The sequence below is a fragment of the Oncorhynchus nerka genome, linkage group LG23 (assembly GCF_034236695.1).
Source record: "Oncorhynchus nerka isolate Pitt River linkage group LG23, Oner_Uvic_2.0, whole genome shotgun sequence".
Classification (NCBI taxonomy): Eukaryota; Metazoa; Chordata; class Actinopteri; order Salmoniformes; family Salmonidae; genus Oncorhynchus; species Oncorhynchus nerka.
The window spans coordinates 26,643,256-26,787,434 of NC_088418.1; the positions used below are offsets into that span (position 1 = coordinate 26,643,256).

A 144,179-nucleotide genomic window follows, 5' to 3' on the forward strand; every position below is an offset into this window, starting at 1 on the left:
TCAGCAACCCTCACTCCTGTGTTCCAATGGCACGTTGTGTTAGCTAATCCAAGTTTATCATTTTAAAAGGCTAATTGATCATTAGAAGACCCTTTTGCAATTACCTTAGCACAGCTGAAAACTGTTGTCCTGATGATGGAAGCAATAAAACGGGTCTTCTTTAGACTAGTTGAGTATCTGGAGCATCAGCATTTGTGGGTTTGATTACAGGCTCAAAATGGCCAGAAACAAAGAACTTTCTTCTGAAACTCATCATTCTATTCCTGTTCTGAGAAAGGAAGGTTGTTCAATGCGAGAAATTGCCAAGAAACTGAAGATCTCGTACAACACTGTGTACTAATCCCTTCACAGAACAGCGCAAACTGTCTCTAACCAGAATAGGAAGAGAAGTGGGAGGCCCTTGTGCACAACTGAGCAAGAGGACAAGTACATCAGTGTCTAGTTTGAGAAACAGACACCTCACAAGTCCTCAACTGGCAGTATCATGAAATAGTACCCGCAAAACACCAGTCTCAACGTCAACAGTGAAGAGGCGACTCAGGGATGCTTGCCTTCTAGGCAGAGTTGCGAAGAAAAAGCCATATCTCAGACTGGGCAATAAAAAGAAAAGTTTAAGATGGGCAAAAGAACACAGACACTGGACAGAGGAACTCTGCCTAGAAGGCCAGCATCCCAACATTTCTAAGTGACCCCAAACTTTTCAACGGTAGTGTTTGTGTCCTCCCGACTATTTGAAATATTGCAGTTGTTTGTGGTAAGATTTCCTGACATTATCACTACGTGCATGTACAGTAAACATTTGCGAACTATAGTGATTACCACAGAAGTCTACTTTTCCCCTTTCTGCTACAGGCAACTGTTTAGGGACATTACATAGGTAACAAGAGACTATAAGTAGTTAAGCAGCTATCCATCAAAGAGACTGATTTGGGTGGTGGTGTACTGTCTAGTTGTACAATGTTAAAAGGGAAGGATTGCAAATGGCAGGAAGAGGACTGATTGCCTTCCTTTGCTTTGGTCACTATGGACATCTCGGGGCTCCTGAGTGGCACAGGGGTATAAGGCACAGCATCTCAGTACTAGAAGCGTCACTACTGTCACGCCCTGACCTGAGTATTCTTTGTTTTCTTTATATATTTTGGTTAGGTCAGGGTTTGAAATGGGTGATGTATGTGTTTGTACTGTCTAGGGGTTTTGTAGGTTTATGGGGTTGTTTACCATCTAGGTGTTTATGTATGTCTATGGTTGCCTAGATTGGTTCTCAATTAGAGGCAGCTGTTTATCGTTGTCTCTGATTGGGAACCATATTTAGGCAGCCATCTTCTTTGGGTATTTTGTGGGTTATTATCTATGTCTAGTTGCCTGTGTCTGCACATTTAGATTATATAGCGTCACGTTCGTTTGTTGTTTTGTAAGTTTGTTTCAGTGTTCTTTCTTCATTAAATATAGAACATGTATTCATATCACGCTGCGCCTTGGTCTCCTCACTACGATGATCGTGACAACTACAGACACTGGTTCGATTCCTGGCTGTATTACAACCTTTCCGTGATATAGGGCGGTACACAATTGTAAGTAAGAATTTGTTCTTAATACATATTCTTATGGCTGGGGGCAGTATTGAGTCGTTTGGATGAATAAGGTGCCCAGATTACATTGCCTGCTACTCAGGCCCAGTTGCTAATATATGCATAGTAGATATTAGTAGATTTGGATAGAAAACACTCTGAAGTTTCTAAAACTGTTTGAATGATGTCTGTGAGTATAACAGGCAGGCAAAACCGGAGAAAAAAATCCAACCAGGAAGTGGGAAATCTGAGGTTTGTAGTTTTTCAACTCTTTGCCTATCGAATATACAGTGTCTATGGGGTCATATGGCACTTCCTAAGGCTTCCACTAGATGTCAACAGTCTTTAGAACCTTGTTTGATGCTTCTACTGTGAAGGAGGCGGGAATGGGAGCTGAATGAATCAGAGGTCTGCCAGAGTGCCATGAGCTGACCACGCGCGTTCACATGAGTTGGCTTGCGTTCCATTGCATTTCTGAAGACAAAGGAATTATCAGGTTGGAAAATTATTGAAGATTTATGTTTTTAAAAAATCCTAAAGATTGATTCTATACATCGTTTGACATGTTTCTACAGACTGTAACGGAACTTGACTTTTCGTCTGGACCTAGTGATCGCGCCTCATGAATTTGGATTACTGGGCTAAACGCGCGAATAAAAAGGAGGTATTTCGACATAAATTATGGAATTTATCGAACAAATCAAACATGTATTGTGGAACTGGGATTCCTGGGAGTGCATTCTGATGAAGATCACCAAAGGTAAGTGAATATTTATAATACTATTTCTGACTTCTGTTGACTCCACAACATGGCGGATATCTGTATGGCTCATTTTGTTGTCTGAGCACTGTACTCAGATTATTGCATGGTGTGCTTTTTCAGTAAAGCTTTTTTTTTAAAATCTGACACAGCAGTTGCATTAAGGAGAAGTTTATCTAAAGTTCCATGCATAACACTTGTATTTTCATCAATATTTATGATGAGTATTTCTGTAAACTGATGTGGCTCTCTGTAAAATCCCTGGATGTTTTGGAACTACTGAATATAACGCGCCAATGTAAACTCAGATTTGTGTATATAAATATGAACTTTATCGAACAAAACATTAATGTATTGTGTAACATGAAGTCCTATGAGTGTCATCTGATGAAGATCATCAAAGGTTAGTGATACATTTTCTCTATTTCTGCTTTTTGTGACTCCTCTCTTTGGCTGGAAAAATGGCTGTGTTTTTCTGTGACTAGGTACTCGCCTAACATAATAGTTTGGTGTGCTTTTGTCGTAAAGCCTTTTTGAAATCGGGCACTGTGGTGGGATCAACAACAAGTTTATCTTTAAAATGGTGTAAAATACTTCTATGTTTGAGGAATTTTAATTAGAGATTTCTGTTGTTTTGAATTTGATGCCCTGCACTTTCACTGGCTGTTGTCATATCGATCCCGTTAGCGGGATCTAAGCCATAAGAAGTTTTTAACTGACTTGCCTAGTTAAATAAAGATTCATTTAAAAAATATGTAGACATCTGGGGTAATGACTCTGAGGTCAAAGGACACTAACTGTTGGATGCTAAACAAAGCAGCAGTTTGTATATCAGGATTTTTTGTGTTGCACAGGGCTTGCAATATTGACCAATGCACATACTATTTATTGCGTTAATAAAGACACCCTCCAGTCTCCTTTTCACCTCATTTCCGTCAGCAAGGGGGAGGCCGATGACATCACATCAGACCTACTCCTTGATTGCCCTAAGCCTTGAATGCCCTACTCCTTGATTGCCCTACTCCTTGAATTCCCTACTCCAAAACTGTGTAAGCCAACTGAGCTAAATCCTGAGCATTTGCTTGGGGAGCTAATGCAAGTCAGGTTACTCATCCTTCGTGTATGGTCCGTTCCCCGAACCACCTCCGTCAGACCAGGCAAGCAGCCAGACACTGTCTGTTCACTAGGAGGAATATTAGATTTGGTAAGTGTTCCTGTTTTTTTCTCCTCTTATCGTGGCCTAAAAATACACTCCCTGTTCATGTGTTCTTGTATGATAATACCACTGTTCCTGCAGCATCAGTAGTGGTCAGGCTGAAAGGCTCCACTCTTGCTCATTTGACCCTCCCTTCCCTGTCTTGGTCATGATGTCAAGGCAGCAGGTAGCCTAGTGGTTAGAGTGTTGGGCCAGTTACCAAGAGGTTGCTAGATCAAATCCCTGAGCTGACAAGGTAAACATCTGTCTTTCTACCCCTGAACAAGGCAGCTAAACCCACTGTTCCTAGGCTGTCATTGTAAATAAGAATTTGTCTTTAACTGACTTTTTCTCACAACTGAAAGTAAAATAATAGTGTCATATTCCCTTGTTTTAACTCTCTTAACCATCCATTTCCCCGGAGACCTTTATTACAATGTATTATAATGGAAGACTCTCCACCGCCTCTCACTAACCTGTCTCTGGAAGGAAATTCTACTTGATAGTATGGGAACCATGAAGTCTAAACTGGATGTTGAGACAGTATTCATTGTATAATGGGACAGTGCAGTAAAACACCAACTCGATACAATGACAGTGATATTACAAGAGTAACAAGGGTCAAAACCAAGTCCACGGTTAAACTAGAAAGACTCAAAACACCATCATTGTGTAGTGAAACCATGAAAAGTAGTTCACCTAAGCTGAGATCTGTGGTTTGGAGGGTGTTTGAACATAAACCCAATGTTTACTGAACTAAAATATAAACGCAACCATTTCAACGATTTTACTAAGTTACAGTTCATAAAAGGAAATCAGTCAATTAAAATAAATTCATTAGGCCCTAATCTATGGATTTCACATGACTGGGCAGGGGCGCAGCCATGGGTGGGCCTGGGCGGGAATAAGTCCACCCACTGGAGGGACAGGCCCACCCACTGGGGTGTCAGAACCTTCCAGTCAGAGTTTTTCCTCACAAAAGGGCTTTATTACAGACAGAAATACTCCTCAGGTTCATCAGTCCAGGTGGCTGGTCTCAGACGATCCCGCAGGTGAAGAAGCCGAATGTAGTGGTCCTGGACTGGTGTGGTTACACGTGGTCTGCGGTTGTGAGGGCGGTTGGACGTACTGCCAAGTTCTCCAAACATGACGGTAGAGAAATTAACATTTAATTATCTCGCAACACTTCTTGTGGACATTCCTGTAGTCAGCATGCCAATTGCAAGCTCCCTCAACTTGAGACATCTGTGGCATTGTGTTGTGTGACAACTGCACATTTTAGAGTGGCCTTTGATTGTCCCCAGCACAAGGTTCACCTGTGTAATGATCATGCTGTTTAATCAGCTTCTTGATATGCCACACCTGTCAGGTGGATGGATTATCTTGGCAAATTAGAAAAGTTTACTAACAGGGAGGAAAACCCATTTGTGAATACCATTTGAGAGAAATAAGCTTTTTGTGCGTATGGAACAATTCGGGGATATTTTATTTCAGCTCATGAAACATAACACCAACATGTTTGCGTTTATATTTTTGTTAAGTGGATACACAGAATGTACACTGCTCAAAATGTTTTACGGAACACTTAAACAACACAATGTAACTCCAAGTCAATCACATTTCTGTGAAATCAAACTGTCCACTTAGGAAACAACACTGATTGACAATAAATGTCACATGCTGTTGTGCAAATGGAATAGACAACAGGTGAAAATTATAGGCAATTAGCAATACACCCCCAATAAAGGAGTGGTTCTGCAGGTGGTGACCACAGACCACTTCTCAGTTCCTAAGCTTCCTGGCTGATGTTTTGGTCACTTTTGAATGCTGGCGGTGCTTTCACTCTAGTGGTAGCATGAGACGGAGTCTACAACCCACACAAGTGGCTCAGGTAGTGCAGCTCATCCAGGATGGCACATCAATGCGAGCTGTGGCAAGAAGGTTTGCTGTGTCTGTCAGCGTAGTGTCCAGAGCATGGAGGCGCTACCAGGAGACAGGCCAGTACATCAGGAGACATGGAGGAGGCCGTTGGAGGGCAACAACCCAGCAGCAGGACCGCTACCTCCGCCTTTGTGCAAGGAGGAGCAGGAGGAGCACTGCCAGAGCCCTGCAAAATGACCTCCAGCAGGCCACAAATGTGCATGTGTCTGCTCAAACGCTCAGAAACAGACTCCATGAGGGTGGTATGAGGGCCCGATGTCCACAGGTGGGGGTTGTGCTTTACAGCCCAACACTGTGCAGGACATTTGGCATATGCCAGAGAACACCAAGATTGGCAAATTCGCCACTGGCGCCCTGTGCTCTTCACAGATGAAAGCAGGTTCACACTGAGCACATGTGACAGACGTGACAGAGTCTGGAGACGCCGTGGAGAACGTTCTGCTGCCTGAAACATCCTCCAGCATGACCGGTTTGGCGGTGGCTCAGTCATGGTGTGGGGTGGCATTTCTTTGGGGGGCCGCACAGCCCTCCATGTGCCCGCCAGAGGTAGCCTGACTGCCATTAGGTCCCGAGATGAGATCTTCAGACCCCTTGTGAGACCATATGCTGGTGCGGTTGGCCGTGGGTTCCTCCAAATGTAAGACAATGCTAGACCTCATGTGGATGGAGTGTGTCAGTAGTTCCTGCAAGAAGAAGGCATTGATGCTATGGACTGGCCCGCCCGTTCCCCAGACCTTAATCCAATTGAGCACATCTGGGACATCATGTCTCGCTCCATCCACCAACGCCACGTTGCACCACAGACTGTCCAGGAGTTGGCGGATGCTTTAGTCCAGGTCTGGGAGGAGATCCCTCAGGAGACCATCCGCCACCTCATCAGGAGCATGCCCAGGCACTGTAGGGAGGTCATACAGGCACGTGGAGGCCCCACACACTACTGAGCCTCATTTTGACTTGTTTTAAGGACATTACATCAAAGTTGGATCAGCCTGTAGTGTGGTTTTCCACTTTAATTTTGAGTGTGACTCCAAATCCAGACCTCCATGGGTTGATACATTTGATTTCCATTGATCATTTTTGTGTGATTTTGTTGTGAGCACATTCAACTATATAAAATAAAGTTTAAAAAAATATATATTCCATTCATTCAGATCTAGGATGTGTTATTTTAGTGTTCCCTTTACTTTTTTTGAGCAGTGTATTTCAAAACACTATGGGAGTACTCTGAAATATCGTAAGAGGTTCTTAATCGTAATACTGGTGTTTTATAGAGAATCTTGTGAAAACCATTGTTTCAGTGGATGTATAAGGCAGGATCAAAACACGAAAAACTCATTCAGATATGTCTTAATTTCTTGTTCTTTTTTTTTTACACTTTTGGATTTTGTGTGTATTGTATTGCTGGATGTGGCTGCACTGCTGGAGCTTGAAACATAATCCTGTGTTAACATCTGTACAACTGTGTACACAACCACTAAACCTTGATTTGATGTTTTGGCAGACTGTGTCTCATACAATCAAATGGTTTTGAAATGCCAATAGTTATAACGTAAATATTGATTTATGATGATTTGCAGACAACATTTTGATTAATATTGTTGTACTTTTCCTAGGGTCGACAATGGCATTTATTATAGGCTACAGTTGCCAGGCCCATTGTGAGATGATAAATTATTATTACAATCAAAATGTTTAGGGCTACTGTATATGTAAGTTATAACAGGGGTAACAAATATAAACGTTGGCTGGGATGTGGTGTCATGTATTGTCATGTTATGTCTTGTCCCTGTGCTTTCTCTTCTCTTCGTTTCCCCCTGCTGGTCGTATTAGGTTACTTTCTCTCTCTCTATCTCTCTCTATCGTTCCGTTCCTGCTCCCAGCTGTTCCTCATTCTCCTAACGACCTCGTTTACTCTCTCACACCTGTCCCCTCTTTTGCCCTCTGATTAAGTCTCTATTTCTCTCTCTGTTTCTGCTTCTGTCCTTGTCGGATTCTTGTTTGCTTTGCCCTTGTCCCGTCCTGTCGTAATCTGCCTCTTCATCAGATGCTGCGTGTGAGCAGGTGTCTCTGTCCTCTACGGCCCGCGCCTACCCGGAGGGACCAGCAGTCTGTTGCCGCTAGCCCTGCTATTCTCCTCTACTACTAGAAGGGGGACTCTCCTGTAAAGATAGAGGATTTATGTTTTCCCTGTTTGGACATTAAAAGACTCTGTTTCTGTTAAATCGCTTTTGGGTCCTCACTCACCTGCATAACATGTGTGAAGGTGCATGCGAACCTGGGTCTCCTGCTTGCCAAAACACTGATTTAGTCCACCTAGCCAATCTTCAGGATGAAATTACTGTGCTGAACATTCCTTGTTACATTCAGCGCATTGGGCCCGATTCAGACTTGAGATAAGAAGACTTAACATGGGTTCAATAAAACATGGATTTAAATGGGAATGGAAACACTTTAGCAAGTAAATCTAAGCAAACAGATCTATTCAATCCTAACACTAAACATCTTTTATATTTAGTATTTTGATCATCGACAAGGTTTAATTTGGACTCCCAAGTGGTGCAGCGGTCTAAGGCACTGCATCTCAGTGCTAGAGGCATCACTACAGACCCTGGTTTGATTCCTGGCTGTATCACAACCGGCTGTGATTGGGAGTCCCATCGGATGGCGCACAATTGGCCCAGCGTTGTTAGGGTTTGGCCGGGTTAGGCTGTCATTGTAAATTAATTTGTTCTTCACTGACGTGCCTGGTTAAATATATAAAATAATAATTTGAGCAATTTATTTTGCCATAGTAATGACTGATGCCAGTGCGTCACTGGCAGGAATCATCCAATTGTCTGTGGTATTGAGTTTTCGCGCAGAGAGTGAATCGAAGTGAGGTTAGGTACGGACAATGAAGATAGCACCAGGCTGTATGAATTGTCTCCGAAAAAATCCCCTGGTAAGCTACCATCGGCTGCCCAAGGACCAACAACTTGTGGCTCCATGTCCTGAAGAGGAAGGATGTGCCAGCTCGAGCTACAGGATGGATGTGCAGACAGCACTTTGCGGAGGCAGACTTCGCGATGAAGGGCACTTTTGATGTGGCAACCGGGAGATTCGTTATGGAAAAGAGTCATAGGCCTACATTGAAGCCCTCTTCTTGCACATCCGTTTTACATTTTGAGGGTTATGGTGTAGGGGTTACCGACCAACCATCATCAACATCGCTGACTTCCGAGTCAAGCAAAAGCGACTGAACGGATAAAGGCGTCTGCTAAATGGCATATATTATTAAAAGTCTACGTTTGACTCTGCCAACAAGCTGTCCAGTGTAGTTACCATTCCTTTCCAATAGATGGAAGCCAAAGCTAATTGAAGTCACTACTCTAGTGACGGGGACACAGGATTAGTGCAGGTTGTAAGTAGTTTTATCTTCAAAGCAAGTTTATCTGGTTACACTTGAACCTGTTGTTATAGTGGACAAGCTAACTAATTGTCAGGGATTTCCTCCTCTTCTTCCGAAGAGGACAGGCGAAAAGGATCAGAGGACCAATATGCGGCATGGTAAGTGTCCATGGTTCTTTTAATACGTAAATGTACACATGAACACTACAAAACAATAAACATGGAAAACCTAAACAGTCCTATCTGGTGCAAAGACAGAGACAGGAACAATCATCCACAAACACACAGTGAAACCCAGGCTACCTAAGTATGATTCTCAATCAGAGACAACTAATGACACCTGCCTCTGATTGAGAACCATACTAGGCCGAAACATAGAAATACCCCAAAACATAGAAAAACAAACATAGCCTGCCCACCCAACTCACGCCCTGACCATACTAAGTAATGACAAAACAAAGGAAATAAAGGTCAGAACGTGACACTAATACTATTTTTACATAAGGCGCAGGCATTAGGTCTATGTCTTGAGAAAAATTACAGCAGGCTAGATTTACTAAAGGAACTGGTTTTATTCAAACTCAAACCCTATGAAAAAGCCTTTGCTTCTGGGTATGCGCGCCTTATGGAAGAAATGACAAACGCAGGGATGAGACGCCACACACCTTGTCCAATTCTCCCTTGTGCCCATAGGGCGAACTGATAAACTGCCAGGCTACAGTATATGCTCTGCAAACAAAATCATAAGAAAAGTTAGTCTGATACCGAAAATAAATCACTATGTATTTATAACGAGCACGCCCCATTATTGGTTAGAATGAGATTTCATGAATCATAACACTGTCTGCGATTCGAACTCCAGTCATCTAATCTAAAAGTAAATGTGTTTCCATCACGCCAAATAGAGCTGGTGATAAACACTGATTATGTATATTGAGCTCCTACCCACTACTGATATTAACCTTAAACAATTTATAATCAAGCAAAAGGTCACAAATATTTGAACTGGCATATCGGCTGCTGATTGGTCGAGTAAGCTCCTCTGCCAGGAAGTCCTTCATAAGGATTAGTGACACGTCCAATAAATAAATTGCCATCCAGACAGATTGACAGGAACCTCTGACTGGATGTAATACAGCCACCATCTGCTGGGATTTTGTGCTGTATCACCACCATCTCTCTAAAACACACACTCATACTCTAGCCATTATCTGGCATTATTCCCACACCAATTTGTGTTTGGCTAGGCCGACCCTCTAGCTGATGTGTTTCAGGCGGCATGTCTGTGTTGTTACTCCTATGAGAACAAAACTCTTTGATCTGGGGAATTGATCGGCTCAAACATGAACGGCTTCAGTAGGTTTATTGGCTCCCTAACTAACATGATTTCATTCTCTGTAATAAACTCATTCTCAGACTCGGAGCTACTCGGTAAATTCAGCCGTTTTTGGGAGTTCAAAAATGTTCTCTCCTGCCAGTGATGCAACAATGCAAATATAGCAATTTACAGTGACAGTTAGCTGCCGTTCTAAAACCTAGTGTTTCTATTCCTCTTTAAGGTTACATTTTTTTTATTTTATCCATGTTAAATCATCTCAAATCTCATTAGATTTTTTTTCAGACAGATTAGAAGCAGGAGAAAGTGGGCTGTTACGGTGACCATATTACGACACCGCCGGTCACGAGTCATGATGGCAGTCAAATTCCATGTGACCGACTAGTCACGGTAATTAGGCTTCTCCAAGCTCTGATGCTGATGATGGTCATTAGTAGCCTACCAAACTTGCTAACTGCCTGGTACTCTGCACTCTATTGTCCCTCTAATCACTCTGACATCAGTGCAAATGTGTTCAAAAATCGAATCAAACACTTGAGCTCATGTTGCACAACATTTCTATAGGCTATACAATTGAGTGAGACAAAAGAGTGATGGCCTTGTCATGACTATCCCCTGGGTGAGGATCATGGGTGCCAGATTAGCCCAAACCCCTCTCTCCCATAGGAGAGGGGGAAGTTGGTCCGGTTTTATGACTTAACAACCAGATCGTAAATACCTTGCAGAAACTCTCCCTTTGGCTCTGCAGTATGGAGTAAAACATCCTTTGCGTGTAGAGCGAGACTCTTGCTAAAAACTCCAACATCAAAATATTGGACTTTGGAACATTAGTTTTGAAATCCAAACATTTGGAATGGTCAGGGGGTATTTAAAGAACCATCCTGTCAAACGTTAGTTATTTAGTTATAGATATTACAAAATAATCATCTCTGAATCTCACATTCTAGTAATCAGGTTTGCATCTAATTGTTGTATGAAATAAATTATTAGATATGAGAATACTTTTGAAAATATAACAATGTGATTTTAGCCTTCTGAATGAGAATTGTTTTTCATATAGACTTTTGCTCAGTCAGTAACCACGCCCAAGTGGGCACAGACATTGAGCCACTGTGATGGAACCGCCCTCCAAGGCGAGTGTTTTTAAAAGGAATCGCTGAAGGATGAACATTAGACCAAAACATGCCGGGTTGCTGCCGGTGTGTAAAGTGTTCCTAGCTGTACCCTGAATAATCAACCATTGAGACCAGTCTATGTGCAACGCAAGCTGAATACGTGACAAATGGTTTAAAAACTACAAGACCAGAAAATGGTAAGACCCTCTGAAACTCTCGACGGGTGAAGAAGTTGAAGACGAGACTACACATTCACAGTCTGCAGCTGCATATGTCAAATAATCTAGGAAACTTGACCAGACATTGTGACCTCTGGTGGACAAACCAGAGTCTTACATCCCTCAAACTAATCGCCATAGACAGACGAGTGGTTTCAACAGAGAGACGACAGAGAAAGACATCTAAGTGTAAATGTATGTTGAATTTCTAAATCCGAATGAGCGGTTGTTAGGGTGCTAAATATCCATTATTTACGATGAGCGTATTTTCCAAATGAATGTATGATAAGTCCACTCTCTTTGTCTCTCCCGCTCTTTCTGTCCCCCACCCCGTTCATTGTGTAATCAAACAGTCATGTTTTTGTTGTCCACTAGGGACTTCTCATTGCCTTATGTTAGTAATCAATAATCTATACAGTGTGTGTGTTTATGTATTTCTGTGTGATTAGTTAGTTAGTTAGTAAATAAATAATTAAGCCAATCTGTGTATCTCTGAATTATCACTTAGGCTAGTGTTTCTGCAGATTCACAAAGTCCACAACATGAAGCTGATGAGGTAATAACACATTAATAAGTGACTTATCTATAGATGTGAATATATCTTATAAGAGTTTCATTCGGGAGATAGTAACTTGTTAAATACATTTTCCCGTGGTGCCCCAAGTTACTAATGAGTTAATTGTGACACGATTAATTGAATCATGTGATAATTTAACATAGTTAATTGATTTGATAAAATAACAGTATAATAGTCACGTCTAGGCAGCCTCTATTAAAAAAAGGATGATCTCATCAGCTTTCTATAGACTATGCCTACTATATTTATTTATCAACCTTCGTAATATTAAGCACATTCATTATAGCCTACCTGGCTGGCATGAAAATGAACCACGGGAAAGGCGTCCTCCATTCACAATTTAAGTGCATAGATGACATGTTTTTTCATGCTGCCCGTTCTGAGACAGGTGCATGATAATGGTCCATTCTAAATCAAAACAAATTTCACAAACATATTATTTAGTATATGTAAAGACAAGATTAAATCATGAATATTGTGATAGTTGACAATATTAGCCTGAATGATATATTTACGTTTAAGGCAAACAGTGCATGCTTTTTTTTGGGGGGGGGGGGGGACTTTTTCAAATCATAGTTACACAGCTCATGTAACCTACCCCATAGGCCTATATGTTTTGATAAGGTTTGTATCACAACTAAAGTGGGCAAATAACTTCTTTAAATGAAGCACATCCATCCACTTTACAAGGGGTTTAGAGCCCAACTGACAATATATACGCAGCGCCGTTAAGTTCAAGTTTAGGGAAGATCATTTTCACCTTTGTAATAAAAGCATTACATGCATAATCACATTTGTGGTCACTTTTGAGAATGGTGTTTTACTGCTAATGGAACATTTGCGCTTCTAGCCTACTGCCGTGTGCGCATTGCTGCGCCTATAATGGGAAGATATAGCCTACAGTAATGGTTTATCAATATTTTAAGCTAAACATTCTCATCTGTTGTGTCAGGCTCATTGCTTAAAAAAGGTTTATTGATGCCAGTGGTTGTACTAATTTGGGATCTATCGTATCCCACAACTGTCCCAGACTATGTTAGGAATATTTCATTCTCGCACAGAATAGGTAAACTTTTGCACTATGGGGGATAGTGAATTGGCATAGGCTTGTGCTTTTGGTGTTCATTAGGCCTACTCATCTTGTTGGCTGACGAAAAGTAAACGTGGACAGTTTGAATGGTGTAAAGTACTTAGGTAAAAATATTTAGTTGTTTTTTGTAGGGTTATTGTACTTTATTATTTAAACTTTTGACAACTTTTACTTTACTACATTCCTAAAGAAAATAATGTACATTTTACTCCATACATTTCCCCTGACACCCAAAAGTAATTGTTACATTTTGAATGCTTAGCGAACAGGAACATGGTCCAATTCATGCACATATCAAGAGAACATCCCTGGTCACCCCTACTACCTCTGATCTGGCTGACTCACAAAAACACAAATGCTTTGTTTGTAAATTATGTTGTACTGCAATCCATAATTTAACAAACAAGAACATTGTGACATCTGGTTTATTTAATATAAGCTATTTGAAATTATTCATACTTATACTTTTGATACTTAAGTATATTTTTGCAGTTACATTTACTTTTGATAGGAAAGAGCTCATCAAACACCCAATGAGTATATTTAAAACGAAATACTTTCACTCAAGCAGTATTTTACTGGGTGACTTTCACTTTTACTTGACTCATTTCTATTAATTAAGGTATCTTTACTTTTACTCAAGTATGGCAACTGGGTACTTTTTCCACCACTAGACAGTTCTTCCAATATCTTCAGTATGCGCCTCGGAATTAGATAAGGACACGTGCAGTTGCGTCCCCCGATGTGTCTGTCTTCAATTGTAGCCTTGAGAAACACTCAATCACGTGACTGAGAGACATGGGAGTGAGAGGCAAGGAGTGGGGAGAAGGGAATTATAATGATAAAATTCAGCCCAAGGGCATTACGGCTACTGGCCGCAAAAGGAACGTTTTTTTTTAGAGGGATTATTTGGCCTCATAAAGGGGATGCAGCCTGGAAATTCGAGGCATTTTCAAGTGCTTGTCAATAATAGAAATGAATGCCACGGAATTCGAAGCAAATCTTGTTTGCTAAATTAACTAGTGTAGCCCACAGCCATCAGGGCCTAACATAAGGATAACTCAAGAGTACGCTATTCTGTTCTTCTGAAATAGACTACATTTTCTTCATGTTTTTTAGACCTGTCAAAAATAAATAATGGATTTATTGTGATAGTGTAGAATATTTTACATGGATCTATTAGACTTTTTAAAAGGATGTTCCCAAGGTCTGCGTCAGTGGCTTGTATATGCCTGGTAGACAGGAGACGCTAAATGTGATTATGTCAATTCAGCCGTGAGACTGCCAGTTATTTGCTTGACAATCGCCACCTGACAAAATTTCATGACCACCACAGCCATAATTTAACTCCCAACTTTTGGGGCAGTAAGATGGTAAATTTATTTAGAAATTTACCCACTCAACCACACAGCCATGTGAGGAATTTGGGCCCCATATCAGAAGACAAATATGAGATTAAAGGATAAATGTGACCTTCAAACATTTTGCTGCCATATTGTTCAGAATTCCCCCAGGTGGAAAAGGGGCATTGGTATCAGGTGTGCCCTCTTGCAAACTCTATAGTCAAGAATAAAAACAGGCACGTTTGCGGGCGCCTCCCCTATATTTAGGTCCTTCACCAACTAAGACAGGAAAGAGCTCATCAAACACCCAGGTGAAACTCTAAAGCCAAAAAGTTTGTGTCAATAACAATGTAAATACCATTTGCCATTACATTGAAGAAGGAAACAGAAAAGGAATTCAGTCGACAAGAACGTTTGTTTTGTGTAACATTTTAGCTGCTAACAGTCAATGATAATCCAAATCAAACAGCCATTTTGAATAATTGATCCATTTTCTTGATGTTACATGTAGTTGTAAATTGGCACAATGTCAATGTTTGCACCTTTCGTGCACTTGTTTTTTATGCAAATGAAGGTCTGTTTTTCAGTTAATAATGCTGGTTTGTTAGCCTTCTAGTTTTATGAGCTTGATATAGTGTTCAATGGTTGCCCCACATACTAGAGTGCATGACCAAAAGTATGTGGACACCCGCTCGTTGAATATCTCATTCCAAAATCATGGGCATTAATATGGAGTTGGTCCCCCCTTTGCGGCTATAACAGCTTCCACTCTTCTGGGTAGGCTTTCCACTAGATGTAGGAACATTGCTGCAGGGACATGCTTCCATTCAACCACAGACTGCATTCCGATTCATCCCAAATGTGAGGGGGTTGAGGTCAGGGCCCTGTGCAGGCCAGTCAAGTTCTTCCACACTGACCTAGACAAACCATATCTGTATGGACCTCACTTTGTGCACAGGGGAATTATCATGCTGAAACAGGGCCTTACCCAAACTGTTGCCACAAAGTTGGAAGCACAGACTCGTCTAGAATGTCATTGTATGCTGTACCGTTAAGATTTCCCTTCACTGGAACTAAGGGGCCTAGCCTGAACCATGAAACGCTACCTGCCCCAATGCACTATGCAGCGTTCTCCAGGCATCCGCCAAACCCAGATTCATCCGTCGGACTGCCAGATGAAGTGTGATTCATCACGCCAGAGAACGTGTTTCCACTGCTCCAGAGTCCAATGGTGGTGAGCTTTACACCACTTCAGCTGACGCTTGGTATTACACATGGTGATATTAGGCTTGTGTGCAGCTGCTCGGCCATGGAAACTAATTTAATGATGCTGCCGACAAACAGTTCTTGTGCTGACGTTGCTTCCAGAGGCAGTTTGGAACTCGGTAGTGAGTGTTGCAACTGAGGACAGACAATGTTTACACGCTGCGTGCTTCAGCACTCGACGGTCCCATTCTGTGAGCTTGTTTTGCCTATCACTTCGCGTCTGAGCCGTTGTTGCTCCTAGACGTTTCCACTTCACAATAACAGCACTTACAGTTGACCGGGGCAACTCTAGCAGGGCTTTTTCCACATTTTGTGGATTTAATGGATTCAATGGATTCAATAAAAATGTTTCCTCATCTCCACACAATACCCCATAATGACAAAGCAAAAACAGGTTTTTAGAAATACCTTATTTACATAAGTATTCAGACCCTTTGCTCTGAGACTCGAAATTGAGCTCAGATGCATCCTGTTTCCATTGACCATCCTTGAGATGTTTCTACAACTTGATTGGAGTCCACCTGTGGTAAATTAAATTGAATTGGACATGATTTGGAAAGGCACACACCTGTCTATAGAAGGTCCCACAGTTGACACTGCATGTCAGAGCAAAAACCACGCCATCAGGTCAAAGGAATTGTCTGTAGAGCTCCGCCAGAATTGTGTCGAGGCACAGATCTGGGGAAGGGTCATTGGAGGTCCCCAAGAACACAGTGGCCTCCATCATACTTAAATGGGAAAATGTTGGAACCACCAAGACTCTTCTTAGTCCTTTGACTCATACAATCACGTATTTGTGATCATTGTTGAGTGGTCCCTGCAGCGTATGATCTCAAATACGTGATTGGAACAGTATCAACAGAACGTACGACGCAACAAACGGGTCTAAACACCATCGTTTTCTGAACAGCATCTAAATATTTTTTTGGTACTGATGGAAAATATAGGTCTTAAACTTTATTTCTGAATTGTACCTTTTATTGTAAAAGATAAATGCGAACTTCATCATCCAAGCTTCACACGGAACACATCCACAGCCAAACTCATTCCATAAACCAGTCTAAATAATATGTTGCGCTGACAACAAACAAAACATAAGTTAGCAATGTAACAGCTAGACTAGTTCACAATGTACCACATCTGGTGGGCACAAGAGACTAATGTAATGCTGTTTAGAAAATAAATTAGTGTCAGCTAAGCTAACAGCAGCTAAATTCTTTATAACGGCAGCCATGTTGGTTTACATTTGACAAGCGAAAATTCCCTAATCCCAGAATGCAATTCACTATAAAAACAGATGACTGCGCTCATTGCCTGAAAAATATTAACTTAGTTTAGCCACTTTCCAGCATATTACAAATCATTGATGTACTTGTTACAGTGTATACAAAAACCGGAGCACATGACTTGACAAGTCGTTTACCGTTTTTGACAATCACAAAGCAAATAAAATGTTTTCACCTCAGAGATCATCATATCAAATACAAGCCTTATCTTGTTCTTTTGTATTTTGTATTCATTAAATCATTATGGATACATACCACGCTGCATTTTGGGCCGATCCTTGCTACTCCTCGTCAGAAGAGGAGGACAAAAACCCTTACAGAAACACCCAACACCAAAGGACCAAGCAGCGTGGTAACGGGCAGCAGCAGCGAGATCAGGACTCCTGGACATGGGAGGAGATTCTGGACGGCAAGGGACCCTGGGCACAGGCTGGGGAATATCGCCGCCCCAAGGCAGAGCTGGAGGCAGCGAAAGCTGAGAGGCGGTGGTATGAGGCAGCACGGCAGCGCGGCTGGAAGCCCGAGAGGCAGCCCCAAAAATTTCTTGGGGGATGCACACGGGGAGTGTTGGGAAGTCATGTAGGAGACATGCGCCAACTCCCCATGCTTACAGTAGAGAGAGAGGGACCGGGCAGGCACCGTGTTATGCCGTGAGGCGCACGATGTCCCCAGTGAGCATACATAGCTCGGTGCGGTACATTGCAGCGCCTCGTATCGGCTGGGCTAGAGTGGGCATCGAGACAGGTGCCATGTAGCCGCCTCAGCGCATCTGGTCTCCAGTGCGTCTCCTCGGGCCAGGGTACATGGCACCAGCCTTACGCATGGTGTCCCCGGTTCGCCAGCACAGCCCAGTGCGGGCTATTCCAACTCGCCGCACTGGCCTGGCTACGGGGAGCATTCAACCAGGTAAGGTTGGGCAGGCTCGGTGCTCGAGACCTCCAGTGAGCCTTCACGGTCCGGTCTATCTCCTCCCTACAGGTGCTCCCGCCTATCCAGTGCTGCAAGAGCCTTCCTCCTGCCCAGTGCTGCCGGAGTCTCCCACCTGTCCGGCGCTGCCGGAGACTCCCGCCACTCTGGCGCTGCCGGAGTCTCCAGCCTTTCCGGCGCTGCCGGAGTCTCCCGCCATTCCGACGCTGCCGGAGTCTCCCGCCACTCTGGCGCTGCCGGAGTCGTCCTTCACTCCGGCGCTGCCGGAGTCGTCCTTCACGCTGGCGCTGCAGGAATCTCCCGCCTGTCCGGCGCTGCCGGAGTCTCCCGCCTGTCTGGCACTGCCGGAATCTCCCGTCCATTCGGGACCCATTGCTAGGGTCCCCAGTCCGAGGTCGGCGGCGAGGGTTCCCGCTCGAAAGAGGCCACGGAGGCGGTTGAGGAGGCGGACAAAGACTATGGTGGAGTGGGGTCCACGTCCAGCGCCAGAGCCGCCACCGCGGACAGACACCCACCCAGACCCTCCCCTATAGGTTAAAGTTTTGCGGCCGGAATCCGCACCATTGGTGGGGGTACTGTCACGTTCTGACCTTAGTTCCTTTGTTATGTCTTTGTTTTGATATGGTCAGGGCGTTAGTTGGGTGGGTTGTCTATGTTCGTTTTCTATGTTGTGTTTTTGCGTTTGGCCTGGTATGGTTCTCAATCAGAGGCAGGTGTCGTTAGTTGTCTCTGATTGAGAATCATACTTAGGTAGCCTTTTCCCACTTGTGTTTCGTGGGTGTTTATTTTTTTGTTTCAGTGTTTGCACCATTCGGGTCTGTTTCGGTTTTCATTTTTGATTCTCTTGTTCTTTTATATTTTGTATTCATTAAATCATTAAATGATTATGGATACATACCACGCTGCATTTTGGTCCGATCCTTTGCTACTCCTCATCAGAAGAGGAGGACGAAAATCCTTACAAACACGATATACAGAAAATAAGCCACTTACTTTGATAGGAACGAACACATGTCCAAAGTCCAATTTGTAAGTCAAACAACCACGAAGGCAATGCGAGCCCCAGCCAGAAAATGTGCTGTCAGAAAACGTTTGTGCAAGGCCTGTTCTGACCAGAGATGCACAATGTCTTCATCCTTGATCTGGGGAAACACTAGGGAAGTGCTTGGGCTCACATTGAAGAGAGAAGTTTGTCCGCTCAGTAAAGCCACAAACATAAATTGTCCACAAAGTGAAATGGGCTACGTCATATGCAAATTAACGAGGAGGTGGAACACACCTCAATCCAAACTGTTGTTAGAAAATAAAACTTGTTAGAAAATAATTAGAAATTGACAAGTTGAAACATAGCCTATTGATAATTTGCAGGCAGCGCGCCTTGGTTTGATGGCTGTGCGGGTAACTGTCGTGTTAAGTAACAATCACATTTTGGAACAGTGAGAGCATTCCGACATCACGCGCATGAAAAAACTCACGCTGGGGCGACGGTTAGAGATATTTGAAACTCGCACATGAAAAGGCTAGAGCTGGCCGCCCGGCCAAACTGAGCAATCGGGGGAGAAGGACCTTGGTCAGCAAGGTGACCAAGAACCCGATGATCACTCTGATAGAGCTCCGGAGTTCCTCTGTGGAGATGGGAGAAACTTCCAGAAGGACAACCATCTCTGTAGCACTCCACAAATCGGGCCTTTATGGTAGAGTGGCCAGACGGAAGCCAATCCTCAGTAAAAGGCACATGACAGCCCGCTTGGAGTGTTCTGATGAAACCAAGATTGAACTCTTTGGCCTGAATGCCAATCGTCACGTCTGGAGGAAACCTGGCACCATGTTTTTCAGAGGCAGCACTATTACACTAGTCAGGATCAAGGGAAAGCAGTACGGATCAAAGTACAGAGAGATCGTTTTATGAAAACCTGTTCCAGAGCGCTCAGGACCTCAGACTGGGGAGAAGGTTCACCTTCCAACGGGACAACGACCCTAAGAACACGGCCAAGACGACGCAGGAGTGGCTTCGGGACAAGTCTCTGAATGTTGTTGAGTGGCCCTGTCAGAGCACAAACTTTAACCCGATCAAACATCTCTGGAGAGACCTGAAAATAGCTGACAGAACAAGAGAGGATCTGTAGAGAATAATGGGAGAAACTCCCCAAATACAGGTGTGCCAAGCTTGTAGCGTCATACCCAAGAAGATTCTAGGCTGTAATCGCTGCCAAAGGTGCTTCATCAAAGTACTGAGTAAAGGGTCTGAATACTTCCACGTATGTAAATGTGATATTTCAGTTGTACATTTTTTTTTTTACATCTAAAAAAACTATTTTTTTGCGTTGTCATTATGGGGTATGGTGTGTAGATTGACGAGGGGAAAAAAACGATTTAATCCATTTTAGAATGTCCTCGGATGGGGCCACAGTGTCTCCTGACCCCTCTTGTCTCAGCCTCCAGTATTTATGCTGCAGTAGTTTATGTGTCGGGGGGCTAGGGTCAGTTTGTTGTATCTGGAGTACTTCTCCTGTCCTATTCGGTGTCCTGTGTGAATTCAAGTGTGCTCTCTCCAATTCTCTCTTTCTCTCTTTCTTTCTCTCTCTCGGAGGACCTGAGCCCTAGGACCATGCCTCAGGACTACCTGACATGATGACTCCTTGCTGTCCCCAGCCCACCTGGCCGTGCTGCTGCTCCATTTTCAACTGTTCTGCCTTATTATTATTGGACCATGCTGGTCATTTATGAACATTTGAACATCTTGGCCATGTTCTGCTATAATCTCCACCCGGCACAGCCAGAAGAGGACTGGCCACCCCACATAGCCTGGTTCCTCTCTAGGTTTCTTCCTAGGTTTTGGCCTTTATAGGGAGTTTTTCCTAGCCACCGTGCTTCTACACCTGCATTTCTTGCTGTTTGGGGTTTTAGGCTGGGTTTCTGTACAGCACTTTGACATATCAGCTGATGTACGAAGGGCTATATAAATCCATTTGATTTGATTTGAATAAGGCTGTAACGTAACAATATGTGGAAAAAGTCAAGGGGTCTGAATACTTTCTGAATGCACTGTATAGTATATATGTTACAGTAAATAGCCACTGCCAATTTCGTCTGCTCTAGCCTACCACACCACATGTTATTGAATTGCACTTTTGACATTCATGTATATACATTTGTCATAATTCTATTGATATATTTAATTATTGTATATATATTCATATGGCAATTTATTAATTTTAAAGCAGTTCATAACTTAATGATATAATAATAGTCATGTTTGTCTCCCTTCAGAAAAACATAGATGCTAATTAACCCACATGCTGGCCAATCCTAACCAAAGATAATCAAGACCAGGATGACAGACTAATGCCAACTGAACTGTCGACTGTCAATCATATCATTGAACTGTACTGTGATTCAATCAATCATCAGTCAATCAAATGTATTTATTTATATAGCCCTTTTTACATCTGCCGATGTCACAAAGTGCTGTACAGAAACCCAGCCTAAAACCCCAAACAGCAAGCAATGCGGATGTAGAAGCATGATGGCTAGGAAAAACTCCCTAGAAAGGTAGGAACCTAGGAAGAAACCTAGAGAGGAACCAGGCTCTGAGGGGTGGCCAGTGTAACCAGGAGGAGAGGCCTCATTTTGGGCTCCTGAGTCTAAGCGGTCTAAGGCACTGCATCTCAGTACTAGAGGCATCACTACATACTGTGGTTCAATTCCAGGCTGTATCGCAACAGGCCGTGATTGGGAGTCCCATACGGCGGCGCACAATTGGCCCAGCGTCGTCTGGGTTAGGGTTTGGCCGGTGTAGGCCATCATTGTAAATAAGAATTTATTCTTAACTGACTTGCCTAGTTAAATAAAAGTTTAAAAAATACAATTTAAAGCAGTAAATTCATCAGGCTTAAGCCATGTTTCAGTCAGGCCAATCACATCAAGATTATGATCAGTGATTAGATCATTGACTACAACTGCCTTGGAAGTGAGAGATCTAACATTAAGTAGCCCTATTTTGAGATGTGAGATATCACAATCTCTTTCAATAATGACAGGAATGGAGGAGGTCTTTATTCCAGTGAGATTGCTAAAGCGAGCGCCGCCATGTTTAGTTTTGCCCAACCTAGATCGAGGCACAGACAATGTCACAATGGGGGATGGCTGAGCTGACTCCACTAAACTGGCAGAACAGCCTGCTGCCTGGCCTGCACCCTATCTCATTGTGGAGCTAGAGGAGTTAGAGCCCTGTCTATGTTCATAGATAAGATGAGAGCACCCCTCCAGCTAGGAATTAGTCCGTCACTCATCAGCAGGCCAGGCTGGGTCCTGTTTGTGGGTGAGTCTCAGAAAGCGGGCCAGTTATCTACAAATTCTATCTTTTGGGATGGACAGAAAACAGTTTTCAACCAGCGATTGAGTTGTGAGACTCTGCTGTAGAACTCATCACTCCCCCTAACTGGGAGGGGGCCAGAGACTCTGCTGTATAGCTCATCACTCCCCCTAACTGAGAGGGGGTCAGAGACAATTACTCGATGCCGACACATCTTTGTAGCTGATTTACACGCTGAATCTATGTTGCACTTGGTGACCTCTGACTGTTTCATCCTAACATCGTTGGTGCCGACATGGATAACAATATCCCTATACTCTCTACACTCACCAATTTTAGCCTCAGCCAGCAGCATCTTCAGATTAGCCTTTATGTAGGTAGCCCTGATCCTGGTAAACAGTGTATGATCGCTGGATGATTTGTTTTAAGTCTAATACTGCAGGTAATGGAGTCGCCAATGACTAGGGTTTTCAATTTGTCAGAGCTAATGGTGGGAGGCTTCGGCGCTCAGACCCCGTAACGGGTGGAGGAGACCAGAGAAGACTTGGCTTCTAACTACGACTCGTTGCTTAATGGGGAGAACCGGTTGAAAGTTTCTTGGCTGAATGAGCGACACCGGTTGAGCATTCCAACAGCATTTCCCTCCAGAAGCCATGAGAAAGTTGTCCGGCTGCTGGGACCGTGCGAGGGGATTTATACTACTATCCGTACTTACTGGTGGCACAGACGCTGTTCCATCCTTTCCTACACTTACATTACCCTTGCCTAACGATTGCGTCTGAAGCTGGGCTTGCAGCGCGGCTGTCCTCACCATTAGGCGATAGTCCTGTATATTATGAGTACAGCGACGGCAATTAGAAGGCATCATGTTCATGTTACTACTTTGCTCTGGCTGGTGGAGGTCCTGTAGAACCATGTCCAGATAAAGCGCCAAGGGTGAAAAAGTTGAATGAAAAAAAGTAGAGTGAGGGAAAAATTTAAATATAAAACGATTATTAAAAATGTAAAAGTAAAAAAACGTCAAGTTGGCAGGTAGCAAAGTAGCAACAAACCGCACGGAAACAAGTCCGGAAGTTGTACATCTGAACATCTGAACAACCTTCCATGTACCAACGCATCGCATTGAACTCCGGGCTGAATTTTTCTACACGTTTTTTTAAGAGTGCTACTGCTAACATTAGCAGTCATTGCCTGTATTTTTTCCCCCAATGAATGTGAAATGTAATGCCATATTAAGGGTGGCAGGTAGCCTAGCAGTTAGGAGCCGGCTAGGTGAAACATCTGTGTATGTGCCCTTGAGCAAGGCACGCAACCCTAATTTCTCCAGGGTCGCTGTCAATAATGGTTGATCCCTGGCCATGACCCCACTCTCCGGGTGTGTCTCAGGGGGAAGTGGGATATGCAACAAAAAAAGTCAAATTCACCCTTGTACATGTGTGAAATAGGACAAATGTAAGTACCCACCTAATTATTATTATGTGCCTTGATTTAGAATAATATGAATATTATTTATCAATATAAAAATGGGAAAGCCCTGTTAATGTTTTGTTGTCATTTGATAATTTGCAAAGAAAATATAAAATATTTGAAAAAGTCATGTCTTGAAAAAGTGATTTTGTATTCATTCATTATTATGCTGGACAAAAGTATAATTTGTGTTTTTACAAAACTACATTTTCTCGTATCCTTTGTTTGAACATAATATTGTACATTTGAGCTTCTGTAATGACCAATGAGAAGTTTAACAGCACACAATATAAGAGTTTACAGTATTTACAGTATTTGCTTACAGTATTACAATACTTACAGTATTTGCAAACTCCAGAAGAAGGAGGTAAAAGGTAAAAATCTGTCCTTCTGCCCCTGAACAAGGCACTTAACCCACTGTTCCCTGGTAGGCCATCATTGTAAATAAGAATTTGTTCTTTACTAACTTGCCTAGTTAAAATAAAGGTTAAATAAAATGTTTAAAAAAAATAGTGGTATTACAACACACCATGTCATGTTTCAGAACACCTTGGTGGCAGCTTAGTTGCCACTAGTTTTACTGTTACAAAACACTTCATTTTAACAGTGTGCACATCGGTGTCCCCAGTTCCTTAGCACAAACCTAGATTCCGATCAACTGGGGAATAGCAATAAAATGTCACTGAGGGCAGAGAGGAAGAAAGAGAGAGAACAGCTGTTTAAAAAAATGCCTAAGTCACAATCCCACACTCAGCGAAAGAGAGAGACTGCCAAGGGCAGGGAGGGAGGGAGGAAAGGAAGGAGGGACGGAGGAAGAGGGAGCACACAGAGAGCCCACTGTTAGAAGGAAGAAAGGCAGATTGAGTGTCAATGGACAGCGTAGGTAGATTGCCGAACAAATTGTGCAGATAAACCCAGCACAGAAGAACATTTGGGATAGAGATAGAAAGAGAGATTACCACATTAGGATATTGAAGTACAGTAGAGTAGGATAGTGTTGTGACTGAAGGGGCAACAGGCGATTGTGATAGCCAGGACAGAGCAGCCAACCCTGGGAAGATGCTGTGAGGACTCAGGACTAGAGCCAAGTAATGGAGGTTGAGACAGCCAGCAGGCAGACACGATTGGTCAGGTACAGCAATATGGCATCTTTATGATTCATTGAGAAATTAATATGAGATGGTATGTTGAGAACTCTCTTGAGTCTTAATTTGACCAACAACAAAAAAAACAGACTTGTCATATTTAATTCAGTTCAATTTCAAAAGCAGTTGTACGGTGCTTCTTTACTATAAAAAAAACGAAATTACAAACTTAAAATGTACCCAAATGAACTTTTGTTATTATGAATTAACATATTGATATTTTGATCAAAAGTCACAGTGCACAATTCATTGTGTGAAATGAGTAGCTGTATGACAAACAGTCGATTAGACCGATAACACCTGTCCTTATTTATTGTGTATCCATTGGTTGACGAAACAGGTCCTCGTGATTTTTACAATTTTCTCAGTAAATCAAGTGATTCACTGGTTGATCTACAATGCCCTTATTGTATTGATATTGTGTTACAACACGTCTCCTACTGGTATTTTCATAAAGTAACCCATATTCTGTATGAATTCCAAGTAAGGTCATCTGCGTTTTGAAATGTTATATACTGTATATGACCCATTGTTTGTGGTTGAAATTTGTGACCATAGTACCAAACTTATTTTGAGCTAAGCTGAAAAACACTTGATATGTAACAATTGTGTTTAGCCATAAACTAGTTTGTTTGATAGGCTTCAGAGTCATACTACGTCATGCTGCCGTCCAAAGCCATTTGTTTCCCCCTCTCTCATTACCGGTAATAAGGTCTAATAAGATCTTCATAAGTCAAGAGGGTCATCACTAGTGTGTTGAGTGTTGAAGGTCACGATTTTCAGACTTTGGTGAACACTGTCAGCATACAAGTGTCTCCGTTAGTGAGATATTGTGTTTAGATGGAAAGAGATGATTTCCTTGTGTGATTTATTCAACATAATCGTTGTCGGCATTCTCATGATGCTCCCGGCTCCTTGAGCGCAAGGCCCACAAAGCCCACTCTGTGTGGCACACAAACACTCTGTTTGTCTTCGCTAGCGCTCTTTAGCATTTTCCGTTTCTGTTCCCCAAGCTAGCAAGCGACCCCCACCAGGTCAGAAGGAGATTCTCCAAATATTTCACCACACCCACATAAACCCTGGTTGGCTAGGGCCAACATCCCCTGACAATGGCTTCTTGTTGTCTTCTCTCACTCCATGTCTCGCTTGTTGATAGACGCGTAGATGAATAATGTTACCGTTCGGAATAACCGGGGTCTCCCACGACTGCGGCTATGGAGCTTTCTAGCTAGGAACAGGATTCAGTAACAGTGACATAACCAAACGCACACAAAACGGACGGATTTCCAATGACTTCCTGCTTCCTTGCCTTCAACATGTTACCCCCATCCCCCATGTCCACCCTTTTTTAAAATATTCCCCTTTCCTGTCCTCCTCAGCAGTGCCGTCTAGTGCTGCCGTCTTGCGCTCCCCCCGCATGTCTCGCATACCATCTTTGCTTTCTTGCGCCATATTGATTTTCACACACACTACCCAGAACCCCACCTGCTACCATGGCTAAGCAGCTGTCACCTGTCAGTTTCGCCATGGGGCGGCAGGGCCTGTGAGGGCTCAGAATAGAACCCTGTGAGAGAGAGTTGGGGGAAAGGGTTGGGCAAGTACACTACGGTACCCCCCTCTCATGAGGAACGGATTTCGGATAACAGTTCGGGTATGGATATGTGCTTGTTACATGTCACATTTTGTACTTGGTAGCAAATTACATCGTTTTTTTGATGGGAATTCATTTGTGGGAGTAACACACTGTTTGGTTTGTATAGTTGTATGCAGTAGTGTGTTGGTAATGTTGGTTGTGTCTGGTGAGGCAAGGCCTGTTGAGTACACTCGTTGTTATTGAGAATCAAGTTTAGTTCTACTTATCCGTCATTGACTGTTGCTGTTGATTTGTTACTTACCAGTGTTTCTGCTAGCTTGGTGTCTTCTGGTTGGTATTGCCACTGTCAGCTCTTCATAGAAAAGCTGTGTAGTACAAACCATTATGGGCCTCTTGCTGTTATGATCACAGTTTGCCTTTTTTTAGGTAGTGAAGAGAACCACATGTACATGTATTGACTATCTAAAATTAGGCATCAACGTATCATTCTTTCATGGCAAATCTTTCATACGGACAATGAAGTGCATAAAATTGTTAATCAATGTTTACCTTCCTAATCTCCTCTCCTATTCCTCTTTTCTTCTCCTTCTCTCTCTGTCTCTCTCTCTCTATCCATCTTTCTATCTTTGTCTCTCACTCTCTCTCTCTTTCTTTCTCTCTCTTTGTCTCTCTCTCTCTGTCTCTGTCTCTCTCTCTTTGTCTCTCTGTCTATCCCTGGCTCTCTCTCTCTGTCTCTCTGTCTCTCTCTCTCTCTGTCGCTCTCTCTCTCTCTCTCACTGTCGCTCTCTCTCTCTCTGGCTCTCTCTTTGTCTCTCCGTCTGTCCCTGACTCTCTCTCTGTCTCTCTGTCTCTCTCTCTCTGTCGCTCTCTCTGTATCTCTCACTCTCTCTGTATCTCTCTCTGTCGCTCTCTGTCTCTCTGTCTCTCTCTCTCTCTCTGTCGCGCTCTCTCTCTCTCTCTGGCTCTCTCTTTGTCTCTCTGTCTGTCCCTGGCTCTCTCTCTGTCTCTCTGTCTCTCTCTCGCTCTGTCGCTCTCTCTCTCTCTCACTGTCGCTCTCTCTCTCTCTCTGGCTCTCTCTTTGTCTCTCTGTCTGTCCCTGGCTCTGTCTCTGTCTCTCTGTCTCTCTCTCTCTCTGTCTGTCTCTCTCTCTCTCTGTATCTCTCTCTCTGTCTGTCTCTCTCTCTCTCTCTGTATCTCTCTCTCTGTCGCGCTCTCTCTCTCTGGCTCTCTCTTTGTCTCTCTGTCTGTCCCTGGCTCTCTCTCTGTCTCTCTGTCTCTCTCTCTCTCTGTCGCTGTCTCTCGCTCTCTCTCTGTATCTCTCTCTCTCTGTATCTCTCTCACAGAATGGAGGACCAGGACAGAATGAGCCATGCCTCAAGTGTGGTCACAATCTCCTCTTTTCCTGTCAGAAGCAAGGTTTGTCTCTCCTGTCCTGAACCACCTCAACCTTTGCTTAGTTTTTGTTTCAACAAGCTCAACGCTCATTGACGCCACCGAACGCCACAAAGATCAACATTTACTGAGGTTATTTCATCAGCACAGTTTATCAATGGTTCTCTCTCAAACTCTTACAGGACGGCGATGACAGGGTGCAAACGTTTGGGAAGAGATGTAGGGCGGCGAAGAGAGACCCCAACTGCCCCGTGGTGATAAGAGGTTGGCTCAATAAGAAGGTACTGTTCAGTAAACAGAACATCCAAGATCATGTGTTGATCACTGCAAGGTAGCAATTAAACAGGCATTGTATTGAATGGGGATGTAGGACTTTCGGGGGAAACACTATATTGAAACTCGTGAATAATCCATTGATGCTTGTTAATGTTTAGTCACGCTCGTAGCTGCGTCAGAATGTGTTTCTGCTTGTCACTGTAAATCGTACAATTCTTATAAATGTTTTGTCCCATGTAGGACAGCTCTGGGCTGAAACTGTGGAAGAGAAGATGGTTTGTCCTCTCGAACTACTGTTTATTCTACTACAAAGGCAAGCAAAGAATACTGTTGACGTGTGTGTGTACCTGACATAAATAGTGCAGTTTTCGTCCAGCTTCTCTCATGTCTTTTTCTCTCTCAATTCGTTCTCTTCCAGACAGCAGAGAAGAATCTGTTCTGGGTAGCATCCCACTACCCAGCTACAACATTCTCTTCTGCACACCGCGGGAATGCAAGAACAGAAAAAACACTTTCAAAGTAAGTAACCCCGTATACATTCCACTTTCCACTATGTAGGTTCAGTATCTGTGTGTGTGCTTATACTGTATACACAGTATATGTGTGTGTGTGTGTGTGTGTACACTGTAAAAGAATGTATTAATATGACATTAGGTGGTGCACCAGGGAATGCGCTCCTACTTCTTCAGTGCAGACACTCAGGAGGACATGCTGGGCTGGGTCAGAGCACTCAGTCAGTCCGCCTGTATGGAAGCAGAGAGCTCCATCAACAGGTACCTGTATAGAGCTCTATTGGACACTTCTTCATCTTTGGATTTCCTTAAATAAAACCTTTATGTAATAATAACACAGGACTCGGTTAGAACTGTATTGTGTTTCATTATAAAGAGGATACAATCCGGTCATTATGCTATCCTTCCTTTTCTGCGTTCTCTCAGGCGTTGCTCGAGTTATCAGGACTTCACGCAGATAGGTGGCAGCAGTGAGTCTGTGGATCTCCCTCATTCCCCCTCTCTCAGTGGTCCCCGTAATGCTGCGCACACCAACACATCACAGAGGAATCCAAGTCAGGTCGCCAGGGGGATAATGGGGGCACCCCATTCGGAGCCAAGAGGGAGGCGGAGCGTGCGGCGAAGGTAGAACGGGAGGATTTGCAAGCAGCCTCAGTGTCTAGACATCTGTCACCTGCCACTGTCTCTGTCATCAATGCACATTTAGAAAGTCGCACGGTTGTTCTGGGGGAATTGTCTAAGGGGGTGGTGACTTCTGTGCATTCTGTGCTATTTTGTGTACTTAGCCCATCGCCCAGAACACCCAGTCCAACAGAATTTAGCAGCAGAAGGAGAGACCGGACAGATGAGGATTCCCTCCCCTTCCATTCTGGTCCTAACACACCACCCAAGCCCACAGAATTCATGGGGACAGGTTCTTTGACCCCCAGAGGTCAATTGGGATCGCGACCCCACACACCAGTCGGGCGGGTTGACATTCGACCCCAGGAGGATCCTCCCATGACGCCACAGACCCTGTGTTACACACCTGCGTCTCCCAAGATGGAGTTTAAATCCGCCCCCCACACTCCAGGGACTGACAGATGGCACACAATCAACAGGGTGAGGAGGACACGATTCGTTGATTTGTGGTGTTATTCTACACCTGTAAAGGTTTAGATGCCGGGCAGAGACTCAAATAATAGAAGGATTCAATGAGTACGTGGCGTGTTCTTGTGACAAGGTAAAGCTAAAGCGTAGACAAGACAACATAATTAAAGAAGAAGAAGTTAGTTAAGGTTGGGATTAAGGTTGGGTTTTTCATTATTTAATTATCTCAATCTCCATGTTGACTTTTTTCCCCCCCTAGCCCACGCCTGTATATTCCTCCCTCCACCATACTCCAAGTGGACGAAGAGCTTTCGGAAAGGTACAAAACAGTGTGAATATACACAGAGTGTGCACAACAGAGCATTATGTACAGTACACAGTGCATTTGAGAACGTATTCAAACCCCTTGACTTTTCCCACATGTTGTTACGTTACAGCCTTATTCTAAAATGGATTGAATCAAAAAATAAAATCCTCACCAGTCTACACACAATACCCCATAATGGCAAAGCGAAAACAGATTTTTAGAAATGTTTGCAAATGTAATTCAAAATTCCAAAAAGAAATACCTACGGAAGTCTTCAGACCCTTTGCTATGAGACTCGACATTGAGCTCAGGTGCATCCTGTTTCCATTGATCATCCTTGAGATGTTTCTACAACTTGATTGGAGTCCACCTGTGGTAAATTCTAGTAAATGTAGTAAATTGATTGGACATGATGTGAAAAGGCACACACTTGTCTATATTACGTCCCACAGTTGACTACCATGTGGTTGAAGCAATTGTCTGTAGAGCACCGAGACAGGATTGTGTTGAGGCACAGATCTGTTTGGAACCACCAAGACTCTTCCTAGAGCGGGCCGCCCAGCCAAACTCAGAAATCATGGGAGAAGGGCCTTGGTCAGGGAGGTGACCAAGAACCCAATGGTCACTCTGATAGAGCTCCAGAGTTCCACTGTGGAGATGGGATAATCTTTCAGAAGGACAACCATCTCTGCAGCACTCCACCAATCAGGCCTTTGTGGTAGAGTGGCCAGACGGAAGCCAATCCTCAGTAAAAGGCATATGAGAGCCCGCTTGGAAACAAGATTCTCTAGTCTGATGAAACCAAGATTGAACTCTTTGGCCTGAATGCCAAGCATCACGTCTGGAGGAAACCTGGCACCATCCCTATGGTGAAGCACGGTGGTGGCAGCATCATGCTGTGGGGATGCTTTTCCGGGGCAGGGACTGGGAGACTAGTCAGGGTCGAGGGAAAGATGAATTGGAACAAAGTACTGAGAGATCCTTAATGAAAACCTGCTCCAGGGCGCTCAGGACCTCATACTGGGGAGAAGATTCACCTTCCAACAGGACAATGACCCTAAGCACACAGCCAAGACAATGCAGGAGTGGCTTCGGGGACAAGTCTTTGAATGTCCTTGAGTGGCCCAGCCAGAGCTCGGACTTGAACCCAATCGAACATCTATGGAGAGACCTGGAAATTGCTGTGCAGCGACGCTCCCCATCCAACCTGACAGAGCTTGAGAGGATCTGCAGAGAGGAATGGGAGAAAATACCCAAATACATGTCTGCCAAGCTTGTAGTGTCATACCCAAGAAGACTCGAGGCTGTAATCGCTGCCAAAGTTGCTTCAACAATTGAGTAAAGTGTCTGTAATGCTTATGTAAATGTCATATTTCACTTTTTTACATTTTGAATACTCTTGCAAAAAATGTCTAAAACATGTTTTTCCTTTGTCATTATGGCGTATTGTGTGTATATTGATGAGAAATAAATTGTATTTAATCCATTTTAGAATAAGGCTGTAACGTAACACAATTTGGAAAAAGTCAAGGGGTCTAAATACTTTCCGAATGCACTGTACATCAACAGAGAATATACACTGTCTGTACACAGAGAGTTAATACATACCTACAGTATGTAATTGTAATAACATTATAATTCATCGTAGTGCATTTATAGGCAAATAATTGTATAACTTGATTGTAAAAACGTATTTGTATAACCATCCATATTAGCATGTAGACATTGTATAATAAGCCATGTTATTGTATATTGCCTGTATATCTCTATATTCTTAATTACGTATTGTATTGTATATATTTTTGCCCTGTTTCTCTATTCAGAGCTACTCCACAGGGGGGGAAACAGACTTATTGCCCCCTTTGCCCCCATCTTCAAGAGTTCCCCATGCTCCTCACCCCCCACACCACCACCATCACCACCACCATCACCATCGCAGCCATATGTCTGTCTGTCTGCTACCGCCACCTATGGTACAACCCGTCTGTCTGTGGTCTGTCTGTCTGTGGTCTGTCTGTCTGTGGTCTGTCTGTCTGCTACCGCCACCTATGGTACAACCCGTCTGTCTGTGGTCTGTCTGTCTGTGGTCTGTCTGTCTGCTACCGCCACCTATGGTACAACCCGTCTGTCTGTGGTCTGTCTGTCTGTGGTCTGTGTTTGACTAGCTTTTTATGTTGTTACTTGTTAATGTTGTGTTTTGTCTGTAGCACTTTAGATGACAATATGCCATAGACTTGTAATTTAGTACCTGCAACTGCTGACAAGTTATACCAATAATGACACTTGGCTTGCACGTATTTAGGGGAACACTTTCATGTTCAGCACTATTCAAGAGATAGGTATATATCCCCCTAGTGTCAGATGAACAAGTGGATACCATTTCTGCGCAGTTGCTAGTTTACGTGAAATGACTGGAGGTCTATGGAACAGCCAGCGTCCTATAGAGATGTTTGCCATCTGTCCGCCCTGTTGTTGTCTAGCTACTGGCGAGTGAGTCCAACAACCGTAAAACTGTCTTGTCTAGCGATATCCTTTGTGTTCGGTATTTGTCTTCTTTTTTTTCAATCTCTGGTTCGTCACATACGTTGTTTGACAATGATGTGTTTTCTGTTGTTCGTGCCACATGTAGCTAGCTGCAGTTTTGGCAACACGAGGCTGCCGTAGCTTCAGTGTGTTCAGATCAATGTGCTGTTGGTGATTGTGAAATTAATTGCCTACTACACTCTGTTGAGGTCAAAGGTTATGTTTCAACACCATTGCATTTCTGCAAAGGAGAATAATGGCAGTAGCCACACAGCCTGTTTTGTCATGCACTATAAAGCATGTGTCAACGACTGTAGAGCTCATGGGCAAACTCATTTCATAATAATTGAACTTAAGAGACATACTATATCTGCACGTATATCTTGTCTCAAAAAATATTTCGATGTTTTGTGTAGCATTACGAGACGATGGCTCTACTAAACACAAAAAGAAAACACTCACTCAAGCAAACTTGATTCAAACCCAAACACGTACACACAAAGAAGGATATTCTTTACCCAAGGTTCCCTTTTATTCATGCTGGGAGTAAGGGCATTTGGGGTACACTTTCTAATGGTACACACATACATTCCATTATTCACAAGGAAGTCATACGTGATGCCTTGTGTGATTTGGGATTTCATTCGAGTTAAAGGAGGAAGTGTGTCAAAATCAGTCTGAAAAACGAATTGGTTAGGTCATGAGCTGTCATGAACTCTCTGCTTACAGTCTTCCAAGTCCGAGCTGTTCAAAGAGAAAGAGACGCCGCCACCCGTCAGGCCTCTTGAGAGTGAAACAGACGTAAGAATATTTGTATTTGTGCCCTTTAATGAAATGTAGTCAATATATCCTTCTTATTGTTTCAATGATTTCTATATTGTAGTTGTTCATTAATTGAACCATAGCCTCAGGGAGTAGAGGTGCTGACAAATCTTTAAACAATTTTTTTTTAAATGGATGTCCACAAAATGTGTAAACTAGGCCTTTATTACTCCTGTATTAGTGGAGAAAAATACTCGTCAGCACCTCCCCATCCCGTTGTAAAAAAAATATTCCTCAGCACTCCCCTCCATATTGAACTGTGTTTGATTGATGAACTGTTTTTTTTTTATTGTGTTAGGCTGTGCTGACTAGACTGTGTGGGTGTGACAAGCTTCTCCAGTCTCTCTCTCTAGAGCTGGCCCATCTACAAGTTGACAAGGTCAGTACCTTCAGCTTACAGTTTCCTTTCCATGGCCCACACAATTGTTCTCGTTTTTCTACGATACGACAATAGTGCATATTGTTGTTATTCACTCGACACTTCACACACACTCTGTCTTGACTTGACTGTGAGGTCGATGGTTTCATCTGGTGACATTTTCCATTGTAGCGCCTGTTGTCGCACCGCAAACTTCGACCTTTGGAAGCTTCTACAATCCTTTCCTGTATTGCGACGATGTAGCATGAATTGCGCAAACTTTTTGACCCTTCCCATCTCTCCCTCTCTTCTAGGACAGTGTCCAGTGCGCCTTAGAGATGACCAGGCTGCAACTGGACGAGTGGAGGAACCAAGGACTCCGAGGACAGGAAGGAGCACTCACCCAGAAGGCTTTGCTCCAGGAAGAACTGGTCACTATCCGAGCAAGGATGTGCGACGTCTCATTGGTGATGGAACTGATACCTTTTTAAAAATTTCTTTAGGAATTGTTTATGATTTTTATGATGTACCAGCGTTGAACCAAAATGTTCGTTGATATCCACATCAGCAAGATCATATTATGAACCTAAACTTGATTTCTTAACCCCGAATTGAAGTACATTTGTTTACTTTTTGGTACAGGAAATGGATAGAGTGTGGAGCCAGTATGAGAGGATGGAGAGCGAGCTGTCTGTGTTCCGATCACACCTGCAGCACGTCTGTAATTTCGGGATGCCACAAGTATAGACTCTCTCTCTCTCGTTCTCTTATAACATTCATATTATTGCAATGTTCTTGAATTGGATTTATGTACACTGCAACTCATAAAATGTTTCCCATATCCACAATGGTCGGTTTCACCCACATAAGGTATATTCCTGACGGGTCCCCGCGACATTCTGAAATTCAATTTTTGTTTTATTATTTCACAGTAATACAAAAAGAAGCACCGCCAGCATGCTTTTTAAAACCAAACATTTTGGGAAAGATGAAATACACAATGATTGCCTGAGGATCTTCCTTCTGCTTTCCTGAACTTTCCGACACATGTCTGATGCATTCCAGTCCCTTCAAAGCATACGTCATTCAGACTGCAATTTTGGCACAACCTGATTAGACAGTGTGTTATTTACAAGGCCAGATTGAAAAAGTTTCATCAAATCATTTGTACACATTGTCCCCCCCCCCCCCCCCGTCCCCGTCCCGTCCTAAAATAGACAGTACAACAGTGTGACGGTCCATGTTATCACTATCATAAAAACAAATATGTGCTAATAGGGTACTAACATAATACAGAAAATGCGTAGTATTCAGAGGAATGTACTGTACTGCAGCATTGGAAAGATCTGCCACATCTGGCTCTCACCGTCCCTAAAAGGTAGTTATCAATCAAAGCCCTAATAAAGGTGCTCGTTGAACCTGATAGACCGACGTCGTCACAAAATGCAGGCTAAATCACACGAATCAGCCAAGGACTCCTCCTTCTGAGCACATTATTTGATGATATGCTGAGGGTGTGAAACTAGCCTAAAATGTTGTTCCAGGGATAAGGTGTTTCAATGGGTGTTTTTGATTTATTTTACCTTTATTTAACTAGGCAAGTCAGTTAAGAACAAATTCTTATTTTCAATCACGGCCTAGGAACAGTGGGTGTTTTTGAAGGGACCAAATAAAATGTCATTGTCACTTTTTGTTGTTGAAACTTCTATTTTTCCATGTACCCTGAAAGAAGTCTATGGGGCCAGGAAAGAAGTCTGTGGGGCCAGGAAAGAAGTCTATGGGGCCAGGAAAGAAGTCTATGGGGCCAGGAAAGAAGTCTATGGGGCCAGGAAAAGGAAAGAAGTCTATGGGGCCAGGAAAGAAGTCTATGGGGCCAGGAAAGAAGTCTATGGGGCCATCCACGGCTTTGTTTTGTTTCAAAAGCCACGGCTAACTTGGGGACAAAAAAATAGATATAGGGGCAAGCTCACCGTGTTCAACGTTGCATGACCAAATCAACTCAAAGACTCGGTTTGAAGTTACTTAGAATTGAGTTGGCCTTTGAATATACCTTTGACCTAGTTCGGTCTTTTGTCGATCAACAACATTGTTAATATTATCAAATTTCAATCAATCAAATGTATTTATGAAGCCCTTTTTACATCAGCCGATGTCACAAAGTGCTGTACAGAAACCCAGCCTAAAACCCCAAACGGCAAGCAATGCAGGTGTAGAAGCACAGTGGCTAGGAAAAACTCCCTAGAAAGGCCAGAACCTAGGAAGAAATCTTAATTATTATAAACACGTTTAATAATTATATCTTACCCAACTTGATGAATGTGGCCATTTTTGTTGATTTATGTTGTTCTAAAAAGAACTGGTTAGAAGGGCCATGGGTCATGTTAAATTTAGTAGAAAAACCAAAGTTCCTCTCACCCCTCCTCAGGAGCAGTCCCAGGCCCAGAGAGAGCTGTGGATGATGGACGACATCCTCTCTGGACTCAGGGTCAACAGGGATAACTTCCGGGTCCTGCTGGGCTTCCAGAGGCACACAGGTAACTGTCAGAAACACTCCTACTTTGTCTGAACATTTCCTCATATTGCTCATGCTTAGGAACGAATAGCGTATGTACACATTGGAAGAGGGAGCAATCAGATGCAGATATGTAGAGATACAGTGTACAGTATGGCTCTTGATTCAACTTATTCTCTTCACCTTGTGTGTGTGTCTTTTCTCAGTTCCCACAGGAGTATTCCAGAAGTCATCATCCCACCCGGGGACTCCTGGATCTCCAACAGAGAGGATGCCGAGTGGACTGCCAACGGTACAGTACGACTACCATACCACAATACCAGTGCCCTAGTAGGTTACTATAGTGCTGTGGAATGATACCAATTCAGAGTGGGGTCTCTGCACTCTGTCAATATATCCAAAGGAATATTGGATAAGGCATATGAGTCAATGTTCTTATAAGGGCGCTGTTGGTGTAATGATACCAAACAATGAGCTTTGATTGGTTAATGATGTTTATGATTTTGTCAGGGGGTGGAATCAGAGCCTCCGGCCCGCCCCCCTTTACCCCAGGAGCTCCAAGACACCAATCAGGGAAGAGACCAGGGGCATGTGTGGATGAATCCGAACTACGAGGTGAGTATAGAGAGAGACATAGGTTGCATCCTGATTTTCTACCCTTGTCCCAAATTGGGCACTTGCACTCCATTTTGTAGATCTAGCAATAGTGGAAACTCCCTCTGTGATCTCTGTGTATGTACTCCAGGGCATTTACGGTGGCCCAGGAGATCCATTGGACAGAAGAGGAAACAGCCAATCTGATCTCCATGGTGACAGGACACAGAGAGAGACATCAGGTAGCTAGTATGATATGGGGTTTATGACTATGTCTTTGACTATCAAGTACTTGAACTACCTATCTACACTCTTAGGGGGGAAAAAGGGTGCTATCTAAGAACCTAAAAAGGGTTCTTTGGCTATCCCCAATAGGAGAACAACTTTGAAGAACCCTTTTTTGATTCCAGGTAGAACCCTTTTCGGTTCTATGTAGAACCAAAAAGGGTTCTCCTATGGGGACTAGGCGAAGAACACTTTTTAAATCCTTTTTCTAAGAGTGTACCGTTATGGTATAACTATGGCAAACAGCAGCATAGACTTAATGGTTATTTAATTGCCTTGGAGACAATCGTCCCTTCTGATGGTGGTACATTGTACTGTACTTTCTTGGTCAGGTTTTCTTCATGTTATCAATGACTATTTCTTATACACTCCTTTTCCCTCACTCCCTCGATCTCTGTCACCCACAGAATCTCAGTCTAGTTCAAGATGGTCCACACCAGACATTACAAATAAAGTAAGATGGTCTAATTAATCTAAGTCTCCACCATCTGCACCTTTTTCAAATGCAAATCACTTGATGGAATATGAATACAGTAACTGAAAGGTTTAAAAAATATATATATTCAAAGCCAAATTCAAAAACAAGGTTGACTCTTATTGTCATGAGTTTTGCCCTGGGGGTAGGACTTGGTGGTTTACGCTTGGTGGGCCAGCTGCAAAGTCAAAATGGGCTACATCGAGAAATTCATGAAAACAAAATTGATCTTTTTAGTCGTAATATAAGGTTAGACATTACGGTTAGCAGTGTGGTTAAGGTTTACATTTACATGTTTAGTCATTTAGCAGACACTTTTATCCAGAACGACTTACAGTAGCGAGTGCATACATTCAAACCCTCAACCCTGGCGTTGCAAGCGCCATGATTTTAAACCTTGTGGTTAGGGTTAGGGTTATGGTTAGGTTTAAACTAGGATTATATGACTTTGCGGCTGTGCCAGCTAGTGACAACTCTGCAGAGCTTCCTTCAGTACGTGAGTCATCTCAGTAAATGCCAAACTGCATTTTTGTATTGTCTTGATCAGGTTCCTTACAATTAGGGCATGTTGCAATGCCCCTGACAGTCAACAGAGGGAAGCAGAGACACGCGGCTCTGTGGTTCTCGCTGTAGTTTTCTTCTCTCGCTCTCTCTCTCTCTCTCCCTCTCTCTCTCTCTCTCTCTCTCTCTCTCTCTCTCTCCCTCTCTCTCTCTCTCTCTCTCTCTCTCTCTCTCTCTCTCTCTCTCTCTCTCTCTCTCCCTCACACAAACCACACAGTATCACAGATTTTCTATTAGCACTATTACCGATGCATGCTCGGGCATTCTCAGTCGTTCGCGACAACCAGTCATGACTTCTGTGTATTGGAGTCGTACACGTTGTGCTAGAGCCTCCTTTTTTTCCCCTCAGAAGGGAAGGATGAGTGAAGAGGAGCAGATTGAAAGGATGAGGAGACATCAGGAAAGGGTAGCCAGTCGGAGGAAACCGCCTATGTCCGGTCACACCAGCCAAACCCAGTATCAAAGTTCAGAACCGAAAGAAGAGGTTGGTTCTATGAGGATTAGTGTGTAATGGATTTATGTATGATCCAATATGTATGTGAACCTATGATCCAACATTGTATGGATATATACAGTGCGCTGAGTATACCAAACATTAAGGAACATCTTCCTAATATTGAGTTGTACTCCCCCCCTTTTGTCCTCAAAACAGCCTCAATTCACTCTACAAGGTGTCGAAAGTGTTCCACAGGGATGCTGGCCCATGTTAACTCCAATACTTCCCACAGTTGTGTGAAGTTGGCTGGATGTCCTTTGAGTGGTGGACCATTCTTGACACACACAGGAAAACTGTTAAGTGGGAAAAACCCAGCAGCGTTGTAGTTCTTGACACAAACCGGTGTGCCTGGCACGTACTATCAGACATCCTAAGGCACTACCGTTTTGTCTTGCCCATTCTCCCTCTGAATGGCGCATGTACACAGTCCATGTCTTTATTGTCTCAATGCTTAAAATCCTTCTTTAACCTGCCCCCCCCCCTTCATTTACACTGACTGAGGTGGATTTAACAAGTGACATCAATAAGGGATCATTCCAAGACGCTATATATCCATAGAATTAAAATAAAATAAAATGATCAATAATATGAGATCTGTGTGTAAAACATTTACATTTGACATTTTCGTTATTTTGCAAGACTCTCTTATCCGAAGCGACTTACAGTTGGTGCATTGATTTTAAGGTAGCTAGGTGAGACAACCACATACAGTACCTTCGGAAAGTATTCACACCCCTTGACTTTTCTTTCACATTTTGTAATGTTACAGCCTAAATTGAATGTAGATGTGATGTCACTGGCCTACACTAACTCAGAAGTGGAATTGTGTTTTTAGAAATGATTTTATTTTTTATAAAAAATGAAAAGCTAAAATGTCTTGAGTCAAGAAGTATTCAACTCCCTTGTTATATTTTTATTTATTTATTTATTTCACCTTTATTTAACCAGATAGGCTAGTTGAGAACAAGTTCTCATTTACAACTGCGACCTGGCCAAGATAAAGCATAGCAGTGTGAACAGACAACAACACAGAGTTACACATGAAGTAAACAATGTGGCAAGCCTAAATAAATTCAGGAGTAAAAATGTGCTTAATTAACAAGTCACATACGTTGCATGGACTGCATTATCCCTCAGTCAAGCAGTGAATTTCAAACATAGCTTCAACCACAAAGACCAGGGAGTTTTCCATTGCCTCGCAAAGAAGGGCACCTATTGGTAGATGGGTAAAAAAAAAAAAAAAGCAGACATTTGATATCTCTTTGAGCACGGTGACGTTATTAATTACACTTTGGATGGTGTATCAACACACCCAGTCACTACAAATATACAGGCGTCCTTCCTAACTCAGTTGCCGGAGAGGACGGAAACCCCTCTACGATTTCACCATGAGGCCAATGGTGACTTTAAAACAGTTACAGAGTTTAATTGCTGTGATAGGAGAACTGAGGATGGATCAACAAAACTGTAATTACTTCACAATACCAACCTAAATGACTGAGTGAAAAGAAGGATGCCTGTACAGAATAATACTACTCCAAAACATGCATCCTGTTTGCAATAAGGCACTAATGGAAAACTGCAAAAAATGTGGCAAAGAAATTAGCTTTATTTCCTGAATATAAAGCGTTATGTTTGGGGCAAATCCAACACAACACATCACTGAGTACCACTCTCCATATTTTCAAGCATGGTGGTGGCTGCATCCTGTTATGGGTATGCTTGTCATCGGCTTGGACTAGGGATTTTTTTGGGGGGGGGATTTAAAAAAAAAAACAGAATGGCCTCCCGAGTGGCGCAGCGGTCTACCAATTTGACAGAGCTTGAACAATATTGTACAATCCTGGTATGCAAAGCTTTTAGAGACTTACCTAAAAAGAGTCACAGCTGTAATCGCTGCCAAAGATGATTATAACACGTATTGACTCATGTAAATGAGATATTTCATTTTCAATACAATTTAAAACAATTCTAAAAACATGTTTTCCCTTTGTCGTTATGGGGTGTTGTGTATAGATTGGGGAGGGAAAAATTTATTCAATCAATGTTGAATTCAGGCTGTAACACAACAAAATGTGGAATAAGTCCAGGTGTATGAATACTTTCTGAAGGCACCGTGTCCAATATACAGTATACAAACATTCCATTCCAGCTGTGTAGAGTTTTGCAAAAAAAAAAAAGTTTTAATCTATGAATTAAAAAATCTTAGAACAGTAATATTTTACACACATGAAGAAAAACTTGTGAATATTATTTGGAAATAAACTTCATATATGCATATATGCAGGCCTAACCATGTGAATGAGTAATTTTTTTGTTTTAGGCCCCCTTTCCTCTGAGGGTGACTAGAGTCCTCACAGCCGTCTTGCCGTCCTCTCTGGTTGCCCGACGCGTTTCTGTCGAGGACCCCCCTCCCGAGTTGGCCACTCCGCTGCCTGAGCAGATTCCTCCAGGAAGATTGACAGAGCAAAGCAAGCAAATACCCCAGAAAGCACCTAGAAGGCAGTTATTTGAGATGCCTGATAAAAATTCCAATTGGTCCCAGGCAGAGATGAGAGAGATGAGCCAGGAGCAGCCGCCGGCCAAACGGTTGGCTAGGGCTCTACAGGAGCTAGCTTCAGCGAGGCAAGAGCAGAACTCCTTTGGGCTCAATGCAACTAGGGCCCAGCAGAGCCACAATGTCACCACCAGATCCTCCAGAGAGGACCCCTGGAAAGAGGCGTCCAACACAGAGTCTGCTGTGGAGGCCCTGAGGCCCCAGCAGGGTCAAGACTCGGCCGTTGTGGGCAATGGGGGTGTGGCCTCTAATGGAGGCGAGGCATCTGATCCCAGGGTAAGAAAGGAGGATAGGGGTCATGACACTACAAGAGAAGTGTTGGGAGGATGTCAGAGGGAGGAAGAGAAGGTGAGATGAGTACAGTTCATTTCATCTCATCTCTTATTTCAGTTATGAAACACGAGTCACATTCTAATAAAGGCTTTTTTACAAACTAATTAGCCAGTGATCGCCAAACAACTGTGACACCACAGGAGGCTGGTGGCACCTTAATTGGAGAGGACGAGCTCGTGGTAATGGCTGGAGCAGAATGGTATCAAATACATCAAACACATGGTTTCCATGGTTTCCAGAAGTTTGATGCCATCCCATTCGCTCCGTTCCGGGTCGTTATTATGAGCCGTCCTCCCCTCAGCAGCCTCCTGTGTGTGACATTAGGTCATCCCTAATGACAGTTTCACCTTTTACTATTGTACAGCTAAGCATGCCACAAAGCTCAAAGTCACAATTTGGAAAATGTCCTTCTGTTCAACTACAATTTCAAGTAATGATATACACCCATTGATTCCCAAAATAATATAACTTATGAATGCCACATGAAATACAGACAAAGTCTCAGGATTGTGGCTTTCATGTCACAGGTTGAGGGACACGCCACTCTCCTAACATCTGCCCCGGACCCTGACCTCACCCCTGAGCAGAGAGAGGCCAAACTGAGACGTGTGGAGAGGATCAGGGAGAGAGTCATCCGGAGGTGGGGTTCATTGTGTGTGTGTGTGTGTGTGTGTGTGTGTGTGTGTGTGTGTGTGTGTGTGTGTGTGTGTGTGTGTGTGTGTGTGTGTGTGTGTGTGTGTGTGTGTGTGTGTGTGTGTGTGTGTGTGTGTGTGTGTGTTTATGCTGGGTTATGATGAATCCCTTCTGTGACAGCTCAGTGTGTTTCACTATGTAGAGAGACACTTATTAGAAGGGATATCAATTACTCTATATATTATACTGTACATAGATAGATTGCATTGGAGGCTGGTGGGGGGAGCCATGGGAGGACGGGGGTCATTGATGACTGGCTGGAATTGAATAAATGTAACGGTATTAAACACATGGAAGCCGCGCTTGACTCTGTTCCATTTACTCCATTCCAGCCATTACAGTGAGCCGGTCCTCCTATAGCTCCTCCCACCAGCCTCCACTGATAGATTGTGTATACCTGTCTCTGTGTTGCTATACGTTCTTGTCATGTGTTTTCTTTATGAGTTTGCATGCATCTACGAATCTAGCTTTAATCTCAGGGGCTTTCCTTCTACCTCCTCTTTTTGTCCCTCCCTGTGCCTCTCTCTCTCTCCCTCTGAATCTCCTCCCCTCTCTCACTTAGTGCAGTCAGAGAGAGTGCCGTGGTGCCCGGACATCCACTGACCAGGATGGAGAGACAGGAGCTCCACAACACCCCTTCTACACAGAAGACCTATGACAAGGCCAGAAAGAGCCGGGAGATGCCAGGTAAGAGAAAGGGGGATAGGTAGTCAGTTGTACAACTGAATGCATTCAGCTGAAATGTGTCTTCCGCATTTAACCCAACCCCTCTGAATCACTCATAATGCCTAGGTACAAACACTCATGCTGGCTTGATGTGATAAGAGTTATTTTGATAAATGTATGCAGAAAGTTTGCGCTTTCTGCTTTCGTTGCTCTCGGTAATTTAACAGTCTACGCTCTTCTACTGTCAGAGAATCACACCAATTCCAGAAATGTTTGTACTTTTCAGTTTCTGGGCCTTATGAGGATGTCTGCGGAGGCTGGTGTCATAGTGACGGGAGGGCTCTACGTAGTAACAGGACAGTAGAACCTCCGACCCCTGGAGAGAAACCTCTTTATGAAGATGAGGGGAAGGGGCACATTAAAGGTCATGAGGGTCATATTGGGAACAAAACACTGCACAAAGGTCACGGTGACAGAAAGGGTATCATGAAATGTAAAAAAGAAAAGGAACCATCCACTTCCTCCAATAAGATCTCCTCAATGACTGTATACCAAACTGATGGAGGCCTGCAATTCAAGAGGTGTGAAGACAAAGAACAGGAAGAAGACCAAAATGAACTCTCATCCTATCACGTTGAAAGCAGTTCTCTGTCCACCAATCTGAAAGCAGAATGGTTCCTCTCAACCAATCAGTGGCGAGAGTTCATACCTTTACGAGACCACGGAATAGAGCCATTGTGCCAAAAGGAAACCTTGAATGTGGACAATGATCCAACATCTCATGATGCAGGAACGGATTCCAATGGTGACACATTTTCTGTAAGTGAAAGTTTAGAGAAAATGTTGGAAAATCATTCACTCTTCTATAAAATCACAAGTGACATCAATCTGTCAGACACGGACATTACAATGACTGATGGACAATCAGTATCCAATCAGGGAGAAGAGATTGAGGGGGCAACCAATGACATTTCAACAGCAGATGAAGTGACCTATAGGGTGGTAAGACTAACAGACCAACAAATCGAAGGTTGCCACCATTCAGAATCGTCCACACGTCATGGTATAGCCACAGACGATAGTGGAGACATCACTACAACCAATGAGCAGCAAGATTTAACATCTAAGGACCGGAACGCACCACTATCTGCTAATCAAACATCGTGCGTCTCATCCAAACCAGGACATGACCTATGCATCTATGAAGAGATATCGGACAATGACGCTTTGCCCAAAGCAACAGAGGAACCTGCTCAGGAGAGTCAAGGGGAAATCATACAAAGTCAGGAATGGAGGAGACCTAATCCCGAATCGTGGAATCATCCTGAATCAGAACAGGTCCCCTTTATGCATATGTGTGGAAGGGCAGAAACAGGACAAGAGAATTGTGGAACAGTAGATATGAAGGTGGAACAGGAGGGAACTGGAGAGTTGAAGGTGGCCAATAGCAGTGTAAGTGGAGAGAGAAACCACGCGGTCCAAAATAGACGGAGCCCATCCAAAACCAACTCGCTAGGCCTGTACGAGGAGGAAAGGGCAGATCGAAGTGCCTCATTTGGAAGAGGCAGAGTAACAGTACTGCGGACAAGTTTATAGAGGGACTACAAAAATGGAAGATGACAAGGAAGATGTAGTACAATAGAGACTGGAGTGAGCTAGATGGGGGGGGGTGAACGTGATAGAGAGAAAGTGTATTGAGGAGAAGAGAAGAGAGATATCTGGGAAAGGAGAATGATGATGATGTTTCCCAATGAAAACAGTTCAACATCTAAAGTTATTTTAAAGGTTATGTCCGGGAAAAGTGTGTGATCAGAAAATAAATCGATAATCAGGATATGCTACCAACAGAAAATGGAATTCACCACAAGACCTGCATGTGCGTATTTACTGTGATCATATGCCGTATGAATACAATGTAGGGTACAGTACTAGCAATAAACGCATGCACAGTACATGTCAAACGGCCGAGGTTACACAATTATTCCACCCGGTTTACATATCTAACACTGAGCAAATACACCCCTATGTATCACAGTTGGATGGTTGTTCATTGTTCACCAATAACACGTATTATTGTTCTCACTATATAACATGAATTGTGCTCGGGTTTTGTATCTCAAATGTCCTAATTAATAAACATATGTCCAGCATTACCATATGTTGCCCTAAGGCTGTGTTATTATAACATTACGAATATATATGACATATTTCCTCTCGTTTCATCAATAGCGCTTTCTTTCCTCAACACTGGTCCTTTAGACTGCTACTCCTCTGATTAACTCTTCTCTGACCAGGCCTAACGCAGAATGGAACTGGGTTTTTAATAACTGCCTTTGTCACTTTAAATCCTTGCTGTGTCTCAGTCGATGACATCATTGTCTGAGAACACATTACATCACCTCTTGCCTGGGCTTCCTCGCTCTTAAAGACAGCCCTGCCTTCTGTTTTCCCGACTCAACCCGGCTCATCTGTTTACCTGAGATATGCTATCAATGTCTTCATGAACCTATATATCAAACAATGTCTTGTTTGTTTATTTATTTTACAGGAACGTGCAGTGAAATTGAACATAGGCTAGTATACTGTATATACATGGTATATGGTTCTACTCACACGTCAACATATCCATAAAACAACATGATAACTAAATGTACAAACTGCTCACTTGATGTAATAAACATATAATAGCATTCTTGTCATATTGAATTGTCTGTATTGGTTTTCTTACCATGGTCAGCACGGAATGGATAGTTTCACATACTTTTGTGTCGTGTATGTCTTCAAGTTTAAAAAAAACACTTACTCCTGCATAATATTAGCAACATAAATACGTGTCATCTAATTTCATTGCTATGCAAAGAACTGGCCGGGTCAGATCAAGGCACAAACCACTATTTAGAAATGTACATTCTGCTACATATTCACTCGTGATTGGTGTCGTGAGTGAAAATACAAAATATCATGGCCTATGTTCAAAACTAAAAGTGTTGTTTGTACAAGTAGCGTGTAGCTTTTGATGTTTTTCACCGCGTCTCCTCATTCCTGCGGCCTAATTCTGATATGGTTACACCATCACAAAAAGGACTTATCTGGTGCAGTCAAATCGCGCACATTTGTGACACCAGAACATAGGTGATTATGTGTCTAAGAGTGGCTATAAACTATGTGCCAACTCGTCTAATGCACACCATGTTCACTTTCATTCGTTCCGTTCGTATCATATTGAGGATGTCACAAGTCTCCATTATGCATGGTGTGATCCATGTACGATGGCTTAAGTTTTGTCTGTCTGTCAACATGGCCTAGCTGTCTCTCATAGCCATTTACTGTAGACTATAATTAATCAGGTGTTTGTTTGGCCTGTGTGTGTGTGTGTGTGTGTGTGTGTGCGTGTGCGCGCGCGCGCGCGTAAATCACAGAGAGATGCGGAGAATGCTGAGAGAATGTTTCTTTAAGACCCATTACCTTCCAATCCGACAGAGGGGGATGCTATGGTAAGGTGGTGTAGCGTTGCTCCCCGCTCCCTTATGCCGTTTGTGGAAAGGAGAGAGACGGGGGGAACCATATATCCGGGTTTTTGAAAGAGGCAAAATCAGCGGAGATGGATCCGAAGAATATTTAACGTCAGATTTGAGCAATATGGATGTCGCGTGATGAATGTGGTAAGGATGGAACTTCCACCACTCCTCGCAACCCAATTTTTTATGGCATGAATTGAGAAAATATGCACGCGTTATTGTAACGGTCCAAATGAGTCCGTGAAAATGTGTGCGCGTTTGTGTGTAGCCGATAACCAGTTATGTTTATTGTATTGTCGGAAGGGAGGGGGAAAGCGTTTTGGAGGGAGGGAAATAAATAAAATAAATGATTCAATGCTCGGAATGTCAGGCATTGACAGGTGCGTTAGCAACACACACCGCGATTTATTTAGGGCGCGCGCGCTCGCTCCCTTTTGCGTTTGCATACAGTTAGGTGAGGTGATACCCAGAGAGAGAGAGATAAATATAATGTTGTCTACATTTAACAGCATATGTAGCCGTTATATGCATCATCTAGTTTATTATAAGCCTATAATAAACGAAAAATCGTAGCCTATATGCTACCTTTAGGAAGCAACCAATTCCAAGAATATTCTTATCACCATTCTTGTCTCTTGTTTGTCTCTGGACTAAATTGTATCCAAAATGTGTGACATGCAATTTTCGAACCCGTTCTGTGTATTTCTGTTGTCCATACACCGAGTAGCCTATATCCTATGCCATGATGAGAGTTAACCATCGAGATATCTTAATGCAAACTGCGGATGTTTTTATGAACATAGGCATGTCTCAAAATCATGGACAAATACAGGTAGTGCGTCGAGGCTATTCGTTTATGCGAATGTAGTAGTAGTTTTCTGGGGCTGTTTGTGTTTTATCAAATCGTCTTTTTTCTTCCATACATTCAGAAATGGAGGTATATCTATGTCCAAACGCGTCATTTTCAGCACTGAAACACCGTCGGGGATGCGATTAAAGGCATGTTTGATTGGTTTCCGTTTCTAGCTGCCAAAAATCAGTTATTGATTCCAATGATGCGTTTCGTGGTATGAGATGGATGGAAAGAGGCTGTGTTGTATTCGCTCTTGTGGATAATGTGACACAGGACAAACAACTGCCATATCAGTCATCATTAATGCGTAAAAATGTAAAATATATCATTCTTCTGTGTGTGTAATTGCTGTGTATATAGACTAAAATGTATGTTGAACCGATCATGCCCCTCTTTCTTCCATTGTCGGCAATAGTGAAAGGCAGGAGCCACACTCCTCCCCGCCCCAATGTCTGGTGAACAGTGCTGTTTTTGCTGCCTTGCTCTTTCCTTCCTTCCTCATCTCACTCTCTCTCTCGATCATTTTATACTTCCCTTAACCCCCCCATTGGTATACACCTTATATTTTAGTAACCTAATGCGGTTCAAGATTGGGGCCTGCTCCTAATTGGCCATATAGAGAGCAACCATGAGATAACTCACTATTCTCAACTGGGAACAACCACAACCAGCAACGTGAGAGCTGTGGGTTGTTGACAGAGATTATGAGGATGATGAGGATGATGACAATAATAATGATGATAAATAGTATACAGAGATAATTTAGTAACTCTTTGATGATATTAGTCCACGTGACATATTAGTCAGTGTGTCAGTTGCATAAAAGACAATGGTGCTAGATGACCAACTAGCTTTCATAAGCCGAGAATGCCTAAAAGCAGTTGGCCCTATTTGTCCTTTTCTTGCTATAAAAAAATGATGGAAATATTATCACAAGCCCAACTGTCTTTGACTCTATATAATAACGTGAGCAGGTTTGTCGCCTTTGTATCCTTGTGTCAGCTATTTGTATTGCCATTAACATGTTTGAATAGCCTACCGCACAAATACAATGAAAGTCCTACTACATTATTATTGGGATGATGTTTTGCGGAGGAGCCTGGCTTGGGACATGTCTAGTACTGGTCCTGAAGTGCAGAGGCTAAAGGGCAAAGGGCAATATGCCTGGTTGTCCAGTCTGTTTGTGCTTTGAGCTTATGGCAGTGCTCTACATTGCTTATCAATGTGTCACCGTAAATATCCATCTCTATAGTCTGTCTCTCTAGTCCCTTTTACAGGCAGTGCACTGGGCATCACTACGTTCCTCTACCTCAGAGCTGAATCAGGTGTGTCATTGCTGGGCTGGAACAAAAGCCTGCACATCCAGTAGCTCTCCGGGACCAGGGTTGGAGAGTACTGCATGAAAGAGGGCCTTGGTGGTCCTCCTCAGCACTCCCGGATGAGATGGAAGAGGCTGATATAGCAGCAGCAGTAACTCAGGTGCAATAGGTGCTGGGTGGGTTACAGTTAGCCAGACATCACCCTCCTGGCAGGTCATGGAGGGAATGCTGGCTAAAGTGGATACCCAGACTGACTCATGGTTCTGATGGCCTGACTTGCCCTATCTCCAACTGGACAGGTGTGAGAAATAAGCTTGAAGTTGTAGTCTGGGAGTTGTAGTCTTCCCGGACAGCCCATTGTTGTTACTGTACCAGTACTAGTTTCTTTCAAAAAGACTACAGAACCAGCATGTGCCGGTGTGCTCCCCGGTCTGGAGAGGCGAGGTTCTGGAACTGCTTTTAGATTACGTTACATCAATACAATACCTTGCATCACAATTACATTTCATAATACAGAAAGATTGAGAATAAATTTAAGGGAATCAAAAGTCAAGAACGTCCAACGGTTCACCCCCTACCACATTTTGTTTCAATGGCTCTTCTCCCTTTCAGTTCCATTCGAATTTGTTGAAAGACTATCTCGGTGGAAACCAAAATATTTTTCATTGTCATTTGGCACCGGGTTTTCCATACTTGTGTGTTTATTATACGATGAAACAGGACCAGGCTTGATGACTTCCGGTCTTGTTTTGGCTCGGTTCATCACAGAGAATACACTAATACATATAACACGCACTTCCTTGAGCCTGAGGTGTTTGGGCCATTCCTGCATGTTGTCAATAACAGGGCCATGTTCAGTAGGAACAAAACATTTTGAAATGGGGAGGTGCCACCTGAACTTGTCCAATAAGAACACCGTTTGTTTTGTTTTCCATTGCAAAACATTTAAAACATTTGCCCTTGTCACGTCCTGACCTTAGTTCCTTTTTTATGTCTCCGTTTCAGTTTGGTCAGGGCGTGAGTTGGGGTGGGCATTCTATGTTGTGTTTTCTATGTTTGTATCTCTGTGTTTGGCATGGTATGGTTCCCAATCAGAGGCAGCTGTCGATCGTTGTCTCTGATTGAGAACCATACTTAGGTAACCTGTTTTTCCCATTTTGAGTTGGGTGATTGTTTTCTGTTTAGTGTATGTCACCTTACAGAACTGTTTTGTTTCTTCCATTTCACTTTGTATTTTTTTTGTGCGTTCAGTCAAATAAATTATGAGGGACACTTACCACGCTGCATATTGGTCCGATATTTTCTACTCCTCCTCAGACGACGAAGAGATTCGTTACAGAATCACCCACCAAAAAGGACCAAGCAGCGTGGTAACCTGGAGTAGAGGGTTCTGGACTCCTAGATTTGGGAGGAGATTTTGGACGGTAAGGGACCCTGGGCACAGGCTGGGGAATATTGCCGTCCCAGGGAAGAGCTGGAGGCAGCTAAAGCCGAGCGGTGGCGATATGAGCTGTCAGGAGCTGCCAGAGCCGCCCGTCTGTCAGGAGCTGCCAGAGCCGTCCGTCTCTCAGGAGCTGCCAGAGCCGCCCGTCAGTCAGGAGCTGCCAGAGCCGCCCTTCACTCCGGAGCTGCCGAAGCCGCCCTTCACTCCTGCGCCGCCAGAGTCGCCCTTCACTCTGGCGCTGCCGGAGTCACCCTTCACTCCGACGCTGCCGGAGTCTCCCGCCTGTCCGGCGCTGCCAGAGCCGCCCGTCAGTCAGGAGCTGCCAGAGCCGCCCTTCACTCCGGAGCTGCCAAAGCCGCCCTTCACTCCGGCGCTGCTGGAGTCCCCCGCCTGTCCGGCGCTGCCGGAGTCTCCCGTCTATTCGGGGCCTGCTGCAAGGGTCCCCCGTCCGAGGTCGGCGGCGAGGGTCGCCGCTCCAAAGGCGCCACTTCAGTGGGCCAAGACTATGGTGGAGTGCGGTCCACGTCCCGCGCCAGAGCCGCCCCCGCGGACAGATGCCCACCCAGACCCTCCCCTATGGGTTTAGGTTTTGCGGCCGGAGTCCGCACCTTTGGGGGGGGGAGGTACTGTCACGTCCTGACCTTAGTTCCTTTTTTATGTCTCTGTTTTAGATTGGTCAGGGCGTGAGTTGGGGTGGGCATTCTATTTTGTGATTTCTATGTTTGTATTTCTGATTGAGAACCATACTTAGGTAGCCTGTTTTTCCCATTTTGAGTTGTGGTGATTGTTTTCTGTTTAGTGTATGTCACCTTAGAGAACTGTTTCGTTTCTTCCATTTCACTTTGTTATTTTGTTTTGTGCGTTCAGTCAAATAAATTATGAGGAACACTTACCACGCTGCATATTGGTCTGATATTTCCTACTCCTCCTCAGACGACGAAGAGATTCGTTACAGCCCTGCTGAACACGACCCATGCCCTGTACATTAAATTGCATATTTCGGGTTATTATCTGTCTACACTTACACAGAGTTGCAGTACAAGGTTTCTGTTTGTGCCATTGTCTTACAGTAGTAGTAGTATTGGCCTAACTTCTATGTTGTTGTATACAGTGTGTTAACTAAGGTGGGACTAGTGTGACACTTCGTCTATCTTCATTTCTTTCAGCCATCGCTCCCGATGCTGTGAAGACCCAACCAGTGGACCGAGTCGGAAGGTGGGCCTTCCTCTCCTGCGGCCCCTCCCCTTCCTCACCCTCAGCCAATCCTAGATTCAAACCACAGCCCAGTTTCCCATAGATACTTTCTTACTGCTTTGGTCCTTCAAGATCACATAGTTCCATCATGGTAAACAAAACTCAGATTGTTGCATAGTAAGAAAAAGCTGTGAGAGAGAAAAAGCTGTGAGAGAGAAAAATCCACTAGGCCTATTTGTTGGTGTTGTTTTGGAGAAAATAAGTAAGGCAATAGATAAAATTAGAGAGAGTGAAGAGGAAGCGTTGAACACGACTGGTTGAAAGCTATTTTTGCCGAAGAAAAAAAGCAACGATTTCTCTTTTTAACACTGTCATTTCAGTGATGAGATTAACAGGCTCAAACAGAAGCTCGCATGCAAGTGAGGTAACAGATTGACATTCTGTCCACGAATCACACATACACGCACTTTGACCTACGGAACCCCTGCACACAGGGCTTTTGCGTAAACAAGCACTCCTAACATAGACGTTTTCTCCTGGAGCCCACCACACTCTCTCCAGTCTCATGATGATGTGTGAGGTGATGCCCACCATTTCGGAGGACGGGCGAGGAGGAGGCCCCTCCTCTCCTGGGGTTGGGACTGGGATTGGAGGCCCTGGTGGGGCCATGGGGGGAGGGGGCTACGGTGGCCGAGGGGAATCCAGGGGCGGGGGTGACGAGGGAGGCAGCACAGGGAACCTGGAATCCCTGATGGTCAACATGCTGACCGAGAGGGAGAGGCTGTTGGAGAGCCTGAGGGAGACCCAAGACAGCCTTGGGACGGCCCAGCTACGCCTCAGAGAGCTGGGCCACGAGAAGGACTCCCTCTCGAGACAGCTGTCCATCGCCCTGCCACAGGTACAGTATAGTGTGTGTGTTTGTGTGTTTGTGTGCTTGTGTGTGTGTGTGTGTGTGTGTGTGTGTGTGTGTGTGTGTGTGTGTGTGTGTGTGTGTGTGTGTGTGTGTGTGTGTGTGTGTGTGTGTGTGTGTGTGTGTGTGTGTGTGTGGTGCAGTTGTGTTTGGGTGTGTATGGGGTACAGTTGGGCGATATCCAGATTTTCATACCGTCATATCGTTTCTGTACCATGTATTACCGAATTTGCACACAAGGGGCGCTTTAAAAAAATTAAAAAACATTAGGGATCTTCATCTAGGAGGATCTGCTGTAACCAAGAAGCTTGATCTTGACATCTAGCCACTTAGCTAGCAAGTTAGCAAACTGAATGCATAGCTAGAGGCCTGAGCTGGATATCATTTATTACATCTTAGATTGCTTATAGCTATGCATAACTTATAGTTAGAAGCAGTGGCATAGCACGCACCCACCAACCCCATCAGTATTTTGAAATATCCCGGTATACGGTATAAACGGTATTATCACCCAGGCCTAGTACGGGGGGTTGTGTATAGTACATCGGTGTATGAGTGTGGGTACTGTCAGTATATGTTCATGTGACAATGTGGGTGTGATTGGCATGTCTAACTGTGTGTGTGTGTGTGTGTGTGTGTGTGTGTGTGTGTGTGTGTGTGTGTGTGTGTGTGTGTGTGTGTGTGTGTGTGTGTGTGTGTGTGTGTGTGTGTGTGTGTGTTGTGTGTGTGCTGTGTGTGCGCGTGTGTGTGGTGCGTGCGTGTGTGCGACCGCATGTGTGTGTGAGTGTGTTCGTACGTGCGTGTGTATGTGTCAGTTGCAGAGCCAAGCTGGCTCGAAAGAAGTCCCTGTAGTGACAGATCAGTGTGCTCCATCCACCACGTAGAGAAATAACTATAGGCTGTAGACAGGGACATCAATTCATTCTACTACTGCCTTTTTAGAATAGCCACACTAGTATTGTGCTTACACATGGAGAGGGTTTGTGCTTGTGTTCCCTTTTTGTCTTTTTGCTCCCTTGGTTGTTTCAGCTTTTTCTTTTAGCAATTTTTCATCTCAGAGTGAGGGATTTTTTTGTTTTTTTGTTTTTAGCACGGTCATAACCATACAGTTATTGGCAATAGCTTAATAGGGAATTAGACAGTAGTACTATATTCATATTTTCATTAGATTGACCTTCATGGCCACCGTAGGTGGAGGGCTAATCTTCTTCAGTGGGTATATTCTCCCTCAAAAAGATCATATTTAAATCAGGTTCGATGAAACATATATTTGTTAACCCATCCTCTACCTGGGCACACACACAGCTTATTGTGAAAACTAGATTGTGGAACAGTACCCCAACACCGTTCTGTGATTTGAGATTGGAGCTAATACGTTTCATATATAAGTACACAGCACGCATACAATAAACAAACAAACGTATGTGAACTGCACAGTATACATAGCACACGACAACCTATTTGGACCATGTGATAAAGGGTATGTTTGTATGTTACTCTTTCAATATGAGTGCTAATGAATGGAGCCCATGGTCTATCCAATGACCATACAGTCAGATAGCGAGAATAAGAGAGAGATGGAATAAAAAAGAAATGAGAAGAGATGCCAAGTGAAATTCAGAGCTTTAACCCAAACAAGGACCAATCCCAGAAGGCCGAGCGCCAACGGTCCTACTGTGTCACCATCTGTATACTCCCCCTTCTCTTATCTCCGATTTGCATTTCGAATGCAACTGTTACTGTGGCTTTGCGTTGCAGCGTAACACGTCGCCGTTGCAGTCCTCTAGTCTGAAGGTAGTCAAGTGGTTCTTGTGCCTCAACAACAAAGGTTCTAAACCTTGTGCCTACAAAATGAAGCTAAAGTTGTTGGTGTTTTTTCCCCCCTCCAAGTAATTGAGATCATGTTTTTTTTCCCCCGGGAAGGCTTGTGATCATAAGGAATAATTAAACGATGGTTGCATGTTATATTACCTTGTGATGGCAATACTGTTGTTGACAGTGTGTTTCCAGTCTTGCGCTGTAAGTGACACGTCAATGCTGTGAGTGTCTCTCGCCTCTCCATTGCATTTCAGTGCAGTGTCATTGTGTAACACAGTGATATAATCCTTGAAGGCCAGTTCACAGAGGAGGTTACGAGCCTGAGACTGATAGTGAGTGAGCGAGTGAGTGAGTGAGTGAGTGAGTGAGTGAGTGAGTGAGTGAGTGAGTGAGTGAGTGAGTGAGTGAGTGAGTGAGTGAGTGTTAACAGAGTTGGTTGCACACCTTGCAGGTCAAAGTATATTTCCTGTCATTTTGCATCTACTTTGATTGTGTGCATGTGAGCATGTTACAGGTCGCCCATATTGTTCATGAATGTTATGTTGCTTGGGGGCTGTGCAGGAGTTTGCTGTGCTGACTAAGGAGCTGAATGTTTGCCGGGAGCAGCTACTGGAGAGGGAAGAGGAGATTGCTGAGCTCAAGGCGGAGAGAAACAACACACGTGTAAGATGTTTATCGGCCATTTTACTGACTAGCACTCTCACAGCAGTTGTGTTTGTTCTTTCTCACACATCATAGTTGTGGCATCGACTTCGAAATACTCGTTCTTCTCCTCCCTAGTACTCACTTTCACATTTTCTCCTTCCCTCCTTTTTTCTCCACATGTTTCTCCCCCTTCTCTTTCTGCTACATGCTCTTCCAACCCTCTCTGCTCCCTCTAAACAATCTTACTCGGTCTTTCTGCCACCTTTCCTTGTCTCTCTCCCTCTCCTCCCCCGCCTCTCTTACCTTCTCTCTCCTCCCTTTTCTTTCTTTTTCCTCTCCTTTCTCTTTCTCCCCTTTTACTTTGCCTCTCTCTCCATCTCCATCCTTGCATCTCTTACTCCTCTGCCTCTCTCTTTCTCTCTCCTCTTCTACCTCAATCACTTTATCTCTCTCTCCTCCCGCAGTTGCTACTAGAGCACCTGGAGTGTCTTGTGTCTCGTCACGAGCGCAGTCTGAGGATGACGGTGGTGAAGAGGCAGGCCCAGTCCCCGGCGGGGGTCTCCAGTGAAGTGGAGGTCCTCAAGGCCCTCAAGTCCCTGTTTGAGCACCACAAGGCTTTGGATGAGAAGGTGGGCGACCAGGCTGCCATTTTGGGGTCTCCATCCCAACTCATAAGCAGCTACTGTAGCTTTCTCTCAACAGTCGCTTTTTCTGTTTGTTGCTTTGATGGAAAAGATCCATACAGACACATTTCTCAGCGTTTCTCAGTCATTTCCTATTTTTCGGCCCATCAGGTTCGAGAGCGACTCCGTGTGGCCCTTGAGAGAGTGACCCTTTTGGAGGATCAACTACAAGCGTCCGCTCAAGAGGTAAAAGTCATACGGGATACACATGTTTTATTAGAGCACGTTGATGCTCCATTTCACGATAATAAGAAAATGCATTCAATATATTTTGTTCACCATTTACCTCTCTTGCAGGTGATCTCTTTAAGAGACCAAATTAAAAGACGACAACAAGGGTTGGACGGCGGGAAAGACGTAAGGGGGGTTCATGCACGTCGTTTCCAGTGTTTGTGTTTGTTTGTGTCCTAAAGTTAACAGCAGCACGTTAGCAGATAACTGGCGTTATGATGCCGTTTTCTTCTTTAGTCTGTCTCTTTGATCATCAACCGTCTGATGATGGGTCTAATTCATCTTGTTCCGCATCGCTCTCCTTTCTCGATGCCATCTCCCCCGGCGACAACAGCGCCTACCCAATGGACCCTCCTCTGGATTGGACGACGGTGAGATCGACAGACAGAGAGAAACGGAGATAGAGCGACAGAGAGCCGAGCTCTCCCAGCTGAAAGAAAGATTGGCCCTTATGTGTCGACAGGTTGGTTTGAGAGAGAGAGAGAGAGAGAGAGAGAGAGAGAGAGAGAGAGAGACAGCGACAGAGAGAGTATGTAGCCTGCCCTACATGTATATGTATGCATTGCCTAGTTTATAATGAACCATAATCTAGCGTATATTGTTATGAACCATTCCCAAGAATAGTGTGTGTGAGAGAGAGAGAGTGAGAGAGAGAACAAGGGTGAAAAAGAGAGAAGAGAGAGAAGAGCGATAAAGAAAAATAGATTTGGGTTGGGGTTTGTATGAAGATTGTTAAAACCAGTTCCCCCCTTCCCTCTTGTGGACAGTCATAGCATTGCATCTGTTCTGCAAAAACCACACAGTGCATGACAGTCTTTTTCTACGTAGCTTAACATAAACCTGCCTCTGCCCAAACCAGTGCTTCACGTCTTCACTCATGAAGGCCCTCTGTTCTGTTATGGTCCCTTATTGTCCCTTAACCATCTTATTGCTCTTCCTCGTGTCACGTCAGGTTGGGGAAATAGAGGAACAGCTTGCAGCCGCCAGGAGGGAAGTGACGAAGTCGGAGGAGGCCAATCAGAAGCTCCAGAGGGATGTGAAGGAGGTATGTCAGGCCAATCTGTTCTTGGCCAAGGCCTTAGATCAGGGGTGGGCAAACCTTTTGGCTAGAGGGCCACATCGGGATTATAAAATTCTACTAGGGGAGGGGGGGGGGGGGGGGTTCTTTGTCAAAATTGATTTGCAGGCCAGAAATATGGAAGTTATTTACAAAGTAAATACGCCCATTATCATTTCTACATACTCTCTACTTAGTTTTAGATGTTCAAATGTAGCCTGGAGCATTTATTTCACACAAAATAATCATTTCCCCCCCCAAAAAACAAAATAACAATAATTGGCTGGCGGGCCAGATGCGATCCACGGGCAGTAGTTTGCCCACACCTGACTTAGATTCTATCAGCTCCCGGGCCTCTCTGTTCCAGCGACTGTTCCATCCCACTATGTTCATCCAAAGCAAATATCTCAAAGCACAGAGCATTGGAATGCCTAGTATGAATTTGGGGAAAAGAGGCATTTATGAGTCATATTCATCATGGCTACTCATTTCAAAGTCCAAACAAATGGCTGTACCAATCCCAGATTGCTCATTTAATAGTAAATGGTTTATAATACATAATAAAGGCCTATTTAGCTACTTATATTACACATGCGTGCCTATATTGTGATACCTATACTAAAGTTGTACCTCTTGGATAGAAAACCAAAGAAGAACCGTAGGTGACAAGATAGACAAGAGGACCTGTGCACGTATACAATGACGGAACACACGTGATAATGAATAGTCAATCAGTAGTCAATTCTGAATGTGCACATTCTCCTGTTAGATGTTTAGGTTGCCATTTGATGCTGTTCGGAGTGGTACAGTGTGCCATGTTTAATTGATGTGTTTCTTTGGATGTTTTAAACATGCTTCGCTATGTCTCTGCATCATTCAGGCTCTGTGCCAAAGGGAGGATATGGAGGAGAGGATCACTACATTAGAGCGCAGGTAACCCTCTTTTTAACACGATTTCTAACACCCGGGACTATGGTGCCAAACCACCAGGTGTTTTCCTCGTTATCGGAAAAGTTGTCACCAAGGTGTCACCAACACCTGTACCTCGCAGCTTACCTCTTTATCTCGCCGTTTTATCTCACTGTTTGGGTATTTTCAATTGTCACAGCGCACTGCAAGAGTTGGCTTGTGTCTCTACATGCTGTGAAGAGTGGAAGTTCATAGCTAATGGTCAGGGATGTAGAGGAGCATAAATGCACTTAAACATCATTTAGGCGCCTTTATATTGGTGAAAAGCGTTTACGTTCCTTTCGTGCCAAATAGCTTTTGCGTTTACAATGCTCGCTGCCGACGTTCATCGTGGGTAATATCCCCCCCCGCTAACAATGTGTCCATGTCGTTTGCAGGTACCTCAGTGCTCAGAGGGAAGCAACCTCTCTACATGACGTCAAAGACAAGCTGGAGAATGAGCTGGCCAGCAAGGAGTCACTGCACAGACAGGTAATTGGTTAACGAACGACCACGAGCGTGGCTTACATAGATGTACAGTAACCCTGTGCAAACGGATAGGTTATATCCAGAGTAACGTCTTTTAATACTTAGAGCCTGATTCTTATGGCCAATTTCCTGGATCTAGATGTATCTTTGACAGGTAAATCATTCTGAATGGAGAATCTCCATTGAAAGCGTGTGTTAGTCCAGGGCAAGGCTTAATCCGGGTGCAGAAAAACGTCCCTCGGACTCAGACTCGGATTTTAGTACAGCGTATCAGAATATCTCAGACTTCATCCGCTCTCTTCCCTCCTCTCTTCCTGTGTGTTGTCAGAGTGAGGAGAAGAACAGGCAGCTCCAGGAGCGTCTGGATGACGCCAAGCAGAAGCTCCAGCAGACCCTGCAGAGGGCCGAGACACTGCCCGAGATCGAGGCCCAGCTCGCCCAGAGAGTGGCTGCCCTCAACAAGGTACTGTCGCGTACGGGATGTCTGCGTTCGCTGCCTTGATCCTGTTTTCGAGTGTGGATCGGAACTGTCTGTCCGTGGAACTGTTTTTGTTTTGTCCATCCGTCTCTTTTCCACATTCTACCTGAACGCGTCCGTCTCTGTTTCGGTCTCCCGTGTTTCCTGTCTGTCCGCCTGTCCGTCTGTCCGTCTGTATGACCTGAGTTGTCCTCTTATTGGCAGCCAATCTATCATTCAAGGTGTTAGTCTGAGTTTATGTTTGATCCCATGTACAGTCACTTCCTCTCGCTTCTCTTTTATAGGCAGAGGAGCGCCATGGGAACTTTGAGGAGCGACTACGACAGATGGAGGCACAACTTGAAGAGAAAAATCAGGCATTGCAGAGGGTAATAATGCTCTGTTTGTTTGTCCACCTGCCTTTTACTAAATCTCATGCGGGATTCTGACAAGTTGCGGCGCATTATGCCGCCTATAAGTGGTGAAGTGTTACATTGTGTTCTGTACCCTCCGTTTTGGCCAATCAGTTCAACCCAATCCTGTCTTTGTGAACTGTTTGAACTCTTATTGAAACCAAAGTTGGTTATTATTTTACTCCTTCACATCTGTTTTCTACCTTGACCCCCCGACTGTGTCCTTTTGTCTACATTTCAGGCAAGGCAGAGAGAGAAAATGAACGACGAACACAACAAACGCCTCTCGGACACGGTGGACAAGCTACTGTCCGAGTCCAACGAGAGACTGCAGCTTCACCTCAAAGAGAGAATGGCTGCCCTCGAGGAGAAGGTGCTCTAAAGCTTTGTTAACCATACGCTAAATTAAGCTAAAATTACCATTAATGCTCAGTAAGTATATATTTTTTTTAATCAACGTAATCAACAGCAAACATGAGTCAACTTGGCACAATCACTCCTCCCCTCATTTAGAATTCCCTGTCAGAGGAGCTCGCAAACATGAAGAAAATCCAAGATGATCTGCTAGCGAACAAGGTACATATCTTCCCCTTATTGTATCCAGTCGGGTCAGGTTTCATTACGTATGTTGTTACATCTGTGTATACATGTGATGAGCACATCAGCTGTACTTTATACCGACTTAAAACTGTCAGGAAGACTTTGGACTGCCTTTTTACGGCTATACACTGACTTTTGCAAACCCTTTTTGGAATAATAGGGTAGGTAGTTTATGCTCACTCTAAAAAGAAAAAGGTTCCTGGAGTATCCTTTTGGGAGTTGTTCAAATTGAAACTGTGGGGGGGGGGGGGGGGGGGCCCTATAAGTTCTTCCTTTTAATGGATACTCAAATTAACCTTTTGAGGAATCTTTTTGGGGTTCATATTTGAACTACCCCCCCTCCCCTGTTGTTATTATAAATAATAACAATACGCACAACAATAACACAGTGTTTTAGTTCTCAGCGTTTATTTTGATTTTAGTGGCAAAGCGGAATTCAAATATGAAATATGAGGTAAACTCCCAGCAGAGCCCCACGTCCAATCGGTATTTCATCTGGCGTGTGGATGCTAATGTGTTGATGTTCTCCGTATCCATAGCCAGAATGAATTTGCAGTGCATGTTGATCGAACAGGTTTCATGTTGTATTCATCGGAGGTTGAGGGAGGGTGAAGTCTGTGAATCCAAAAATTGTTGTAATTATACAGATTAACCAAAACATGCACTCGACAGCGTTCGTACCTTGGTGTTTGTGGTGAATGTGAACGATGAAAACTGTTCTGATAATGGTTTTCATACCCACACCGTGTCCATAATGTAAAGGCCGATGGGATATTCATTGAAGAGGCAAGGGAGGAGGATGGTAAATGGGATCTGCATGACATACCAATACCAATTGACATACCTTTGTATGCCGCCTCTTCTACCTGCAGACACAGACACAAAAGTGAGCGGTTAGCCACCCAACACAGCTAGCCTTCAACACAGATAGCCTACATATTCATACCTTTTTGCTTGATTGATATCCACTGGATTGTGTCCATTTTAGAAAGATTTGCACAAATATGAAAAGATAAATGGTATCACAAAACAGTATGAATTTAGGTCATACAAGGGACAAAACGTACCTTAAATTGAGGCGATCTTTACATTTTTTTTAGTTAAGTGCCTGCACCTGCTGTCTTTCAAATCCAAATGTTTCAGTTTCCTGCAAGAACCCCCACCAACTAAGGAGGTTCCTCGATGAACCCCTCCTCCTATGGGGTTCATGGAAGAACTTTTTGGGGGCAATCGTCAGTGCCAAGAACCCTAAGGTTCTTCGAAGAACGTTGAGGATCTTTGAAGAACCCTTGTTGAACCACTTCACTTCCTCTTTTATCATCGCAAGGGTTTATGTGTTCCGCTGCAAGAACCGGAGACCAGTCACACTGCTCTGCACCGACAACAGTGTTTTGAGACCTAGACATTTGTGATCAATTAGTTCTGTCCGTTCTTTAGTTATTCTTTGCCTGCTTCCGTATCCGTGCTTTGTTATGTTCTTTTAATAGGGCAATAGATGCATGTGAAAAAAAGTTGAAACTTTTCTTTTACTGGAATATTATGCCATCCTGTACCCTACTCTGCTCCCGTCTCTCTCTCCTAGGACCAGCTCATAGCTGAGCTGGAGAGGATTCAGCTGGAGCTGGATCAACTGAGGGGCAGGCCTGGCTCTTCCTATTCCAGGTTAGCCACAATGGAGCTTCAAGGGTATTTATAAATACATTTTTTATATATTTTTTTTTATAAACGCATCAAATTAACACATTTGTTCTCTCTTTCGAGGGAAAACTAACACTTTACCCTTCGTAAAATAGACTTTCTAAATGTTTTTTCAAAAATATTTAGCAAAGAGACGAACAGGACAAAGAGTTGATTTTAAGTTTAGGTTGTTATTCTCACTTTCTGTCAGTTGATGTAGAATTTGATTTTTTTCTAATGTAGTGAATGTAACGAATAAACCATTGTTGTGATTAAGGATCAAATGTCACAATAACTCAATTTGTTTGAATATTTGAAGTATTTTTTTCATTCAAAAAGTTAATTTTATTCAGGAAATGGCGGCAATACATAAAAAAAAAAAAAGTGCTATAACGAATAAAGCAATTTTATTTTCTCATCTCATAAAATCTCACAAACTCTGTAGGACGAGCAACGTGAGCTCACTTCCCTCCACCCTTTTTCGAAGATCTCTTCCAGGGAGTGCCTCAGAGCTCCGTTACCCCCAGGGTGGTGGCTCCCTCCCAGCCGGCTACGGCAGCTCCTCCAGTGGCGTGGTGGTCCGGAGGGCACACCGCGGCCGATGGGCTCCCCCCAGGGATGACAGCAACAAGGTGAGGATCTCATCGACTACCTACAGGACTGTAGCTCCCTGGTGGCCTGGTTCCATACTGTAAGGGCTATAGCCAACCTGCGAAAAGAAAACAAAAGAACTGGTGCACACTTATGGCTCCAATGCAAAAAATATATATAAATACCAACGTTTCGACAGCGATGCTGTCTTCATCAGGGTTTCAACTCCTAACTCCTGTCCCACAACGTACAGTATAGAACCAGGCTAGCTCCCTGGGCGGTGCCTAATGTATTTTCATTATTTGTGATTGACTGAGTGACCTGTCACTCCTACACATGGGGGCCATTTTGTTTGTGTTGTGACTTTATACGTGAGTATAAAAGTAGCTAACAGCATTCCAAGTCATGTTGGACTGCCTGTAGGAAAAACATGACGAGGCAACCTTTCATTTAATCATCTCTACTTATTTCCCTTTCGCTTTAATTCTTTCATACTTCCTTTCTTTCTGTCTCCCTCCTCTCTCTTGTTTCTCTCTCTCTCCTCCCGGTCTCTTGACAGTATGGAGAGTGGGACAGTGGCAACATGCTGGGTCCCGGGTTCGAGGGGGGAGTCGAGGGGGGCTGCTCAGATGACGAGGACGACAGGGAGACCCTGTTTGGCTCGGAGCTGCTCTCGCCCAGCGGACAGACAGACGTGCAGACCCTTGCCATTATGCTGCAGGAGCAACTGGAGGCCATCAACAAGGAGATCAAGTAAGTATTCAGCTACACCGCGAACAGGAATAATGGGTTTTTGAGGTCTTAACACACCTACAAATGCCTCAGAACTACCAAAGAAGATTTGTGAGGCGGTAAAGAAAAGTAGTGTACGCCACTCCAGGTTCAAACCAGAGCCTGGGGAGCTCTGCCTAACCAGTCAATCACACTACTCTCTCACTTGAGTGTCTTAACGAGTTCTTTTCTGACCATCTCATTTTGTAGCTTTGGCAAGGATGTGTGTGTTTCCCATCCCAGTTCACTCCTCGCCCTGCAGGTTTTTTACAGACGTCTCCCCACCCTATTCCTGCAACCCTTCTAGTTTAGTGTACCTGTACGCACAACCCATATGGAATTCTGGGTCGCTGGTAGCGTCTGGTACTGCCGATCTACGGCCAATAAGGCTGAGTTCATCTCGGCCCACGTTGCCCTTCAGTCCCGACACTTTTTGTCCCCGACTGTGACATGGGTTTTCCCAGAGAACACTGCGACTCCAGCTGCTCTCTCGTCGTCAACGTGTTCTCTCATAGTTCGAGGGCATCTGGTTGTCAGGGTGGTGGCACAGGGCTACTCATTTCTCCTAAGTGGAGATTTTCTCTTCCTCTCTCTCATCTGTCCATCTCCTCATTTGAATTCCATGCTGTCACTGTCACTTGTCCACTCAAGCTTAACATTGTTGTCATCTATCGCCCACCAGGTGCCCTTGGAGAGTTCCTCAATGAGATTGACACCTTGATAAGCTCCTTTCCCGACGATGGCTCACCACTCATTGTACTGGGTGACATTAACCTCCCGAATTCTCACTTCAGTTTATTTATTTCCACTCCTCTCCTCTTTTGACATCACCCTTTCCAGCCACCTCTCACTCACAAGGCAGGCAATACGCTTGACCTCATCTTCACTAGAGGCTGTTCTCTTACAGATCTCGCTGCAACCCCCCCCCCCCCCCCCATATCTCTGATCACGACTTTATTTCCTCCAACCCTGCCCACTCAGCCCTTAACCAGATGCTCATCACTGCGTGCTTACAGAACAGGGTTTCGGGCAGCTGAGTGGAAATGCAGTAAAATTAAACTTCCGAAGGACCTATCATCCTCCCAACTCCCTCCGCTCTACCTTCTCTTCCTCTGTATCTGCCGCTAAAGCCACTTTCTAACACTCTACATTTCAAGCATCTGCACCCAACCCTGGGAAACTCTTCTCCACTTTCTCCTCCCTCCTCAATCTTCCACCTCCTTGCCCTCCACTTTCTCCTCCCTCCTCAATCTTCCACCTCCTTGCCCTCCACTTTCTCCTCCCTCCTCAATCTTCCACCTCCTTGCCCTCCACTTTCTCTTCCCTCCTTCATCTTCCACCTCCTTGCCCACCCTCCTGCCTCTCTGCGAACGACTTTGAAAAAAAGGCTGACGACATCCGTTCCCCCACACACAGAACTGCGAATAATGATGTCCGGGCTAAGGTCTAGGTCCTCTCCTCTTTACACAATGTCACTCGGCTCTGTCATATCCTCACATGGTCTCACCTATCATTGCTATGAGGATGATACTCAATTACTTTCCGCCTTCAGCTCTTCTGACAACCAGGTGGCGACACGCATCTATGTGTGCCTGGCAGACACCTCAGCTTAGATGTCGGCCCACCACCTTAAGCTCAACCCTGACAAAACATAGCTGCTCTTCCTCCCAGGAAAGGCAAACCCGCTCCAAGACCTGTCCCTCACAGTAGACACCTCCACAGGTTTCCCCTCCAAGAGTGCAAAGGAACTTGGCATGAACCTGGACAACACCCTTGTCGTTCTCTGCAAACATCAAAGCAGTGACTCGCTTTTCCTCACACTCCACTGGCTTCCAGTCGAAGCTCGCATCATCTTCAAGACCCTGGTGCTTGCCTACGGAGCAGCAGAGGGAACTGCACCTCCTTACCTTCAGGCTCTGCTCTGCTATATCCCAATTCGAGCACTCCGTTCCACCACTTCTGTTCTCTTGGCCCTCCCACCCCTTGGGTAGGGCAGCTCCCTCTCAGCCCAGTCAAAGCCCCTCCTCTGTCGTGGCACACTTTTTTTTAAACCAAAAATCACTTCTCTTTTCCCAATAGCATTGACTTTGCTGATAAATACTTTGTTCAGGGAAAATGTACTTGACACGATTGTGATGTGTTGTAACTTTTTAAATTATTGTTTTATTGTTCATCTCATTATTTTTCCTTTGCCAATGAAGATAAAATACACAATAGTGTTCAATCCTTGTTGACAATGCCACTGTAAGGTAGGCCCATAGTACAGATTAGCATTAGTGCACTCGAGGAACGGGCTGTGGCGAAAGTTCAGAGTTCTAGGAGAGTTGCGTCAAGGCCACCCGCAACGTCCTCATAAGAACTGCAAGACAGAACTGGTGACAGTTTGACGTCTGAATCACTGAATAACTCTGTCTGTCAGTCTATGTTAAATCATCAGGAACAATAGCGAAGTGAAGGACTAAACCAAATCAAAATAGGGGGTGCCACAACGACGGGACATAATTACAATCTAGAACCCAAACTAGAACCCAAACTCAATCTAGAACCCAAACTCGCTCCACTAGTCAAATACACACAAGCACACACACACCAGTAATTCTACCACCATCTACTAGCTACCACAGCAATTCCTGGCCTCGTCTTCCTCAATTATGTTCGCCTCCACACTTCAACACACATAATGTTTGGACAATCTCACCAGATTCCCAGTAGTCGATGGACCCTGTCGAACTCCCAGTGAGCGTGGTACACGTGCCCACCATCTGCTTCTTTCCATCTGCTTCTTTCCGTCTGCCTCTCGTCCGTGCTTGCTTCGTCACTGGTTCTGTTAGACTGGTAACTAACTGGCTGTGGCTGTAACGAGTGCGGGAGGAGGGAGAGAGAAAGGTGTATCCTTCCCTCGATACAAGGGGATCCAAGCAGGTGCGCCCGTTCAGATAATCAGAGGCAACCTAACATGAGTTAGGTTCACACAGCAAAGGGGCTGGTTAAAAGCATGAGATTAACACATTGTATACAAATCACAATAACACCCTTTTGCCACATATGAAATATCTTCTGTTCCCATTCAATGGGTGATCCTGAGGTCAATTCCACATACAAAAACGCATATCTAAAATTGACCTCTGCCTTTGCTTTGTCCAAACCAGGAGTGAATACCGCAGATACAGAAAGAAAGACTCACACCTCCTATGCTTTACTCAATCCAGAGGTTTATTCCACAAGCATATTATTAAGGTGTCCACATCACCAACAAACTATCATGGTCCAAACACACGAAGACAGTTGTGAAGAGGGCACAACAAAACTTTACAATTGACCTCGACTAACCTTTTCCCCCGCACATTGACTCGGTACCGGTACCCCCTGTATATAGCCTCGTTATTGTTATGTAATTTTTATTGTGTTACTTTTTGGTTAGATTATTATTTTTAAAAATCACTTGGTTTATATAGTAAATATTTTCTTACCTCTACATATTGAACTGCAATGTTGGTTAAAACCTGTTAGAGCTACTAGTTCCCCTTTGGGAACTCACCCCACCCCCCCTGAGCTGTAATGTGGCGCAGGGAACGCAATAAATAATCCTAAAAATATTTAACCTCCACAGAATCGCTTGAAAAATGGCTCAAATGAAAGATAAAGAAGTTATTTATCTACCCAGCAAGTCAGATTTCTAAAATGTTTTACGGCAAAAACAGCACATATTTATGTCCAACCACCACTGCATACATACCTCATTAGCATAGCCAAGTAGGAAAAAATATGCAATCAACAAACGCAGGATTAAAAGAAAAATCATTTCACTAACCTTTTGAAATCTTCATCAGATGACAGTAATATAACATGTTACACAGTACATTCATTTTTTTTCAATAATATGCAATATATATCCATAAATCTCTGTTTACAATTATGCATCGTTCAAAAAATGCTACTGCAATGTCAGGAGAAATAAATAGCTCCGGCAGATAACGTCAGCTAACAAGGAATACACATCATAAACTTTGACTAAATATGCATGTTTTACATATGTATGGCAAGATAAACTTCTTCTAAATGCAATTGCTATGTTACAATTATTTTTAACGTTACATTTGGCGTTTACTAGGCTATAATAGAGTGTCGGCGCTCTCATTTAGCATGCTGACTCCTCTATCATGGAGTCGGCAGAAACCCAAAATGAAGACGTAAATATTCCCTTACCATGGCTGTTCTTGCTTCAGAAGACGTGGAAGGGTTAATACTCACCAAGTTAGCGTTCAGTTTGCAAGTCTGTGTCTTTCCGTTCTCAAACTAGACACTTTTCGGTCGAAATGTATGCAAATTTCAAGTGGCTGCGCACCAAAACGTCGAAAGTATACATTATATTTCGAGTAAACTTGTCAAACTATGTTTATAATTAAGCCTTAGCATGTTATAAAGGTCTACAGCAATCGTGAGGGCGAACAGATTAGCACACGTTGTTCAGTCTGTCCTGGGAGAAAGAGAGAGAAATATCCAATCTCCCATTGGTGAAACTTTTTTTTTGCGTCACCGGGACGTTTGGTCACGCTGAACGTCTCGTGAGCACGCGATTCTCACAGCGATTCTCACAGTTACACGCCTCATCGAAAGCAGGCTTCACGCTGAAGACATAGAACGTGTTTCCATGGTTATAGCTGTTTGGGAAGTGTGTATACAATGACGGTCAAAGTGATGGCAACTTTTCCCATTACAAGAGAGACTTTGGGAGAATGCATGCCCTGAGACTTCTGCTTTAGCTAGAGACAAAATTTAAACGGTTTTATAAGCTTTAGAGTGTTTCCTATTCGATAACAATTTTTAATTGCATATATTAGCAACTTTTGACAAAAATTTATCATGGTTTATATGGGTGCCGAATTCCTCCAGAAGGGGCAGTATTCAGGGCTAGCCCCAATTAAGGGCTTGTAAGTAAGCATTTCACAGTAAGGCTGTATTCGGCGCATGTGACAAATACAATTGGATTTGATTTGATTTTGATACCACAAACATTTATTCCTCATCTCATTGCGGCTATCCTCAGTTTAGGAGTAAAATGATAAACGTGAGTTATGTTCACTCTTTTTGTACCCTCTCCTCTCCTTAACTCCTCTCGCTCTGTTTTCTCCCTCTCTCTTCTCCTTTCCTTACTTTTCCACTGACCTCCACTTGCTTCCTCCGTCTCATCTCTCTTCCTCTCCTCCCCTTTCTCTTTTACTCTCTCTTTCCCCATCTCCTCTCAGGCTGATCCAGGAGGAGAAGGAGAGCACTGAGCTGAGGGCGGAGGAGATCGAGAGCCGGGTGAGCAGCGTGGCTCTGGACTCCTCTCCTCTCCCCCCCTCCTCACTGGGTGGGGGCAGGGACAGCGTGGGGAGGGGCTACATGACCCCCTCCCTCACCTCCTCCACCCTGGCCTCCCCTTCACCCCCCAGCTCTGGACATTCCACCCCCCGACTGCCACATTCCCCTGCCAGAGAATCAGACAGACAGGTACAGTACCTTACGGCTGTGGCTATCTGTGATTGGAAGCATATTGCATTTCAATGTATGTCTTCGTGGTTGTGGCAACCCAATGGGTAAGGCTAATTGAAATGACATCATAATGTCAGTTTACATTAAGAACTGGTTGAGATGGTGCTGACGGAGATGGTCGACTTGAGAACAAGATGGATGAGCTTCGTTTTTTGAGTTTCCTACCGATGGGACGTGAAAAGTTGCAATATTCTATCCTTTTCAGAAATTTGGCTGAAGGGTGATATGGACATAAAATTCAAGTGTTTCTCCATGCCTCGTTGAGCCTAGACAGCAGACTCAGGCAAAACCAAAGGGGTGTTCCTCCTTGTAAACAACAACTGGTGTGCTGCTTCAAGCTTTTGCTCACCTGAACTAGAATACCTTATGGTAAATTGCGTACCTTTTTATCTACCAAGAGAGTTTTCATCTCTAATCATCACTGCTGTCGACATTCCACCACAAAATGAGAATGGCACTAAGCAGGCACTCAACGAGCATACAAGGCCCTCCCTTGCCCTCCCTTTGGAAAATCAGACCATGACTCCATCCTCCTGCTTCCTGTTTACAAGCAAAAACTCAAACAGGAAGTACCAAAGACATGCTCAGTACAGAAGTGGTTTGATGAATCAGATGCTAAGCTACAAGACGGCTTCACTAGCACAGACTGGAATATGTTCAGGGATTCATCCGATAGCATTGAGGAGTTTACCACATCAGTCACGGGCTTCATCAATAAATGCATCAATGACATCGTCCCCACAGCAACCGTGCATACGTATCCTAACCAGAATCCATGAATTACAGGCAGTATCCTCGCCGGGATAAATGCTAGAGCTATACATTTTCAAGGAACAATACACAGACTGGACACTCTCTCTCAAACATGGAAAAAAATCAATATAGGACTAAGATAGAATCCTACTACACCGGCTAAGATGCTTGTCGGATCTGGAAGGGTTTGCGGACTATTGTGGACAACAAAGGGAAATCCAGCCGTGAGTTGCCCAGTGACGCAACCTCCCATTCGAGCTGAATGCCTTCTATACTCGCTTTGAGGCAAACAACACTGAGCCAAGAATGAGCACCCGTGCTGTACCGGACAACTGTGTGATCTTTCTCTCCTTGGCAGATGTGTGTAAGACTTTTAAACAGATTAACACTCGCAAGGCTGCTGGGCCAGACGGAATACCAGGGCTCATTCTCAGAGCATACACAGGCCAGCTGGCAAGTGTCTTCACGGACATTTTTAAAACATCTCCTTGTCCCAGTCTGTAATCCCAACATGTTTCAAACAGACCACCATTGTCTCTGTTCCTAAGAACTCAAAGGCAACCCTCCTAAATGACTATTGTCCTGTAGCACTCACATCTGTAACCATGAAATGCTTTGAAAGGCTGGTCACATCAACACCATCATCCCAGATACCTCCTGTACTCCCTGTTCACCCACGACTGTGTGGCCACGCATGCCTGCAACACCATCATCAAGTTTTCTGAAGACATAACGGTAGTAGGCCTGATCACCGTCGACGATTAGACAGCCTATAGGAAGAAGGTCAGAGACCTGGCAGTGTGGTGCCAGGACAACAACCTCTCCCTCAACATCGACAAGACAAAAGAGCTGATTGTGGACTACAGGAAACAGAGGGGTGAGCACACCCCTTCCACATCGACAGGGCTGTGGTGGAGCGGGTCGAGAGCTTCAAGTTCCTCTGTGTCCATATCACTAAGGACTTACCATGGTCCTGTCCCACCAGCACAGTCGTGAAAAATGCACAACAGCGCCTTTTGGCAGTCCCCTCAGACCCTCAAAAAGTTTTACAGATGCACCATTGAGAGCATCTTGACTGGCTGCATCACCGCTTGGTATGAAAACGACACCGCCCTCAATCACAAGGCGCTACAAAGGTTGGTGCGGACATCTCAGTACATCACTGGGGTAGAGGTCTTCACAGATCCACTGGTAACGGAGTGGGTCCAGATGCAGAATTCGAAATAACGTCACGCGTCTGGGTTGGATTTGATATGATTGTTACGGGTCTCGGGTATGTGTAATTTTAATTGACTTGCCTGGAAGAGCCCATACAGATCCAAATGTGACTGCTGCAGTAGAGAGAGAGAGAAATGTTATTCTTTATGCTGCTACTCTTGCTTTTCACGAGAGTGGAGCATGGCGCGTGTAGCTTGTGGTTGGCCAATCATGAGTCATCAAAGCAGTAGTAGGCTACAGTCATAGATCCTTCCTCCGTGTGTGGTAAAAGTTGGATATCTAATCAATGGAAGCTGTAATTAAAATGATTTAAAATGACGTCTATACAGAATGGATCTGGATGTCCTCGGGTCCATTTGGATCAGGTCGCTATATTTAAAAAATGAATTTATGCATATTGGGTTCAAGTGGGAAAGCCCCAGGTCCATTTCGGAATGGGACCCATTAAAACCTCTACACTGGGGTCGAGCTCCCTGCCATCCAGGACCTATATACCAGGTGGTTTCAGAGGAAGGCCCCAAAAATGTTTGCAGACCTTAGCCACCCAAGCCATACAATGTTCATTCTGCTACTGCACGGCAAGCGTTAGCGGAACGCTAAGTCTGGGACAAAAAGGCACCTGAACAGCATCTACCCCCAAACAATAAGACTGCTGCACAGTTAATCAAATGGCTACCCGGACTATTGCGTTGACCCTTTTTTGCAAACTTATACAAATGAAAAAACGGAAATATTACATTTTCATAAGTATTCAGACCCTTTACTCAGTACTTTGTTTAAGTACCTTTGGCAGCAATTACAGCCCTTGAGTCTTCTTCTGTATGGCGCTATATGCTTGGCACACCTGTATTTGGGGAGTTTCCATTCTTCTCTGCAGATCCTCTCAAGATCTGCCAGGTTGGATGGGGAGCATTGCTACACAGATATTTTAAGGTTTCTACAGAGATGTTAGATCGGGTTCAAGTCTGGACTCTGAGTGGGCCACTCAAGGGCATTCAGAGACTTGTCCCAAAGCCATTCCTGTGTTGTTTTGACTGTGTGCTTAGGGTCGTTGTCCTGTTGGAAGGTGAACCTTCGCCCCAGTCTGAGGATCTGAGCACTCTGGAGCAGATTTTCAAGGATCTCTCTTAATTCTGCTCCGTTCAACTTTCCCTTGATCCTGACTAGTCTCCCAGTCCCTGCCGCAGCATGATGCTGCCTTCAAAACCATGCTTCACCATAGGGATGGTGCCAGGTTTCCTCCAAATGTGATGCTTGGCATACAAGCAACGAGTTCTATCTTGGTTTCATCAGACCAGAGAATCTTGTTTCTCATGGTCTGAGAGTCTTTAAGTGCCTTTTGGCAAAGTCCAAGCGGGCTGTCATGTGCCTTTTACTAAGGAGTGGCTTCCGTCTGGCCATTCTACCACAAAGGCCTGATTGGTGGAGTGCTGCAGAGAAGGTTGTCCTTCTGGAAGATTCTCCCATCTCCACAGAGGAACTCTGGAGCTCTGTCAGAAAGACCATCAGGTTCATGGTCACCTGCCTGACCAAGGCCCTTCTCCATTGCTCAGTTTGGCCTGGCGGCCATCCCTAGGAAGAGTGTTGGTGTTTCCAAACTACATTAATTTAAGAATGATGGAGGCCGCTGTGTTCTTGGGGACCTTCAATGTAGCCCAAAAAATGTGGTACCTTTCTCCAGATCTGTTCCTCGATACAATCCTGTCTCTACGGAAAATTTCTTCGACCTCAGGGTTTGTTTTTTTCTCTGACATGCACTTTCAACTGTGGGACCTTATATAGACAAGTGTGTACCTCGGGCCTATTGAGTGGTGCAGTGCTCTAAGGCACTGCATCGCAGTGCTTGAAGCGTCACTACAGCCCCGGGTTCAATCCCAGGCTGATTCACAGCCGGGCATGACCGGGAAACCCATGAGGTGGCACACAATTGGCTCAGCGTCGTCCAGGTTAGGGGAGGGTTTGGCCGGCCGGGATTTCCTTGTCCTAACACGCTCTAGCAACTCCTTGTGGTGGTCCGGGCGCCTGCAAGCTGACTTTGGTCGCCAGTTGGAGGATGTTTCCTCCGACACATTGGTGCGGCTGGCTTCCGGGTTAAGTGAGCAGTGTGTCAAGAAGCAGTCCAGCTTGGTAGGGTCGTGTTTCAGAGAACGCATTGCTCTCGACATTCGCCTATCCTGAGTCAGTACGGGAGTTGCAGCGATGGGACAAGTGTTACGCGGAGCAGCACAGGGGAACCCAAGAGCAGACTCAGACCAGGAAACAGGAATGAATGAACCAAGATATTTACTGCAACACAGGGAGAGAGGAGTGCAGGTCAGACGAAGCTTGGGTGGGTTGTAGGAAACCAGATGTGGAGGCTGAGGTTGGAGTGAGCTGGGTTGAGACAGGGTTAACAGGTCCGAAATGAAATCCAAGGAAGTGATGGTGAGCTGAATCCAAAACAGGGTAACAGGGTGGTGAGAGGAGACGGGTACCAGAGTCAGAGCGGCAAAACTGCAGTGAGAGGATAACAGCGTCAGGCAGGGAAACAGGCACAGCAGGGAAACTGGATCTTGAATAATCATAAAACGCTAGAAGCATAATACTGACTGAGCAGAGATTATGATCTAGCAGAGTGGAAGTGGCAGGACTGAGTATTTGTAGAGGTCTTGATTATGGAACGGGTTGCAGCTGGTGGGGAACTGCTCTCACTCCAGCACGCCTGTCTCCAACCACACACACAGAGAGAAAGGGAGAGGGAGAGGGAACTGGGGGAATGGCTGCAGGTCAATGAGACACTGGATGTCCACTAGGGGGTGTGGCAGGAGCAGATGTGACAACAAGACTTTAACTACCAATTGGATATCATGAAAAAGGGTTAAAAAAAAAAAATAAAAAAATAATAATAATATATATATACTGTGCCTTGCAAAAGTATTCATCCCCTTGGTGTTTTTCCTATTTTGTTGAATTACAACCTATAATTTAAATATATTTTTATTTGGAATTCATGTAATGGACATACAAATAATAGTCCAAATTGGTGAAGTCAAATGAAAAAATAACTTGTTTAAATAAATTCAAAAAAATGAAAAACGGAAAAGTGGTGTGTGCATATATATTCATCCCTTTGCTATGAAGCCACTAAATAAGATCTGTTGCAACCAATTACTTTCAGAAGTCACATAATTTGTTAAATAAAGTCCACCTGTGTGCAATCTAAGTGTCACATGATCTGTCACATGATCTCAGTATATCTACACCTGTTCTGAAAGGTCCTAGGGTCTGCAATATAAGGGTTGGGTTCTAAAAATTATCTGAAACTTTGAACATCCCATGGACCACCATTAAATCCATTATAAAAAACATGGAAAGAATATGGCACCACAACAAACTTGCAAGAGAGTGCCGCCCACCAAAACTCACTGACCAGGCAAGGAGGGCATTAATCAGAGAGACACTCGACCACTGCTACTCTAACTTCCACGATGCATACAAGGCCCTCCCCCGCCCTCCTTTTGGCAAATCTTACCATGACTCCATCTTGTTGCTCCCCTCCCATAGGCAGAAACTAAAAACAGGAAGCGCTCGTGCTTAGGGCTATCTAACGCTGGTCTGACCAATCGGATTCCACGCTTCAAGATGCTTCGATCACGTGGACAGGGATATGTTCCAGGTAGCCTCAGACAATAACATTGATGTATACGTACTCTGTGATGTTGCACCCACTGTGACTATTAAAACCTTCCCTAACCAGAAATCGTGGATTGATGGCAGCATTTGCGCAAAACTGAAAGCACGTACCACCACATTTAATCATGGCAAGGCGACTGGAAACATGACCAAATACAAACAGTGTAGTTATTCCCTCCGTAAGGCAATCAAACAAGCAAAGTGTGAGTATAGAGACAAAGTGAAGTCGCAATTCAACGGCTCAAACACAAGGGTCAGGGGTCTACAGACAATCACGGATTACAAAAAAAAAACTGCCCCGTCTCGGACATCGACGTCTTGCTCCTAGACAAATTAAACAACTTCTTTGCGTGCTTTGAGGACATTACAGTGCCACTGACACGGCCTGCTACCAAATACTGTGGTAGCTCTTCTTCTCCTCCGTGGCCGACGTGAGTAAAACATTTAAACGTGTTAACCCTCGCAAGGCTGCAGCCCCAGACGGCATCACTAGCGGCATCCTCAGAGCATGCGCAGACCAGCTGGCTGGAGTGTTTATGGACATATTCAATCAATCCCTATCCCAGTCTGCTGTACACACATGCTTCAAGATGGCAACCATTGTTCCTGTTCCCAAGAAAGCTAAGGTAACTGAACTAAATTACTAAATTACTAAACGACGAGAGGGCCCTCGGAGTGTGATGTCAGAAAAATAACCTCTCACTCAATGTCAGCAAAACAAAGAAGATGATCGTGGACTTCAGGAAACAGCAAAGGGAGTGCCCCCCTATCCACATCGACAGGACAGCAGTGAAGAAGGTGGAAAGTTTTAAGATCCTCGGTGTACATATCACCGACAAACTGAAATGGTCCACGCACACAGATAGTGTGGTGAAGATGGTGAAAAAATGTGGATTGTCACCGAAAACCCTCACTAACTTTTACAGGTGCGCAATTGTCGGGCTGTATCACCGCCTGGTACGGCACAACCACAGTGCTCTCCAGAGGGTGGTGCGGTCTGCACAATACATCACAGGGGGCAAACTACCTGCCCTCCAGGACACCTATAACACCTGATGTCACGCGCTCCAGCAGGTATATCTCTCTGGTCACCCCCAAAACCAATTCTTCCTTTGGCCGCTTCTCCTTCCAGTTCTCTGCTGCTAATGACTGGAACGAACTACAAAAATCTCTGAAACTGGAAACCCTTATCTCCCTCACTAGCTTTAAGCACCAGCTGTCATAGCAGCTCACAGATTACTGCACCTGTACATAGCCCATCTATAATTTAGCCCAAACAACTACCACTTCCCCTACTGTATTTATTTATTTTGCTCCTTTGCACCCCATTTTTATTTCTACTTTTCCCATTATTCCACTGCAAATCTACCATTCCAGTGTTTTACTTGCTATATTGTATTTACTTCGCCACCATGGCTTTTTTTTGCCTTTACCTCCCTTATCTCACCTCATTTGCTCACATCGTATATAGACTTATTTTTCTACTGTATTATTGACTGTATGTTTGTTTTACTCCTTGTGTAACTCTGTGTCGTTGTATGTGTCAAACTACTTTGCTTATCTTGGCCAGGTCACAATTGTAAATGAGAACTTGTTCTCAACTTGCCTACCTGGTTAAATAAATTAAAAATTAAAAAATGTCACAGGAAGGCAAAAAAAGATCATTAAGGACAACAACCACCCGAGCCACTACCTGTTCACCCCGCTTCCATCCAGAAGGCGAGATCAGTACAGGTGCATCAAAGCTGGGACAGAGAGATTGAAAAACAGCTTCTATCTCAATGCCATCAGATTGTTAAACAGCCAGCATTTGCACAGAAAGGCAGCTGCCTACCTACAGACTTGATATCATAAGCCACTTTAATAGATGGAACACTAGTCACTTTAATTATGCCACTTTAAGAATGTCATATGTATATACTGTATACTGTATCCTTCACTATCTATTCTTTACTATCTATTGCATCTTAGCCACTCTGTCACTGCTCATCCATATATTTTATACTTCTATATTCTCATCCCATTCCTTTACTAGATTGTGTGTATTAGGTTTTGTTGTGGAATTGTTAGATATTACCTGTTAGATACTGCTGCACTGTCAGATCTAGAAGCATAAGCATTTCGCTACACTCGCAATAACATCTGTGTACGTCACCAAGACAATTTTATTTTATTTGGGATTTGATTAAAATAAAAAAATAGTTGTCTACAATGACTCACTTGAGCTGATTGTCTGTCAATACAGAACAGCAAAGAGGGCGACGACTGCCGGGCACTAGCCTTGATTGACTCCACCCCTCCTCCGGTTCCTCGTGCTCTGCGATTGGATAGAATGACTCACACACACCCAGGGGCTGGGCTGGATGATCACCGCGAATTCCGCAGGTACAGTTGTTACTTTAGTCAACATTGAGACAATGTGTGTTTACTGGGAAGCTAGGTAATGGAAAGTATATCACTCCGTATTGAAATGAAGGTTGAATAAAATAAAAACTAAAATATATTAATGCCAATAGAATGGATATAAAGTAGACTGGATAACCAACTATTTCAGTGACCATCATGTATAATGATCAAAAATATAAACTCAACATGTAAAGTATTAGTAAGTGTTAGTGAGCATTTCTCCTTTGACAAGATACTCCATCCACCTGACAGGTGTCACATATCAAGAAGCTGATTCAACAGCGTGATCATTACACAGATGCACCTTGTGCTAGGGACTATAAAAGTCCACTCTAAAATGTGCAGTTTTGTCACCCAATGCCACTGATGTGTCACGTTTTGATGAAGTGTGCAATTGGCATGCTGACTGCAGGAATGTCCACCAGAGCTGTTGCCAGATAATTAAATGTTCATTTCTCTACCATAAGCCGCCTCCAACGTCGTTTTAGAGAATTTGCCAGGACGTCCAACTGGCCTCACAACTGCAGACCACGTTTATGCGTTGTGTGGGCGAGCGGTTTGCTGATGTTAACGTTGTCAACAGAGTGCCCAATCGTGGCATTGGGGTTATGGTATGGGTAGGCATAAGTTACGGACAACCAACACAATTGCATTTTATCGATGGCAATTTGAATGCACAGAGATACCCTGATGAGATCCTGTGGCCCATTGTCGTGCCATTCATCCGCCCCCCTCACCTCACGTTTCAACATGATAATTTACAGCCCCAAGCCGCAAGGATCTGTACACATTTCCTGGAAGCTGAAAATGTCCCAGTTCTTCCATGGCCTGCATACTCACCAGAAATGTCACCAATTGAGCTCTTTGGTATACTCCGGATTGACGTGTACGACAGAGTGTTCTAGTTCCCGCCAATATTCAGCAACTGCGTGCAGCCATTGAAGAGGAGTGGGACAACAGTCCACAGGCCACAATCAACAGCCTGATCAACTCTATGCGAAGGAGATGTGTTGCACTGCAAATGGTGGTCACACCAGATACTGACTGGTTTTTCTGCCCCTACCTTTTTTAAAGGTATCTGTGACCAACAGATGCATATCTCTATTCCCTGTCGTGAAATCCATAGATTAGTGCCTAATGAATTTATTTCAATTGTCTGATTTCCTCATTTGAAATGGTTGCATTTTTTATTCACCAGTGATGTTCTGTGATTAATTTGTAACCACCAGTAGTCAGGACTCTCTCCACAAAGCCAGCAAGAAGAAGAGCATCAAGTCCTCCATTGGACGCCTGTTTGGGAAGAAGGAGAAGGGGAGGATCGGAGGACCTGGGAGTCAGTCTGCCTCTCTGGGTAAGTCAATATAGAGAGTTGACCACAGTGGTGGAAAAAATACTAAATTGTCATACTTGAGTAAAAGTAAAGATACCTCAACAGAAAATGACTCAAGTAAAACTAAAAGTCACCCAGTAAAATACTACTTGAGTAAAAGTCTAAACGTATTTGTTTTAAAAAAAAACTTAAGTATCAAAAGTAAATGGAATTGCTAAAATGTACTTAAGTATCAAATCATTTACATTTACATTTACATTTAAGTCATTTAGCAGACGCTCTTATCCAGAGCGACTTACAAATTCAAATACCTTATATTAAGCAAACCAGACAGCAACATTAAAAATGTTTTTCTTAACACATAATTTCCAAATGAAGCATTTGTGTTTTGTGAGTCTGCCAGATCAGATGCAGTAGGAATGACCAGCGATGTTCTCTTGATAAGTGTGTGAATTGGACAATTTTCCTGTCAAAATCTAGTACTTTTGGGTGTCAGGGAAAATGTATGGAGTAAAAAATACAAATTTTTCTTTCGAAATGTTGTGAAGTAAAAGTTGCCCAAAATGTTAATAGTTAAGTAAAGTACAGATACCCCCCAAAAATACATAAGTAGTACTTTAAAGTATTTTTCCTTAAGTACTTTTCACCACCGGTTGACCGTGTGTGGGGTGTGAGGGTTAGAAACAATGTAAGGTTGCCTGTATTTTGCACACAAACTGTTTACTTATAAAGTATACACTAATATACACTAAGTATACAAAACATTAAGGACACCTGCTCTTTCCATGACATATACTGACCATATCACATTTTAGGGAAGACCCAGATGCAGACAGTGTCGAAGTAACAAAAGTTTATTACTAGAACAGGGGGTAGGCAAAACGACAGGTCAAGGGCAGGCAGAGGTCGGTAATCCAGATCAGAGTCCAAAGGGTACAGAATAGCAGGCAATCTCAGGATCAGGAAACAGGGCTGTGAGACATGGGTTTGATTCTAGACACATGAAAAGTGTGATGTATACGGAGGGTACAGGGCAACAGAAGACGAACAGCAGAGGGGCTAATGACCTTGGAGATGGGGAAAGGGCCGATATACCGGGGGGAAAGTTTGCAGGACTCCACACAGAGGGGCAGATCCCGGGTGGACAGCCATACCTTCTGCCCATGACAATGCCAGGGTCCGGTGGCGGTCCGCTTGTCGTCGATATGTGTAGGTGGTCTTGAGAAGGGCCGACCAGGCTCTCTTCCAGGTACGACAACAGCGGCAGACAAACATCTGAGCTGAAGGTATGCCGACCTCTTCCACTTGCTCAGGGAAGACCGGAGTCTGATAACCCAGGGAACGTTCAAAGGGCGAGAGACCCGTGGCAGAGCAAAGAAGGTTGTTGCAGGGGTATTTGACCCACACTAGTTGCTGGCTCCAGGTGGTGGGGTTGGCGGAGACCAGGCAGCGAAGAGTCAACTCCAGGTCTTGGTTGGCTCGCTCCGACTGGCCATTGGACTGGGGATGGAACCTGGAGGACAGGCTGACCGACGACCCAATGAGTGTGCAGAACGCCTTCCAGAACCGGGACGAGAACTGAGGATCCCAATCGGACCCATGTCCACTGGGAGTCCATAGATCCGGAAGACGTGCTGCACCATGAGCTGGGCCGTCTCTTTGGCAGAGGGTAGCTTAGGGAGAGGAATGAATTGGCCGGCTTTGAAAAAACAGTCCACCACTGTCGGGATGTTGGGATTGCCTTCAAACGGAGGGAGACCCGTGACAAAGTCCAGGGATATGTGAGACCAGGGACGGTGAGGAACAGGCAGAGGTTGAAGGAGACCAGCCGGTGCTTGCCGAGGAGTCTTGTTCGGTGCAAAGATCGTACATGTGTCAACAAACATGGAGATGTCAGGAACTATGATGGGCGTCGCACAAAAGCGTTGTCGCACAAAGGCCAGGGTCCGATGGGAACCCGAGTGGCAGGCAAGCCTGGAGGAGTGGACCGCGTCAGGAAAAACATCCGTTTATTCCGCAGTCATAGGGCCGGTGCGGTCGGTGGCCCGGGCCTTACTGAACTCCCGGAGGTCCTGGTGGAGAGGTCCGGGGAAACTTCCAAGCCCCTAGGAAGATGTCCTGGGTCAGGCTGCGCTGACTTCTGGAAATGAGCGTGGCAAAACAGGCTCGAGCCCATGATGGCACTAGCTGGAGCCAAGAGAACCCTAATACCACAGGAACCTGATAAGACTTAATGAGCAGGATTTGGATCGTCTTGCTGTGGTGCCCTGATACACGTAAGTTGATGGGGGTGGTATTGTGGATGACCGGGCCTATAGAGCGCCCGTCCAAATCAAATCAAATGTATTTATAAAGCCCTTCTTACATCAGCTGATATCTCAAAGTGCTGTACAGAAACCCAGCCTAAAACCGCAAACAGCAAGCAATGCAGGTGTAGAAGCACGGTGGCTAGTAAAAACTCCCTAGAAAGGCCAGAACCTAGGAAGAAACCTAGAGAGGAACCAGGCTATGAGGGGTGGCCAGTCCTCTTCTGGCTGTGCCCGATGGAGATTATAACAGAACATGGCCAAGATGTTCAAATGTTCATAGATGACCAGCAGGGTGGGGATGGGTAGCTAGGGTAGCTTCCATAAAGCTCTCAAAGCTGGAGTAACTTCTGGGCAGCCTCTCTCCCGGACAATGGAGCATCAAAAACTTCCTTTACCTCCGCCACGAACTCCTCCAGACTGAAGCATACGGCCAACTGTTGTTCCCATACTTCCGTAGCCCTGAGGTCAATAATCCAGTGTGGTGTGACAAGGTACAGAATGGCAGGCAGCCTCAGGGTCAGGGCAGGCAAACTAGAAACAAACAGGAGCAAGGGGAAACAGAGACATACCCGAAGAGACTTACAGCTGTAATTGCTGCAAAAAGTGTGTGTGTGGGGGGGGGGGGGGGGTGAATAGTTATGCAAGCTCAAGTTTTCATTTTTTTTGTCTTATTTCTTGTTTGTTTCACAAGAAAAAATATTTTGCATCTTCAAAGTGGTAGGCATGTTGTGTAAATCAAATGATACAAACCCCCCCAAAAATCTATTTTAATTCCAGGTTGAAAGGCAACAAAATAGGAAAAAATCCAGGGGGGTGAATACTTTCGCAAGCCACTGTATGTGTGCCATTCAGAGGGTGAGTGGGCAAAACAAAAGATTTAAGTGCCTTTGAATGGGGTATGGTAGTCGGTGCCAAGTGCACCGGTTTGTGTCAAGAACTGCAATGCTGCTGGGTTTTTCACACTCAACAGTTTCCCGTGTGTATCAAGAATGGTTCACTACCCAAAGGACATCCAGCCAACTTGACACAACTGTGGGAAGCATTGGAGTCAACATAGGCCAGCATCCCTGTGGAACGCTTTCAACACCTTGTAGAGTTCATGCCCCGACTAATTGAGGTTCAACTCAATATTAGGAATGTGTTCCTAATGTTTGGTATACTCAGTGTACACAGTTATACTCAATATTATTTTAAATAATCAACCAGGGTAGCATTTTTCTATGTTTTTAGAAGAAAAACAAATTATTTATGGCAAGAGAGATTGTCCAGTAATCATGGGGAGTAGTTTCTCACATGACCTTTGACCTCAGCCTCCACACCTTCCGATGACCTGGGCTCAGCTGACCCCCTGGGCCTGGCCAAGATGGGAACTGGCACCGTGGAGAAAGATCGCCGCAGCAAGAAGAAGCACGACCTGCTAGAAGAAGCTTGTCGCCAGGGTCTTCCCTTCGCTTCATGGGATGGCCCCACGGTGGTTACATGGCTTGAGGTATGAAGTCTCACTGTTTAACTATCTGGGAGGAAATCATGTGCATTGTTTTACCTGAAGGTGCTCCATCTTACTATGAATGAATCTGAATAATGTACTGTACATGATGAACATATTAAATGCATCATTATTGGCAGGGAATATTTTTGTAAATATTCCCAAAGCAGATACATCTTCCCCCTCCTCTTCCTTTTCCTCTTCCTCTTAGTTGTGGGTGGGCATGCCCGCCTGGTATGTGGCAGCATGTCGTGCCAATGTGAAGAGCGGTGCCATCATGGCCAACCTGTCGGACACAGAGATCCAGCGGGAGATTGGCATCAGTAACCCCCTGCACCGCCTGAAACTGCGCCTGGCCATCCAGGAGATGGTGTCCCTCACCAGCCCCTCGGCACCGGCCAGCACACGCTCCGTAAGTGTTACAGCATATGCACTCACAAACACGCACACAAACATTAGCATATGTTCAGTAACATACTTGCTGCACATATAGAAGTTTGAATACGTCTGAGTGAAAATGTATGCAAACTGTAAACATGTCCTTATTCTTTTTCCATCTGAATCTCAAATTGTCCTCGGTGACATCACAGTCGACGAGTGATATATGGATGACTCATGCCGAAATGGAGTCACTGACCGCTGCCATAAAACCAGTAAGTTGTTTTGCCTAATCTCTCTCTTTTTATATTTGCTTTTAGTTCTCCTACACACTATCTTATTTCAAAACTGATTTAATCCATGTTTGACCAATTAAGACATCCCAAGACTTTCGTGCAACTCAATTATCTAACAATTTTCTATTAATTCCTAACTGTATTAAGAATTGATGGTACACATCCAACTTGCTTGAAATCAACAAGCAACTTGAGACTATGCTGAATGAAATTCCATTTACAATTTGTTTTCCTTGTCTTTGTCTCTGATTAGGCATGTGTCGCTGCACCTTTTCCCCACTACTCCCCCAAATTCTCTTTGAGTGTAGTGTTTCTCCAACTAATTTTCATTCACTAACAAACTATTCCCCCTTCTGCCCTTCCTTCCTTACATCTTTTTTCTCCATAACGCCTCCTGTCATTTACCGTAAAAACACGTCCTGGCAATCGTTCCTTTCCCTCTCCCTCCACCTCTATCCCTTTCTCTCTCTATCCCTTTCCTTTGCCTCCACTGAAGGAAGTGAAGGAGTTCAGCTGGGACCAGGTGAGATATTATTGTAGTTTTTGTCATGAATACTATTGTCATGAACAGGAAATTAAATCAATGATATCACATTGTAAACAGACCATAAATCCGATACAGCAATTTGGGCATTTTCCTTAGATTTTGATCAATACTTTTTTACAGACTTTTTGTCCACTTCAAAATAAAGTATAGACTATACTCAGGACTAGAACTGAGGTTAACTCTATCTATCTACAGTACCAGTCAAAAGTTTGGACACACCTACTCATTCAAGGGTTTTTCTTTATTTTTACTATTTTCTACATTGTAGAATATCACAACTATGAAATAACACATATGGAATCATGTAGTGACCAAAAAAGTGTTAAACAAATCAAAATATATGTTATATTTTAGATTCTTCAAAGTAGCCACCATTTGCCTTGATGACAGCTTTGCACACTCTTGGCATTCTCTCAACCAGCTTCACGAGGAATGCTTTTCCAACAGTCTTGAAGGAGCTCCCACATATGCTGAGCACATGTTGGCTGCTTTTCTTTCACACAGCAGTCCAACTCATCCCAAACCATCTCAATTGGGTTGAGGTTGGGTGATTGTGGAGGCCAGGTCATCGGATGCAGCACTCATCACTCTCCTTCTTGGTCAAATAGTGTTTTGGGTCATTGTCCTGTTGAAAAACAAATGATAGTCCCACTAAGTGCAAACCAGATGGGATGGCGTATTGCTGCAGAATGCTGTGGTAGCCATGCTGGTTAAGTGTGCCTTGAATTCTAAATAAATCACTGACAGTGTCACCAGCAAAGCACCATCATACCTCGTCCTCCATGCTTCACGGTAGGAACAACACATGTGGATATCATCCGTTCACCTACTCTGCGTCTCACAAAGACACGACGGTTGGAACCAAAGATCTTAAATTAAAACTTCTTATGGCTTAGATCCCACTACCGGGATCGGTATGACAACAGCCAGTGAAAGTGCAGGGCGCCAAATTCAAACAACAGAAATCTCATAATTAAAATAACTCAAACATACAAGTATTTTACACCATTTTAAAGATAAACCAATTTCAAAAAGGCTTTACGACGGAAGCATGCTAAACGATTATGTTAGGTGAGTCACAAAAAGCAGAAATAGAGATAAATGAATCACTAACCTTTGATGATCTTCATCATATGACACTCATAGGACTTCCTGTTACACAATACATGTATGTTTTGTTCGATAAAGTTCATATTTATATCCAAAAATCTCAGTTTACATTGGCGCGTTATGTTCAGTAGTTCCAAAACATCCGGTGATTTTGCAGAGCCACATCAATTTCCAAAAATACTCATAATAAACATTGATAAAAGATACAAGTGTTATACTTGGAATTATAGATCCAATTCTCCTTAATGCAACCGCTGTGTCAGATTATTTTACAACTTTACGAAAAAAGCACACCATGAAATAATCTGAGTACAGCGCTCAGACACAAAACAAGCCATACAGATATCCGCCATGTTGTGGAGTCAACAGAAGTCAGAAATAGCATTATAAATATTCACTTACCTTTGATGATCTTCATCAGAATGCACTCCCAGGAATCCCATTTCCACAATAAATGTTTGTTTTGTTCGATAAAGTCCATAATTTATGTCCAAATACCTCCTTGTTGTTCACGCATTTTGTTCACAAATCCAAATTCACGAGGCGCGATCACTAGGTCCAGACGAAAAGTCAAAAAGTTCCGTTACAGTCCATAGAAACATGTCAAACGATGTATAGAATCAATCTTTAGGATGTTTTTAACATAAATCTTCAATAATGTTCCAACCCGGAGAATTCCTTTGTCTTTAGAAATGAAAAGGAACGCAGCAACCTCTCACGGGAGCGTGCGTGATCAGCTCATGGCAGACACCTGATTGAAAGAGCTCTCATTCCCTCCTCCTTCACAGTAGAATCCTGAAACAAGGTTCTAAAGACTGTTGACATCTAGTGGAAGCCTTAGGAAGTGCAATATGACCCCATAGACACTGTATATTCAATAGGCAATGAGTTGAAAAACTACAAACCTCAGATTTCCCACTTCCTGGTTGGATTTTTTTCTCAGGTTTATGCCTGCCATATGAGTTCTGTTATAGTCACATACATCATTAAAGCAGTTTTAGAAACTTCAGAGTGTTTTCTATCCAGATCTACTAATAATATGCATATCTTAGCTTCTGCGCCTGAGTAGAGGGCAGTTTACTCTGGGCACCTTATTCATCCAAGCTACTCAATACATCCCCCCCAGCCATAAGAAGTTATAAAAACTTGTTTTTCAAACACTCCAAAATTGTCTTTTTAACAAACTACAGTTTTGGCAAGTCAGTTAGGACATCTACTTTTTGCATGACACATGTAATTTTTCCAACAATTGTTTACAGACAGATTATTTCACATATAATTCACTATATCACAATTCCAGTGGGTCAGAAGTTTACATACACTAATTTGACTGTGCCTTTAAAGAGCTTGGAAAATTCCCCCAAATTATGTTATGGCTTTGGAAGCTTCTGATAGGCTAAATGACATCATTGGAGTCAATTGGAGGTGTACCTGTGGATGTATTTCAAGGCCTACCTTCAAACTCAGTGCCTCTTTGCTTGACATCATGGGAAAATCAAAAGAAATCAGCCAAGACCTCAGAAAAACTATTGTAGACCTCCACAAGTCTGTTTCATCCTTGGGACCGATTTCCAAACACCTGAAGGTACCCCTTTCATCTGTACAAACAATAGTATGCAAGTATAAACACCATGGGACCATGGACTTTGGCGTGAAAAGTGCAAATCAATCCCAGAACAACAGCAAAGGACCTTGTGAAGATGCTGGAGGAAACAGGTATTAAACTATCTATATCCACAGTAAAACGAGTCCTATATCAACATAACCTGAAAGGCCGCTCAGCAAGGAAAAAGATACTGCTCCAAAACCGACATAAAAATGCCAGACTACGGATTGCAACCGCACATGGGGACGAAGATCGTACTTTTTGGAGAAATGTCCTCTGGTCTGATGAAACAAAAATAGAACTGTTTGGCCATAATGACCATTGTTATGCTTGGAGGAAAAATGGGGAGGCTTGCAAGCCAAAGAACACCATCCCTTATGTGGATATATTGAAGCAACATCTCAAGACAAGTTAAAGCTTGCTCGCAAATGGGTCTTCCAAATTGACAAACGACCACAAGCATACTTCCAAGGTTGTGGCGAAATGGCTTAAGAACAACGAAGTCAAGGTATTGGAGTGGCCCTTACAAAGCCCCGACCTCAATCCTATAGAAAATTTGTGGGCAGAACTGAAAAAGCATGTGCGAGCAAGGAGGCTACAAACCTGACTCAGTTACACCAGCTCTGTCAGGAGGAGTGGGACAAAATTCACCCAACTTATTGTGGGAAGCTTGTGGAAGGCTACCCAAAACATTTGATCCAAGTTAAACAATTTAAAGCCAATGCTACCAAATGCAAATTGAGTGTATGTAAACTTCTGACCCACTGGGAATGTGATGAAAGAAATTAAAGCTGAAATAAATCAATCTCTCTACTATTATTCTGACATTTCACATTCTTAAAATAAAATGGTGATCCTAACTGACCTAAGACAGGGAATTTTTACTAGGATTAAATGTCAGGAATTGTGAAAAACTGAGTTTAAATGTATTTGGCTAAGGTGTACGTAAACTTCCGACTTCAACTGTATCTGTTAATTGAACTCTGTGAAGCATTTATTTGGGCTGCATTCTAAGTGCAGTTACAGTAACTCTAATGAATGTATCCTCTGCTGCTGAGGTAACTCTGGGTCTTCCTTTCCTGTGGCGGTCCTAATGAGAGACAGTTTCATCATAGTGCTTGATGGTTTTGCGACTGCACTTGAAGAAACTTTCAAAGTTCTTGAAATTTTCCAGATTGACTGACCTTCATGTCTTAAAGTAATGATGGATGGTCATTTTATTTAATTTTTTTTAGCTGTTTTGCCATTATATGGACTTGGCCTTTTACCTTGTCACAACACAACTGATGACCTCATACGCATTAAGGAGGAAAGAAATTACACAAATGAACTTGTAGCAAGGCACACCTGTTAATTAAAATGCATTCCAGGTTACTACCTCACGAAGCTGGTTGAGAGAAATGCCAAGAGTGTGCAAGGCTGTCTTCAAGGCAAAGGGTGGCTACTTTGAAGAATCTCAAATGTATAATATATTTTGATTTGTTTAACACTTTTTTTGTTTACTACATGATTCTGTATGTGTTTTGATGTCTTCACTATAATTCTATAATGAAAATAGTAAAAGTAAAGAAAAACCCTTGAATGAGTAGGTATGTCCAAACTTTTGACTGGTACTGTATCTCACATTTTGGAAGGATATTTTAAATATATTGTCTCTCAGTGGACATTGATTCTCTCTCTCTCTCTCTTCCCCTATTTAGATCCTTGCCTATGGGGACATGAACCATGAGTGGGTAGGGAATGAGTGGCTTCCCAGCCTGGGTTTGCCCCAGTACCGCTCCTACTTCATGGAGTCCCTGGTGGACGCTCGCATGCTGGACCACCTCACCAAGAAGGAGCTGAGGGGACAGCTCAAAATGGTGGACAGCTTCCACAGGTTGGATTCAAATCATTTCAATCAATGTTTAGTGTCATTGAAAGGCAATCTGTGTATGGAAGCAGATTCAGGCCAAAAATGTTGGTATGGATTTGGCACAAATCTGTTTCCTTAATTTGTGTGCCGCATGAAAACACCAAAGCTAATACCGGATCGTCTGGTGTCCTCTGCTTAGTTACACATTTCTACCGATGGTTTTTCCAACATTTCTTTCATTCCTCTTCTCTGTTTCAGAGTTATTTTTTCTCTTTTCTTCTCCACCTTAGTTTGTCTGCATCAGGATTTTACAGTGGTTGTGTCTTTGGTTGTGAGGACATTGACAGTAACACTATCTCTTTCTTTCTCTCTCTTTCTCACTCTCTTTCTCTCGCTCAGGGTAAGTCTGCATTATGGCATCATGTGCTTGAAGCGTTTGAACTACGACAGGAAGGAGCTTGAAAGGAGGAGGGATGAGAGCCAACATCAGAACCAAGGTGAGAATACTGCACACAGGTAACTTGAGCCGTAATATATTTCGGGGCTCGTCTGGGATTTGGATTTTGACATTGCAAATGAATGTGGTATGGCAAAATATTATATTATTTCTGTCTCTCAAATGCTATTTTTCACTGTATTAGCTGTTTCACTGTATTAGCTGTTTCGCTGTATTAGCTGTTTCGCTGTATTAGCTGTTTCACTGTATTAGCTGTTTCACTGTATTAGCTGTTTCACTGTATTAGCTGTTTCGCTGTATTAGCTGTTTCGCTGTATTAGCTGTTTCACTGTATTAGCTGTTTCACTGTATTAGCTGTTTCACTGTATTAGCTGTTTCACTGTATTAGCTGTTTCACTGTATTAGCTGTTTCGCTGTATTAGCTGTTTCACTGTATTAGCTGTTTCACTGTATTAGCTGTTTCGCTGTATTAGCTGTTTCACTGTATTAGCTGTTTCACTGTATTAGCTGTTTCGCTGTAGTAGCTGTTTCACTGTATTAGCTTTCTGCCCCCTCCGTAGATGTGATGGTATGGTCCAATGAGCGAGTGATGTGTTGGGTCCAGGCCATTGGGCTAAAGGAGTTTGCAGATAACCTCACAGAGAGTGGGGTACATGGGGCCCTCCTAGCCCTGGATGACACGTTTGACTACACTGACCTTGCCCTGCTCCTCCAGATACCCAATCAGAACACACAGGTACCTGAACTTAGAAGTCCGGTCAGAACATGCGGGTACTCACCACTATGCTAGAAAGTCAGAGCACATGCGCTCAATTCTACTATTGTAGTCTAATCACAATAACCCTCATTCACCACAATCACCAACCTACTTAATTTCCCTTACCTGCAACTGTTTGGTCATTACATTTTAATCAAGATAATCTTAATCATGAAATCCACTTGATAATCTTAATTATAATCTTAAAACACATTTCTCTCCCAGGCGAGGCAGATGCTGGAGAAGGAGTACAATGCCCTCATCTCCATGGGAACTGAGAGAAGACCAGATGAGGTAAAACATTTTTAAAATGTAGTTGGTTACTTAAGACTATTGCTCATAAAGATAGGCCATTTTTTCAAGATAGGCAGTTTGCTTCAACCAACATTAACTGTTTGGGGGGAGGTGCTTATATTTGTCCTGTCACACACAAGATGTGTAATGGAAATGTTGTTTTTTTGCATATCCCAACTCCCCCTGAGAAACCTGCAGGGAGTGGGTTCAAGGCCAGGGTCGCCATTGTACAGCGACCCTGGAGTAATTAGGGTTAAGTGCCTTGCTCAAGGGTACTGCAATTTTTTTTTTTTTTTTTTTTACCTTGTCAGCTCCAGTATTCAAACCAGCAACCTCAAGGCTACCTGCCCATGTGCATGTATTTTTTTCCACATGCTGTTCTTTAGTATACATAACTAGCACTTAGAAAATCTAATGAATTGCATGGTGCAATATTTTTTGTGTGTCAATCCTCTGCGTCTTGTTGACAGGACGGCACTAAGACGTTCACACGCTCGCCCTCGTGGAGGAAGATGTTCAGAGAGAAGGACCTCCGGGGCGTGACCTCTGACTCCTCAGAAACATTACCCGCCAACTTCCGTGCCTCCGCCATCTCCACGCCCTCCGTCACCCTGAGGAAAGTCCAGAGTGAAGGTGAGGGGGTCCTCTTCTTCATGTCTTTCCCACTGGGAACCAGCTCTATGAGTCATTGGTTCCATGCTGACCACTCATTTCAGTGTTATTGGCTGGAGGTCTAGTGTCATTGACAGCTGTTTGAAAACCGTAATGCTGTCTGTTTCAGTGAACTCTGGGCCCAGGGGTGAGTCGGGGTCAGTGAGAACATATTCCTGCTAGAGATAAGCACATCAGGTGAGAAAAATACTTGATTGCCAAAAGAATATCATGAACGTTTTCAAGTTTGCAAAGTAGTCCGAAATAATTCCTTAGGGTCTTGGCTCAACAAAGCATCAACTTCTAAAAAATCGGAATGGTTTCTTGTCACCTTCTGTAAGATTGTCTGAATTTCAGTCACCCAAGCATGTCATCCAGGTACATTTCAGTAATTTCAGTAATCTCATGCGTCCAAACAGACTGTATTTCAGTCATTCATATCAGTTATTGAAACTCATTTAGCTAATTTCAGTGTTCTCAGTCATCCTAAAAACAATTCAGTAATTTCAGTAACCTTTCATCCAAACATATCTCAGTCCTTTCAGTAATCTCAGTTTTCCAAACACATTTCAGACAAGAACCGACCCATACTGAAATTGAGTTTTACTTTATGGTTGCATCATTATTTATCTATCCTGTCTTTGTTTTAGAGAGTCACCCCCCCCCAAAAAAAAACGTTTTTGAAGAAAAAAAGATGAAGATCATCAACAAAATGGAGAATAGAACACAAACAAAAAAGAATTCCACTGGAATCCTTGAAGAAACAAGGGCAATGTGAGAGAATGAAAAGATACTCAAATAGAGTGAATGTCTGTCTGTCCATTTCTCTCTCTCTCTCTCTCTCTCTCTCTCTCTCTCTCTCTCTCTCTCTCCACCTCTCTCTCTCTCTCTCTCCCCCTCTCTCTCTCTCTCTCTCTCTCTCTCTCTCTCTCTCTCTCTCTCTCTCTCCCTCCGTCTTAGTCCACAGTTGTGGCATGAAGCTGTTTGATGCTGTAAAAAATGACTCCCATCGCCCAGTGTGAAGTTCTTCTTCCCTGTGTGAAATGGGAAAATTGACACAATGACTCTTATTTTTTTTCATTGGGATGTAAAACTGCATTTCCATTTGGATCAACAGAATGATGACCCTGATAGAACGTTTCTTTGATTTGAATTGTCGATAGAACATGCATACCCTATCTCAGTAACTTGGTATTAGGATTTTGTTTCTCAACCTTTTTCTACCGTGGACAGGCGAGCTAAGGTATTTCCTTTACTCAGGACCCACAAGCTATGGTCCTTCTCTTTTGGGGAAGCACTTACATTAAAACTAGCATTTGAGTACTCACTAGGGTCAGGTACGGCTAAACATCTGAGGGATCGGTGAGAATCACCATAGGGACTGCTGTCGGTCCAGGGACCAGAGGTTGAGAAACAATGTACTGTATGAAGACAGAGTCATAAGGGTTATAAAGTGTTATGAAGGGAGAGTATGCGAGGGAATGAGGGAATGGATTCGTATGTTCTTAAGCCATAACAGACACCATGAGATGAGAAGGACCTTGGACAATTGAAGTGAAGTGCATTATGACAAAATCCTGTTAAAAAAAGAAAGAGAAAAGAATTGAACGTTTGTGTTAATATGCATGCCAAAACAAAAACATAGAGTGAGAGTAATGAAATCAATCATCTAATGACGTGAAAACTTGGGTAAGGAATTTGTAAAATGGGTGTATTTTATTTTTTATCATTTTTAAAAAATGATAACCTCTATTGTATGTAGGTAGGTAAGTGTGTGTGTGTGTGTGTGTGTGTGTGTGTGTGTGTGTGTGTGTGTGTGTGTGTGTGTGTGTGTGTGTGTGTGTGTGTAGTATGTATGTGTGTGTACAGTATGTATGTATACATGGTATTTTAATTTCATACTTAGTTAAGATTGACTGTAATTTCATTTTAGGTTGAAAAGTAAATACGTTTCAAATTATGGACATTAAGATATACTACTTGTATGTGTACATTTTGAAAACAAATTGTGTTATGATTTAAACTAATATCAATTATGAAGAGTAGTGAGGATAATTAAATATAATATGATAACAATAATGATAATGATTGTAAAAGCTGTAATTAAAAAAGACCTGTAAAATGGATGGGAACTGAGTGTTTGTTCATTTTATTCAGCTTTATATTTTCTATTCCAAATAAAGTCACGGGAGGTCAACAGGAAATTACAGGTTACTTGACGATTTCCTGATTTTCATCATTCTTCCCTCTTATGGTTGTGTGGATGTTTACACTGTATCGTGATGATATTTACACGTTTTCTCCCAAGTCCTCAGTTTGACTCACATTTCTAACATTGACTTGTTTTCTCTCAATTAAAGGCGCTCTATGTAATAATTCCACCTGAAAATAGCCCTTCGTGTCAATGACATACAGTATCCGTTGTTTGAAGCTATAGAGTAAGTTGTTTACTGGCAGGTGGCCACGTTTGTTGCATCAAAACAGCAGCTTCTTCCTGTTTCTGAGGCTGAAGACAATAACACTACTTCGTGTTCGTGTGTTACATGGGGCTTTCTCTGGAAACTAGAGGCTGGGAAATTCCCCCTTATTCCTCCTCATGCTCTGTACATGCCGAACTGTGAGGAAAACAAAATGATCTGTAAATTGTTTCATGGAGCACATTTAAATCAACATTTTATACAGCTTTTAACTGAATTTTTCATAGTTTAACCAAGTGTTTTGGCAGAGGATCTAAACAAAACGGCCAGTTCTCTAACCCCAATAAACTTGTCTAGGGCATCAGTGTGGAAAACATCCTTATGTAGGCACACTTTCTCTGGGTGAATCTGCAGTGACTATAGGACTTTGCTGGTGGGACTCCATCCTTCATTCGTCATCATGAAGACACGTCGATAGAGATTTCTTCAACTGCTTGGCGTCAATTAGTCTAGCCTACGGTAATGTGTAATACTTCTTCAATTAAGTAATGTCACTTTGAGCGAGTTCAGAACAGTGAAGTGTGCCTGTATCGGAAAATATCAAAGGGCAAATTCACCCGTCATTCTACAATGACGTACATTCCATGACACTCGTATCGGGAGAACATCAGATTCAGTCAAAGTTCACGCCTTGTTATTACGAGAATGGCGGAAGGTGTCATCCACGCTAACTGGATCCCCGTCCAACAAGATGACTGCGTGTGCACGTTCATTCAGGAGAATACAGCGCAGTGGTCATGACCTACATTGTTCAGAAGTGTGCTAATACATGTGTGACTGTTGCAGGCTGACTGTCCTGGACCCCCGTTAAAGTGTCTTACTGCAGCTGGAGTTCAGTAAACACACGCTCAACGACGGTTGTAAATCAACTTCTTATACACACTCAAAATAATACAAACATTGTCATCAGTACCTGACATTTCCCTGTCTTCAACTAACACAGGCGTCATGACGTTGAGCAATCGGTATGGAAGAAAAACAACGAGGGTGTGTTTATTTGAAGACTCGTGAAAATGGTAAATGATTGAATCCAACCGAAACACTTTAAAAGAAAGTGTTTAGCTGTTTCACAATTGAACACTTGTTTTTTTAACACTTGAAAAGAGCATTAAACATATAGGAAAGTTGGAAACCATAAGCTCTAATTTGTTACCAATTTTGCTGTTTGACACTGCCCACAGTTTACTAGTAAACACCAACATGCTGGAAAGAAATGTCACTGTAGTAAAAGTAATTCTATTCATCTTAGAAGGAGCCGACAAGGAGGAAGCCCTTATATAGCCACTATGCATTTCCTACCATGGGCTTTTCACATTCTCCAGGTCCTGACAATTTTATGTTATTATAAACTCCTTAGAATCGACCTGACTCATCCTTATACCGTCAATCCCTGTGACCTCCCCCTGACGTTCTCCATTACCTCCTTTATAAGGATGCACACCGTGCTACATTTTAGAATTTGGGGTGAAGACAGCTTTGTAGCTCTATTTATTTGTTATTTATTTCATTTATTCTGTTGGTATATCCAGAAACATTGCAGAACCAGATTTCTTTTCTTTTTTTTGTGCAAGAGCTCTCTCGTCAATTTCATCTCGCAAATGTCCTTGTGTGCACACATCTCCCTGTTCTCCTGCTCCCTTCTGGGCCTCCTATCTCTCTCTATATCATCATATATTCCTGACTCCAACCCACTCCTGCTCTTCAATGATCAAGTCAGAGAAAGACATCTCTACACAGGTATTAAGCTCACTTCTCTTCTGTCTTATGCTCATTCACTTAAAAAAACAAAAACGTATTTCAGGTGTGTACTTATCGATCCTTCGGTTTATGCTCGCGGTATGTAGGCCATCTTTTTTTCTTAGTAGTAATAGTTATTGCCTCTTAAATACTGTTTTTGTCGTTGTTGTTGTCATGTTTACATGTAATGTCTCCACTCCCCCCCCCAGATAATCAAAGAAAAGAACTGTTTCTGGAGATGACCCCAGATGGAAAAGTGACAGGAAGCCCTGCTCAGACCTCTCACAGTAAGTCAGTGGCGGTCGGTGCCGTTTAAGATTAGGGAGGACTTTTTTTAACGAGCATGGGCTTATTTCTATTACAAGGTAGGTGCACAGGTCGAGAGAAAATGTGTATTAATCAAGTTAACAGACAATGACACATTCAATATCGCCTTGCACACTCTTGCCTGCATCTAGCTAATCTAGGGTGTAATCATTACTCCAAACAGTTGCAAACAAGAGTTTGTATTGGACAAATTTCAGGTACGTTTATCCCTGTTTTGTTCCACTTGCTTCCGTTTAAGAAACGGTGGAATTAAAACACCTCTGATAACCCGCACACACAGTTCACTTTCATAGCAGCCACATACAAACAGCATGATCACTTTGCTCGTTGTATAACTATTTTTCGCATCTCCGCGCTGTCCTCCTTTCACCTTTTCCCTTCGCTTGTGTGGACTTCAGTGCACAACAAAACAGCTGTCTGTGACCAGGCAGAAAAACCTTTCCAAGCCAAACCTTCATACCATAACCGCTAACAGCTACACACAGCCTACATCATTGTCACCATATTAGCTAACACCATAGTCAAAATAGCTACTACAGTAAACTACAATCATGCAGTACTGTGTACAGCAAGCAGTTTAATAGTTACACTGGCGGGCCCCAATGGCAATAAATTAATACAACGAAAAGATTACCTTGGCTTGGAAGAGTTCCAGTGTTGGATAGCCTAGCCAGCTAGCTAGCTAACACAGCATAGCTCTCTGTTTGAGCCAGGTGTTTGAGTAGGCTAAATTAGATAGCTGCATTTTCTAGCTAAGTAAGTGAATGTGAAAAAATACTATGAAATATAGCTAGCTCTCTATCTTTCTCTCTCTTGCTTTTCCTTTATTTTGGAAGAAATTAATTTGTTCAAAACTGTTCAACTATTGTCTTTCTCTCCCTTTGAGCCAACTACTCATCACATTTTATGCATTGCAGTGCTAGGTAGCTGTAGCTTATGTTTTTGGTACTAGATTCATTCTCTGATCCTTTGATTGGGTGGACAACATGTCAGTTTATGCTGCAAGAGCTCTGATAGGTTGGAGGACGTCCTCCTGAAGTCGTCATATTTACTGTGTAAGTCTACGGAATGGGGTAAAAATGATGAGCCTTCTAGGTTTTGTATTGAAGGGGACGGAAACTAGCTGTGCTCCGGCTATATATTTATTTTATTTAACTAGGCAAGTCAGTTAAGAGCAAATTCTTATTTACAATGACGGCCTACCCCGGCCAAACTCTAACCTGGATGACGCTGGGCCAATTGTGCGCCGCCCTATGGGACTCCCAATCATGGCCGGTTGTGATACAGCCTGGAATTGAACCAGTGTCTGTAGTGATGCCTTTGGCACTGAGATGCAGTGCCTTAGACCGCTGCGTCACTTGGGAGCCCACCAGAAAGTGCTGATGAGGCTACTCCAGACCTTTATTGCAAAACAGTGTGTTTTAATAAATGATTCATTGACATGAATATATTTAGTATAGTTTAATCTAAAAGGGATCACTTTTTTATGTTTCACTATTTATTTTTCTGAAATTGACTGAGGCACCTCCACTGCAGTGAGTGTTTGACAGACAGATAGACCTTACAGAATTGAGTATTATGAAGTTTATACTTTTATAAGTCATCTCCCAAACACCTGAATAATAGATGACATTTGTATTGGATGTGTTTACTGTGTGTTCTCAGGTGTGTTGGAGATGAGGTCAGTTCGAGAAGGTGAGACAGTTATCAAGGGTGTGTCCTCATCCCTTTTCCTCTGTGTGGACAGCATTGGCCAGTTGAGGGGACAGGTGGGCAGTGGACAAATATCATCTACTATAGCATGAAATATGGCACAGCTAAAGGCCTTGCTTCACTGCATCTAACACATTTCTTTCGATGTTATCCATTTCCTCAGAGCCACTACACAGAGGCTGACTGCACCTTCAGAGAGCTGCTGCTAGCTGATGGATACTCTCGTTTCTTCTCTTCACATCACAAACTTTATGTGTCCCTCACCTCAAAAGGCTCCACACCGCAACATGGGCTCCCGTTCCATCGGTTCCTACCCCTGAGAAACATTTTGGTATCTAGAAGTATGACGAATACAGCTGAAAATCAACAACAGAATGAGCAACAGCTTGACCTGGACTCAGATAACCCTTTCGGCAGGGGTCTCACTGGTGTTGTCAGTCCACAGTTCTCCAGGGATAAGTGAAGTTGAAAATTGAGTTTGTTGATGGAAGTATACAATGAACCAAGTATATTTATTTAAAGGTATACTGGATTGTATAACCATGTTAATTCCTAAAGTGATTTTTTTCACTTGTGGTAGAAACACTGTTACTTTTATTGGCCCGTGGCAAATGTTTTGGTTTGAAGAGTTCAGTAAGTAGATGGTGAACTTTAGTTCCATAACTCTGATGGGACTGACTGGTGTGAATATGGTCTCACTTTGAATGTCATGTTGAATATGTTATATGCAGTATATTTCTCTCTTGTGTTTTGAATTCAAGTTTGAATCATTGTACTGTAGCTATAATTTATTTGCATTATTTATATTTTTAAACCTTTTGAAGCCTAAATGCAACCTAGTCTCAGATCATTTCGCTTTAATCTGTATGTAAATCCAAGACACACTTTTTATTATGATCTGTTACATTTCGTATGAATGTAGTACTTTGTGGAGGTCCAGCATCCATTTCGTATTATATGTTACAAATTACAATTTGTATGATATGATACTAATTTGCAAACGTACAATATGTAACGCTTTTGAAAAAATGTATATGTTATCAATTCCAATTGTTTGGTTGCCAACGTTAGCTAGCTGGCTAATGTTAGCTAGGCTAGGGATTAGGGTTAAGGATAGGGTTAATGTTAGGAGTTAGATTAAAGGTTTAGGGTTAGGGGAAGGGTTAGCTAACATTCTTAGTAGTTGCAAACAGCTAAAAAGTAGTAAGTAGCTGAAAAGTTGCTAATTAGCTAAAATGATAAAGTTGTCCGTTATGAAATTTGAACACGCAACCTTTGGGTTGCTACACATTCGCGTTATATGTCAACCCATCCACCCATCCCTTCTTACATGATTGCTTTAAGTAACCTTCTGTCTTATGTAATCATAGCAACATATCATACTAATTTGAGTGTCCCGGATGTACTTTTATTATGTTACGTCTAGTCTATGAGACCAGGTTGCTAAATTATGTATGAACAATAGTTCTATCTGGCTTTTGACACCATGTCTAGGAGCTTATTGATATTATAGTCCAAGAGAGTATTGCTAAATAAATAAAGAGTAATTTTGTAACACTTAGCTTTATATATGCTCATGTTTTCTAGTGAAGTATGACTAGGCTGTCTGCAGATATCCAGTGAAAATACCAGCTAGATCATGTTATTAATTATATTCTAAAACACTGAATAACAATACAATGAAAATGGCAAAAGCAGCAAGGATGCTCAAGTAGAGATACTAAAATGGAGGAATAGGCCAGACAAACCAGGGCAGTTCTTCTGGAGAAATGCTTAAACACATCACACCATAAATAGCTAATAAGTGCTGAGTGTTTGGAAGGTTGTAGCCAACATAATGAACCCTTTGATTTATTAGGATCCCCATTAGCCTGATGCCAATGGCGACAGCTAGTCTTACTGGGGTCCGACATATAACGAAAAATACATTACAAAAGACTTTACAATTTACATACACTTAAAAACATTAACATGTAGTGTGTGTGTGTGTGTGTGTGTGTGTGTGTGTGTGTGTGTGTGTGTGTGTGTGTGTGTGTGTGTGTGTGTGTGTGTGTGTGTGTGTGTGTGTGTGTGTGTGTGTGTGTGTGTGTGTGTGTGTGTGTGTGTGTGTGTGTGTGTGTGTGTGTGTGTGTGTGTGTGTGTGTGTGTGTGTGTGAATCTATCAGTTACACATGGAGTACTAGGGGGTAACTAGCCCCCCCTAAGAACAATGTGTAATTGTTGACACAAAAAAGCAACATTTGGAAGACAAAAACGGTATGTGGATGAAGATCATGCTTAGGCAAATAAACTATAAAGGGAAATAAATGGCTACAGTTTACACTGGGTGTACCCAGGTACCTTGACATTCAGGAGCAAAAGGTATTTAATCGTTTTTAATTAATAAAAAAAATATTAATTGGAATATAATATTGGAATGGAATATAACTAATAACAGTAAATAACATCGGAATGTAACATTTAGTAACAATAACTGAACTAATTAACTCAGTGTAACATTGATGTGGCAACTTTCATGCTCTGCTATTGCACGATTATAATTTGTACATACAGTTGAAGTCTGAAGTTAACATACACCTTAGCCAAATAAATTTAAACTCAGTTTTTCACAATTCCTGATATTTAATCCTAGTAAAAATGACCTGTCTTAGGTCAGTTAGGATCACCACTTTATTTTAAGAATGTGAAATGTCAGAATAATAATCGAGATATTTATTTCAGCTTTTGTTTCTTTCATCAAATTCCCAGTGGGCCAGAAGTTTACATACACTCAATTAGTATTTGGTAGCATTGCTTTTAAATTGTTAAATTTGAGTCAAACGTTTAGGGTGGCCTTCCACAAGCTTCCCACAATAAATTGGATGAATTTTGTCCCATTCCTCCTGACAGAGCTGGTGTAACTGAGTCAGGTTTGTAGGCCTCCTTGCTCGCACACGCTTTTTCAGTTCCGCTCACAATTTTCCTATAGGTTTGAGGTCAGGGCTTTGTGATGGCCACTCCAATACCTTGACTTCGTTGTCCTTAAGCCGTTTTGCCACAACTTTGGAAGAATGCTTGGGGTCATTGTCCATTTGGAAGACCCATTTGCGACCAAGCTTTAACCTCCTGACTGATGTCTTGAGATGTTGCTTCAATATATCCACATAATTTTCCCTACCTCATGATGCCATCTATATTCTGAGGTGCACCAGTCCCTCCTGCAGCAAAGCACCTCCGCAACATGATGCTGCCATCCCCGTGCTTCACGTTGGGACGGTGTTCTTCAGCTTTTTTTACCCCACCAAACATAACGATGGTCATTATGGGCAAACAGTTCTATTTTTGTGTCATCAGACCAGAGGACATTTCTCCAAAAAGTATGATTTTTGTCCCCATGTGCAGTTGCAAACCGTAGTCTGGCTTTTTTATGGCGGTTTGGAGCAGTGGCTTCTTCCTTGCTGAGTGGCCTTTCAGGTTATGTCGATATAGGACTTGTTTTACTGTGGATATAGATACTTTTGTACCTGTTTCCTCCAGCATCTTCACAAGGTCCTTTGCTGTTGTTCTGAGATTGATTTGCACTTTTCGCACCAAAGTACATTCATCTCTAGGAGACAGAACGCATCTCCTTCCTGAGCGGTATGACGGCTGCGTGGTCCCATGGTGTTTATACTTGTATACTATTGTTTGTACAGATGAACGTGATACCTTCAGGCGTTTGGAAATTGCTCCCAAGGATGAACCAGGCTTATGAAGGTCTACAATTTTTTTCTGAGGTCTTGGCTGATTTCTTTTGATATTCGCATTATGTCAAGCAAAGAGGCACTGAGTTTGAAGGTAGGCCTTGAAATACATCCACAGGTACACCTCCAATCAACTCAAATGATGTCAATTAGCCTAGCTTCTGAAGCCATGATGTAATTTTGGGGAATTTTCCAAGTTGTTAAAAGCACAATTAACTTAGCATATGTAAACTTCTGACCCACTGGAATTGTGAGACAGTGAATTATAAGTGAAATAATCTGTCTGTAAACAATCGTTGGAAAAATTACTTGTGACATGCACAAAGTAGATGTACTAACCAACTTGACAAATCTATAGGGCGAGTTGTCCCCAACACACTCAGCCAATATATTACTACTACTCATATTAAGGCTTTCCTACTTGTATATTTAAATATTATACATATTTAAAAAACAATTATAGATCTAACTTCATTGGAATATATATATATATACATACATATGACTTTTATAACATTTCCAGAAAATTGATAAATTTACCACAAAATGGTTTTGTTGAAATATGTCCAAAGGTTGTGATGACACAGGAATTATTTGTCATTGAGCAAGAGCAGTGGCAGCCAGGGAAAGTGTTTGGGAAATCATTTGGTGACATCTTGTGGTCTCAATGTGGTACAACATGTAGGTCACATGGAGAGGCATTGTGCCATGGTGTTGCTTTGTTTGTTTTTTTGAAACCAGGGGCCTGGGGCCTGTTGCACAAAAGTAGAATTAAGACATCCGGGATAAATGACTCAGCTGAGCTCAATGAAGCCAAAACATGTGCGTCCAGGCTTAATTGGTTGCACAAAGACCAAGCCAGGATGAGCAGACACGGATTCATTAAGCCAGGTGAAACCAATCCTGGATAGGTGCGCGCTCACGGCTCACTCAAATAGACCCCGCCACAGATCACAGATTAACTGATTTACCATGGCAACTAGAGCCGCGTACTTTTCCCCGTCGGAAGCACAAATCCTCATGGAGGCATACGAGGAGGTAAAATATATAATTAAGAAGAAAGGCAACACCGCCACAGTGATAAAGCAAAGAGAAAAAGCGTGGCAAAGTATTGCAGACCGCCTGAATGCGTAAGTAGTGCACAATTACACACTCACCGCTCCGCTGAAACATCACAATTACAATTCAAATATTTAATTCACATCTCCAAAAATGCAGTTGTACTGTAATTATGAAACGGTTAAATTTTTAATTGAAATGCACTGCAGATATGAGTGAAATTGTGTAAAGTAACTCCATCACACTGTATAAAGCTATGATAAAATTTTTGATATTGTCCATTGACGAACACTCTGCATTGCCAGTGATGTGCATTGATTGGTGTAATATTCCTCATCTTATGATTTCAGATGGTCTGCAATGCTGACTGTGTGATCAGCAATGTTGTGGCAAAATGGCCTGGCTCAGTCCATGACTCCAGAATCTTTCGGGCCTCTGAAATCTATCAGTGCCTATCACAAGGTAAGCCACACAACCCCTATTTATAACCATCATGGCTGTGTCAAGAATATCACTGTGTTTATGAGGTAGTAATGATGAGATTTTGTGTTGACAGGTGAATTCTCTGGTGTGTTGCTGGGAGACAGGGGTATGGCTGCCAGCCTTTTCTCCTGACACCTTTCACAGACCCCCAGGAAGCACAGCAGGCCTACAACCATGCCCATGCCAGGACCAGGGCCAGAGTTGAAATGACCTTTGGCCTCCTGAAGGCACGCTTTCACTGCCTTCACAAATTAAGGGTCAGCCCTGTTAGGGCATGTGATATTACTGTGGCTTGTGCTGTCCTCCACAATGTGGCCTGCCTGAGGAAGGAGAGGGCCCCCAGAGTGCCACCAGCCATGGACTGGGACAATCCGGCAATCTTCCCTGATGACGACAGTGGTCGGCTGCTGAGGGACCAATATGTGTTGAATTATTTTAGTTAGTATGTGTGCTTTCAATTTTGGTTAAATATGTCTGCGGTGGCAGAGGAATTTGGGTTTTTTTGGGTTCGTTTTTGACGAATTTGGCCTCTTATGATGTTTGTGCGGTATACTGTGTGTAATACAAGGCTGCAGGGAGGCTACTGCATCCATTCATTTGTCTGTTCAGTTGATGTGTATGGATTTGTCCTGCATTTATTTTAGTGTGCAGACATGCAGGGTGTGTTATATACAGACCTTTGAATGTGTATGTATCATTTTGTATAATATGCTTGGATTCTGTGCTTTCCATCTTGTAGAGTCACTGTGACTTCAGTTTCGAAAGGAGCTGATGGTTTACCTGCTTTGTTTTGTCCTTATTCAATAAAGGAACATAATGTTACACATTGTGTTTTTATATTCATATGGAATGTGTATTTGTTTATATGACAGAGTACTAGGGCCACACTGAAGAAAAAGGATAAAGTCATAAATTTATGAGGCTGGTTCTTTCTGCAGAAAAGCTACATATTGTTTTTACAGTTTTGATACTTATGACAATGTGATACTTAATATTCTGGCACATCAGCATGTCTTTGTTTATGAAACCATACTGAAGTACAATTTCACGAAATGCCCCACATCTGTCATTTTAACAACTGTCCTCCTTTAAAACAACTGGTTACAATATTATGACTTGTGTTTTTTTCCCCTCTGTGGCCCTAATATTCTATCATTTTATATATAGCCTTATAGTCTATGGGAAACTGTAAATTATCTAATGATAGCAACATCATCTAAAAATCATTTTTTATCCAAAATCATTGAAATTAATGATCACAAACGTTTAAATAATAACAGTGGGTCTAGTTACATGTGATAACAATGTATAGTGAGCAGTGAAATAACTATTGGTTTCCATTTGTGGTGACTGCTGACTGACATTAGGGATGAGATTAAATAGATCCTGGAATTTAGCCTGGTCTGGAGCAGGCTAGCTCCACAGAATAAATCTCCATGGTAATTTATACCATAACATATCCTCCTGCCCCCTATCCATCTTTAGTGCAACCGGATTACGGATCAATTGAGCCAGGATCACCAAGATATCCTGGCTTAATCCCTTATCCTAGTTTTGTGCAACAGGGGCCTGTTGCACAAAACTCTGTATATAACACACCCTGCATGTCTGCACACTAAAATAAATGCAGGACAAATCCATACACATCAACTGAACAGACAAATGAATGGATGCAGTAGCCTCCCTGCAGCCTTGTATTACACACAGTATACCGCACAAACATCATAAGAGGCCAAATTCGTCAAAAAACGAACCCAAAAAAACCCAAATTCCTCTGCCACCGCAGGACATATTTAACCAAAATTGAAAGCACACATACTAACTAAAATAATTCAACACATATTGGTCCCTCAGCAGCCGACCACTGTCGTCATCAGGGAAGATTGCCGGATTGTCCCAGTCCATGGCTGGTGGCACTCTGGGGGCCCTCTCCTTCCTCAGGCAGGCCACATTGTGGAGGACAGCACAAGCCACAGTAATATCACATGCCCTAACAGGGCTGACCCTTAATTTGTGAAGGCAGTGAAAGCGTGCCTTCAGGAGGCCAAAGGTCATTTCAACTCTGGCCCTGGTCCTGGCATGGGCATGGTTGTAGGCCTGCTGTGCTTCCTGGGGTCTGTGAAAGGTGTCAGGAGAAAAGGCTGGCAGCCATACCCCTGTCTCCCAGCAACACACCAGAGAATTCACCTGTCAACACAAAATCTCATCATTACTACCTCATAAACACAGTGATATTCTTGACACAGCCATGATGGTTATAAATAGGGGTTGTGTGGCTTACCTTGTGATAGGCACTGATAGATTTCAGAGGCCCGAAAGATTCTGGAGTCATGGACTGAGCCAGGCCATTTTGCCACAACATTGCTGATCACACAGTCAGCATTGCAGACCATCTGAAATCATAAGATGAGGAATATTACACCAATCAATGCACATCACTGGCAATGCAGAGTGTTCGTCAATGGACAATATCAAAAATTTTATCATAGCTTTATACAGTGTGATGGAGTTACTTTACACAATTTCACTCATATCTGCAGTGCATTTCAATTAAAAATTTAACCGTTTCATAATTACAGTACAACTGCATTTTTGGAGATGTGAATTAAATATTTGAATTGTAATTGTGATGTTTCAGCGGAGCGGTGAGTGTGTAATTGTGCACTACTTACGCATTCAGGCGGTCTGCAATACTTTGCCACGCTTTTTCTCTTTGCTTTATCACTGTGGCGGTGTTGCCTTTCTTCTTAATTATATATTTTACCTCCTCGTATGCCTCCATGAGGATTTGTGCTTCCGACGGGGAAAAGTACGCGGCTCTTAGTTGCCATGGTAAATCAGTTAATCTGTGATCTGTGGCGGGGTCTATTTGAGTGAGCCGTGAGCGCGCACCTATCCAGGATTGGTTTCACCTGGCTTAATGAATCCGTGTCTGCTCATCCTGGCTTGGTCTTTGTGCAACCAATTAAGCCTGGACGCACATGTTTTGGCTTCATTGAGCTCAGCTGAGTCATTTATCCCGGATGTCTTAATTCTACTTTTGTGCAACAGGCCCCAGGTTTGCTGTTCACTTGCGCTATATGAGATGGAATGGAGTTCCACGCCCTCATGCCTCTGCATAAGACTGTAGTTTCCTTGAATTTGTTCTGGACCTGGGTACTGTGAAAATAATGTTTGGGTAAGTGTGTGTGTCAGTTGACTATGCAAACCGTTTGTAATTTCCAACACATTAATGTTTCTTATAAAAACAAGAAGTGGCACAGTCAATCTTTCCACAACCAACTCCTAGCCAAGAGAGAAGGCATTCATAGCATTAATATTAATATTAAATCACCTGATTTAGAATTCCTCACAATCAAATGTAGACCGCATTATCTTCCAAGAGAATTCTCCTCGATTATAATCACAGCCGTATATATCCCCCCCCAAGCAGACACATCGATGGCTCTGAACGAACTTTATTTAACTCTTTGCAAACTGGAAACCATTTATCCGGAGGCTGCATTCATTGTAGCTGGGGATTTTAACAAAGCTAATCTGAAAACAAGACTCCCTAAATTTTACCAGCATATCGATTGCGCAACCAGGGGTGGTAAAACCTTGGATCATTGTTACTCTAACTTCCGCGACGCATATAAGGCCCTGCCCCGCCCCCTTTCGGAAAAGCTGACCACGACTCCATTTTGCTGATCCCTGCCTACAGGCAGAAACTAAAACAAGAGGCTCCCACGCTGAGGTCTGTCCAACGCTGGTCAGACCAAGCTGACTCCACACTCCAAGACTGCTTCCATCACGTGGACTGGGACATGTTTCGTATTGCGTCAGATGGAAATATTGACGAATACGCTGATTCGGTGTGCGAGTTCATTAGAACGTGCGTCGAAGATGTCGTTCCCATAGCAACGATAAAAACATTCCCAAACCAGAAACCGTGGATTGATGGCAGCATTCGCGTGAAACTGAAAGCGCGAACCACTGCTTTTAATCAGGGCAAGGTGTCTGGTAATATGTCCGAATATAAACAATGCAGCTATTCCTCCGCAAGGCTATTAAACAAGCTAAGCGTCAGTACAGAGACAAAGTGGAATCTCAATTCAATGGCTCAGACACAAGAGGCATGTGGCAGGGTCTACAGTCAATCACGGACTACAAGAAGAAACCCAGCCCAGTCACGGACCAGGATGTCTTGCTCCCAGGCAGACTAAATCACTTTTTGCCCGCTTTGAGGACAATACAGTGCCACTGACACGGCCTGCAACGAAAACATGCGGTCTCTCCTTCACTGCAGCCGAGGTGAGTAAGACATTTAAACGTGTTAACCCTCGCAAGGCTGCAGGCCCAGACTGCATCCCCAGCCGCGCCCTCAGAGCATGCGCAGACCAGCTGGCCGGTGTGTTTACGGACATATTCAATCAATCCCTATACCAGTCTGCTGTTCCCACATGCTTCAAGAGGGCCACCATTGTTCCTGTTCCCAAGAAAGCTAAGATAACTGAGCTAAACGACTACCGCCCCGTAGCACTCACTTCCGTCATCATGAAGTGCTTTGAGAGACTAGTCAAGGACCATATCACCTCCACCCTACCTGACACCCTAGACCCACTCCAATTTGCTTACCGCCCAAATAGGTCCACAGACGATGCAATCTCAACCACACTGCACACTGCCCTAACCCACCTGGACAAGAGGAATACCTATGTGAGAATGCTGTTCATCGACTACAGCTCGGCATTCAATACCATAGTACCCTCCAAGCTCGTCATCAAGCTCGAGACCCTGGGTCTCGACCCCGCCCTGTGCAACTGGGTACTGGACTTCCTGACGGGCCGCCCACAGGTGGTGAGGGTAGGCAACAACATCTCCTCCCCGCTGATCCTCAACACGGGGGCCCCACAAGGGTGCGTTCTGAGCCCTCTCCTGTACTCCCTGTTCACCCACGACTGCGTGGCCATGCACGCTCCAACTCAATCATCAAGTTTGCGGACGACACAACAGTGGTAGGCTTGATTACCAACAACGACGAGACGGCCTACAGGGAGGAGGTGAGGGCCCTCGGAGTGTGGTGTCAGGAAAATAACCTCACACTCAACGTCAACAAAACTAAGGAGATGATTGTGGACTTCAGGAAACAGCAGAGGGAACACCCCCTATCCACATCGATGGATCAGTAGTGGAGAGGGTAGCAAGTTTTAAGTTCCTCGGCATACACATCACAGACAAACTGAATTGGTCCACTCACACTGACAGCGTCGTGAAGAAGGCGCAACAGCGCCTTTCAACCTCAGGAGGCTGAAGAAATTCGGCTTGTCACCAAAAGCACTCACAAACTTCTACAGATGCACAATCGAGAGCATCCTGGCGGGCTGTATCACCGCCTGGTACGGCAACTGCTCCGCCCTCAACCGTAAGGCTCTCCAGAGGGTAGTGAGGTCTGCACAACGCATCACCGGGGCAAACTACCTGCCCTCCAGGACACCTACACCACCCGATGTTACAGGAAGGCCATAAAGATCATCAAGGACATCAACCACCCGAACCACTGCCTGTTCACCCCGCTATCATCCAGAAGGCGAGGTCAGTACAGGTGCATCAAAGCTGGGACCGAGAGACTGAAAACAGCTTCTATCTCAAGGCCATCAGACTGTTAAACAGCAATCACTAACATTGAGTGGCTGCTGCCAACACACTGTCATTGACACTGACCCAACTCCAGCCACCTTAATAATGGGAATTGATGGGAAATGATGTAAATATATCACTAGCCACTTTAAACAATGCTACCTTATATAATGTTACTTACCCTACATTATTCATCTCATATGCATATGTATATACTGTACTCTAGATCATCGACTGCATTCTTATGTCACTAGCCACTTTAACTATGCCACTTTGTTTACTTTGTCTACATACTCATCTCATATGTATATACTGTACTCGATACCATCTACTGTATGCTGCTCTGTACCATCACTCATTCATATATCCTTATGTACATATTCCTTATCCCCTTACACTGTGTATAAGACAGTAGTTTTGGAATTGTTAGTTAGATTACTTGTTGGTTATCACTGCATTGTCGGAACTAGAAGCACAAGCATTTCGCTACACTCGCATTAACATCTGCTAACCATGTGTATGTGACAAATAAAATTTGATTTGATTTGATTTATTAGCCCTCTGATTACGTGTCGCTCTGTTCTGGGCCAGCTGCAGCTTAACTAGGTCTTTCTTCGCAGCACTTAAGCATATGACAGAGCAATAATCAAGATATGATAAAACTAGAGCCTGCATAACTTGCTTTGTGGAGTGTGGTGTCAAAAAAACAGCATTTCTTTGTTACAGACTTTAGAGCACCCCCTCATGGTGGATGTACGATTGATGTTGGTTTGGACTGCCCTCTAGTGGACATAAAAGCACATCATTCACCAAGACAGTGTGTTGCTTCTAGAAAAGGCCCTGGGACTTTTATTTTTAATTTAACCTTGATTTAACTAGGCAAGCCAGTTAAGAACAAATTCTTATTTACAATGACGGCCTACCCCGGTCAAACACCAGACGACGCTGGGCCAATTGTGCGCCGCCCTGTGGGACTCCCAATCATCGGCCGGATGTGATACAGCCTGGATTTGAACCTGAGATCCAGTGCCTTAGACCGTTGTGCCACTTGGATGCTCAGAGAGAGATGCTGTACAGCAATTCAGCTCGACTCCGAGGGTAGATTGTGGGGGCTCATCCTGGATCTGAGTTTTTACAGAAATGTCTCAGAAATAAAAAATGGAAACACATAACTATTTAAAAAATAATAATAATTGCATGTGTAATTGTCCTCTACCATCTGTTCTGCAGTCTCTTTTCCCAAAGCTTCAACCGAAGGGCTGTCCACAGAATAAAATGAATTATCCAGAAAATAAACATTTCATTAATGTCTCTGGCTCTAGCTAGAGTTTCACCTGTTCTCTGAAGAAGGGAACGCGGCGAGAATTCCATTAAATGTAGCATTTCTGATTATCAACAGCAATGGACGGCACACGGCAACTTAAGAAAATTTACAAAATATAACCTTTATTAAAAACAACACATACACAAATATAGGCCTTTCGCACCAAGTTACCCTGAGAATAAACGACCTCCACGCTCCTTCCCTCTAAATTGGTAACAATACGTTCGGTGATCTGATCAGAGATCAGATGATACAGTAATAGGAACCAGAATGTTGCTGCATGTATGTAGCTCCAGCCATCAGGAAATATTGGCTCTGTGTGACTTCTTCTCAAGTTTATACTGCAATCATCAGAAGCATGCTGTAGCTGTAGTCCGATTGAGAATGTTAAAGTGGCATGTAAAACCTTGTTATCTATAAGCATTAGCACATGCGCCATTGGGATGGCGAAGCTGTGACTGAGTAACATTGTGCACTATGTCTATCTCATAGTTGCTCCTTGTCTGTGTTGACCAACATTTGCTTATTCATACTGAAAGCGCTCTTTCATAGTACATCTGAATCAATAAGTCAATAAAAATACATTTTTACAAACTGTATAATCTAGATCAGATTAAAGAGGAGAAGACACCATGGTTTTATATTGACGGCACTAAAAGGACAAGGAAGATTCAACTCTTTAAAAGAACACACAAGCTCATACTACAATGGGTAGTTTTACAACTCATAGTTTAAATAATAAATAGCATGACCATGGAAAGCGATAAGCATGTCACTCAATCTCCTTTATTTTTCTGGCAAGCAATTTACGGTGGTGTAGTTCTATGTTCCTACACCAGTCAATCGTTTAATGCCTCCCCTGGTGAGTGTAGTGTTAAACAGGCATCTATGTTTTTCTGCTACACGTATTGCTGCTTTCACACTTTAGGCCAGTGACAGTTTGCCATTCAGCTGTCTTAAACATTTGTAATCCCTGTTTTTCAATCCCTATTTTTTCACTCTTTTGTTTCTCTCTCTCTTTTTGTGACAGGATCACAACTGAGGGTCATCCTGTTATCACATCCTGTTGTCACACCTGAGTTACCAGGGGTTCCCTGAGGTACATCTTCGCCCCACTCGACTCCCTGCTCTGCCCAGTGCACAGCCCCCCCAACAGAGTCCTATTCAGAGGGTTGCAGATGCCCTCTATGGCATTGTAATCTCCTTCTCTGTCCCCTTCCTCCCCCTCCTCGTGCTCCTCGTCCTCCCACAGCGAGGTCCTGATGTGTGTGTACTGGGTTTGGTCCTCGCACTCCGTCTCGCGGTGGTAGAAGTAGCTGAAGTTGGACACGATGACGGGCACGGGCAGCGAGATGGTAAGCACGCCGGCGATGGCGCACATGGAGCCAACCAGCTTGCCCCACACCGTCTCTGGGTACATATCACCGTAGCCCACGGTGGTCATGGTAACCACGGCCCACCAGAAGGCGCAGGGGATGCTGACAAACGCGGTGTCCTTGTGGTCGGCCTCGGCGAAGAAGACTGCGCTGGCGAAGATGATGACGCCAATGAAGAGGAAAAAGATGAGTAGGCCTAGCTCACGCATGCTGGCCCTCAGCGTCTGGCCCAGGATCTGCAGGCCCTTGGAGTGGCGGGACAGCTTGAAGATCCTGAACACTCTGACTAACCGGATTACACGGATGATGGCCAGTGACATTCCCGGTGCGTTCTCCGTGTCCTTGGAGAGCTCGGTGATCAGTGTCACGAAGAAGGGCAGGATGGCGGTGAAGTCGATGACGTTCATCACGTCCTTGAAAAAGTGCATCTTGCTGGGCGAGCAGATGAAACGCATGAACAGCTCAAAAGAGAACCAGCAGATACATATAGTCTCCACCAGGAAGAAGGGATCCTGGAAGACACTGGCTGGGGGAAGCATGTGCATGGAGATGTTCTTGTGCTGGGCGTGGTACTTGTAGAAGTACTCCTGGACAAAGGGAGAGGAGAAGACAGGGAGGCAGGGAGGAAGAGGGGAAAATGAGAAAGAAAAAAATGCAAATTGAACTTCTAATCTGTCAGAGGATGAAGATGAGACGTTATGGGCCTACTGTGATTTGTAGAGCATTTTTCTGTGTTATGTATTGCAACATTTTCGGTATATTTGGGTTTGGTATCATGGAGTGAAAACTGAGCAGCAAATGGGACTTGAAAAAAACTTTCATTTCGATTTACAGATTTCACTTCCTAAAAACAGAATTATACTTCCCCCTCTGCTTATTATTGGTTTATGCCTTACTAATCATCTAGTACTTATTGCCAATGAAAAATACTGTTTTGTTGGTCCAGCCTGATCACACAATGTTCTCGTCAGTTAGTTATAAACAATTCATATTTTTATGATGATGAAGTAACAAAATGTACTACAAGCAAATATAAAATGTTGCGCCATTTCTTGGGGGTTCATTTGTTCCCTTACGGAAAAAGCACGTCAAATTTGCAGATGCACATTTTCACATGTGAAATAGCTGTTTTCACACTTTGAGCTCAAATTATTTCTGGCTTTGAGTTTCAGTCTGTCCGGTGACAGTCTATCAGACTGTCCAACTGTCTGTCTATTTTCCCCTGTCAGAGTGCCAGACTGTACACCGATTATTTCTTTCAGCCTCTCACATTTAATGTGGAGTGATCAAAACGTCACCACAACAACCAGGAGTGCAATGTGTGAAATATGACTGTGAGTCTGGAGATACAATACAAGTCAAACGTATAATCTAGTAGGACCTATTCACGATTTCTCTCCGGTAGGAGGTCGCAGTCGACGTGTTTATTAATAAAGGCAGATATCTACGTGTTGATGTACTCTTAGGTGTGTCCCGGCACTATATATAGCCCCCTGAGATCGCCAAGGAGAAACATGAGTGTTCACGCTACTCCCCATCCATCTCCACTGTCCGCTATATCCCGTCTTCCTCCCAGCATAGCCAACACTCTTCAAGTCAGCCAGCCGCTCCTCACTGGGGTTACTGCGTTTCTTGGCTGTCGGCCCTCGCGCAAAAAGGCAGCCGCCATCAGCCTAGCACAGCTCTTCTGAAGGAATGTGTTAACATGACACAACATATGTCGCTTTATCTCCCAAGGTCTTCCCATCTCATCTTCGTGACTGAAGTATATTGTAGAGGTCTTGGGCCACCAGCTGACTAAAATAATCACACGTCAGCCTTACTCTTATCTCTCCTTGATTTGTCTCCCTGTCAATATTTCTCCATATAATTCACTGTAGTCAGCTATGCACACCGGTAGTGTGTTTACCTAAACACCTGCTGGTTAGTGGTATCCGGTTGCCGTTTGACACGTGACAACACACATCCCATTCAAGACACACAGACCATGTGAGGTAGGCTTTTGCTTGATGAGTTGACTGTACGAGACAAAACACGTGTCACCCTACTAATTCAATCCCATATCTGAAGTAAATATTCAATATCCTATTTGAACGGTTCCAATTATTATTATGATTTAAAAAATGACACATGGCTCTCATTTATCTTTCCCTCCATCCATCTTGTTCTCGTGACGCGTTTCAAAATTCTATTAAATATTAAAAAGCAGATAAGTGGGCGCTAGACCAAAATGTAGTATTTCATTTGATTGTTTCAATGACATTGTTTTTATGAAGTAATTGTTTTATTGACGTCATTGCTTCGCTTCTTATATGCTTGTTATGCATCTTTCACAAAATATAATATTTACCCTCTCCCTTTCCAATACATGTCCAGTATGTCACAATGTTCTGTAAGACTTTCCTTCTACTGAATGTTCACTCCAAAAGCCTTTGCCCACTCAATCTCCTTCTATAGCATCAGTGCTTGATTTGGGCAGGAGCTCACCAGAGCTGAGTACCGGCACCTCACATTTTCTACTGCTTGAGCTCCAGTTCGTTCCTATTATAGAATATTAGCGTATTGCTCCTGCACCTAACTATAAACAATACCGGCACCCAAAATGAGTACCAGCACTTATTTCAGTCCAAGTTGAACACTGAATTTGAAGAATCAAACAAGAATAAGTAAGTCCTCCAGTTGGCCACTAACATATTCTATCTGACTTTCAGTTATACAGAGCTCTCAGATTAGTGCCGATGAAGATGAGGAAACAAGTGGAGGATGCCAGTTTGGACTATTGAGAAACTCCCCCCCCACACACAAAACACCAACTTGTTCCATTGTCCTTGTCTCCTATTTATCCCACCTCACTCCTCCCTTGCCCTCTTGCTGCCTTACCTCACGAAGCTCTTTCTCGCTCCTGAAGTCAGGCAGCGTCTCTAGGCAGAAGATGAGGATGGACACCACGATCACCATGACGCTGACGATGGCGATGATGCGCGCGCCTGATGACGACTCCGGGTGCTCGAAAAGCATCCACAGACTCCGCTGGACCTCGTTGACGGGCAGCGATGGGGCTTCCTCCTTGGGGAAACCCTCATCCTCCTTGAAGCGTGCCATGATCTCCTCGCCCAGCTCATAGAAATACAGCTCGTCTATGAAAATGTCCAGGGGCACGTTGGCGGGCCGCCGGAGCCGCCCGCCCGACTGGTAGAAGTAGAGGATGGCGTCAAAACAGGCCCGGTTGCGGTCCAAGAAGAGCTCCTTGCGCAATGGGTCGAAGTAGCGAAGCCGCCGCCTGGGGTCGCCCAGCATGGAGTCTGGGAACTGGGCCAAGGTGCGGAGCTGGGTCTCGTAGCGCATCCCTGAGACGTTGATCGCAAGACGTTCGCTCGGCGCCCAGCCGCTCTTCCACAGTGATCCGGACCGCCGGCTCACCCGCTTCCTCTCCTTCTCACCGCCCACTTGGTTCTCTTTCTCGCCCTTCTCCTCGCTGTTGAGTTGGTTCTTCAGCCGTTTGTCTTTCTCTCCTTCTATGTCTCTCCTTCCTCCTTCTCCACCTCCTTCTGGGTCGTTGTTTTCCATCCCTGCCTTTATTGGCGTAGTCCACAATCCGGGCCCTTTCTCCTTTGTGTGTAGTAAGGACAGTTTGGACTTAAAGCGGATGTGGGTCTGAAACCAGAGTGGGAATTGGATCAGTGTGGGAATAGAGGCATTATCACTACACATATGATATAGTCATTATTAGTTGCAGGATGTAAGCTGTAAATATGCAAGAGGAAGCAGTCATGTCGAACGTGTTTGTTACTGTTGAGTTCTCTGTGAGACATGTAAATGTACAAAGGCCTGTACTGTACAAAATCCTCTTCAAACGATGTGTAATTATGTCTAAGGTACGCTATGCCCACATAATCCAAATATGTTTGTACGGTATACTATTCATTTATTTCACACATTTCATTGGTGAGGGTTATGCAAAACCTTTCATCCATAAAATAATTGTTTGAGACAGAACAGTAACGACAATATGCACTATACACGTGAGGTATAATGACTAACGAGCAATTGATAGCCAGATGTAGCGAGTCACTCACTGAGTGACTGGCAGCCGCTAACGGAGACTAACTGCGGGATGGAAAGTCACATTGTTTTTCTCCCATGAATCTTTCGGTCTGTCACCATGTCCGCCTGTCCGTCCAACACGTGGTCTTCTACGGTTGTCCCCAACCCTGAGACACTCCTTGATGGACACTCCTCCAGTACTCGTCCACTCTTGTCTCTCACCTCCCTGACCTGTTCACGAATTATCGTTTCTACCTGTTTGCTGTTCAATACTCACAATTCTGTCCTTCCCTCTTCTCTCTCTTATGTTGTCTGTCTTAATTTTTGGGGGGGAATGCTGTCCTGTTGAAATTCAATCTGCGCCTGGCCCCTCCCGTCCTTTCGCTCCCTTTTGCTCCAGGGCCGGGAACAACCTTCACCCTCCCTCTCAAATGTCACCGCCTCTGCACTGGTACTTGGTGTGTTACAGTAAGCTCCCTAACTGAAATGGGGCCCGCTCCACGAGACGGACAACTGAGATGGCTGACTGTCATTTTGTTGGATCGAGTGCCCTTTGAATGCCATGATTGATTTCAGTGATGGACTGTATAAAGTTCTAATGTATAATGATAAACATCATGTCAGCCCACAAAGCTAAATGATCAGTGATGTGCTGCTTAGGTAGATGTGATGTTCATCAGGTTCTCAACTTATGATGATCTGAATATTCCAAATCTAGCAGGTTAGAAAATGTATTGGCAATGAAATACAGAAATATCTTATTTACATAAGTATTCACACCCCTGAGTCAATACTATCTAGAAGAACCTTTGGCAGCGATGACATCTGTGAGTCTTTCTGGGTAAGTCTCTAAGAGATATCCATTCCTGGATTGTGCAACATTCGCCCATTATTCTTTTCAAAATTCCTCAAGCTCTGTCAAATTGGTGGCTGATCATTGATAAACAACCATTTTCAGGTCTTGCTGTAGACTTTCAAGTAGATTTAAGTCAAAACCTTAACCCGGCCTCAGGAACATTCACTGTCTTCTCGGTAAGAAACTACAGTGTAGATTTGGCCTTGTGTTTTAGGTTCATGTTCTGCTGAAAGGAGAATTCATCTCCCAGTGTCTGGAGGAAAGTAGACTGAATTTGCGATTTCCAACTTGTTGTGTAATGTTTTTGTCCAATGGCTGATGAGCACCGATACATTTTATCTTTCATTTCTTTTCATTATTTATTTTCATATGACAAATGTTAAAAAGGATTTGCCAGTAGATTGTCGACTTGATTCATGACGATGACTGCTTGCTTAGATTTTGAAAGTATGATGTTGACATGATCAGTCCAATAAAAGCTACTGTAGATTTAACGTGATATGACGTCATTTTATCTGTGGCCAATAACCTTGAGCTTTCTTGGATGGGCACTTCTAATGTAACTCTATGGCAGCACCCAAGGGGCTTGAATTTTCGAGCTCTCCCCTTAGATTTGGCGGTGACGTAGTGTCCTCACGAGTGACAGAACACTGAGCCAATCACAGCGCAACTAGAGAACATTACCAACCCCTACGCTCCGTATTTTCCACTGGTTGCCTCACTACCACAGAAAGCACTGAGCTAGGCTGAAACACCTGCATTTTGGAGCTGCCTTACTCAAGAATATAAAATGTTTGTATGGGGCTTTATGACCTCAATTATATACAGTGGGGCAAAAAAGTATTTAGTCAGCCATCAATTGTGCAAGTTCTCCCACTTAAAAAGATGAGAGAGGCCTGTAATTTTCATCATAGGTACACTTCAACTATGACAGACAAAATGAGAAAAGAAAATATCCAGAAAATCACATTGTAGGATTTTAATGAATTTATTTGCAAATGATGGTGGTATTTGGTCACCTACAAACAAGCAAGATTTGTGGCTCTCACAGACCTGTAACTTCTTCTTTAAGAGGCTCCTCTGTCCTCCACTCGTTACCTGTATTAATGGCACCTGTTTGAACTTGTTATCAGTATAAAAGACACCTGTCCACAACCTCAAACAGTCACACTCCAAACTCCACTATGGCCAAGACCAAAGAGCTGTCAAAGGACACCAGAAACAAAATTGTAGACCTGCACCAGGCTGGGAAGACTGAATCTGCAATAGGTAAGCAGCTTGGTTTGAAGAAATCAACTGTGGGAGCAATTATTAGGAAATGGAAGACATACAAGACCACTGATAATCTCCCTCGATCTGGGGCTCCACGCAAGATCTCACCCCGTGGGGTCAAAATGATCACAATAACAGTGAGCAAAAATCCCAGAACCACATGGGGGGACCTAGAGAATGACCTGCAGAGAGCTGGGACCAAAGTAAAAAAGCCTACCATCAGTAACACACTACGCCGCTAGGGACTCAAATCCTGCAGTGCCAGACGTGTCCCCCTGCTTAAGCCAGTACATGTCCAGGCCCGTCTGAAGTTTGCTAGAGAGCATTTGGATGATCCAGAAGAAGATTGGGAGAATGTCATATGGTCAGATGAAACCAAAATATAACTTTTTGGTAAAAACTCAACTCGTCGTGTTTGGAGGACAAAGAATGCTGAGTTGCATCCAAAGAACACCATACCTACTGTGAAGCATGGGGGTGGAAACATCATGCTTTTGGGGCTGTTTTTCTGCAAACGGACCAGGACGACTGATCCGTGTAAAAGAAAGAATGAATGGGGCCATGTATCGTGAGATTTTGAGTGAAAACCTCCTTCCATCAGCAAGGGCATTGAAGATGAAACGTGGCTGGGTCTTTCAGCATGACAATGATCCCAAACACACCGCCCGGGCAATGAAGGAGTGGCTTCGTAAGAAGCATTTCAAGGTCCTGGAGTGGCCTAGCCAGTCTCCAGATCTCAACCCTATAGAAAATCTTTGGAGGGAGTTGAAAGTCCGTGTTGCCCAGCAACAGCCCCAAAACATCACTGCTCTAGAGGAGATCTGCATGGAGGAATGGGCCAAAATACCAGCAGCAGTGTGTGAAAACCTTGTAAAGACAGAAAACGTTTGACCTCTGTCATTGCTAACAAAGGGTATATAACAAAATATTGAGATAAACTTTTGTTATTGACCAAATACTTATTTTCCACCATAATTTGCAAATAAATTCATTCAAAATCCTACAATGTGATTTTCTGGATTTTTTTTCTCATTTTGTCTGTCATAGTTGAAGTGTACCTATGATTAAAATTACAGGCCTCTCTCATATTTTTAAATGGGAGAACTTGCACAATTGGTGGCTGACTAAATACTTTTTTTCCCCACTGTATATCTTTTTTACATGGTTTGCAAACTGATATGTGACATGTATTAATGCCAAAATACCATGCAAAACAGGCAACCCCCCCAACAAAAAAAACATATTTAACATCAATACAACACAAGTTTTATTTTTATTTTTATTTTGTTGGGCTCAAAATGTTGCCCCTGGATGCAGCCACCACTATGCTTGAAATTGTGAAGCTTGGTACTCAGTAATGTGTTGTATTGGATTTGCCCCAAACATAACACTTTGGATTCAGGACAAAAAGTGAATTACTGTCAATTACAGCTGTGAGTCTTTCTGGGTAAGTTTCTTAGAGCTTTGCACACCTGGACTGTGCAATACTTGACCATTATTCTTTTAAAAATTCTTCCAGCACGGTCAAGTTGGTTGTTTTTAGACAGTCGTTTTCAAGTCTTGCCATAGATTTTGAAGCTGATTTAAGTCAGAACTGTAACTAGGCCACTCAGGAACATTCAATGTCATCTTGGTAACTCAGGAACATTCAATGTCATCTTGGTAAGCAATTCCATTGTATATTAGGCCTTCTTCGAAGAAGGCACAGTGATGCCGAAACGTGATTTACCCAATAAATCACTGGGAGTTTATACATAGAGTGTGCGATTCTCTTTATGATTTTAAATACATTCAAGTGATTGGACATGATTTGGAACGGCACACACCTGTCTAAGGTCCCACAGTTGACAGTGCATGTCAGAGCAAAAACCAAGCCATGAGGTTGAAGGAATTGTCCATAGAGATCTGAGACAAGATTGTGTCGAGGCACAGATCTGGGGAAGGGTACTTAAACATGTCTGCAGTTTTGAATGTCCCCAAGAACACGGTGGTCTCCATCATTCTTAAATGGAAGAAGTTTGGAACCACCAAGACTCTTCCAAGAGCTGGCCGCCCGGCGAAACCGAGCAATCGGGGGAGAAGGGCCTTGGTCAGGGAGGTGACCAAGAACCCGATGGTCACTCTGACAGAGCTCCAGAGTTCCTCTGTGGAGATGGGAGAACCTTCCAGAAGGACAACCATCTCTGCAGCACTCCACCAATCAGGCCTTTATGGTAGAGTGGCCAGACGGAAGCCACTCCTCAGTAAAAGGCACATGACAACCCGCTTGGAGTTTGCCAAAAGACACGGAAAGGACTCAGACCATGAGAAATAAGATTCTCTGGTCTGATGAAACCAAGATTGAACTATTTGGCCTGAATGCCAAGTGTCACATCTGGAGGAAACCTGGCATCATCCCTACGGTGAAGCATGGTGGTGGCAGTATCATGCTGTGGGGATGTTTTTCAGGAGCAGGGACTGGGAGACTAATCAGGAACAAGGGAAAGATGAACAAAGCAAAGTACAGAGAGATCCTTGATGAAAACCTGCTCCAGAGCGCTCAGGACCTCAGACTGGGCTGAAGGTTCACCTTCCAACAGGACAAGAACCCTAAGCACACAGCCAAGACAACGCAGAGCTCGGACTTGAATCTGATCTAACATCTCTGGAGAGATTTGAAAATAGCAGCGACGCTCCCCATCCAGTCTGACAAAGCTGGAGAGGATCTGTAGAGAAGAATAGGAGAAACTCCCCAAATACAAGTGTGCCAAGCTTGTAGCGTCATACCCAAGAAGACTTGAGGCTGTAATCGCTGCCAAAGGTGCTTCAACAAAGTACTGAGTAAAGTGTCTAAATACTTATGTAAATGTAATATTTCCGTTTTTTATTTTTAATAAAGTTGCAAAAATGTCTAAAAACCTGTTTTTGCTTTGTCATGATGGGGTATTGTGTGTAGATTGAATCCATTTTAGAATAAGGCTGGAAAGTAAATTATTTTGGGGAAAAGTGATATGAATACTTCTCAAATGCACTGTAATAGTAAAAGTCAAACATTGCCTCAACTGAACTGAAACCCAACGGATAGACGCGGAACTACATGTGGTCATCTTGTTTTGAGAGAACGGTCGTGAGGAAATTCCCAGGGAGGGGTTTCCCAGGCTTGTGCCAGGGGTGTGTCCTGAAGGTCAACTGGTGTCACGATAAAGGGGTTTCATTTCTTGTAGTGCTTTGGTACTGTACGAAATGTTTTCCATCTCAATTACTAGTCAGACTTCACGGCCAAGACTAAATCTCACCACCTGAGGGGGGTGGTGTATTGGCACATTGCAGTAAAAGCTGAAAAAGGCCCCTGCTGACATTTGCTCAGGCGGCCTGCACACACAAACACACACCGATTGCTTTTTAGTCTGTAACGTTATCTAGTAATATTGAACAAGCACTCAAATTATCCCACTTAATGTGTGTGATTTATTGTATTGGCACACTAAAAGGATGAATCATGAGAGCCATCAAGAGCATCCTGACCAGTTGCATCACCACCTGGTAAGGCAACTGCTCGGCATCTGACCGTAAGACGCTACTGAGGGTAGTGCGAACGGCCCAGTACATCACTGGGGCCAAGCTTCCTCCCATCCAGGATATATATAATAGCTGGTATCAGAGGAAATACCATAAAATTGTCAGAGACTCCAGTCACCCAAGTTATAGACTGTTTTCTCTTCTACTGCACGGCAAGCGGTACCGGAGGGCCAAGTCTAGGACCAAAAGGCTCCTCAACAGCTTCTACCCCCAAGCCATTAGACTGCTGAATAATTCATAAAAATCGTCACCGGACAATTTACATTGACCCCCCCCCCCCTCTTGTACACTGCTGGTACTCGCTGTTTGTTTATTATCTATGCATAGTCACTTCGCCCCCACCTACATGTACAGATTACCTCAACTAGCCTGTACCCCCGCACACTGACTCGGTACCGGTGCCCCCTGTATATAGCCTCATTATTGTTATTCTTATTGTTTTATTTGTTATTACTACTTTTTATTTTAGCCTACTTGGAAAATATTTTCTTCTTCTTGAACTGCACTGTTGGTTAAGGGCTTGTAAGTAAGCATTTCACGGTAAAGCCCACACTTGTTGTATTCGGCGCGTGTGGCAAATAAAGTTTGATTTGACTGGACGATTCTCTCATGGAATGGACGTCCTATGTGTTGTTTTTGTCCTTGATTGGTCATTCATCTTTCCGTGGATTGTCAATTGCAGTAACACACATAGGCATAATGTTACAAAACCATTTTATATGGCTTCAGTGTACTATATGTCTATTTGCAATGACACAGTAGTCCATGTGATGTCAGCTGCAGCCATTTGATAGTGAGTATTCTGCCACACCAGAGTTATATATAGAGATACATGGCTCTGAGCCACACTATGATGAAATGTCATGTGACATTATACAGTGAACACTGGTATATAGATTTTGGATTGTGATTTTAGAACGTGTCCATTTTGTGTTATTTGGCAAAGGCCTACCTACACATTCACTTGACACAATGTCACAAAAAAACATGTATCTGGTGTATGAAGAATATAATGGCCTTGAAATATCTACTTTAAGCACCTTCTCTTATATCTTATGAGTGCCAAACATTTCAATTGATATTACAGATTTTGTGTATTATCATGAATAAGGTTAAAGTCATGCTATTTTTTTGCAAACTAAATTGTGCATCATCAAATATCTCCAGCCCCATGTCTTCAACATTAAAACAAAGTCAACATAAAACTCATTTATGTTTTGAAATGTTTCTATTTCTCATGGAATGGGCAACACACAAGTTTAAATGAAACAGACACTGATCATACAGTGCCTTCAGAAAGTGTTCATACCCCTTGACTTATTCCACATTTTGGATGTTTTACAGCCTGAATTAATAAAAATGGGTTGAATTAAAAGAAAATCTCACCCAATACCCCATAATGACGAAGTGAAAACGTGTTTTTAGAAATCTTTGCAAATGTATTGAAAATTAAACACAGAAATATGTAATTCGGAAAGTATTCAGACCCCTTGACTTTTCCACATTTTGTGGACCCTTTGCCATGGGACTCGAAATTTAGTTCAGATGCATCCTATTTCCATTGATCATCGTTGAAATGTTTCTACTACTAGATTGGAGTCCATCTGTGGTAAATTCAATTGATTGGACATGATTTGGAAAGACACACACATCTATAGAAGGTCCCACAGGTGAAAGTGCATGTCAGAGCAAAAACCAAGCCATGCGGTCAAAGGAATTTTTCGTGGAGCTCCGAGACAGGATTGTGTCAAGGCACAGATCTGGGGAAGGGTACCAAACATTTCTGCAGCATTGAAGGTCCCCAAGAACACAGTGGCCTCCATCATTCTTAAATTGAGGAAATTTGGAACCACCTAGACTCTTCCTAGAGGTGACCGCCTGGCCAAACTGAGAAATCTGGGGAGGTGAGCAAGAACCCGATGGTCACTCTGACAGAGCACCAGAGTTCCTCTGTGGAGATGGGAGAACTTTTCAGAAGAACAACCATGTCTGCAGCACTACATCAATCAGGCCTTTATGGCAAAGTGGCCAGACGGAAGCCACTAGTCAGGATCAAGGGGAAAATTAACGGAGCAAAGTACAGAGAGATCCTTGATTTTTTTAAACTGCTCCAGAGAGCTCAGGATCTCAGACTGGGGTGGAGGTTCACTTTCCAACAGGACAATGACTCTAAGTACACAGCCAAGACAACGCAGGAGTGACTTCGGGACAAGTCTCTGAATGTCCTTTAGTGGCCCAGCCAGAGGCCGGACTTGAACCCGATGGAACCTCTCTTGAGAGACCTGAAATTAGCTGTACAGCGACACTGCCCATTCAACCTGACAGAGCTTGAGAGGATTTGTAGAGAAGAATGGGAGAAACTCCTCAAATATTGGTATTCCAAGCTTGTAGTGTCATACCGAAGAAGACTCTAGGCTGTAATCGCTGCCAAAGGTGCTTCAATAAAGTACTGAGTAAAGGATCTGAATACTTATGTAAATGTAATATTTCAGTTTTTTATTTTTCATAAATTTGCAAACATTTCTAAAAACCTGTTTTTCTTTGTCATTGTGGGGTATTGTGTGCAGGTTGATGAGGGGGGAAAAACATGTGATCCATTTTAGAATAAGGCTGTAACGTAACAAAATGTGTAAAAAGTCAAGGGGTCTGAATACTTTCAGAATGCACTGTAAGCATTCACACATTCACCCCTGAGTCAATACTTCTTCAAGCTGGTTGTTGGTCAAATTGGTTGTTGGTCATTACTAAACAACCATTTTCGGGTCTTGTCATAGATTTTCAAGTACACTAGATTTAAGTCAAAACTGTACCTCCGCCATTCCGGGACATTCCATGTATTTTTGGTAAGCGACTCCGGTGTAGAAGGTGAATTCATCTCCCAGTGTCTGGTGAAAAGTAGACTGAACCAGGATTTTTCCTGTGCTGAGCTTCATTCCAGTTATTTTTTTATCCTGAAAAACTCCCCATTCCTTAATGATTACAAGCATACCCATAACATGATGCAGCCACCACTATGCTTGAAAATATGGAAAGTGTCACTCAATACTGTGTTTTATTGGATTTGCCACAAACATAACACTTTGTATTCAGGACAAAAAGTGAATTGCTTTGCCACATTCTTTGCAGTATTACTTTAGTGCCTTGTTTCAAACAGGATGCATTTTTTGTAATATCTGTATTCTGTACAAGCTTCCTTATTTTCACTCTGTCATTTAGGTTAGTATTGTGGAGTAACTAATATGTTGTTTCTCCATCCTCAGTGTTCTCCTATCACGCCCATTAAACTCTGTAACTGATTTAAAGTCACCATTGGCCTCGTGATGAAATCCCTGAGCGGTTTCCTTTCTCTTCAGCAACTGAGTTAGGAAGGACGCCTGTGTCTTTGTTGTGACTGGGTGTATTGATACATCATCCAAAGTTTAATTAACAACTTCACCAATCTCAAAGGGATATTCAATGTCTGCTTTTTTTTACCCATATACCAATAGCTGCCCTTTGCAAAGCATTGGAAAACCTTACTGGTCTTTGTGGTTGAATCGGTGCTTTGAAATTCATTGCTCAACTGAGGGACCTTATAGATAATTGTACGTGAGGGACACAAAGATGAGGTAGTTCAAAAATCATATTTAACACTATTATTGGTCACAGAGTGTGTCCATGCAACCTATTATCTGACTTGTTAAGCACATTTGTATTTAGACTTGCCATAACTAAAGGGTTGAAAACTTATTGACTCAAGACATTTCAGATTTTCATTTTTAATTCATTTGTAAACATCTTGAAAATCAATTCCACTTTGACATTATGGGGTATTGTGTGTAGGCCAGTGACAAACACATCTCAATTAAATTCATTTTAAATTCAGGCTGTAAAAGAACAAAATGTGGAAAAGTCAAGGGGTGTGAATATTTTCTGAAAGCGTTGTAGTTATGATGATCGATACAATATTAAAGTGTTGACGCAGACATAATGCAAACAACACTATTGATTTGAAATATTTTTCATTTATTTGAAGTTCATTTCAATGATTTGAAGCAATTGAGTGTCTTTGAAAAAGCAGTTCATGACTTTAATCATTTATTCGTTCAAGCTGCTAAGGAGATTTCTGTTCACATTAGATCGCATTGACATTCATACATTTTAAGTCTCAATAGTCGAAATGATGTGCAATTATGATACTTTATTGATATGTTTCTATTTTTTTCTTCAAAATATAAAAAGATAGATCATGAACATTCCATCGAAATAAATATACTTTATACAGTTTCTTGATGAATAATACTTTTGTGTTTCCAACATTTCAAAAATAAAATACAGTATTAGTCTCAACCATGTGTTCCAGTGACCACTTCTTTTCTCCTATTCGTTCTCCTACCATGGCAGCAAACAATAACACCTAAGTCTGTTTTTACAAAGTGTTGTGAAAAAAATGAGATACATTTTGTCTTTGGAATGCTGATGACTAGGTTTACATATGTCTGTCGATATTTCAACTCAAGGCCATGCGTGAACTGAGGGTCCACAGGTAATAATATGTCTTTAATGAGTTTGTGGTGACCCTTAATAACAACTTTCAAGTATACACATTCAACTATGTAAGTAGTATACATACTATTAATAAACACGTGTTTTACATATTTTTTTTTATTTGCAAGCATTTCAGTAACATGTATCATCATTTCTAATGGCTTGTTCATGAGTTATTATAAAGTGTTACTGTATTTGCCTTTAAGTTGTGTCTGTATATATCCATATGGGTATGATACAGTAGGTTCAATAGGTATATCTATGTTTCTCTGTCTGTCATTATACTATGTGTTGAGGTAATACAACTGCATTAGGGTAAGAGTTAGTTGTTTGTTTTCTTACGGACAACTTACAACTCTAAACTAGCTTGACAATGTATTTATCCATACCCATAGTATACCCATACAAGTAGTTAAACCGCATAGTTGTCTCTGGTTTCTATCACACAAAAAAATTGTTGATAGTACATGAAATACATAAGTAGTACCAGTGGAATTTACGGTGAACCTTCAATTCAAAATGAGAAGAAACGGAAATCTGAGAATGCATTGACTGTAGATAGATCATCCAGGTATACAAAAGGGGTCGGTGAGGGTAAATAAGGACTTCATAAATACCATGAGTGGATATGTTCAAGTCACTTAACTCGTTGCAGGTGTGGGTGAATCTCACATAATGTGTCATCTACAGTAGCTGTTGTTGAGGATTGGTTATGAAGTCCATATCTACGTATATCCCTTGGTTATATAAAAAAAAAGGCATTTTGTAAATGGAACATAAAACAGACTTAGCGCTCTTAACACTGTAACCCATTGTGTTCAACATTGTTAAATCAAATAGCAGTATTGTGCAATAGAAAACGAGAAGAAAAAAAAGACATCTTGTTTTTAGCCTGAAGTGGGCAGTCACATGTATTTTTTTATATATAATAATAATAATTTTTAAAAAGGAATGTAATACTCATCAGTCAATAATAGAGAAAGTATTAACAATACTGTGCTATATTATAAAATAACCACCCCAAAAATATCTCAAATTCTTGGGAATTTGCGAGTGTGTTCAGTTCACGAACCGTGGTTACTGGAAGTTTACCCCTGGAATATTTATCAACACTACAGTTTGTGACCCCCAAAGCCTAAGTGGCTTAATGCCTTCTAAAAAAATCCTGAAATCATAGTTTGAAAGGAAAAAGTGAACAAAACACATTGAGGAAGAAGAAAAATATAATGGACCAATTTTCGCGGGAAAGTGGACAACGTTGTAGACCCTGTAAAAACCAATATAGATTGAACTAAATAAGTGAGTAGCCTCCGTAGTTCATTCATTTAAGTCTAGTCTAGTGGTGATAGTCCAATTAGAATGCATGATTAGGGATGGACAGAGATACTTTTTTTTTTTTTTTTTTTTTACAGCTGCCTGGGCTGATCCTGGACCTGCCAGGGCTTACACCCTCAAGAGAAAGCCACTGTTATTAAAGATAGTGTCTGGAAAACCAACATTCACCCAACCTGTTCAACAGTGGGGAACTCTAGTGAAATACACATTTCTACACCTACCCAACTTGCACAGTAGTGGCCACTGGTTCTTTCAATCTCACCCCTCCATTTTAAAGTACTTCAATGACATCAGTTTGGAAGCTCTGGGTCTTTGTATGAAGTGTGATATAACATGTTATAACGTGTATGAAAGCGTGTTATAACATTACGTAATGCTACCGTGAGCTGCTGCCCGTCGACGACTATCAGCTGGATGGTTCTCGAATGGATGACGAACGAATGCAAGACCTGACCACCTAACAACAAGGACAAGCTACCTCTACACACCCATGCTGACACTGAGAGTGTGTGTAGTGTTCAGTTGTCTCTCCGAGGAAGACGTTGCTGCTCTACGACACGGCACAGTGTTCATAACATCAGGACTGGTTTCATGACACACAACAAAGGAGCTTGGGATATGGCGAGACCGCGCTCCCTCGGGAGATCGACAATCAAGTCACAATGCATGCGTTTCACGTCACTGTAAGGTGTTCACATAATTTGATCTATATACTAGAATTTATTATATACGGAAAATAGCAAACCACCTAAATCCACACAAACCACCGACACACCTGAGTCTCTTTGAAAACAGACACAACTTTGGAATGGCAGTTTGTTTCATGCAAACCTGAAATCTCTCGACTAGTAACAAATCTCTCTTGACCGACCTCTCTCTCTCATGAACAGATATTGCACTTTATTGGATAACTAACTAAGGCCCTGGATTCAATCCAGCACAGCAATTGACTTCAAAAGACACAGATAATGTTCGCTGCAAAAGCCGCAGATGTCGACTCAAACAGTTTAAATCGCCTTTAAAAATCAACCGCAGTGCACAGGTCATTCATCTGCATTCGTTTGAACCCTGGGCCAAAGTCTGTGATTCAATCCAATCACACTTTGTCAGCTATGCACCTTTTAAAGGCAACGTTCCCACGTTCGCGGAGACCGTGTTCACGGCTCAATTGGAAATGACCTTTAAATCTCAAGCGCACTATAACACGGATCTACCGCTGATCAGATTCAATCCCGGCCTAACCCCCTTTTCACCGTCTCTCCCCTGAGGACTGATGGAAGAAGACTGCCTTCCCCAGAACATAACCACCCAGCCACTTCCAAAAACAAACGGTTACAAACTTCTCCAAACGGGCATAGAAGGTAACCATCCATGGTATCAATTTGCCCTGCTACAATCATATGACAAATTGTCTATTATTCTCAACAACAACTAAAAGCAAACATTGAATATTTGTAATGTATACACCCTTCAAACATACAGTATGGAGCGCTATCGATTTAAAATGGCTGCTACAGTGGTGGTGAAAATGATGCAAGGAAGGGAAACATTGAGTTTTTGAATCGATGAAAAGGGCTAAGATTACTTCTCAAAAATGAAGAGTGAAATTAACCCTTAAATGCTCATTTTAGATAGAATTATAACTGGCTAGAATGAAAAACAAAAATTAAACAAGAAGCAACAAACACTTAAGTACAGTTTAATAAAAGCAGACAGTACTGCAGAGGTCAATAAAATTGAATGAATGAATGAATGAATGAATGAATGAATGTGGGGCAGTAGTAGCAGAGAGATTTCATCTAACAAAACATAGTTCAGTGTGTATTTTGCAAACATACATGTTTCAATTTTCACATTTTTTACTTTTTCAAAACAAAATATAGCTCTTCTCTTTCATTATAATCTTTTTTTCATATATATTAATTGCATATAACATTTTTTAAATAATTCCTTTTATATATGTGTTTTTTTGTTGTATCTCTAGCACCCTTGTCTTCAACAAAGGGCTTGCAGAAAAGACAGTCATGCAGGGTAGTCATGCTGGTAAACAAAGTTACAAAAATGCATTTTCTTTTTTTCCCTTCTTCATTGTTTAGTACAGCGTCCACCTACTCCGGGCCGTCCCCCTTTCGGGCCGTCCCTACTCCGGGCCCCACCCACTCCGGGCCTTCCCCACTCCGGGCCCCACCCACTCCGGGCCGACCCCACTCCGGGCCCCATCCACTCCGGGCCCCACCCACTCCGGGCCGTCCCCACTCCGGGCCGCCCCCATAGCTTTCTCTCACTCATGTGACTCTCTCCATTATTCTCTTTATTGTTGAAACACAGTCGCTCATGTCAAACCACCACACCAACCTTCCAAAAACGTAATTCTCATATATTATTATTCCTCCACTTTTCTCTTTCTTTTTTTGCCAAACCAGTTCCGATATAGGTTTTCATGATATTCACAGACGTTTGCAACTGCTTTTCCCAATGGCATTTTGACCCTGTTTTCAGTTGGTGCTCCTTCTCCGTCTGAAGCCATGGATAGCTGATTTGTTTATCAAAATATAGATTTGTTCTCTTTGTACACGTCCCCCCCCTTTTTACTTCCTTGGTCCATTTCTCCTCCGTTTTACTTTACCAATGGTCTCATTTGGAGGGCATCGCTATCTTGTTGGAGGCTTGACTTAACCCTGAAGCAGTCATTGGTCATTGCTTGGCAGCAAGGGAAACAAGAGAGAGATGAGGGAAGTATATGCGTCTGGGGAGGGGGGGCAGTATAAGCATAAGGGGACGTATGTTCCTCATTGGCAGTATATATGCATCTGATATAATAATAATAGTATTATGTGCATGTTTAGTTCCTTGTAAAAACCACAGCAGAGGACTTTTCCCCCCACCTGATACACTTTGATGTGACTTCAAGGTATCCTTATTATGGAGGCCTCCTCTGTGCTGTATTTAAGTTAGAACCTTATTCCTCCTGTTGGCAGGTCTGTGCATGGGACTTGACCTTTAGTCAGTCTGTGCTCTACTCATGATTGATTTGAGCAGCAGGTAAATTAGTCAATTTATAGTGACCGATACCAGTGTCTGTCATACGCATACGTTCATGAAGTATTTTTTGTTTGTTCAAGAGGAATGTAATTGTAATAAATATAATTCAATTAAATATGTTTTAAAATATACTCAGGAATTACCTCTGTTATATACACACACACGCGAGTGGCATTTCCAGCTTGCACGTTTGTACCAAAGCGAGGCGATAATGAAGGTGTCAAGGGCAGTTCAAAGCTTTGCACTAGATATATGGAATGTTCATCCCATAGCAGCCCATACTGTTGTTACTTTATAGGCAAGTCATACAGCGAGTGCATGCATAGGACCTTTGGTACAGTATGCCACGTGGATTTCAAAGTCAGTACGTGAGAGACAGAGAGAGTCTTGTTCACCAATAATTATTTTGCGGGGGGGGGGGGGGGGAATATAGTACTAATTGGTCCTCTGTTGATGCTACATCCATTTTGGTATGGTCATCTATGTACTTCTATCATATGTACGTAGTACTTCTATCATATGGACGTAGTACACTATGTTGAGGGCCTGGCATCGTCTTTCCAGATTGGATGGAAATTAATGGGAGACGTAAACTACATGTCATGAACTCCTTCATGAGGTGGGAGAACAGATATATTATCAAACGTCCAAATTCAGTTCTCTGATTCATTTAACCTGCAACGGGTTCAGTTGCTCTCACACATTTTAGTCCAAAAAAAAAGAACAGTTCGAGGGCAACTTGTCTTTGTCTCTCATGTACAATAGTTTCTTGTAAAAAGGAAATAACACAAGAGGAAAACGGCATGTCAAGTTTTCATTTAGTGCGTCTTTCCGCATCACTCTGTTCAAAACTGTCAATGGATAAGGTCATGACGTTATTTTCCCAGCTAACAAATGCTACAGTGTTAGCAGAGATGCTACATAGTTAGTTAGACCTGGTCGACTCGTTTATAGGTGAGTGATAATTAATTGATTCTCTAAGTTTCTCAGTAGATCAGCACTGCAGTCGGTTATTGGTCACTGTACTGTGAGATGGTTGAGCGTCACAATATAATGTCTTCTGGAATGTTGCAGTAGGAGTCCTTTTCTCTCCGAGTGTGTCAGTGCAATGCTCAGTCAGTCGTCATTGTGATCTGTCAGACAGTCTTCAAAAGTGTGGCCGGAGTTTCCAAGAGGCTGCTTTGGTAACAACGTAAAGATCCAACCTCATGTTTATCTTGATCTCCCTCTGGTCTCTCTCTCTCTCTCGTCACGCCAAAGATATGCCTTTTAACTGTCCATCCGTGTCACACGTCTTGGTTAAAGTGGCTCCCTCCGCTCATTTCTGATTAACTGACTCAGTATGTCTTCGTCAGAGAAATTGCTAGAAACTTAACACTGCAAAGACAAGAATAAGCAGCTGTTAATTTTGTACAATTTAAGATTGAATAGGATCGTAGCATTAGAAATTAGCATGCTACCAATACAGTAGTTTATTAATGTATTTCTGAGTATAAAAGGACAAATAAGGCCCCCAACTGTTACTCATTTACCTAAATGTATATCAACATAGTATTACATATATTCCTAGGTCATATTAAATGTAACTTATACATAATTGACAATATGAAATGATGTGGGATCTGCTTTACCTGGATGCTGCAGGTTTACTGTGCATGTGAGAGTAAAATGGACATATATTGTACTATAAATTACAATTCTATAGACATCAAGGACATTTTACACACATTGGGGGCGTTTCTCTACATTAACGATGTACCTTCACCTGCAACTACAGGTAACAGATTTATTTGCAGTCACACGTTACATCCAATGACACCATCACCCAACCAACCAACCAACCAATCCACTCTCCAGTCAAACTACTGTACACACATTCAATCTTCACTTTGCATTATATACCTTTTTTTTTGTTGCAAAAAAATTCTTGACCAACATGACATCTTGTGTGTGTTAGTGTGTGTGTGTGAGGGGGAGGGGTATTGTAGAATTGTATGTGTTTGTTTGTACTGTATGTGTGTGTGTGTGTGTGTGAGACACAAATGGCACAACACTTTCAAGACAGACACAGACAAGACAGACAGACACACATACACATATCATATTAATGAAGAAAACTACACTAACACAATCTTATGTCAACAGGACAGGCACTGTACATCAGAGTAGACTCAACACTACATTATAACTTCATATCATCTTTATAAGCCCTGCATAATACCTTGGGAATCTAATAAATGAACATGAATAAAGTAAGTATAAATACATGTGTGGTAGCAACTGGTAATGTTGTGGCATTACCTGTTATTTCAAATATGTTTGTGTTTCTCATAAGAGCATAATGCATTGCATATGGATGTGTTAAGAAATTATTATATAGTCTCACCACAAATTACACAACATTCTCTCACACTTAGAATGTCTCTTCTCAAACTGATCTTCATTCCATCTCTCTTCATCTGTCAATGTCCACTGAAAAATAGCTGGTTAAAGTTTTCTCCAGGAAAACGTGCAAGTATCCACATAAATATCCTGCTATTCATTGATGTTATTTTTGTTTAGTTTATATTCATAAAACTGAATGATGTCATCCTTTTTACTAATTCAACACGATGCTACATTCACAATTTATGATTATTCTATTGGGTCTGTTGGCTCCTGCATTTTTTATAAACTACTAGCAGGTTTCAAACATAACAGCACAGTTTGAGGAGGCATGTCAACTCATAAATCATCTACTGTAGGTGTTTATATATCCTGAAATTCATAAGCGAAAAGCTGATTGGAATTAAAGTGAGCGAAGAAATGAGGCCAAAACTAAAAGAGATAATCATTAAGTATAAAATCAAGTCAATAAATTATATATTTAAAAAAAATAGTACATCATCTAGAGGTGTAAGACAAGGATGCCCTTTATCACCATATCTATTTTTATTGGGATTGAAAAACTTGCTGGGTCATTCTTGAATTGCGGTGGCAATTAAGTCCCTTGCTATTTCAAACATGAAAAACACTTTTAAATTACAAATAGGAACACATCATACATGTTTTTGTTCAAATTTAACTGATTATCAATGATAAAACATAATGCAAGTCCTTTATACTGCAAAATGTTATGTTTATGCATTGTTAAAGTACTTTAGTAACATGTTTAAAGTTGTAAAGTTGTAGTAACATGTTTTTGTGATTCAGCGATATCTATCTATTGTTTTGAATGCTAGAAAGCATCCAAAAGTATTTAAGATATTGTATAGATAGAAAATCAAAGGCTATTAAATCCCTATTTTGTGTGTGTTTCCAAAAATGCTATGGAATTAGTGTTACTGCCCTTGAAAATCTGTAATTTTAAAGATATACAAGGACCTTGAGCATTTCCTCCAGTGGCAAACTGTTATTGCAGGAGGGTCTCTGTCGAAGAAAATGACTAGCTAATCACAGTGTGATTTAGTGTCATATATTTTAGGATTCCATTGATAATTTGGTGTAAAAAGTGTAATTTGTGTTACTCAATTAAAATGAAGGGAAATTACATTGTGAACAAAATTATTAATCAAATCACTTTAGTTAAAAACTTTTAAAGGGTTACTGACCTTAGATTTTAGCATCTGTGGCTTTCATTTAAGAACATCCTAAATGATCTCAAATGTGTAATTGGTGTTAATCAATCAATCAATCAACATCATTGGTTTTACTACTCCTGTTGCTGGCACAATGTATTCATAATGGTAAAAATATTTGTGGTCATTAAGCTGCCATAGTAGTTGATTTAGAATGGGAAATACCCAAATACATTTGATAATAATAATAATAATCCAAAATGCCACCGCAATTCAAGAACTACCCTGTTATTAAGGTAACATGTTACCATCAAAGGGGAGCTCCCCCAAAAAACGTGGGAACTTTATATACTGAACAAAAAATATAAATACAACATGCAACAATTTCAAAGATTTTGCTGAGATACAGTTCATTTAAGGAAATCAGTCAACTTAAATAAATTCATTAGGCCCTAATATATGGGTTTTACATGACTGGGCAGGGGCGCAGCCATGGGTGGGCTTGGGAGGACATAGGCCAACCCACTTGGGAGCCAGGCACACCCACTCGGGAGTCAGGCCGCAGCCAATCAGAATGAGTTTTTTCCCACAAAAGGGCTTTATTACAGACAGAAATACTACTCAGCACCCTGTCTCCTCTGAGGATCTTGCAGGTGAAGAAGCTGGATGTGGAGGTCTGGCATGGTTACGCGTGGTCTGCGGTTGTGAGGCCGGTTGGAAATAATTTTCTAAAATGATGTTGGAGGCAGTTTATGGTAGAGAATTAACATTCAATTCTCTGGAAACAGCTCTGGTGGACATTCATGCCAATTGCATGCTCCCTCAAAACTCGAAACATCTGTGGCATTGTATTGCCTGACAAAACTGCACATTTTAGAGTGGCCTTTTATTGTCCCCTGCTCAAGGTGCACCTGTGTAATGATCATGCTATTTAAACAGCTGGCAGGATTATCTTGACAAAGGATCAAATGCTCACTAACAGGAATGGAAACAAATTTGTGCACAACATTTGAGAGAAATAAGCTTTTTGTGCATATGGAACATTTCAGGGATCTTTTATTTCAGCTCATGAAACATGGGACCAACACTTTACATGTTGCGTTTATATTTTTGTTCAGTGTATTATTTCCTTTTTAAGCTTTACCTTTACAGTACATGTATTTCACCACTGACCATACAGTTACCTTATGTCAAAGTGTGTATAGTTCTCAAATATTACATTCCTATGTACAGTTGAAGTCTGAAGTTTACATACACCTTAGCCAAATACATTTAAACTCTGTTTTTCACAATTCCTGACATTTTAATCCTAGTAACAATTCCCTGTTTTAGGTCAGTTAGGATCACCACTTTATTTTAAGAATGTGAAATGTCAGAATAATAGTAGAGAGAATTATTTCTTTCAGCTTTTATTTCTTTCATCACATTCCCAGTGGGTCAGAAGTTTACATACACTCAATTAGTATTTGGTAGCATTGTCTTTAAAATGTTTAACTTGGGTCAAACGTTTTGGGTAGCCTTCCACAAGCTTCCCACTATAAGTTGGGTGAATTTTGGCCCATTCCTCCTGACAGAGCTGGTGTAACTGAATCAGCTTTGTAGGCCTCCTTGCTCGCACAAGCTTTTTCAGTTCTGCCAACATATTTCTATAGATTGAGGTCAGGGCTTTGTGATGGCCACTCCAATACCTTGACTTTGTTGTCCTTAAGCTATTTTGCCACAACTTTGGAAGTATGCTTGGGGTCATTATCCATTTGGAAGACCCATTTGCGACCAAGCTTTAACTTCCTGACTGATGTCTTCAGATGTTGCTTCAATATATCCACGTAATTTTCCTTCCTCATGATCTATTTTGTGAAGTGCACCAGTCCCTCCTGCAGCAAATCACCCCCACAACATGATTCTGCCACCCCCACAACATGATTCTGCCACCCTTGTGCTTCACGGTTGGGATGGTGTTCTTCGGGCTTGCAAGTCCCCCCCTTTTTCCTCCAAACATAACGATGGTCATTATGGCCACACAGTTCTATTTTTGTTTCATCAGACCAGAGGATATTGCTCCAAAAGTACAATCTTTGTCCCCATGTGCAGTTGCAAACCGTAGTCTGGCTTTTTTATGGAGGTTTTGGAGCAGTGGCTTCTTCCTTGCTGAGCGGCCTTTCAGGTTATGTCACTATAGGACTCGTTTTACTGTGAATATACATACTTTAATACCTGTTTCCTCCAGCATCTTCACAAGGTCCTTTGCTGTTGTTCTGGGATTTATTTGCACTTTTCGCACCAAAGTACCTTCATCTCTAGGAGACAGAACGAGTCTCCTTCCTGAGCGGTATGATGGCAGCATGGTCCCATGGTGTTTGTACTTGCGTACTATTGTTTGTAGACATGAACGTGGTACCTTCAGGCGTTTGAAAATTGCTCCAAATGATGAACCAGACTTGTGGAGGTCTACAATTTTTTTCCCGAGGTATTGGCTGATTTCTTTTGATTTTCCCATGATGTCAGCAAAGAGGCACTGAGTTTGAAGGTCAGCCTTGAAATACATCCACAGGTACACCTCCAATTGACTCAAATGATGTCAATTAGCCTACCAGAAGCTTCTAAAGCCATAACATAATTTTCTGGAATTTTCCAAGCTGTTTAAAGGCACAGTCAACTTAGTGTATGTAAACTTCTGACCCACTGGAATTGTGATACAGTGAATTATAAGTGAAATAATCTATCTGTAAACAATTGTTGGAAAAATTACTTGTGTCATGCACAAAGTAGATGTCCTAACCGACTTGCCAAAACTATAGTTTGTTAACAAGACATTTGTGGAGTGGTTGAAAAACAGGTTTTAAGGACTCCAACCTAAATGTATGTAAACTTCAGACTTCAACTGTACATAAAGAAGCAGATATGACCATGTATAGCATACATCCAGCATAAGTCAACTATTTTACTGAATGTTTAAGATCATTTCAGCTGAGTTGCATATGTTTTTTTTTTTACATGAATTCAAATAGCCCACATAAACATGACATAAACATGACAGTTTAAATACCTCATCATGATTAACAGTTATGGAAATGAAACTGAGAATGTTGTACAATTCCCCTCTTAGCATATTCACAGACACATGGTGTTTGTAGCATTAGTAATAAACTATCAAAATAACCATCTGGATCAGGCTAAATCCAATTTGGCAATCACATCCAAGCTTGCCTCTTCCCCACAGACAAAGTATACATCGAAAAATGAATTTCAGGTGACTTTAATATATATTCACATGTGTAGATACAGTTATGTGCTTATTCAATATTCACCATTTCATTGACAAGCATTGCTTTGCAGTTTCAACATTTTGGCCCTTTCAACATTTTGTCGGTCTGTTCTAAGTGTGTTGTATTGAGCACAGCAATATGATACCAGCCTTCATTCTCAACGGAAACAAAGTTTATACATTCTTATATTTCAGTTACAATTATGAACAGGTGGTATGTTTACAAATGGAGAATGAAAATTGGAGTAAATCGAACTATGTGACGATGCAAATGACACACAAAAAAAAAGTTCCAACCACCATTGATCATAAACTATAGACAATCAGTCATCGTAGAACGAAAACATTCCAATGAAGAGAAATGGGTGGGCATTTTCTTTAATTGCTTAATTTACATAACAGCTGTGTTTCCTTCAAATTAGCACAGCAATTGCATTAAAATATTATTTGAATAGCACCTGCTGCAGTAATGATACATATTCTACATGTTTTCCTCTATAGACAATGTGCAGGTGTGCAGAAATATGGACACATCCTAACCTAAGATATGCATGTGCAATGCAAATATTAACTTACATCAATCACTGACATCAATGGAGGCTTTGCTTTAAAAAAGGCACATGCATATCTCAAATTGGGATATGGCCTTACATCAGGATTCTGGAAACTCAAATGTAGGGAAGCTCTTGGATTTCCAGGAAAAAATAAATGCTTTTCAGAGTCATACAATAAGCTGCTAGACAAAGAGTAGTGAGGGCAGACTACGACAACTTTGACTGTCGGTCAATAATATATGTAGGTCCATAATAAGTACTGGTAGGCAGGATGTACTGATAGGCAGAATTTGGCTCAGTCAAGATTCAAATCTTGATTGAATCCCATAGGGCCGATTCCAGACATGCGATCTGCGTGCACAACTTGCGCTATCACGTAAATCATGCGTTGATAGAAAATAGGACATTTGTGTGAGAACTCGAGTGACATGCGCAGATCTCAAGTTGGGATTCGGCCTTTTTCGTTTTTTTTCTCTTTCTGCTTTTCACAAATTTGTCTGTCATATTTCCTTTGTGTTATGTTATGGAATGTAGGTACTTACGATGATATGGATCTGAAGGTAGTGGTGAGACCTTTTGAGGACAAATATTTGTTTAAATATGGACAGGTACAGAAAATCAATTTCCTACAATGAATACACGCGACCAATACAAGAAATACAAAATTATCTCAGCTTAAAAAAATAAAAAAAGAACATCTACATCTACATCTACAACAACATCAAAATCTATAAGACCATCAAGACAAGACCAACTTGAACAAGACAAATGGCTCATGTCATTCTTATACAGTAAGTACATTTAGATTGTGAACAGTTTTTTATTTAACCAGGCAAGTCAGTTAAGAACAAATGATTATTTACAATGATGGCCTAGGAACAGTGGGTTAACTGCCTTGTTCAGGGGCAGAACGAGAGAGTTTCTTTACCTTGTCAACTCGGGGATTTGATCTAGCAACCTTTCAGTAAGTGGCCCGACGCTCTAACCACTAGTCTACCTGCCGCCCCAATTAGATAGGTAGATTGCCTATTAAGTCTGTGCACTCTTTGAAGATTAAAAATAGATTTGCATAATTACGTGTATGTGCTCAGTATGTTTCCCACATTAATGTTATATTGCATGTAATATTGCATATATGAGCATGAGTGATTCTCTTTTCATATGACATGTTCATATCTATTCATTATTATATACGAAGATGGCAATCCAAGAGGGAAGACTGGTTGTGGAAATTGAAGACAATCTGTTGTACTTAATAAAGATCATAAAAAATATATATTGACTGTATTCTAGCTAGATTGTTCTTCTTCACTGCATCCCATTTGAGGACCAGTCTCATCCCCTCTATTTAATAACTTTTGAGAGGTGGAATCAATTGTTTCATTGAATTTTTCTATTCCTTTTCTTTTCTTTCTTTTTTTTGATTTTCAAGAAGCAAGACGAAATAATAATGAAAAAGTACAAAATGATTATCAAAAGTAAAAGGTGAAACAGATATTTATAAAAACTAAACATCCTACTGTTAGAAATCAGTGGGTTGGAATAAATGTCAAATATTTACGTCCCTGTTATGCTTTTTACGATAATATATATCTTTCATGTATTGTAAAGTGGTGTGTGTTTATGTGTAATCTGCACATGCAACTTGTAAAGTAATAATACATGTTGGTAAAGTATTTCCATTAGTGATACCTAATACATACAGTATACTACTCAATCCGGCTTATTTTATACATCATTTTGTATAATTCACAGTATTTGAACAAATATTTGAATATTCTAGTACTATATATTTACTTATTTCCATTCTCTCCATTCACCCGCCCTTCCTATCACTCACTAACATGGATGTATCTTCTTATTCTAACCTACTTATATCAACTATTTTACTCAACGCTACAGTGATGAGCAACACTACAGTAGAAGCAACACTACAGTAGAAGCAACACTACAGTAGAAGCAACGACCTTTACACAACAGTTCATGACAGTGTATAACAAACACCAGTGTCTTTTAACCATCGAGTGTGATGTTCAAATATGAATTCAACATTTCGTCTTAGCCGTGACAATTGTCGATAGTTATTGTCATAATCTTTCGTGACCTGCTAGGACAGGACTTAAGTTGCAGTTGTATCGTTTCGCTATGAGAGTGTTATTTTGACGTTGCTCAAAGGGGTACTTTGGGATTTTGGCAATGATGCCCTTTATCTAATTCCTCCATAGTCAGATGAACTCCAGTCATTGCGCTAATGCTACTTAGCATTGGCTCGAATAACTACCGCTGACGTCCTTCATACTGGACACCAGAGGAGCTTGGTGGGAGGAGCTATAGGAGGATGGGCTCATTGTAATGGCTGGAATGGAATAAATGGACCAGAGTCAAACATGTGGTTTCCATATGGTTGATGTGTTTGATACAATTTGATGTATTCCATTCCAGCCATTACAATGAGCCCTTCCACCTATAGCTCCTCCCACCAAGCTCCTCTGCTGGACCTGGAAACATAAAAATGGTATCCAGGAGTTCATCCAACTCTGGGGAAGTAGATAAAGGGCCTCATTGCCAATGTCCTGAAGTATCCCTTTAAATGTGTTAGAAGCTATTTAACTGAAAGTGCCTTGTGATTATTAAATGTATAGTTCTTCATTTTGAGCCTATATTTATATACATTATTTTTTTTAAGGAGCATGTGATGAATACCAAAAAAAGGTTTCTATACATACGTATATTGATATTTACATGTGACAAATTAAGTAGAAACCTACTTAAGATTGACCAAAAAAATGTTTTCCCTTTGGCTACATGAATTGTAGACGTTTAATTTCTTCACTTTCTTTCTGGACAGTATTAGCTTCGGTTTTTTGGTCAAGAAAGCACAAAAATGGCAGTATGTTAATCTACAAACATATTCTGCAATTGAATATGTAACTGTAGTTTGAGAAACAAACGCCTCACAAGTCCTCAACTGGCAGCTTCATTAAATAGTACCCGCAAAACACCAGCCTCAACGTCAACAATGAAGAGGGGACTCCGGGATGCTGGCCTTCTAGGCAGAATTCCTCTTTCCAGTGTCTTTTGCCCATCTAAATCTTTTATTTTTATTGGCCAGTCTGAGATATGGCTTTTTCTTTGCAACTCTGCCAACATCCCGGAGTCGCCTCTTCACTGAAAATAACAGTTGTTGCCACATAGTTTCTTAGTTAACTTAATACCATGTAAATACCAGGTAAATACCAGCTTAAACTGGGCTGTAAAATAAAACATTATCACTAAATCTTCATTTGACCCCATCAGCAACAAGACAAGTGGTCAGAATCTTTCTACGTTCAAAATCATTATCGTTATTGCTATTTGTTTTGCATTGTACACAACCCTAGTGGCAGCATGAATGCATTCTGTCCTTATCCATCATTTTGTTTGTCCTGAACCTCCTTTCTGCTACAAAATGGAGGGGATGGGGGAACGGCAGCGGCGCAATGGTCCTGGGGCCTCATAAGTTTCAAAGGGCGGGCTAGTAATTGGAGTGAGGCGCAAGGTTGACCCAGCCATTCCTGATATGCTGTTCAGGCTGTGAGATTTATCATAGCCAGTTGCTTTAGAAGAGAACATTGAATGAAAGGAAATAGTTTACAACAATTATTTTGTTTAGTTGATGGATTTGTTATTTAGGATTAAATTAAATGCAAGTTTAAAAAATAAAAAAAAAGTTGAAATGTTTATACATGTGATGACAAAGTGGACATGGGAAATTTACATATTTATGGTTATTTGGGTGTAGAATGAAGGATGCATATAATTGAAAAATATATTGAGAGTGTTAGCATATAGAGGTAAGATAGAGGTTAGTAACAGTACACGATAGAAAGTAACAAATGAGAATAAATCAAATTGTGAGTAAATCATATCAAAACGTTAGGAGACATACAAAAGACAGACGAGGACAGACATAGAGACAAGACAGGACGGGACAGAACAAGAAAATGCGAGTTATGATTTATGTCAATTCATTATTCTTTTCAATAGAGAAAACAAAAAAAGTTCTGATTAAATAGGTATTTAGGATTAGAACATTCAAACCTTCAGACCAGTTGAATAAAGCACCCAACATAAGACAACAGCTCTGACCAGGTTCCTATGTTCAGGTGTTTTAGACAACCATTTGGTCAAAGGCAAAGCAGTTCTTTTCAGACCAAGACACAGCAGCAAATACAACAAATACACAAAGCTCAGGTTTCACTGTGACCAAAACGGTCGACCAAATGAAGTTGTCAGGGACGTAAAATAGTCTAAAAACATTGTTTCCACAAAACGGTGTCTCATCCTGAGTCATACATGTGTACATTTTCCCGACTAACGTGAGAGTGATACGAGCCAAGACTCATGGACACAAAATCCATGGTTACAAACAGGCCATTTCTCAAGACTCCCTTTGGAGTCCTGACAACTTCACATGGCCAACATCAGAACACATTTCCCCCCCACATTCAAACTCACTTCCTCTTTCCTGGGAACCACATCCTGCAACAGAGAATTATTTATAGGGGGAAAAGCAACATTTGGTAAATCAGTGCTCTACTCCTGTATGTTAAAACACAGAGCGCTGCTAAATTGAAACCAAGCCAAATCTATTGTACTACAATGGCCGCTGGTATTCTCACTGAATTTCTGCTTTTATATCAACCTCTGCGTGAAGGTTTCTGTGTAAAGCACCATAAAACATATAGCTTTTCCCTCTGTACTTTCAGTCGATAACACTGGGCAAGGCATGCAGACATTGAGCGCCCCCCGTAGAGAGCAAAAAGAGAGTAGACACTACACAGTGGTGTGCTGAAGAGTGCTGTTGAGTCAGGTGACATATAAAACCCCATTGGTAGTGATGTTAACACTACTCTAACAATATGCCTAACTGACCCATAGCGGGTGAAGCTGTGTGGTCTGCAGGTGTCAATCTGTGATTTGAACCATTATAGCACCACTGGGTTATCAAGCTATTATTTTTTACAGTATGTGGCAGTCCAGCCAATTGTGTAAAAGCTAGTTAATCTCCTCTAATGGCGGCATCGGGCATAGTCTCATTAGAGAGTCACTGTCTGTACGAGTGTAGAACTCCAACAATCATGGGTCTTCACTCCAAAGATAGACAACAAAGAACACCCCTTGGAATGAGGCTCTTTCTGCCTCCTTGCTGCATTGGAAAAAAAACACTTCACTATGGCAACGTCACAGTCCACAGTGACCAACTAGACCACTCTACATTAAACATCACTAGTCCATAAATAAAAACGTTCCTTTTTTTTTCTTTTTTTTTTCTAGCTGGCTGAGGCACATTAGTGGGAAGGCAACTCTGTGAAATATTGATGAGGACATTATCACTGGGCTTCTCCAGTGCTACACACACAACCATGTCTTGGACAGTGGCAGGGTGCTGTAAAGGGGACTGTTGTTGCTCCATCCATAGCTGACCTTTTTTTAATGTCCCGCTCACACTCCAAAGCTCAGATGGACGATCAACTTATCCGAACTGTGTAGATTGTGTAGCGCGTTTAAACTTTGACCTTCCCTTATGTTCCGACATGTGCATGTGTTGGCTGCGAGTGTGTTCCCGAAACGATTATATCCCACACCGAACTGTTATATCACATTCTAAAAGTACAAATGAATAACTTATGTGAAGAACCTCACATGGCAAAGGTTCAAATGGGTCTACAGCCAGTCGATAGCTTACAACATTCCAGTCTAAACATTTTCTCATGTGATGAATTTGAATCGATTACAGTCCTGGACTGGATTAATTGCAACCAATATTGTTTGCCAACATCGAGTTCCTTTAAATGCTGAAATGATTGGCCATTTCATTTTTTTTACCAGTGTACGTATACTAATGATGACAAATATACTGTAGGTTCACGCATTAGACGGTGATATTCTATGTTTGCTACTGTGGAAGTGTAGGGCTGGAGAGAGAGTTATTATAGCGAGACACACCAGTAGCATGTATGCTGGGGATTTTCTCCTAGTGCTATTCCTGGAAATCAACATGCAACATGCCATACTTGGAGACGGAGAGAGACAACCAAAAAAGAAAAAGAAAAAGAGAGAGAGGCTCACACAAACGGTTCATGTGATCCAAAACTAAACTGATCAAAGCTACATGAAAACACTATATTAATCCACATCTTATCAACTAATCTTCTGAGGAAACAGATCAAGCCCCATTAAGCAAAACCTTTTTTTTTTTTTTTTTTTAAATAACTGAACGTCCACAGTAGCTTTCTTTACATTGAATCTGGTAACACTAGCAGTATGAAAGATGGAGACTCACATGGACAACGCGAGGAGCACACATCTTTCCTTGACAGTTTGACTCGAGTTAGAAGTTTGGTAAACGGACGTGGAAAGACGTACCTAATGTCAGGCATTGTATGGTGACTTAAATGGACCCAGGATGCACCCAAAAGCTAAAAGCTACTCCTACCAGGCATAAAACGTCTTTGCTACGATAAAAACATTTATACCTACTTACAGCCAGACTTACATTACACTTAAAGGGAGTTAATATCTACTGTCATGAGATTAGCTACATTATAAAACAATAAATGTACAGTACATGTAAATAAACCATATCAGGGGACTTAATCTACTTTGTTTCACTTTGACTTTGATACGGACCTAAAGCCAAACTTAATTGGCACTACATGAAAGGGGAAGTACCTACCTACCGTCAGACTTTAGTTACACTTGCACTGCACTGGCGGCCTGGGAATGGGATGGAGAATGAATGTTAATCACAGAGGGAGAGGTCGACGGAGGGAACATGAAGAACAGAGAAAAAGTACAAATATTCAGACCAGAATTTTACAAGTCTATACTACGTTATACTTCTCGTATTGTATATTATACTTACATGAGATAATACAGTGCGTTCGGAAAGTATTCAGACCCCTTGACTTCATCCATATTTTGTTAAGTTACTAAAAGTGATAAAACTGTTTTTTCCCCTCATCAATCTACACTCAATACCCCATAACGATAAAATAAAAATGTTCAAATGTATAACCCCCCCAATAAAAATGTTCAAATGTATAACCCCCCCCCCCCCCCGAATATCACATTTACATAAGTATTCAGACCCTTTACTCAATCATTTGTTGAAGCACCTTTGGCAGCAATTACAGCCTCGAGTCTTCTTGGGTATGATGCTACAAGCTTGGCACACCTGTATTTGGGGAGTTTCTCCCATTCTTCTCTACAGATCCTCTCAAGCTCTGTCAGGTCGGATTGGGAATGTCACTGCACAGCTATTATCAGGTCTCTCCAGAGATGTTTGAACGGGTTCAAGCCCGCATTCTGGCTGGACCACTCAAGAGGGACTCTGTGACCATCGGATTCTTGGCCAAGGCCCTTAACCCGATTGCATTACATTTACATTTAAGTCATTTAGCAGACGCTCTTATCCAGAGCGACTTACAAATTGGTGCGTTCACCTTAAGACATCCAGTGGAACAGCCACTTTACAATAGTGCATCTAAATCTTTTAAGGGGGGGGGGGGGGTGAGAAGGATTACTTTATCCTATCCTAGGTATTCCTGAAAGAGGTGGGATTGCTCAGTTTGGCCTAGGCGGCAAGCTCTTGGAAGAGTCTTGGTGATTCCAAACTTCTTCCATTTAAGAATGATGGAGGCCACTGTGTTCTTGGGGACCTTCAATGCTGCAGAAAGGTTTTGGTACCTTTCCCCAGATCTGTGCCTCGACACAATCCTGTCTCAGAGCTCTACAGACAATTTGGTTTTGGCTCTGACATGCACTGTCAGCTGTGGGACCTTATAGACAGGTGTGTGCCTTTTCAAATCATGTCCAATCAGTTGGATTTTCCACAAATGGACTCCAATCAAGTTGTAGAAACATCTCAAGGATGATCAATGGAAACGATGCACCTGGGCTCAATTTCGAGTCTCATAGCAAAGAGTCTGAATACTTATGTAAATAAGGTATTTATTTATTTATTTTATTTTTATTTTGCATTTTACCCCTTTTTCTCGCCAATTTCATGGTATCCAATTGTTTTAGTAGCTACTATCTTGTCTCATCGCTACAACTCCCGTACGGGCTCGGTAGAGACGAAGGTTGAAAGTCATGCATCCTCCGATACACAACCCAACCAAGCCGCACTGCTTCTTAACACAGCGCCATCCAACCCGGAAGCCAGCCGCACCAATGTGTCGGAGGAAACACCGTGCACCTGGCAACCTTGGTTAGCGCGCACTGCCCGCCACAGGCCCGCCACAGGAGTCGCTGGTGCGCGATGAGACAAGGATTTCCCTACCGGCCAAACCCTCCCTAACTCGGACGACGCTAGGCCAATTGTGCGTCGCCCCACGGACCTCCCGGTCGCGGCCGGTTACGACAGAGCCTGGGCGCGAACCCAGAGTCTCTGGTGGCGCAGCTAGCGCTGCAGTACAGCGCCCTTAACCACTGCGCCACCCGGGAGGCCCGTAAATAAGGTATTTCAGTTTTTTTTTTATATATACATTTGCAAAAATGTCTACAAACCTTTTTAAGCTTTGTCATTATAGGGTATTGTGTGCAGATTGATGAGGAACATGTTTTATGTAATCCATTTTAGAATAATGTGGAAAAAGGAAAGGGGTCTGAATACTTCCCGAAGGTACTGGAGGTTGTTAAAGAAGGTGTGGGTTTGTATTACCCATACTTAAATATATTGGTCTGTTCTTGCACCATAACACAAGCCACAATGTGCTCAGGACTTGCCTCGGATGTGTTTTGGGAAAACACACCATATATTATGCTGGCAGTGACTTGTTAACCATACTGTATCTAGGTCATACTGTATGTGCGTCAGCTACCCTCTTCCTACTCTCCAAGGAGATATATATTTTACCATTTATACAGGTCATATATGTCTAATATTAGATTGGGTAAAAAGCTGTCATGGGTGAAAATATTAGCAGTGTTGTTATGGAGAGACGTGAGTAACAGTGACATTTGACATAGAGAATTAGATGCATTTATGAAATGCAACAACAAACAATTCATTTTTCATACATTCATATTT

General features: G+C 42.6%; 4 protein-coding genes and 2 long non-coding RNA genes across 18 annotated transcripts; 4 read left to right on the forward strand and 2 right to left on the reverse strand.

Moving 5' to 3' along the window:
• Nucleotides 1-24,645: 24,645 nt before the first annotated feature.
• Nucleotides 24,646-45,671, forward strand: si:ch211-234p6.5 (pleckstrin homology domain-containing family A member 4). 7 transcript variants are annotated; one of them, XM_029629507.2, is made up of 24 exons: nt 24,646-24,923; nt 27,874-27,946; nt 28,105-28,203; nt 28,439-28,511; nt 28,617-28,717; nt 28,853-28,971; nt 29,137-29,334; nt 29,496-29,811; nt 30,059-30,118; nt 31,930-32,079; nt 33,359-33,430; nt 33,750-33,830; nt 34,124-34,276; nt 34,452-34,550; nt 36,235-36,343; nt 36,528-36,613; nt 36,832-36,936; nt 37,067-37,157; nt 37,608-37,654; nt 38,586-38,720; nt 41,056-41,637; nt 42,150-42,262; nt 42,883-43,002; nt 43,268-43,354. In XM_029629507.2, exons 1-23 carry the CDS (start codon nt 24,883-24,885, stop codon nt 42,971-42,973), a joined length of 2,994 nt encoding a protein of 997 aa, XP_029485367.1. In that variant the 5' UTR covers nt 24,646-24,882; the 3' UTR covers nt 42,974-43,002; nt 43,268-43,354. The 7 variants fall into 7 exon arrangements, with proteins under 7 accessions (XP_029485367.1, XP_029485360.1, XP_029485361.1 ...); XM_029629500.2 differs by having other exon boundaries at nt 24,653-24,923; nt 42,878-43,002; nt 43,268-45,671; XM_029629501.2 differs by having other exon boundaries at nt 24,653-24,923; nt 38,589-38,720; nt 42,878-43,002; nt 43,268-45,671.
• A 5,615-nt stretch (nt 45,672-51,286) lies between these two features.
• Nucleotides 51,287-91,374, forward strand: LOC115106612 (liprin-alpha-3-like). 4 transcript variants are annotated; one of them, XM_065008002.1, is made up of 30 exons: nt 51,287-52,207; nt 54,599-54,700; nt 55,147-55,311; nt 55,477-55,551; nt 55,663-55,722; nt 55,931-56,059; nt 56,549-56,641; nt 57,534-57,586; nt 58,000-58,093; nt 58,419-58,553; nt 58,853-58,936; nt 59,202-59,333; nt 59,474-59,536; nt 61,143-61,246; nt 61,725-61,869; nt 62,388-62,581; nt 67,846-68,092; nt 76,023-76,162; nt 77,413-77,534; nt 81,133-81,311; nt 81,520-81,720; nt 81,899-81,961; nt 82,479-82,505; nt 86,946-87,121; nt 87,497-87,594; nt 88,115-88,290; nt 88,537-88,605; nt 89,076-89,238; nt 89,387-89,454; nt 89,907-91,374. In XM_065008002.1, exons 1-29 carry the CDS (start codon nt 51,875-51,877, stop codon nt 89,437-89,439), a joined length of 3,675 nt encoding a protein of 1,224 aa, XP_064864074.1. In that variant the 5' UTR covers nt 51,287-51,874; the 3' UTR covers nt 89,440-89,454; nt 89,907-91,374. The 4 variants fall into 4 exon arrangements, with proteins under 4 accessions (XP_064864074.1, XP_064864075.1, XP_064864076.1 ...); XM_065008003.1 differs by having other exon boundaries at nt 77,416-77,534; XM_065008004.1 differs by lacking the exon at nt 82,479-82,505.
• Nucleotides 91,375-91,878: 504 nt separating this feature from the next.
• fgf21 (fibroblast growth factor 21) lies at nt 91,879-97,065 on the forward strand. Of its 2 annotated transcripts, XM_029628761.2 has the most exons (5): nt 91,879-92,192; nt 92,520-93,470; nt 93,680-93,757; nt 95,463-95,566; nt 95,674-97,065. In XM_029628761.2, exons 2-5 carry the CDS (start codon nt 93,020-93,022, stop codon nt 95,971-95,973), a joined length of 933 nt encoding a protein of 310 aa, XP_029484621.1. In that variant the 5' UTR covers nt 91,879-92,192; nt 92,520-93,019; the 3' UTR covers nt 95,974-97,065. The 2 variants fall into 2 exon arrangements, with proteins under 2 accessions (XP_029484621.1, XP_029484622.1); XM_029628762.2 differs by lacking the exon at nt 91,879-92,192 and having other exon boundaries at nt 92,379-93,470.
• Nucleotides 97,066-99,985: 2,920 nt separating this feature from the next.
• LOC135563950 (uncharacterized) lies at nt 99,986-101,617 on the forward strand. The gene is made up of 2 exons (XR_010460677.1): nt 99,986-100,753; nt 100,848-101,617. It is a non-coding gene; the product is annotated as an uncharacterized LOC135563950 (long non-coding RNA).
• A 369-nt stretch (nt 101,618-101,986) lies between these two features.
• Nucleotides 101,987-103,830, reverse strand: LOC135563951 (uncharacterized). The gene is made up of 2 exons (XR_010460678.1): nt 103,056-103,830; nt 101,987-102,961 (listed from the first exon to the last, which is right to left on the reverse strand). It is a non-coding gene; the product is annotated as an uncharacterized LOC135563951 (long non-coding RNA).
• Nucleotides 103,831-107,817: 3,987 nt separating this feature from the next.
• LOC115106613 (potassium voltage-gated channel subfamily A member 7-like) lies at nt 107,818-113,554 on the reverse strand. 3 transcript variants are annotated; one of them, XM_029629510.2, is made up of 3 exons: nt 113,415-113,554; nt 111,974-112,747; nt 107,818-109,680 (listed from the first exon to the last, which is right to left on the reverse strand). In XM_029629510.2, exons 2-3 carry the CDS (start codon nt 112,658-112,660, stop codon nt 108,787-108,789), a joined length of 1,581 nt encoding a protein of 526 aa, XP_029485370.1. In that variant the 5' UTR covers nt 112,661-112,747; nt 113,415-113,554; the 3' UTR covers nt 107,818-108,786. The 3 variants fall into 3 exon arrangements, with proteins under 3 accessions (XP_029485370.1, XP_029485369.1, XP_064864078.1); XM_029629509.2 differs by having other exon boundaries at nt 113,170-113,554; XM_065008006.1 differs by lacking the exon at nt 113,415-113,554 and having other exon boundaries at nt 111,974-112,804.
• Between the last annotated feature and the right edge of the window lie 30,625 nt (nt 113,555-144,179).

Bases quoted from the DNA above. Each gene is read 5' to 3' on its own strand.
- LOC115106613 (XM_065008006.1), bottom strand. From the start codon at position 112,804: ATGTGTAGTGATAATGCCTCTATTCCCACACTGATCCAATTCCCACTC. The intron at 109,681-111,973 runs GTAAGGCAGCAA...CCCTTTGTCCAG, and splicing joins GCGAGAAAGAGCTTCGTGAG to GAGTACTTCTACAAGTACCA.
- LOC115106612 (XM_065008002.1), top strand. From the start codon at position 51,875: ATGATGATGTGTGAGGTGATGCCCACCATTTCGGAGGACGGGCGAGGA. The intron at 87,122-87,496 runs GTTGGATTCAAA...TCTCTCGCTCAG, and splicing joins ATGGTGGACAGCTTCCACAG to GGTAAGTCTGCATTATGGCA. The intron at 89,239-89,386 runs GTGAGGGGGTCC...TGTCTGTTTCAG, and splicing joins GAGGAAAGTCCAGAGTGAAG to TGAACTCTGGGCCCAGGGGT.
- fgf21 (XM_029628761.2), top strand. From the start codon at position 93,020: ATGCATTTCCTACCATGGGCTTTTCACATTCTCCAGGTCCTGACAATT. The intron at 93,471-93,679 runs GTATTAAGCTCA...TCCCCCCCCCAG, and splicing joins AGAAAGACATCTCTACACAG to ATAATCAAAGAAAAGAACTG. The intron at 95,567-95,673 runs GTGGGCAGTGGA...CCATTTCCTCAG, and splicing joins TTGGCCAGTTGAGGGGACAG to AGCCACTACACAGAGGCTGA.
- si:ch211-234p6.5 (XM_029629500.2), top strand. From the start codon at position 24,883: ATGGAGGTTGAGACAGCCAGCAGGCAGACACGATTGGTCAG. The intron at 30,119-31,929 runs GTACAAAACAGT...TTCTCTATTCAG, and splicing joins GACGAAGAGCTTTCGGAAAG to AGCTACTCCACAGGGGGGGA. The intron at 38,721-41,055 runs GTTGGTTCTATG...TTTTTGTTTTAG, and splicing joins GTTCAGAACCGAAAGAAGAG to GCCCCCTTTCCTCTGAGGGT.